The 144,179-nt window shown below is 39.0% G+C and overlaps 2 protein-coding genes, 1 long non-coding RNA gene, 1 other non-coding gene and 1 pseudogene across 5 annotated transcripts in view; 3 read left to right on the top strand and 2 right to left on the bottom strand.

Annotated features, from left to right (window-relative positions):
• DNAJB4 (DnaJ heat shock protein family (Hsp40) member B4) overlaps positions 1–10,087 on the top strand; it is a 10,141-nt gene extending 54 nt beyond the window's left edge. The window contains exons 1-3 of the mRNA XM_010963359.3: positions 1–626; positions 6,697–7,265; positions 8,777–10,087. The exon at positions 1–626 is cut by the window's left edge and continues 54 nt beyond it. Of these exons, the coding sequence (XP_010961661.1) occupies positions 416–626; positions 6,697–7,265; positions 8,777–9,010 (1,014 nt within the window). The 5' untranslated portion in view covers positions 1–415 and the 3' untranslated portion in view covers positions 9,011–10,087. The remainder of the gene's footprint in view (positions 627–6,696; positions 7,266–8,776) is intronic.
• Positions 10,088–37,292: 27,205 nt separating this feature from the next.
• GIPC2 (GIPC PDZ domain containing family member 2) lies at positions 37,293–112,886 on the top strand. 2 transcript variants are annotated; one of them, XM_010963357.3, is made up of 6 exons: positions 37,293–37,692; positions 66,487–66,672; positions 76,033–76,213; positions 95,361–95,467; positions 101,070–101,151; positions 112,663–112,886. In XM_010963357.3, exons 1-6 carry the CDS (start codon positions 37,453–37,455, stop codon positions 112,806–112,808), a joined length of 942 nt encoding a protein of 313 aa, XP_010961659.1. In that variant the 5' UTR covers positions 37,293–37,452; the 3' UTR covers positions 112,809–112,886. The 2 variants fall into 2 exon arrangements, with proteins under 2 accessions (XP_010961659.1, XP_045378897.1); XM_045522941.1 differs by lacking the exon at positions 37,293–37,692 and adding an exon at positions 63,322–63,370.
• LOC123619285 (U6 spliceosomal RNA) lies at positions 71,601–71,707 on the bottom strand. The gene has a single exon (XR_006727846.1). It is a non-coding gene; the product is annotated as a U6 spliceosomal RNA (small nuclear RNA).
• On the top strand, positions 76,220–95,351 carry LOC141579564 (uncharacterized). The gene is made up of 3 exons (XR_012511158.1): positions 76,220–79,859; positions 83,760–83,894; positions 84,393–95,351. It is a non-coding gene; the product is annotated as an uncharacterized LOC141579564 (long non-coding RNA).
• Positions 112,887–138,981: 26,095 nt separating the features above from the next.
• On the bottom strand, positions 138,982–139,752 carry LOC105075572 (E3 ubiquitin-protein ligase RNFT1 pseudogene; annotated as a pseudogene).
• Between the last annotated feature and the right edge of the window lie 4,427 nt (positions 139,753–144,179).

Below are 144,179 nucleotides of genomic sequence, written 5' to 3'. Positions count from 1 at the left end.
TTGGGCTCTTTAAAAGGAAATAAAAATGGTAGCGCCAGAAGGAAAATGAATAGTTAATTGTGGAGGAGGAGAAAACCTAGCTCAGTACTTTGACTAGAGGCAGCTGGGGAAGTGACGTCCTGTAGCATTTGCTGTTCTAGAAAGTGCAGAGACACGTAGTGAAAATGGGAGGACCCAGAAGGAGGCCGTCTCCCGTGTAGTGTATATTTATCTGTAAGTGAGCTGTTGGAGAAGGAATTAAATACAGAGGCGCTGTCTGCTTGCTGCCTTAAGACAGCGAAGCTGAATTGCTGATTTGCTTTAACTTTTAAAACCCCCAGCTTGTTTATTTTTCTTAGAATCATTGTATTGCTAAGACTGGGGACGCTGTTTTCTTTCACAAAGGGAAATCTAAGTTCATTTCAAGGCGTTCGAAATGGGGAAAGACTATTATTGCATTTTGGGAATCGAAAAAGGAGCTTCAGATGAAGATATTAAAAAGGCTTACCGCAAACAAGCCCTCAGATTTCATCCGGACAAGAACAAATCTCCTCAGGCAGAGGAAAAATTTAAAGAGGTCGCAGAAGCTTATGAAGTATTGAGTGATCCTAAAAAGAGAGAAATATATGATCAGTTTGGGGAGGAAGGTAAGTATCCAGTGTATTTCTTTCTGTCTCTCCAGCTCTGTCTGTCTCTCTCGTTTTCTCTCTCAGCCTCTGGTTATTAAATTCTCTAACATCAAAAGTAGAAAAGCAAATAGTGGATAAAAACAAGATTTTATCTCTGATCATATGAATGAATGTTACACAGCTATGAATGAAATGTACTTGTTTGCCTTTTTTTTTTGATTTTGACATTCTGTAGTATATTCTACCATTAAGTTTATGATATTAACATTGTATATTTGAAAAGAAACCTTAAATTCCCATACCCATTAAGAAATTGTGTCAAAAGTCTTATGCAACCTGTTTTGTTTTCTAATGAATTTTCTGCCAGAACTAAAAAAGATTCTTTGACAACTTAAAATCTTAAGCTTGGCAGTTCAAATTCTGGATAGTCTATATTTCATTCACAAAAACAAAAGAAGTATTTTGCCTTTCTTATGGCAAAGCTAGTTTAGATTAAACAGAACAGAATCGTCTCTCTGAAGCAGAAGGCCCAGGCATTCAGCTCTAGTTGTTTTTGGCATTCTGCCTGGAGAGGAAAGAATTTTCCTGATGTCATAAAATACCAGAACAAGTTTTTAGCTTAATTGTAAACAGTAATTGTGTGCCAAGAAAATGAGATCTCAGAAATACAGTTTTTGACCTAAAATGGCCACCTAGTTAGAACAATTATTGTTTTACTTTTAGGTAACATTATTGTTTTGGAAATTTTCCTGTCTAAATATAAAGGAAAACATGATAACTTCCCTTTCCTCTACCTGCCATACTTTCGTTTCTTGCAGTGTGAGATCAGAAACTAGTTGAATATAGTAAATGGGGGTAATTTAAGACTTATCATTCTGGATTTTAAATTAAGTTTGTCTATCATCTGCATATAAATGTAGCTATAAAGTAAGACTATTTTAAATTGCTAATTAACAACAACAGAAACACTTTTAATTCCTACAGGTTCTGGGATTTTCAACTTTTTAAACCAGGACTAAGTTATTTTGTTATTTTTCTCCCAAAATGTTCTTTTTAAAATCACTGTAGTTGTGAAACTTTTTTATTTTTTGCTTCCTTTATTGCATTTAATATTAAAATTTCCTACTTAGAAATATATCCTTTAAAATACAGTGAAGCAGTGACTGCTCATTTTGAGTTAAAAAGTTAAATTTAGATTAAGCAGGGTGGTTGTGTAGAGGTTTTTTGGGTTTTTTTTTTTCTTGTTTTGTTTTTTTCTTTTTGATCTACGTTGCCCCCAATTGCAGTTTCTGCTGCTGGTTTTGCTATGACGAGGACCTGCAGTGTCAGGTTCTTACAGAGTAAATACTGAAAAAAGCAAATAGCGGGCAGTTCAGTCCTGCTTCTTCCTTATAGCCACACTACTCAAAAAAGCTATGATTTGGTTCATTTGAAAACACTAAGCAGGATTCTGAGATACTACTAACCATATACTACTCTTTCTGAGGAAGTTATTTTGTAATTTTGTGAAGAAACCCATAAATATGGAGTAACACTATAAATTCCCAGGAAAAAGCAAATATATACATCTCACTAATAGCTTGTTTGTCTATGACCAAGCCATAGATTCAGTGTTTGCTGAGGATACATGTCTTCTGAACGTTAAAGTCACCAAATGATATATTTTTCTTGGCTTAATATTACCTCTTAGTATTGTTTTTCTTGAGTGATGTTTCTCCAGTTTGATTTTTACTGAGCATCATCAGTGAATGAATTTTTTAAAAACTATAAAGCAGGATCATCTCTGTACTCTGGACCTTTTTTTCTTATTGACTCAGATAATTGATAGAAGCAGTAGAGGTAATAGGGGAGAATAAGTTTTTAATTTTATTTCTGGGGGTAATTAGATTTTTATTTTTTAATTGATTTTTAATGGAAGTACTAGGGATTGAACCCAGGACCTTGTGCATGCTAGGCATGCACTCTACCACTGATCTATACCCTCCCCCACCTGAGAATAAGTTTTTTAAAGCATTGAAATATAATATTTAGAAATATCATTTTCTAGTTATGTTACTTTAAAATACAAAGTTATTTGTTTTTTTTAGAAATTATTCTTCCTTTACAGAAAAGCATTATATTTATTTCTTCTTTATTCAGAATATCTCATTAATTTCCTTTAGGTATACTGTGAAAATGTGGGAAAATATTCTTTTCTCTTTGCCTTCCATTGATCTGTTTGTGCCTGTTGGCCTGGTTCTGTAGCCCTGTGTGTTTCTCCAGAAGTAACAAAATTATTTTAGGACTGTGGGGCCATTACTAATTTACCTGATAAACTTCCCCTCCCCCCAACTATTACATTCTCTTACAAGGCCTGAGACAGTGGGAATAAGGAACCATGAACTGAAAAGTGTATGAGTTGAAATTGCTAAATTTATATATTTAGGACCTAAGAGAACCAGTGATCCAGTTTATTCATGTTTTAAAAATCTCTAATATCCATGATTTTCAATGCTGTTTTTTAAAAAAAGTTGAATAAAAATAGGGATATTTTAAATTTATCATATGACCCAACATTTCTACTCTTAGGAACCTATAAAAGAGAAATGAAAATATAGTTCCACACAAAGAACAAAGACATGTACATGAATGTTCATAGCAGCATTATTTGTAAAGGCTCCAAATGGAAACAATACAAAAGTATAATTATTTAGTGAATGGATAAACAAAGTATAGTATATATGTATATGTACACATACACACACATTGGAATACTACTTAGCAACTAAAAGGACCAATTTAATAAAACATGTTACAAAATGGAATAGCCTCAAAAACTATGTTAAATAAGTCAGATGTAAATACATATTCTGTGATTCCATTTATATGAAATGCATGGAAAAGACAGACTTATAGAGAAAGAAAGCAGATTAGTTGTGGACTAGGGCTAGAGGTAGGAGCAGGGATTAACTACAAATAGAAATGAGAGAATTCTTTGGATTGATGGAAATGTTCTGTAATGGGATTGTGGTGATGGTTGCATAATTTTACAGATTTACTAAAACCGCTGAATTGTATATTTACCTTTGGTTAAATTTATAATAAATAAAACTATTTTTAATAAAATAGAGACATTTTCTCCATAGTTGAATCATTTGAAAATAAAAAATATAGAATTATGGAAATTTAAAATCGTATTTTGAACCAGTCTCTCCCCTAAAGTTTTAGATTTTGTTCTGAATTGTTTAGTGGAAGTCAACAAAAGTTTGTATCAAAAGACTTTAAAAAAAGGTTTTCAGGGGAGGAGGGTATAGCTCAGTGGTAGAGTGCGGTGCTTGGCATGCATGGGGTCCTGGATTCAGTCCCCAGTACCAGCATTAAAAAATAAATAAATAAACCTAATCACCCCCTAAAAAAAGTCTAAAAAAGAAGATTTTCATTAACACATCTTCACAGTATTCAAGTTCTCTAACATTTCTTTTTCTTTATGCTTTCTTTTTTAATGGTTTAGTTAATAACTTTAGTGAATCAAAACTGTTTAAAGGATTTCATTATGCTAGTAACTCTGTAGGTATTGTTATAAATCTGGATTTTTACATATTAGATCTCCTTAAAGGAAGTTACTAAAGCCCTATAATTTTTTTTCTTTGAAATCCTAATTCTTCTCCAGAGCTGCTTCTTTTGATAAACTCTTAGTCAACTAACTAGTGGAAATTATCATTATGGACAGTATCCCAGACTACTAATTGTTTTTGGATTGCGAATTGATTGTTGATTGGTTTTAAAATAATAGCAGTCTTGCTACAGCATAGGTAAATGTTGATTCTGGAGTACATTCCTTGATCACACAAAGTGATGATGGTGTCTAGAAAACATTTGTATAGCAGAGGGAAACCAGCTGAATATTAAAATTTTCCATGAGCAGTCAAAATGTATATAGTAAAGAGTTGACTGTGTAGTTGATGACAGGCTTGTTACAATTCAAGTGCTGGGCAGTGCAAGTGATACTTGCATAATAATTCACATTCTATTGGTGTGAATTTTGGTAGGATTTTCTCAGTCATAGTAACTTCGTTATTGACTATTTAGTGTCAAAGCTCCATTGGAGGTTGTTTGTTAGTTTTGATAAACATCACTTCAGACAGGAACTCTGTAATCCTGATTGAGTTAAACCATTTTTGGCAGAGGAGGTTTTAGGGAAAAGCCAAACCCATGATGTAATAAATTAAAATGTTATTCTTTCTTTTCATGAATCCATTATAGGTCCAAAACATTCAGATTTTTTCTTCTAGAAGGCTAGATTGGGCAGGCTAATTTACTCAATTTATTTATTAGCTCTGTTTAATTATTATATTTGTGGATGAAAAATGAAATGATTGAAATAATTTAAAAATTGGTTTAATCACATTGGTAATGACTTTAAGTTATATACATATCCTATCATTTAAAAAAAATCTATTACTAGTTTTTTTTTTTAACATTTGGAGTTGTAACTGTACCACTAAAATTTATAAAAAGAAGTTTTGGATGAGCTGTGTGTTAAAAGTCCTTGTTCTGCTTGTGCTTATCATTCTGTTTCTGCAAGGAATATCCCTGAGGATGTGTCATTCAATACATACTTTGACAATTTTCAGATTGTTAGATTTCTCTTGGTCTCTCCAGATTTCTATTCATGGATGAAGGTAAAAATGTAAACATCAGTTGAGACTGTTGGATGAAGCAAAGTACATGTATATCTTTTAGTGGAAGAAGCCAAATAGAATAAAATACACATATTCTCTGTGAAAGCACACTGAGTGATTCCAGTAGACTTTTTTATTATTAAATTTCTCATATATATATGATTATACTTCATGTTACTTTGGCTTCTGCCTCTTCTCTATCCTGACCCTCAAGACACATTTAGTTTTCTCTTCAAAGACTTAAAGAATTAGTTCATTCTCATTATTCAATAAGCAAATTCATTTTCAGTCCTATATGCGTGAGCAATGCAAAAATGAATAAAATACATTTCCTCCCCTCAGATTACTCACTGCTTTAACATGTTGGAATCTCTTAGTTTAATTCTCTTGAATTTTTTTTACAGTTTTATAATTTTTAGATTCTGTTTCTTCCTTATTTCCTTGGTCAGGAATGCCCATAAGGCTCATTCAGACACTTGGCTGATACCGTAATGATATAAATCCTTGTCAGTATTTCTCCCTTAAAAGATCACTATCCTGTTGTTTTGTGGGTTTTAGTAGAATCTTTCTTTGGTATGTAAGGGAAAATGCTGCTTCAGATATGTAATCTCTTGTGAGCTACGTATTACTTTGTTGAACCTTAAAGAACAGGGTCAAAAAGTCACTATCTTGGTGTCTGAAGCAGGTTGTCCACAATAGATGGAAATAACCAGCTCAAAGGCCTTACATGTCAAGAGGTTTTACAGCTCTTGATTTCAGTCTTCTTTCTACACGCTGTTGAAGCTAATGCTATATGTGGTATGCCTAGATAAACAATTTCATTATGTAGGATAGGGGTAACAATTTTAGCGTCTAAAATTCTTTTTCAGGGGTTTCTGTTACTAGACCTTTTGCCCTTTCTGCCACAAATGAGTTCTATTTAAACTCATGAACAGTGAAAAATAATCTGAAATAAAGCTAGTTAGTATGAATATAGTATTTTATATTATTGATTTGTGCTCATTGATGATAATGGTACTTATAAAGCTTTAGGTTATGCATTTTGCATTGATTACTGAAGACTTTTCAACTGACATCTTTGGAAAACTTAATTTTATATATTTCAGATTATCAAACCAGTAGCTTATAAGATAAGAGTTTCCCAATTTTTATTTATTTTCTTATTTACCTGTGGAACAAAGATCCAGGAACAAGTTATCATTAAAGATGGGGATTTGGAGGAAGAATTTGAAAGCTAAAAATTTAACTTAGGATGAAATGATCAGGCATTATGTAGCTGTTCTGTATTGAGTTATAATGGCATTTCTGGCCGATAGTAATAATATAGCAATTTAAGTTGGCCAAAGTTTATTAGTAATGCAGTTTTTGAAAGTTTAACTTTCAAGAGTTGTAAGCAATATTCTAATCATGCTTATCTCTTCATTTAGGATTAAAAGGAGGAGCAGGAGGTTCTGATGGACAAGGAGGTACCTTCCGGTACACCTTTCATGGTGATCCTCATGCCACATTTGCAGCATTTTTTGGAGGTTCCAACCCCTTTGAAATTTTCTTTGGAAGGCGGATGGGTGGTGGTAGAGATTCTGAAGAAATGGAAGTAGATGGAGATCCTTTTAGTGCCTTTGGATTCAGCATGAATGGATATCCAAGAGACAGGAATTCTGTGGGGCCATCCCGCCTCAAACAAGATCCTCCAGTTATTCATGAACTTAGAGTATCACTTGAAGAAATATATAGTGGTTGTACCAAGCGAATGAAGATTTCTCGCAAAAGGTTAAACCCTGATGGAAGGAGTTATAGGTCTGAGGACAAAATTCTCACCATTGAGATTAAAAAAGGATGGAAAGAAGGCACCAAAATTACTTTTCCAAGGGAAGGAGATGAAACACCAACTAGTATTCCAGCAGACATTGTTTTTATCATTAAAGATAAAGATCACCCAAAATTCAAAAGGGATGGATCAAATATAATTTATACTGCTAAAATCAGTTTACGAGAGGTAAGTTAGTAGGACCCAGGGTTCTGAAACAAAACAATTATGTATCCAGTCTTAGCGAATTCATCTAAATAATAACTAACATTTATTTAGTGCTGACTATACATTATTTTTAAAATTTTCATAAGGACCCTCTGAGGTAGTACTACTGTTATACCTCATTTATGGATAAGATTATATTTTCTAAGTTTAGTTATTTCTACTAACAATTCTAACAATTTAAGTGCCAATTTTAAGTGCTAACTGGATTATGTACCACGAGGCCTAATCTGGGCTAACTCTACTCAGTTTTCACAAATATGGTTTATGAGATCTGCATTGTAATCTCATCACTTTATTCCATGTATAAGATTTTTTCCAGAATTGTTAACTTGCAGTAATAATTATATTTAAAAAAATGGTATTAAAAGACAAAATAATTGGCTCACACAGACACCTCTCGTCTGTGTGGCCATTGTTGCCTATGGCAGCATAACCTAGTAAACTCCTTTCCTATTTTCAAAAACAAACAAAAACAAAATAATTTATAAGGGTACTGCTTTAATACATGAGTTCTCATTTGTTCTATCTTTAGGAACTATTTCTTAAATTTAACGTAAGTCTGCAAATATGGCCATGGCAGTTCCCTGCTTAAAATTTTTAAATGATTCCACATAGCATCCATCGTAAAGTCTAAACTCTTTAGCTTAGAATAAAAGGTTGTTTTTAATCTGATTTCTACCCATAAATGTACCCATGTGCATTTCCCTAAGTGTGCTGTGTTATTGTCCTGTATGCCTCTCTGTCATTGTCTGGGCTATACTCTGTGAAACACTGCTATTCCTCACTCTACCTCAATACCTGCTACTGTCCAGTGCTTCCCTCAGCATTCTGTACTCCCAGAAACTACAGGGGTAAGTTAGGTGCCCTTTCTCTCACAAAAAACTTCTGCACATCCCTCTGTGCCAACTTTATACTATATTTTAATTACTAGTTTACTTCTGAATTCTTTGTGCACTCCTTGAGGTGGGGTCAGTGTTTCTAGTCTCTCCCTCTATGCTCAGCATCTGGCAGGAATGTATGGCATATAGCAGGCACTCAGTAAATATTTGTTGACTAAAACGATAAATTTATTCCTCGTCCTAACATTTTCCCTCTGGAGAAGTATGTGGTTGCTCCCAGCTTATTCTTTGCTCTCCTGGATTTCTCCCTCCTCTCTTCTCCCGTTCCATTCCTGCATCTCGAATGTTGTAACAGCAGCCTCAAACAATCCATGTCGTTCCAGGGCAATGTGGGAGACATTTTTTCCTTCTCTTTTCCTTTCTTGCCCCTTTCCCCTTCTCCTTTCCTTTTGTAAAATGTCTGATTACGTATTGCCTGAACGGACTTTCTAATGGGGAAGAAGTCTTATAATTATTGATATCCTTTTGGAGGTTAAAAACTTAACCTTAATGGTATCATCCTTTACATCTGGTAATAGTTTTGTTTAGACTTTTAAGTTTTGATGTTTGGTCATTTTATTTGGTCCATTTTAGGCATTGTGTGGCTGCTCAATTAATGTGCCAACAATGGATGGAAGAACCATACCTATGACAATAAATGATATCGTGAAACCTGGAATGAGGAGAAGAATAATTGGATATGGGCTACCGTTTCCAAAAAATCCTGACCACCGCGGTGACCTTCTAATTGAATTTGAGGTGTCCTTCCCAGATACTATATCCTCGTCATCCAAAGAAGTACTTAGGAAACATCTTCCTGCCTCATAGAATGAGGAACTTTGTTACCCATATTTTGATAAGGCACTGAAAATACAAAAGGACTGGCCGTTTACTGATGTAGATGTGAATTCTGTATAAAGACATGTAAATTATTTTGAGAGTTCATTAAATTGCATGAATAGAGACGGGTCAAATAAGTAGGCAAAAGGGATTTTTACAGTTGGAGATGAAGAGAAAACCATTCACTATATTTTATTTCATTTCTCCCAAGTCAGAAATTTTTAGTATTTTGTTTACATGTAAAATTTGTTTTTTGGAGTTAGTGGATACATTTCTAATAAAGTGCTAGGCTCTCCAAGTACTTTATTTCTTGTATCTTTACATTATCAGTATGATAGTTTCTCATTTATAATGGAAATTTAAATTCTTAACTGAACTATACATGTGATAGGTATTTCTAGAAAATAAAAACCCAAGTCACTTGGAAATCTGGTTAGCTAGATTAAAATCACCATATGAAATGCTGCTATAGGGCTGGTACCCATAAAAGAATATCCTAATGCATTTGTTTCATCATTTTCATTTTAAAATTATACTGTAGCATTTCTTGATAACATAGCTGTAATGTTCTTAAGGCAGACCTATTCTTCATAAAAAGGAAATTAATGGCAATTTATCTCCTGTGGAAATCCCAATTGCCTGTATTACTGATATTTTAGAAATAGGTTGTTTTTAAAATACCATATGTAATTTTATGCAAGTTGACTATATATCTTGGACTTAATAAATTATAGGTACATTTTATTGTCCACTAGTTAAAAATAATTTGTTTGATAATAAATGTGTTTTTAGAGGAAATATTGTTACTTGGAATTAATTTTCCAATTACACAGTCTTCTGTAACTTACTCATAATATGCTGTATGTATCTTATGCAATTTCCCTAAAAAGAATGAACTACCACTATGGTGTTAAACCAAAATATGGGGAAAATAAACACTAACTGCTGCTTATGAATGATGTTGCTACTACTTGTTATGCATATAAATATTTTACTTTTTCCCTATGTATAGATTGCATTCTTAGGTGTTTTAATTTTTTAAATATATTTACGTTTAAAAACTTGTTTTGTTTTCTGTTTTATACCTATAGTGAGAATGATGTTTTGAAACAGTTTTTGGTTCAAAAGTAATTTTCAGGATGATGGGTATATATACAAGGTGTATTGGATCCTATCACCTTTTAGCAGACTATGACGTCTTCTTTTAGAAATTCAAAAAATAGGTTTTAATCACCATATACTTTACAGCTTTATTGAGATATAATTCAAATGCTATAAAGTTTACCCTCTTAAGGTGTAGAGTGGAGTGGTTTTAGTATAATCACTGAGTTGTGCAACCACTTTCTAATTCCAGAACACTTTCATCACCGCAGAAAGAAACCCCATAACCATCAGCGCTCATTTCCCATTCCTCCAGCCCCTGGCAAACACTAGTCTACTTTCTGTCTCTATGGATTTGTCTATTCTGGACATTTCATATAAATGGGGTCAAACAATATTTGGCTTTTTGAGGGGGCTTCTTTCACTTAGCATGATGTTTTCAGGGTACATCCATGTTGCATCATGAATCAGTACCATACTTTTTTTTTAATGACTGAATAGTATTCTATTACATGGGTTTACCACATTTTGTTTATCCATTCATTAGTTGTTGGGCATTTAGGTTATTTCTGCTTTTTGGCTATTATGAATATGCAACTGTGAACATTTTGGACCAAGTTGTTGGGTACAGAATTTTTCAATTTTCTTGAGTATATACCTAAGAATAAAATTGTTGGCAATAACCACATACTTTAGTGGCAGATGGAAAATGCTTGAAAATGCAAGAGAATTTAGCTAATCATGGGTCTTATTCCATCTAATTTATAAATGATTCCTTTTTAACTTTGTTTCTTGCAATGACAGTTGAAACTCCTTAGGGAAGTATGAACATCATGGAAATTTTCTCACTAGTCTAAAGAGATAGAGCTGAAAAGCATCAGTCAGAGTAGTGGGTGTGGTTTCTATTTTAAAACCACTGTCATCTATTGTAATTTTCTTGATTAAGCAATTTTCTCCCAAGTTAAAAAAATGATTTGTAGACTAGATATGTGGATAATCTTTGGATTAAAAAAGTGTTGTTTTTTTTAAAATACAGAATTATTCTTCTAGTAAAAAAAGTTAATTTGCATTGCTGTATGAAAACAGTATACCAATATCTTTCTTGTCTTAAAGGATACTGATAATGCCTTAGCATGCAGTGAGTGCTCAATTTTTATTTTGCTGAATGTTAAGTTAATATAAAAGCAAAGTTTTAGAGTTTCCTTATTTAAAGTTATGAAAATACTTTTGATTTTAAAATGTTCTCTTTGAATTCAATCAGGTTCTTGGGTACCTGGAGTAGTTTGGAAGTACTGTAGATCTCAGTAAGCTAATTGATAAAGGTGTTTAACTCTCTTTCCTACAAGTAAAATTTTATTCGTCCATCATCTCTGTAGCTTTTAGAATTTTGGTTTATGTAAATGTAGTTCTTAAGCCATTCTTATAAAGAGGAAACTGGAGATTTGGGAAACGAGAAGGAGATAAAGTGAATGACAGAGGAAAATGAGAAGTTTTAGATGCAACCTTAAACATGAGAAAGAAAACTAGAGGCAAAGAACTCCACTCCTGTTTCTGTTAAAGGGATGGCACTGAGATGAAGACAAACAAACTGGACCAGAAGTACTGTTGTGACATTGAATTGTAATGGGAGCTCAGTATTAGAGAAGAGTTTGGGAAATGTTTAGTATGTTTATCTAATAGGTTAAAGGATGCATAATATTTTAAATCTCAAGTGTATATTTTTCATCTCTAGTATTGGGGAATGGAGGGGTTCAAGAGATAGGATTAACTGAGAATCATAAAATATGAAAAATATGAAACATTTGGAAAGAGCTTAAGCTTCTTTTTTTCCTAATTGCCTTCTTCAGATGCCTATTATGTCTAACAAAGTAAAAATAAATTTGCAAGCATCTCATTGAAGCTGTGAGAATGGGAGATCTTGAAAAGTTTTTAGCGAGCAAGGAGTGGTAAACTATGTAATATTTATTAGTAGTTAAAAATACGAACTATTGTTCTGTTTTAAAAACTATTGCTCTTTTAAATTAATACAACCTTCATTTTAGTGAGTCTAAAAGCTTAGCATTCTATCTAAAACTTCTATTTTTCTTAACAACTTAAATTCCTCAGCTAATTGTTTTCCTACCAAATGCCTTCAGAACCATAATCCTCTCAACTGGGGAAGTAATATTTTACTGTGGCTTTTATAAATTACACTCCCTTATTAAAGCAACCTTAAAAATTGGCACAGCCTACTTCAGAGTAATAACTATACAACAGGAATAGTTAAACATTTTATGCTTTTCCCCCCCAAATATTTGATTCATAAAACTTGGAGGAAATTTTTCAGAAGTTAAAATTGGAACCCTTAGCAGGTAATGGGGACTTAGTATTATTGGAAAGTTAGTTGCTGGTTGTATAGATTTATTTTCATCCAGTTTGAAGAAGGTATACATGATGACCAAGTGGAACTTATTCTAGGTATGCAAGACTGGCTTAGTATTTAAAATTCCTCCAGTACAGTGTTGTTCTGACTCACCAACTCTGTGCTGTTATTGGCAAACAGACTACATTTCTATATGTTATAGTCAATATATACATATTATATACATATTGTTTTATACAATTGCTTTCTAAATCAGTTAAGAGAAAGAAAGAAGAACTATGCATTTGCACTGTCTTTTACAATTACCTCTACTAGGGCTCTCTGTTCATGTGGATTTGAGTTACTGTCTGGGGCCGCCTGCTTTCAGCTTGAAGATCTTCTGTTAGTATTTCTTGTAAGATGGGTCTAAAATCAACAAATTCTCTGTTTTTTCTTATCTGGGAATGTCTTTATGTTGCCTTCTTCTTTGAAAGATAGCTTTGCTGGATACAGGATTTTTTTTTTTTTTTTAATTTGTCTTTTTGGGGGGGGGTTGTAGATAATTAGGGTTATTTATCTTTTAATGGAGCTGCTGGAGATTGAACCCAGGGCGTCGTGCATGCTAAGCACTCAATCTACCACTTGAGCTGTCCCCTCCCCCACCAGGATTCTTGATTGACAGAATTTTTTTCTTTGAGCATTTTTAGTATGTTATCCCACTGTCTCTGGTTTCCCTTATTGTTATAAGTAAGCTGATTTTATTTGGGTTCCATTGTAAGTGATGGGTAATTTATCTCTTGCTACATTCAGTATTTTCTCCACGGATATGTAGAGTGTTTTTCAATAAATTTGGGAAGTTTCCAGCCATTATTTCTTTAACTATTTTTTCTTCTCCTTTCTTTCTCTCCTCTCCTTTTGCTACTCCAGTTTTGCATGTATTGGTGCACTTAATGGCGTTCCACATTTTTCTGAGGCTCTATTCATTTTCCTGTATTCTTTTTTCTCTCTATACTTTGGGTTGCATAGCCTTTATCAGTCTATCTTCAGGTTTGTTAATTTTTTTTCTGCCAGGTCAGATCTATTGTTGAGTGTCTCTAGTGAATTGATTATTTCAGTTGTGCTTTTAGCTCTAGATTTTCCATTTGGTTCTTTTTCATAATTTCTCTTTATTAACATTCTCTGGTGAGACATCATCATCCATAATTAATCATGGTTTCCTTGTTTTCTTTGAACATATTTAAGGGCTACATTGAGGTTTTTGTCTGTTAAATCCAACATTGGTTTGCTGCACAGGCAGTTCTTTTGCCTTTTTACTTTCTGGCATAGAGGTCATACTTTCTGTTTCTTTGTATTCTTGTTATTTATTTTTTGATATTAAGCATTTTCAATAATATAGCAACTCTATGTACTAGTCCCCATCTTCTTTTAGGACTTGTTATTTACTCGTTTAGTGACTGAATATTTTAGTGAAGTCCATTTTCCCCTGTGATGTGAAGCCTCTGATGTTGGTCTTTAGAGGCTGCAGCCTTGAGTAAGCTCAGTCACCCTGGGATGACAGTGGTTTTAGTAAGGCTCTTTTTGTCTCTTTCCCTGACCACACCCAGTTGTTAAGCTACACTGATTGCTGATGAATTCTCCATTGTTTTCAACAATGCCCTTGGGCCGTAAATTGCTCCACAAACTGATTAAATCAGATTCCTCTGAAAGAGTAGTTCTGAAATCTTGTTTGAGATTTGTTCTGACCCCAGAAGGGCTCCTCCCACCTGTCTCTTTCCTCCCTCTGGGACTAATGCTACTGATGGTGGTAGGGACAATGTTGCTCTTCTTTCTGAGCAACACTCCTACTTTAGGAGCTGAGTGCTGGTGGGGTCGGGAGCAACTTGAGAGTGGCCCCAGGTCTCCTCAGCTGTCTCTCTCAACATGGAAACCCTGGCCCATGAACCAGTATAAGGGCACTGCTGCTCCCAAGGCAGATCCTCCATCCCAGTGCGGGAGTGGGAGAAGGGGTCCCCCAACTCTCCCTCACATTCACCCAGAACCGAGCCTCAGCGACAGGGCGTGAGGCAGGATGAGGAATGCTCCTGTGCCTTCCCAGGAAGCTAGCCCTTTGAATGGGTAATTCCTCCCGTTGGAAGAACAGGGGTCTTGGCTGTGGCCGTCTGGGGTGGAATTTCCATCTCAAGGAGTTGGAAGAGGGAGACGTAGTGTGGGTCTTGGTTCAAATACCACAGATTCTCACTATTCTTACCACATTTTAGTAACTTTTCTTGAATAAAAGTTTCTTCACTTGTATGCCACTAGAACAATTTCTAGAGACCAGCTGTTCTAAAAAACAATTTTCACCAGTTTCACTAGGAAGTGGAACTGAGGAGCCTCTCATGCTGTCTCATACCTGAGCTTAATAAGGTTTAAATCCTAACAAATTGAAAAAAGTTTCTTGAAAGAGTGATAGGTAAGTTGTTTGTAATATGTTTCAGTTGTTCATGTTCGTGCAATTATTTTGTTGTTGTTGTTGTTGTTGTTGTTATGTTTTGGGGGAGAGGAAATTAGATTTATTTATTTACTTACTTTTGTTAATGGCGGTACTAGGGATTGAACCCAGGACCTTGTGCATGTTAAGCATGCGCTCTACCACTGAGCTATATTCTCTCTCCTTGTGCAATTATTAAAATGCCTAAACTAGTAGTGATGTGCTTAACAAAATAAATTTGGAGAAGGAAGATGGATATGCCTTTATTCTTTTTTTATGAGTAATGTTTTTGCTCACTTCTGAAGTATAAACTGAAACAAAGTACATAATAATATACAACTAGAAATTGGTCTATTTAAAATATGACCCACTAATGAAGGAAAGTGAAATGAGGTGGGAAGAATACTATTAGGCATCAGGTTTTACCAGTAATTAACATCTGTAACCTTGGGGAGGTGGTTTAACCTCTCTAGTTTTTCCTCATTGATAAAATAAAAGGTTTAGTAAGATGATCTCTAAGTCCTAGGAAACTTGAAAATTTTGTATTTCTAACAAGGAGAAATACGGAATGATGACTTCAAAATTTTATTTTATTTTCAAATTATTTATTTATTTTGCAGCAGGTCAAATTTTAAAAATTAGGATACAATGCTATCTATAGTGTATCTATAGAAAAAAGGCTGGAAAAATACAAACCAAAATGTTTAAGTGATAATCTTGAGATGGTGGAATTAAGGGTAAGTGTTGCTTTCATTTTATTTTTAAATTTAAAAAATTTTCTTCAAGGAACACATGCTACATTTATAGCCATAAAGTTGTTTTATAATGACCCCTGTATAAAGTTACATTGCATTAAGCAAGAAAGGGTACAAATGTCTTCAGAGGTTAACTTGCTTGTCCAAACTCACACAGCCAGTATTCATTCAACACATTTTGACTGGCACCTACTCAGATGTCAGGTGCTGTTCTGGGCATGGGGGAGGCAGCAGTGGACACAGACAGCTGGACTACATTTCCCAGCCTCCCTTGCAATGAGGCGTGGCAACGTGAATAAGTCTCATCCAGGAACGTGAGCAGCGTACTACCTTCTAGAGCACACAGAATCTAGCCTGTTTTTCTTCCCAAGTCAAGAATTAAAACATTGCTAGGACCCCAAAACACCCTGTGTGCTCTTTCCAATCTTAACCTCTTCCTTCCTTCCCTTACAGGTAATCAGTGACCTGATTTCACAGTAATCTTTGTCTGGCTTTTTGTATACTTTCCTCTGTTCTCCAAAGTAGTTATAATAGTGTTGTCAGACCTCTTACATACTGAATATAAAAACAACATCTCATTGTGCTCTTACTTTGCATTTCCTTGATTACCAGTAGTGAACAGTTTTTCGCATACTTACCGCTTGTTTGTGTTCTCTCCTTAGTGAAATGACTATTCCTGTCTTACATTGGCTTCTCTTTTCTTATTGTAGTTCTTTATATATTCTGGATATTAATGTGTTGTAAATATGTCCTTCAAGTTTGTGGCTTATTTCTATATATTCTCATGGCATATTTTGATGAATAGAAACTCTTCATTTTTAATGTAATCTGGTTTCACAATCTTTTCTTTTATGATTTGAACTTTTTGTGCCTTCAGAAATCTTTATCTACCCTGAAGTCCAAAAGATACTCTTTTATATATTCTATAAGTTTTGAAGGTTTTAAAAAATCTCACTTTAAAAATTTTAATCTATCTAGAAGTGCTTTTTCTGGATGGTGTGAGTCAGGGCTCCAGGTTCATTGTTCCCCTCTAGATAATCAGCTGTCTCAGTATCATGTATTCAACAGACCATCCTTGTCTTGGTTGATCAGCAATGCCACCTTGGGTATTTCATCTTTCAGATGAAAATACCAGAAGTCTAGTAGTGAACATTATGGTGGTTCTATCAGATTTTAGCTCCAGGTTCAGGCAACAGGGAACTTGAAAAGATGGAGGAAGGGAGGGGGAAGGGAGGGGTGGGGCAGAGGGAGCAGCAGGTAGGCAGGTTCAGAGTAGGGGCATCCAGTGGGCATTCATGCCTGGAGCCCCAGCCCAGCCTGTGCTGGAGCCCATGATTGCCTTTAAAAAAAAATAAAATATTTGAATTCATGGTTTCTAACAAAGGATTTTATTTTATACATATTGTTTTTATTTTAAAATTTTCAAGGTATCAAAATAAAATTTACTTATCACTTTATCAAAAAACCTTTGTTTAGTTATTAAACAAATATTTACTGAGCATACTGAGTGTATGTTACTGTTGTAGGTCCTAGGGATACAGTCCTACCACTAAAGACCTTATGTTCCCATCATGGAAGATAAGAAATAAAAACGTTAAAAAATACTGTATTTTTGGATGATCATTAACGTTCAGAAAAAAAAGATAATGTGATAGAGACTGACTAGTGGGGAAAGAGGAGTGCTACTTCTTAGGTAGAGCAGTCAAAGCATGCCTCTTTAGAAAGAGTGACATTTGCACTAAGATATCAATAATGCAAAGACAGCAGCTGTCCAAGACCTGGCAGGACAGCATGTAAGGAAAAAGGAAAAGCAATTATAAAAGTCCTGAGATGGGAACTTTTATTGAAAAGAAGAAAAATACATTTAAGATTTATTTTCAAATTCTGTTGATATTGTTTCCTAATACACACCAAAGAGGCAGAAGATAATATCAAAGGAAGAAAATGAAAGTAGAAAATGTCAAGTGTTGGCCTCTGATCCTGGCTTTCATGGGCTACAGAGCCTCAGTCAAATTTCTTTTCAGGCTGATTTTCTCCATTTGTAAATGGAGAACACTTACTACTTCCTATTAGAATATGGTACTATATAAAGAATGCTAGGTATGGACAGGATGATATTAAAAGAAACGTTTACTTAGACATTTTAAATTATGTTAAATTAAAAATTTATCTTTGGTTGAAGTTTTTCAAATGAAGATTTTAAAAGGCGTAAGTTTCTACAGGTCTCAGGCTGCTGATTTATACATAGTAGATAACATTCCTGTGTATTCTTGAAATTTGAAATTACCACTTGAAAATAAAAATAAAAGTACAGAAAAGATTTACAAATTAAAAATTTTAAAGAACATGAGTACGTTATGGTAAAAACAATTCATTTCATAGTCTTGGTTACAATCTTTCTACACCAAATTGGCCTTTTATTTTACTATTTCTCCCATTACATCTTTTCAAAAAATGTTTTCCTGCTGAACAGATTGCATAATAATAATTTTTAAAAATATATCGAACATAAATACAACTGTTGGTCAGCTACTAATAAACAGGAAGTAAACAACTAGAAACAAAGAACTTGATTTTTAAAAATTAACCTCAATAGCCTGCTTGAGGATGTGTGACTCCCATTAAGTGATTTAGAATACTGAAAATAACCCGACAGTTTGCTCCTATTCCTTCCGCTGCAGTTTCCTTGGACTCTGGAGACTTCAGATTAGGAGTCACTAGCCTTTGTCTTTGATTGTAATTTTGGTGACAGCTATTATGTTGTCGGCAAGAAGGTTCTTGTCTCTTCCTAGAAGGAATTCAGAAATGAGACACGGAGGTCAAGAAAGCAAAGTGAGGATTTATTAATACGCTCTCGAAGAAAGAGAAGGCAAAACAAGGTGGGTAGCTGCCCCGAGTTTCCTTGGAAAGCTCGTCCTATGTGTGTAAAAATGAATGGGCAGAATATTCACTGGCAGGGAAAGGTTTGGGGTCGTCTTTCCTGATCTTCATCCCAGCTCCACCTTCCTGGGTGGGGAGGAGAGATTTTTTTGTCCTTATTTATTCTTGACTGGGGAGGCAGATGAGGTCAAAATGAACAAAAGTTTACATTTGGATGGAAGTCATAATGAGCGGGGGATGGTGGAGATTCCTGTCTTGTCCCACCTTTCTTTGCCTCCAGGACACTTGTCAACCCAGAATGTATGATTTCTTACCAGTCTGAAAGATCCTGTTTTTCTTGGTCTGTCCAAGGACCCCCGTTGTTCACAAGATGTATGGTTTTCTGCCATTTGGCCCATGTCCCCCTTTCTCTGCTTATGTCTAGCCACCTGCCTGCTCTAACAGTTAGATGACAATGACATTAGATGAGGTCTGTCCTCCTGTAGATGAAACTGCCTTTAGTGATTGTATAATTAGTTTAATTCATTAGTATGTATTTTTTAATGAATTACTTAATTCATTAGTGTGTATTTTTTAAAAAATCATGGGCCAAAAGTTTATCTGTGTTGCTAACAACTTTGGAAGGTCCTTGCAAGTTTCCTAAAAAAAATTAAGTACTAATAGTGTTAGAGTAGAAAAAAATAATGTATGCTCTTCACAGTTATAACAAATCATAGCGCATGATGCATGGAGTTTAAGTTAGGTAGTAGTTTCATAATGCTTTGAAATTTTAACTATTTAACGGGAATAATATAGTTTTGAAATATTGGTACAAGGAACAAAGTTAGAAAGTCAGTTTCTACCTCTCTATTATTCTTCACTTCACTCCCATTTTTTTTCCTTGAAAGTGTTACTAGAGATAATAAAAATTAGAGACACTTAGAAACTTTAAAAGATGCATATATTAATAAGCAATTAAAGTGTATTTTCAAATATCAACCCACTTCTTAATAGTCTAAAAAAGTTAATAAACTACAAAAATTTCATAAATGAGTAAAACTATACTGTAATTCAATATAAATACAAATTCTTAAATATTAGGTTATTTTCTAGAACTATGTAGTGCACAGTAGTGTTTGGGTCTTTTTTTTTTTAATAAGGGGGAGGCAATTAGGTTTATTCATTTCTTTATGTTTGGAGGAGGTACTGGGGATTGAACCTAGGATCTCATGCATGCTAAGCATGTGCTCTACCACTTGAGCTATACCCTCCTCCCCACAGTAGTGTTTTGTTCTGCTATTTTGTTTATTCTTTGCCAGTAGGAATACATTTTGCACTATCATCTAATTGCTAACATTCATTTATGAACGTTTGTGTTTGAACCCTATGAAATTACAGATATTAAGCTTCTTTGATCTATAAAAATAGCACTAAGAAATTATCTAATTTTTTGACCTATGAAAACAATCTCATATACTTATATACACATAAAATGAAAGTTTCATAAAACATCAAAGACTCAGATATTTTCTATTTTGCTCTAGTTCATTTTTTTTCTGATCATATCCTACTGTGTTTCTGTCATGATTTACATTTGTGGAATAGCTCTACAATTTGAGAAACACTCCTAGGTATTCTTGCAAGGATATAAATGTAGTATAAATTGCCAAAATTTAAAACTTAACTGTTATTTGTTTAAATTCACTTTTAAGCTATTGATTAGAAGGTTTTGACTCATTATTTGATTACTGGAACAGCAATAGATAGATCTTTTTCTTGGTCATGAGACAAATTCTAATAAAAGGTCATTATTCCAATTAACTTATAGACGGAGTTCATTCCTCTCCCTCCCCCGAACTTAAGATAATTGTAGATAAAGAATGTAAATTTGTATTAAATTTACCATATTAAAGGCCCATAATTATGACAATAACATTTAGTTTTTCTGTTTATACATTATTTTAGCAAACCAATTAGTGACATTCAAAAATATTAAATTTACACACCAAAAACTTTGTTAAGATCTTACATAAAGAGATGGGTGTTTTAGTAAGAAACTTAGAAATGTCTTAAATTTCTTATTAGATTTATTTCATTTGAAATAATATTTCAAAACTAATACATTTGATTGAGCTTAATTCTGATGTGTTGTTCTACCTGATTGAGGGAAGATAATTTTAAAGGAAGCACAATTTCACTTAAACTTTTTAAATTTAAAAGATTTACTCAAAAAAATTTCATTCTGTTTGCCAGAATCACGACCATTTCTCTCAGGGTTACATATGAGACAACAAAATACTATTAAAAGTGTCTGATTAAATTCTATTTTCACATTATTTTTAAATTTTATGGTCATTATTAGTGAGCACAAAAATAATGTAGGAAAAAGTATGTTCCCCAAGTTGTTACATTCAGTGGTTTTCATTTGTAAGCATTAAGTGTAATCTTGACGTTTGAGGAGACTGTACATAGAATTTATGTGTAGCCTGTTGGAACTTACAGACCTTGGGTAAGTGTCCTCTTTATTACTGCTATTTCAGTCTGTGTGCTTCTGGGATAGAAATAAATGGGCCACATACATATATCGCTAAGGCAGCAGCTAAGAAACTGTCTAATAACTATTCTTATAAAAACTTGGAAATTATTAGAAAATTAATTTGCATTAAGTGGTAGGTGTGTATGTATAATTTCCAAATTCACAAAAACACATTTTCAGAAAAACTAAAGCTTTTCTTTTTTCTAGAAAAAAAATCAAAGTGCTAGTTGACTAAATGTATTTGGAAAATATTAGCCCTATTTGGTAAATCATGATGCATGGTGTATTAGTCAGGATTTTCCAGAGAAACAGAACCAATAGGATATATACCTACATTAATGTATATTGATACTGATGTAAATATATATATAAGAGGAGATTTATTGTAAGAATTGGCTCACGTAGTTGTGGAGACTGACAAGTCCCACAATCTGCCATGGGCAAGCTGGAGAATCAGGAAAAGCTCGTGGTACAATTCAATCCAACTCTGGTAGCCTGAGAACCAGGGGACCCTGCAGTAAGTTCAGAGTTTGAAGGTCCTCAAACCACGAACGGATGTCGCAGGGCAGGAGAAGATGGACGTGCCAGCCCAGGAGCAAAGAGTGCGGTTTGCCCTTCCTTTCCCTTTATGTTCCATTGTTGCCCTCAGCGACTGGACAGGGATGATGCTTGCCCACGTTGCTGAGGGCAGATCTCTTTACTCAGTCTACAGAACTAAATGCTAATCTCTTCCAGAAATTCCCTCACAGACACACCCAGAAGTAACGTTCTATCAGCTATCTTGGTATCCCTTGGCACAGTCAAGTTGACACAAAGTGAACTATCACACATAGTGAGCACTGAAGTTATATATTATTGTCAGAAAAAGTATAGTTGTTCCTTGGTATCCACAGGGGACTCGTTCCAGGATCCCCATGGATACCAAAATCCAGGGATGCTCACATCCTTTATATAAATGGTGTAGTGTTTGCACATAACCTAAGTACATCCTCCCCTATACTTTAAATCATCTCTAGATGACTTTTAATACCTAATACAATGTAAATGATATGCAAATATTTGTAAATACAACATAATGCTATGTAAATAGTTGTTAGAGCCCGGCAAATGCAAGTTTTGCTCTTTGGAACTTTCCGGAATTTGGGGGGAATTTTTTTCCATTTTGTGGGTGTGGAAGGCTGACTTTATGCTTCCTTGTCTTAGTTCCCACTCAGAACACACAAGGAAATCACAATTGTTTCGTTTATTACATGTATTACTTCACTTAAACAAATAAGCACCTATAATAATGTCTAGCTCAATAATGAATATTAGCTATTATCAATCATAACATCTTTTCAACTGGAAGTGAAATTAGAATCGGGGTTTCAGGTCTTAGAGCCAGGATTTATTCACTCACTATTAAACATTTAAGAGCAAACTATATGCCAGGCATTAGATTCATGAGAATTTGAAGGTTTCTAGTTCCTGGTCAAGATAGGAAATAAGAGGAGCTGCAAGCTTCCTCTCTGATAATCAACCCTAGAGAAGGTACAGAACTAGTTGGAAATAAGAGGGGCCCTTGTAGAGAGCAAACTGTCTTGAAGTAGGTTGTCAGGATTAATGGGTGGCAGGCTGGTGAGGCAGCAGTGAAAGGATTAGTTGGAGGAAAACTCAGGTCTGCACTTGTCTCTCTCCTGCGTTACTTGCCATAGACATTACCTGCAGCTTCACTTCTCAGAATGGGGACAACAGCCCAGGTTCCCGATGCTGATAACTATAGTGTTACCAGGGCAATGCAAAGCCTTGTTGCTGAGGTTATGATGAAAAGGAATGTAGACTGACTCATAGTCAGTCCTCAGGTATTTGCTGCTCCTCCTCCTCCTCTCCTTTAAAGCTACTGGGCTGGAGAAATACTTCTCCCAAGGTGCTTCTCACTAAGGACTTAAAGGTCACATTCTTGACAAAGGAGTGGCTTAATGGATAAGCAGCAAACCCGAATGATCAATAGTGTTTAGGCAGCGCCTGGGGTTCTGCGTGAAAAAGTAAAATAAAATAAAATAAAATAAAATAAAATAAAATAAAATAAAATAAAATAAAATAAACTTTATTCCCTATAACTTCCTGGGTGATGCTGATGGTGCTGGTGTGGGGACTACACTTTGAGAACTGCTGCTATAAGCCATGGAAAACAAATAAGGAGCTTTAAACAGAAGCAACACAATTAGACTTATGTTTACTAAGATCACTCACAGGTAGAAGTATGGCAGATGGATGGGAAAGATACAGAGCAAGAGAAATGAGATCAACTGAAAGGTGATAAAATGACTGTGTTGAGGGATTTTGGAAGGAAGGAGCAAACAATTTCAACAAATATTATTAAATGACAGATACTGTGCCTAATGTTTTGCCTTTAATTTTTATGGCACTCTGGATTTTTTTTCAAAGCATTTGAGATCCTGGCAGAGAAGAAATTGCTATAGAAGCAGAAGATGATAAACTTTATTTGGGGGGAATATATTTTATTTAATTTCCAGAAAGAAAATATTTGTTACAGACTTAGAACTAGGTATCAGCAAAAGTGAGTCATCTTTCAACGACCACGAGCATGGTATGATTTAAATTTTTCTGTTTTCTGTTTAAATAGGAATGATCAATCTTTAGCTTCTAAAGTATACAGATTGAGAAAAACTTAAAGTAGTCCCATAGTTTTATGTTGAATCATCGAATTATATTACTTTTGTACTTCAAGGAATCTTAGATGATTCAGTTCAACTCAGTTTTGTTTTTTTAAAAAGCAAGTGAGGAAACTGATGCCTGAGCTGTTGAATGATATGCACACAAGTTAAGTGATAGTAGAGCCTGGACTAGATGTCCTCACTGTCGGTCTGGTGGTCCGCCTTAATTACATTATTGGTTATAATCAACTACTTGCAAAATAAAAGTCAAACTTCTTCCTAGTATCCAAGATCATTTATAATCTGGTATCAACCTGCTTTTTCAGTTTTACATGTTTACTCCAAACCTAGGCCTTTTTGTACGATAAGCCATTCACATCAACATTTGGCCTCTGCAGAAAGCAAGCATCCCGATTTTTCTCCTCATGTGGTCCTTCTACCACTCTAATCCCATCTCCTGTCAAAATCAAGGTCTATCTGAGACATGGGACATTCCTGATCCCTTTGATCAGAATCTTCCCCTCATTCTGCTTACTTCCTTGGAGAGCACGTTATAATTTGCCTTGTGTAATTGACAGTTGTGTTATCAGTTCTCTTAAAAACAGACTTTTCTTTCCCAGCATTTAGGTCAGGCCTTATGCAAAATAATTTCTCAGTATATGTTGTATTGAACTTATGCCAAATAATTTAAATCGACATCTTGTGGTATTTATTAATATTTTCACTTAAGATGTCCAAGGAGGAAGATAATGCAAAATGTCTTTGAAACACAATGAATTGAAACAATTTGGAAGTAGCCTATTCTGAGTTAAAGAAATATTAAATACAATGAATCACGAAGATTGTTTATTTTCCAATTTAGTTTATAACTTGAAATACTCATATACTAAGTAAATGTACTTTAGGATACGATTTAATGAACAGATAAAATGTGATGATAACCATAATGAATTGTTGAAATTCCCTATTATATTTTAAAATAATTGGATTACATTTCTTTTATAATTTATACTCACTATTTAAACCAACTTTTCTTAGTCTGAAATGTTTGGAATAAAATATTCTGATTCATTATTTTGAGTAACTAAATATATACCATATTCAGATAGCCTATTTTCAAAGTTTGAGAGTACAATGAAATATACCGTATGAAAACTATTACCAAACATAAAACATGTACTTGATTCAGAATATACTATAGGATCTTACAGCATGACATTCATTTTCATTCTGATTATCTATTATGCAATAATAACAAATATTTCTTAATCACTTTCCATGTGCTAGGTGTTATGATACCCGATCTACAAATGTTATTTCATATAACCTTCACACTTACCGTAAGAAGTAAATATTTTCAAGCATGAAAAATTAGCCAAGAGATTAGAAGATTTGCCCCAAACCATAGTCAACTACTATTATGAAATATTTTGATGACATGAATCAGGGCTTTTAATCCAATACTTATGCACTGAATTGGCATCCTGAACACTTTATCTGATTTATTACAATTGAGGAAAGTGTAGAAAATAATGCCATCTCTGTATAACATTCCCTTATGGCTGATTTTTAAAAATACATAAACTCACCATTGCTTTTTGTTTGCTTGACTTGTGAAAGGAAAGTGGAAAGCAGGATGCCCACTTAGAATCTCTATTTGGATTTTCAGTTTATATGTATGTCACGTAAATCAGCATTCTCTGTATTCTGCTTGGCAGATGAAAACTTCAGCCCTGTCTGCTAAAATTACAGCAAAACCTGAATTATATTACCTTAAATTAATGAGGTTATGTTATACTGATTAGTTTTCAGATCAAATTCTTATTTTTAAAACTTTCTGGGTAAGTGCAGTATTCTAATTTTAATTACCCAATGTGGTAAAATATTTGTGGATAACATTCACTAGTATAATTTTTCCAATAAAACCGAGGAACAAAATGAGAAATATTTGGCCATGTTTGAGAACCTGTTATTTGCATGTATTTCAAATTAAAAATGGAACAGTTGGAGACAATTATCTCATCACTAGCTAATGACTATCAGGTGCTGACAATCTGTTACCTTTCCCCCCAGCAAATGGATAGTAGAGGGACCCCTAGATTTCATGTTTTTGACACGTAATACAATTTTTCCAGAATTTCCACTCTGATGAGAGAGGTTTTTCCTTAGAGAAATTGTGTTTCTTTTTGTCTTTGTTGTATCTCGACCTTAAAATTACTATATGATTATCTTCAAAGGTTGCTTGGGTTATTGTTTTCACTGAAAATATTTGTTTTACTCTAAATATGATTTTGGATTCTGTATAAAGGAAACTATTCACCCAACTCTGAAAGAGTCATCAAGGGCTTACATGTCAACTAATTACTATTTTCAGTTTTGAATACATTCCTTGAATGATTAAAACATGTGACTTTTGAATGTGGCTGTTTTCTAAATCCCATGCAGCTCTTTCATATTTATATTATTGTAGAAGAACTTATGTTAAATCAGCTTGCTGTTCGCATCTGTTCTTGTTTGTTTACTTTTTTATTTACCATAACCTTGGAGATGCAGATTAATTTGGACTCCAAGCCAGAGGGTTTCCTCCAAGTAACCATGGATGAGCTAATGCATGTAAAATACTGAACAGTACACCAGACACACAGTAGGTGCTCAGTGAACACCTACGTATTATTATTACTATTAACTTTCTTCTTCCTACTGTATCACTTCACCTCCTTTGCCTCTTCCTGTTTTCCAGTTCTCCATTTCCAATTATTCCTAAGAGGATTTTTCTGAATTTCAGCTAAATAAGGGTTATTTCCTTGCCCACTTGTCATCTTCAGTTGTTCATTGTTGCCACGCAACTATAAAACATGCTATCTTTAGTTTCAGGGAAAACTGCATATGGTTTAACAAATCCTGTGTTTATTTTTTCCCAAGGATTTGCTTACTGGATATGTAACTGTGGGGGATGAGAGGACCGTGCTGAGGGCTCTTCATAGTGTGTGTTTATTTAGAACTCCTTATGTTACTTGTAACTAGAGGCTATATTTGCTGGGAAAAATAAGTTAGTAAATTTGTCTTATGATTCATTTGATGGCTACATGTTTTCTTACAAACAAGGTAATATTATTGGTTTTGGCAGACATATAATGTTATATTAATTTAATCCTAGAATTTTTTTTGACTCACTCATATCTGATTTTATAGTTAGTACTTTTAGGCTGTTAGAAACACCAAATGCTACTGAGTAGAAATACTGTAGATTGATAACCTGGGTTGAAGTGTGAGCTTAGATGTAAGATGAAGACTTGATTTTTTTAAATTGATTGTAGTTAATTCATTTATCTTAGGTAAAAACAGAGGTCAGTTTATTTTATCCAATCATATTTACTGATACATATTATATATAACACTGAGCGAGAATCTAGAGAGAATACCAAAGAGGAACAGGAAACGTGTTTTCTATCCTCAAGGAGCTGTGTGGTCAGGTAGACAATTTACCATATGTGAAAAAAGTCAGCATACACGCAAACACAAAACTCTGTTATAAAGAACTATTTCTAGTAAAATAGATGGTATTAGGCAGGGTGGTATGCCAGCCTTTTTAGACCCAAATTTCACCTTTTCCAGTTTTTCCTGGAGGCATCTGCAGCCTGGACAATATCGGCGGAGAGTCTCTTCCCTCTGGCATCTGGTTTGGTTCAGTGTGGAGGTTGGGCAGGTGACCTGAGGGAGGAGAAAGAGGTCAGGGTTGGCACATGGGTGGGCCCTGGGGCAAGAGTACAAACGGAGGCCCAGATACCAATCCTAACTATTGCAAACTAATTGCCTAAAAACAAACTGTCAAGTAATACATGTTGTAGCCTCCTATTTTGACTAATATATATTAATAATGATCTGAAAGGCCAAGTTCAATTTTCAAGTTCCCCAGTTCATCAGAGTTCCATACAGGAATATAGGGACACGGGGAGAAACAGCTCTCTGCCTGCATCCTACCGTGTTCTTTTCCTACCCAGCTCTATCTGCACTCCTCCCCTCCCCACATCTCTTTCTGGGGCAAAGAGCTACTCCTGGGCCACCCCCCAGGCATAGGGTTGTTGTGCCCATCAGGGTCACTCGCTTCCTTGATCCCAGGACATTCTATGCAGTTTTTGGAAGCAGACCCTGCCAGTTGGGCAGGGGAATCCAGGGGCTTTGGGTATCTAGACCATGCTCTGGAAGGCATGAGCTCTGGTGGCCATGCCCCTTGGCTCTGTGGACTCCGTAGGACTCTTGTAGAATTTTGTGCAGTTGAAGGAGGGCTGGAGCAGACGCTCCTTTTGCTCACATCTAAGGGTAATATTAGGTCAGGCTTTTCATTCCCTTTTCTGCTAGCTTGCCTCTAGCTAGATGTTTCCTTCAAGCAAATGCCACAGCTCCTCTTAAGGTGATTTTCACTGCAGAATTTCCGAATTCCTCATCTCTTTGGACTTGTGGATAGAAAGGGCCCTGGGGTATTATACTAAATATTATGAGGATACGCTGCTACCTGCCCATTCCCTTTATTAAACCATCCCTGAATATTCTTTTTTTAAAAATTGCTTTTTATGGGGGAGGTAATTAGGTTTATTTATTTATTTATACTTTTTGAGGGAGGTATTGGGGATTGAACCCAGGACCTCATGCATGCTAAGCACATGCTCTACCACTGAGTTATACTCTCCCTCCCACAACCAAATATTCTTAATTTGAGTGTACCCTCTATTTCCTGTTGTTATGGCTGATACAGCTGGTTCCTTAAGTGAGATTTTTTTTTCTTCCAGTTTTATTGAGATATATAATTGACATATAGCGCCCTTAAGTGAGATTTTACAATAAAGTTGAACTTGATGTAGGCTTTGAGGGAAACTTTCACTTTCTAGGCAAAGAATAATAGGATTTAGAAACTAAAGGGAATTGAAAGGCTAAAGAATCCATCCTTCCCATCCTTTGCCAATACTTTTGCACTGTTTATTTGATATTTCATTTGACACAGCTTAAAAGCATTCTTCTCTGAAGTTTTTCTTAATTTCATGCCCCTTGTGTTCCCTTATACTGATCCCTTATCCCTCCTACACGGGTATCGATAATGTAATGTACCTGCCAGATGCCCTACAATGACTCACTTCTGTTCCTACTTCTCTTTAGTCAAACTTCAGTGAACTTTTGAATAATTTCAATTAAAAAAATTTAAAAAGCAAAAAAAAAAAAAAAAGAATAGATATGTTCATTCAGGGAGAGCATGCACAGTAAGCAGACAAGATGGCCAAGGAAAGAGAGCTTTAGGGAACACAGTTCTTGGTGAGCAGCACTTAGCAGAGAGGTGGGGAGGTGAGGAAGCTCCAACTAAAGGTTGATCGCTGTCCTGCTCTACAAGTACTGAGTCATTAGCTACTGCAACTGCTGACCTTCAACACACCCTGAAAGGAGATCAGGGCAGCGATCAGGAGTGAGGCGCTCTGTGCTCTGGTAAAACTGGCAGAACAGGCCTTCAGATAGTTATTTTTAGGAGAAATCTTTTACAAACCTGAATTCCTGCATCTTCCCATACTTGGAATAGGAAACTAAAACCATTATCTAAGATATGTGTTCCTCAGGACTAGCAGCAACCTTCTACTGAGATGTGTGCTTGGGTGCACGTACCCCCTTTGCCAAAATCACATGCATTTTGTGATCATTGCCCCCCTTACCGCTTCTGAGCAGTTCCTCAGAGCTATCCAACAGGCTGTCTCCTGGACTATAGTCCTCAGTAAATCCCCCAATAAAACTGAAATTCAGAGCTCTCACGTTGTGAGTTTTTATTTCAGCTGACAGTTTTGGTGACAACTCAGGGACCCAGAGCAGGTTTCTCTCCTTTGCCTGAACTCTACACGGATCCGGTAGAGCCGACCTGTCTGCCTCCTTGGTGAGTCCAGACAAATTAGAGTTAAGCCTCTTCTGGTTCTCAGATCTCTCGATTATTGGTTTATGATCCCAAGTTTTATTTAGTGGTGTATAGCAGTTACCTGGCTTTCTAGTTGAAAGATACTAATATTGGGAGTTACTCAGTTGAAAGATATTGAGTGGTCTGGATTGAGTGATTAGGTGGGAGGCTGGCTTAACATCTTTCCTAAAAGAGAGGTGTCAGAAAGCCAAACATTATGCTGTACACCAGAAATTGACACAGTGTTGTAAACTGACTATATATCAATAAAAAAATATAAGAGAGCTTCCAAAAAAAAAAAAAAAAAAAAAAAAAAGAAAGAAAAAGAAAAAAAGGAAGGAAGAAAGAAAGAAAGCTAGTCTCCAACTAACTCCCCTGCCAGGTTATGTAGATACAGAATGTATACTTACCAGTACTCACTTAACTGGGAATTAAAGGAAATCTTGCCCCCCAAATGGCCAAGACAGGGCTCTTTTATTGTATACGCAGTTAAGTTCGAGAAAGCTGGCCTGACAAAACATCTCAGAGGGAGGGTATAGCTCACTGCTAGAGCGTATGCTTAGCGTGCATGAGGTCCTGGGTTCAACCTCCAGTACCTCCATTAAAAAAAAAGTTTCTTCAGAATTCTGAACCCAAGGGAATAAGACCCTCTAAGAAAAGCTTGCATTTCTCCCTCTGTGTCTTGAGATGTAAATGTTCTACTAGGACTCTCAGGAACTCATATCTTATCTAGACCATCTCTAATTCCTGAGACTGAGGAGAAAAAACAAAACAGGAAAAGGGGCCTTTTTAAACTCAAGCGAGTAACTTATTCCAGCTGTTATTTATAAACTAGTAAGTTTGACATTGTAATATCTGATTCATGACTAAACTTTAAAATGAAAGTGTGAGATCTCTGTGTCTATATGGATGTATGTAAGTCAACGTGTATGTTACAGATATGATATGTCTGTATCTCCAGAGAGTATTACCAAAATTAATTTGTAAATTAGCTCTATTTAATTGGCTTAAAGGAAATTAAGTAGTTTATATAAATTCCCAGAAATATTAAAGTAACTAACCCAAATGATTTTCAGGTTCATGTGAACTGGGAAATATTCAGTATTAAATTAATATTTTTTACTAAAATTAGTTTAAGTTTGTTGGTTTAATTAATATAGACATATCTTAGAGCCATTAACATTAGGTATAATACTCTGATTGTATCTAGGTTTGCTAGAAGTCAAATAAGATCTTATATCTGTTGCAAAATTTGTCAGCAAGAAAAATAACGTGGTATAATAGAATATTTTTATAAGTAAATTAAATGTAAATGATATAAGAGCCTTCAGGTAAAGAAATTATTCTTTAGAAATAATTATGTTTTAGGAATATCTGTTTAAAAAGTCTTTCCAAATTTTGGTAACTTAAAACTTTTGAGTTTTGCTAAATTAAGTTGAATGATGGAAGTTTATTGAATATCTAGCTCATTCTCAAATAAAATAAAATATTGAATATTGGCTTCCTTTTACAGAGAAACTAAAGATATTTAGGACTATTAATGAATATTTTTGGTGCCACACTGAGACATTTTCTATAAGAAAGCACATGTTTTTAGAAATTATAAACAGTATTTATAAGTTTGCCAATCTACAGAATACTAATATAAAAAGATAGTTCACAATTACTTGCTTCTTAGATTTCACTAGAAATTAAGGTTTTTAAGAGTTGAGAATTCTAATTAAAATATGTAGTTATAATTACTGGAAATAGTAAGGGAAACATTTCAATATTCAAGGAAATAGTAAGGGAAACATTTCAATATTCAAGGAAAGTAAGATGTGTGTTTTTAATAAACAAAGATATGAGAAATGGAAATATGTGTTTTCAATAAAAGAGGATATGAGGAATGGAAATGCAGTTTGTTAAGGAAAAAGAAAGTAATTTTGCCTTAAAGGGGGTTATTTCTGAAAAGAATAAAATAATGTCATTTGTAGCAACATGGATGGACTGAGATTATCATGCAAAATGAAGTAAGTCAGACAGAGAAAGATAAACATCATCTAATTTTTTTTTTAGATTCCACATATGACACTCATAAAAAAAAACTGACACAAACGAACTTATTTACAAAACAAAAAGAGACTCGTAGACATAGAAAACAAACTTATGGGTAAAGAAGGGAGGGAGGGATAAATTGGGAGTTTGGGATTGGCTGATACAAACTACTATGTATAGAATAAACAACAAGGACCAACTGTATAGCACAGAGAACTATATTCAATGTAATGAAAAAGAATATGTGTGTGTGAATATATATGTATATATATGTATGTATGCCTAAGTCACTATGTTGTACACCAGAAACTAATACAACATTGTAAATTTTAAAAAAAACCAGATTACTTCTGAGTAAGGGAGAAAATAAGGAAGAAATTAATATGGATACAGCAAGTTGTGGAAGTTTCCTGGGAAGGAAAGAAAAGAATCTTTAGAAAGGATTCTATGTATGGTTAAGACTAACGAAGATTAGAATGAATTTAATTGGGTAGATAAATTTTAAGATGAAAGGTACAGTGGTGCAAAACTGGAATTTGGTTTTCTCTCTCTGTTAAGAGAACAAAGTTCTCTTAGAATATTGATCTGCTTTTGACAACAGACTGTAAAGTTTCTTTACCTTTAAAGTAATCTCTCATAACTTTCTGTATTTGCTTTTGAAATCTTTTATTGCCACTTTTGTTAAGCGAATAAGCATTATTTCACAGTGACCCTTGATCCTATTTGGGGTCATTAAAACCTTTTTGATGTATTTTTAAAAGGTGTATTGAAGTGTAGTTGATTTGCAATGTTAGATTCAGGTGTACAGCAAAGGGATTCAGTTATACACATACATATATATTTTCTTTGCAGATTCTTTCCCATTATATGTTCTTACAAGAAACTGAGTGTAGTTCCCTATGCTATACAGTAGGTCTTTATTGTTTATCTATTTTACATATAGTAATGTAAACTTTTTTTGGATATTTTTGACAGACTTCCCAAAGATCAAATTCTAAGTGAAGTTCATCTGAGCTCTAGCTAACTTTAAGGTTTTCCAAAGGGCCCATGGAACACCTCAAGAGATTTGTTTTCTTTTCTTATCAAAGAGAGGTATTAAATTAATTAGGCTTATTTGGTACGTTAAATTACATTGGAAACATTGTCAAATGAGTGATAAACTTTCCTAGATTGTGTTGTATGGATAAATGTTATTAATATGGATATCCTGGAAATGATATGGAATTCTTAAAAATCTGGTATGTCCTGGCAAAATGTTATCAGTCATAATTCTAGTTATTGTCTTAAACTGTTGTGTGTCACAGCAGTAACCAAATTTCTTTGTCAACAGCATTGTAATCATATCTTTAATCATGACCTTTAAAATCTTTTGTCATTTATAGACAGTTATTATGTTATTGGTGCTTTTGCAAAAAAAAAGCTTCATTTTCAAGAAGATTCATAGATTTTTTGATAAGTACAGGTTTCTAACAGGTTTCAGATTGTATCACTGAACTGGGTAAGAAATTAAAGAATTCTAATGGAAACCCTGATGGCTTCATAAAACTAACAGCTAATGCTAATCCAGGAGATCAAGGATTAGTTACATAACATTGAGTAAATTGATGACTATGGTTATAATTTTGGTGGCTTTTTTTTTTTTCTGTCTGAAATATTGTTGGCTTTTAATCTGTGTTTTCCAGCGATAAGGAAAGCTTTCCCCTTAAGCTAATTATGACTTACGGCAAATTGGTAAATTATACCCTTGTAAGCAGAATTGAAACAGCTGTCTTTTCTCTCTACCTGATCCCTCCAGAAACTGGAAACTCTTAGGTTCCCAGGAGCCTTATCAGTTGAATAATGAAGGCCACATCCTGCCAAGTGCAGGAATCTCAAGATATCTTGGGGACTTCAAGAGGAGAGGAATTCACCCCAATTTATAGATACTGCAAGTGGAACCTGATGGCAAGACCTTGGCATGGCTTTCCTGGCCTTGAGAAGCCAACTTTAAAAGAGCCTGTATAATCAATTACACTTATGTAGTAATCAGGCCAAGTTTATTGAAACCAGATTTATGTTGCAAACAAGTTAGTCTTAATTTGGCTATATTTGATAGAAATGAGGGTAATTTTAGAGAGAAGATTGTTTCAGTGGATGTTGGGTTCTAGAGCTGTATTTACTGCCTAAGACTCACTTCCCAGATAGCTCCTCATTGCCATGTTATTGCAAAGTTAAATTAAATTATTAAAAGGATATTGAGTTTGTTTCAGAAGCTTGTTATAATAATCTATCATTGGATGAAGATCAGATGCCCCATGACCTTGCAAATAGGGGGTTATGTAAACTGGAAAAGGTATCATTTAAAAAACTATCTCCAACCTAGATGAAAGGACCCTTATCAAGTCCTCTTAACTAGCTCATGTGCAGCAAAACTGAAGAGAAGTGACTCTTGGATTCATATTTTCCACTTAGATAGAGCCCTTGCAATGAACTGGTCTATAGAGAAGACTGCTGACTCAAACTCACCTTAAAACAACGCTCAGAGAAGAAACTTCAGTTCCATAGGGAAAGAAGACAACATCAGAAGTAGACAGCTATCCCAAGATGCCAGACCTGGCCCCATTTGATTATTTGCAGTGTTTTCTTGATTTCTTGAAATTTTGCAAAAATTAAAATAATTTTTTTTTTTATCATGGGCATGATCCTATACAGAGTTTAGAAATCAATGGTTGGGTTTAAAGTCAGTTACCTACACTTACTACCTCTATACCTTGGTGGATTTCTCCTCACCTAGGCTCTAATTAGATGCCCTTAGGAAATTTATTCTAGACAAAGTAAGTTATAGTTCTGTTTAGGCTACTATTGATATTACTGGATGTTATCCCTTCACTTGCCCCATCAACGATACTTGCTCTGACCATGGCCATAAATATGAATTTTCTTTAAAGTTACTCAAGCTCAATTAGAGCTACGAGCTTAATCTCTGTCAAAAAATATAACCCCTTTCAGTTATGAGATGGACTTGTGTGGTTAAAACCAGGCTACCGTCATTTAAGTTTAAAAGCTCCCGTATGCAGGGAACAATTAAACCCTACTAAGGATAATAAGTCTAGTAACACTGGGCAGTTGGGCTGGGTGCCTCATGAGCAATACCAACACATCATTACCTTTAAACATGGCAACTGCTATGGGACAGCCTGGGTGATGACCTGGAAATATACTGGGCCACACCTAATGGCAGTCCTTGGCTTAAATTCTTACTCATGACCTACTAGCTGTATTACATGTGTCCTGCCTATTTTGCAAGATTATTGTTTCTTGCATAACCAAATGTGTGGCTGAGCGTCTGATAAAAGGATGACTAGGCGACTTGACGTGATTGACCGCATATATAGTTCTACATGAGATCAATGACTTTAATAGTGTGACTCTAGATATGGGAAGAAGCAACAAGAAGAAATCTTTTCCTGGACCACAGTAGTCCAGTAATAGCACATTGAGTAGCCTGTCAAAGAAATCTGGCCTGACCTGGGAATGAGCATTTCTAGCACCGTGGGACAAAATGGTCATTAAATGCTTCCCAAACCTTGGTCGAATTTATGAGCATGGGAGGGCACTGCCAGCTGAAGAAGGTCAGTCGCCATCTGGCTCTACAGGGATTGAGTTATTACCCACTGCAGTCACTGACCTTTAACACACCCCGGACAAAATTCAGGACAGAGATTAGGAATGAGGCTCTGGGAAGACTAGTAGGACAAACCTTCAGATAGGTAGGTATTTTCAGGAGAAATTTTTTGTAAATCTGAATTCTTGCATCTTTCCACACTTGGAAGGAATTAAAACCATTAACTAAGGTATGTGTTCCTCAGGACTAGCAGTAACATTCTACTGAGATGTGTACTCGGTTTCATGTACCCCCTTTGCCAAAATCGCATGCATAGTGACCTCCCCCCTTACCTCTTCTGAGCAGTTCCTCACAGCTATCCAAGAGGCTGTCTCCTGGGCTATAGTTTTCAGCAAGTCCTTAAATAAAACTGAGACTCAGAGTTCTCATGTTGTGCATTTTTATTTCAGTAGGCATGAGCCAAAACAGAGGTGTGATTTAAGAATAAAATTGTCAGTGCAGTCAGATACTCTAAAAGCTCATGCAAGATAAAGACTGAAAAGTGATCATACCTGATGATTAAATGCTGCCCATAGTAATAGTAATTTCAGTTTAGTGTGGGTGCAAAGTCTGATAACAGCAAGTCTAAGAGCAAGGGGGGATTTGAGGAGATGCAGCTAATAATCCAAGACTGTTTTGCTTTGTTGAGAAAGATAGAGGTTACTGTGGGGGTGTATGGATGGAGGACTTGAAAACAATGTAAGAGATTTGGGGTTTTGACCATCAGTGAGTGGGATTATGTGGGGAGGAGAAAAACAAGTCAACAGGCGGCTTAGACATAGAGATCCTTGAGGAATGAAAAGATCCGATCAAGGGTCAAATGAAAAAGAGACTTCTTTGGAGTTTGGAGAAGGGATGTGGGTGGAATTACAGAGAATGGGGAACTGAGGGAATTCAGGAGTCACACTGAATGGCCTCAATTTCCCCTGCAATAACAGGGTTTTCTGCAGAGACCGAGGGGGGCAGAAGTGGAGCAAATGACTTGGGGAGAGTGCTGAATGTTTGGGAGACAAAGGTGCTCAGGAAAAAGTAGAAAGGATTACTGAGAGTTGCTGAGGGATCGGCTGAAGGTGTTTGACTATGAATTTAATGCGGCAATAATCTCAAAACTTTTCCTTCCAATTCTGTCTTGCAGACTGTAAACTACAGGGTAGTAAGAGGAAGACTGACCTCTACTTAAACTCCTATCCCCAATGGCCCAGACGCACAGGCATGAAGGCATGTGGCCCAATCTTGTGCGCCTACCACACATTTATCAGCATCTCCCGAAGGGCCAGCATGTTTGTATTCTAAGACGTCTTGTCCTACAGAATCAGCATCCTAAGGCTTTTACAGAATTTGAGACATTTTTTAAAGAAGGGGAGAGAAGTCAGGAGATGAGATGTGTGAATGGGTTAAAGAAAACGCACAACCTGAAAGTTTCAAATTAAATTTTATTTGAGGACAAAACTAAGAACTATAGTCGAGGAGACAGCCTCTCAGCTCTGAAGAACTGCTCCAAAGAGGTAAGTGAGGAGCCAGGATATGTGGGAGTTTTTGTTTGTTTGTTTTTGTTTTATCTGGCTAAAAACACGTATTAGAACATCAGAAGTTTACTGCTAATCACAAAGAACAGGTATCTCAAGTCAATGATTTTAGTGCTTTTCTATCTAGAGGAAGATGCAAAAGTCTGAACTCACTGAAATTATTCCTTAGGTATGCATCTTAACTATCTAGGGCCAGTCCCCAGAGCACACAGTGTTTCCTTTTTTCCTCCATTCTGAATTCCCCTCAGGGCGCACCATGGGAGGCAGCTGCAATGGCTGGTGGCTTGATCCTTGTAGAACTGGAATGGTAGGCAACATTCCGTGGTCCACGGGGTCTACCTTTTCTTCTCCAGATCCATCCGAGAGAGGGCAGGTGGCTGCTCGGCGGGCAGGTGCGGCTCCTCCCAGGGGAGGAGGGGGCCCTGACCAGGCGGGGCCAGGCACAAAGGTCTCTGCCATTGGCCCAGCCCCGGCTGCATCTGCCCCCTAGACAGCAGGCCCTTAGCACAAAGTCCGCTGGCCAGGCGTAAGAGGCAGCGGTCAGCGGTGCAGGTGGGTCCCCGCCCTCATCCAGGCAAGATGCCCCTGGGGCTGCGCAGAAAGAAGAAACTGAACACCAAGGAGACCTCCCGGCTGGTAGAGGGCAAGCAGAAGGATGCGGCTGGCGGCAGCGTCCCAGAGCCCCGGGCGCCCACCCGCAGGCTGGTCTTCCACACGCAGCTGGCCCACGGCAGCGCCACGGGCAGAGTGGAGGATTTCTCCAGCGTCCAGGAGCTCTACGCCAAGATCGCGGCCGTGTTTGAGATCTCGCCGTCCGAGGTAAGCGCCAGGTGCTCGGGCTCAGCCTCTCGCCGCCTCTCCAAGCGGCGCGCCGGCGTAAATTGGCCGGGACTAGTTGAGAGCCTCGCTTCCCGGATCCCCACGTCGGAAGCGGGATGGGGTCCGCTGAGAGCGCCCCAGGAGGAGCGAGAGGCCCTTACTGGGGAGGGAAAACGTAAGTCCCCGGACCGGAGAAAGTCGCCTTCTCCAGGCTCGGAGATCCGAGCCTCTGGGAAACCCCGGGGCGACCTTCTTCCTCATGCAAATGAGTAGGCTCGAGTCCCGGATTCCGCGGTTGGCGGCGTCAGCGCCTTCCCAGCGTCGAGGTCTGGCTCGGCAGATTAACATCCTTCATTTATCTGGACTTTGCTCTCCTGCTTCCTCTGCAAGGGTGAGAGGGCCACGCTGAGCATCTCTGGGATTGAGGGGTGAGGGGGTACCTTCCAGGTGATACCAAACCGAGCCTCACTTTGCCACTCATATGTCATACCCAGCAACACTTCAATACTTCTAAGAAGCTTATTATTCCAAGGATGGATAACTAAGAGTTATATTTAGCTACGTGGGACCAGAGGAGAAAGCAGCTCTAAATTTTACACCATATCCTTGAGAAGACACTGAAATTTGCTTTAATAGATCGATTGCATGCGTGCCTGGAGCTGGAGTGTCTTGTAGGCTGACTTCCAAAGCACTAGTTTATGTGGACATTTACGCGACCACATTATTTATACTTACCCAAGCTGCTTTTTGCAGTTGCAAACGCAGGTGTGAGATTTTAGCCCAAGAAAATGCTTTGTTCACATTTCAAGGAAAAGCACAAGATCTTGTTGCCTGGGACTCCTGGGAGTGCAGAGAGCTGCCTTCAGTGGCACAGAGTGGCATTTGGCTATCTGTTCTTTAACGTTCTTTATTAGTTCTTCTCAAGCGAAACTGACGTCAAGGCAAAATTCCGAGAGGAGATGAAAGAGAGCTTGAAGCTAACCTTTTGTTCTTTCAGGGTTCCCAGGCACCTGAGAGGCAAATAAAACCCATTCTGTGAAGTCTTTATGTTGATATAGAGTACTAAGAATAAAAGTTCATGTTTGTATAGAGCATTTCAATTCAAAAAGCAGCCTTGCAGGAGTAATGTTCTTTGATCTTCTCTAGGACAGGTAGGTGGCTGGTAGTTAAGGACAGGATTTGGAGACTGATATCCTGGATGTGGATCCAGGTTCTACTACTTAACTAGCTGGGTGACCTTGAACGGGTTTAACTTCTCTCAGTGTCAGCCATTTGTGAAATAGAGATGAAGTGGGAGGGTATAGCTCAGTAGTAGAGCACATGCTTAGCATGCACGAGGTCCTGGGTTCAATTCCCAGTACCTTCATTAACAAGACAAAAAATCCTAATTACCTCCCCCCTACCAAAACAACAACAACAAAACAAAACAAACAAAAAAACAAAAACAGAGAGATAAGAACATGTACCTTGAAGGGTGGTTGTAAGGTATATGGTAAGTGCTTAACGAATTGTGACTAATATTATCAATACCTAATAGTTAAATGAGGGGCTGAGGGGGCTGAGGTTCAGGATGATTGGACTTTGGCCAGGGTCACATAGCTAGCAAGAATGGAGCTGGCCTGTTACTTATATTTGGATCTTCCGGTTTCTAAGCTAAGTGAGCTTGTTAGCATACTAACCAACAACTTTGAATGTCTCTCCTGTAACCACGGACTCCAGATTTAGTTACTTTGCATTGTCTTCCTCATCATAATGTGATATTATTCTGAGCTCAAGATGCACAACTATTCAATTCACTTAATCCCTGAGAAGTATTATTATTAATTTCCTTGCTTCACAGGTGGGAAACTAATGCTTTGAGGTTCAGGAAGTTTTCAGAATTACACAGAGTAAGTGACAGAGCCTGGCTTTAAACTCAGGTTTTTTTTTTTTTTTCCTGGCTCCAAGTTTAATGAAGTTATATTGTTATATTGCTTCCCAAGTTTTTCAGGGTGTCTGGGCAATAGCTTGACAATCATGTTCAGCATTTTCAGTTTCCAATGCACTGACTTGCATTAAAATTTCAAGAAAAATAAACATTAGGTATTTTGATGTGCCTTATCAAAGTTCATATCTTTTTATGACTCTAGATATCTATTAATGTTTATATATATATAACCAACATTGATGCAAGTTTTCAATTTGGATTAGAAAGAGTTAAGCAGATCTGGGATAAAGTTTTGATCATCATAGTATATGTGAGAGAATCTCAATAGTTACTTTTGAAATAAGTAATTTATCAAAATAAGATGCACACTAGTGAGATCTCATTTCTCACCCCATTTCCCCAGCAAGAGGGACAGTGGCATAAACTTTTGCAATGTCAGTGGGAACAAAACAAAAAACTTCCCCCCTTAATATGATTATCTCAGAAGTCCTATCTTTTCTCTAAGAAGAGAAGTGACTGTAAGGATATAATCAGCACTGAGTGGAGAAGTGTACTCTCTCTGCTAAGGAAAAAAGGGAAGGAGTTGGTCTGGCCTGCTATCTGGTGTAGCAGATCCTGGCAGATTTACTAGGAGCCAATAATGTGTCCATGGCTGTGTGAGGCATGTAAGTCTACAGGGTGGTCATTCTATCCTCACCATAGCAATGAGTCAAGGATTCTTTTCATTTTCCAGCTGAGCTAAGTGATGCTCTGAGAAGTTGAGTAGCTTGCCCAGAGTTACTGAACTGGTATGGGACAGAGCCAGGAGTTGAATTGAGGTTTCCTTGTTCCAAGTTTATTACATAGCAACTGTGGGATTCTTGGTCACTGATCAAATTCCAAATGCAAACCAGGTGATAGTGGGGAAGAGTATAGCTTACTGGTAGAGCACATGCTTAGCATGCATGAGGTCCTGGGTTCAATCCCCAACACGTCCATTAAAACAACAACAACAACAACAGCAACAACCCCACAAACCAGGCAAAATTTCTTTTTTATTGTATTCTTTTCTTTTTTTAATGGAGGTACTGGGGATTGAACCCAGGACCCTATGCATGCTAAGCATGTGCTCTACCACTGAGGTATGCCCACCCCCTAAAACTTTTTCTAAACAAATGATCTTTCCAATGAAAGCCTCAGATTCAACCACAAAAATACTTAGTGCCTCAAAAAATGCTGCTGTGAAACTGACAATTATAGATTTTGCCTATTTCATGGTTCCTGAAGGAGGAAGCTAATGAAACCTATGGGTCACGTGCACAGTACAGTCTGTAATCATTACCTTGAAAACAGATGGCCAGTTATACAAAAATCCCATACAGGTGATATCATCTATTCTAAACAGCTAAGTGAGCAATTCAGTAAAAAGAAAAAAAAAACGGTAAATCTCATCTAAAAGAACAGTTAACTCAGAAATGCTGGGACACTTTTAGAAAAAGTTTAATGCCATCTTTTGAAATATTCAGGATCCACACAAAAGTTGGTCACCAAACCCTTGAGCTGTGTAGTCGTAAAATTTGTTAGAGGGGCGTTTTGAGTGTTTGGCCACTGTAATTGTTTGACAAGTGGTTTGTGTCATGACATGTTTTCTTAGTTCTCTACTACGTGGAAAGATTGTAAGAAGAGTGAATATGAAGGAACTTTTTAAGAAATCACTTTGTATTTAGATATTTTTACATGTCCAGAAGCTGAAAACTCTTTATAGATTTCAGAAATTATTAACTTTGATTTGGTCATATTAGTCTATCTATGATATAATACTAAATAGTTCATTGAGTAAATGTATCAAGCAAATGTAGCCCCTTCTCTCTCAATACATATAAGCAGTGTGCTTGGGAAGCAGAAAAGGTGAGAATTGTGATTTTAATTCCCAGCCGTATGTTCAACATAAAACATGCTATTATTTCTCTTAAAAAAAAACAAAACAAACCTTCTTTTGTTGCCTGTCCCCATCCCTTCTGCTATTACCTCATTTCTCCTTTACAGCAAAACTCAAAAGTTACTGTTTCCAATGAGATACATTCTGTGTCTCATCTCTCTGCTCAAAACTCTCCAGTAGCTCCTCCTCTCACTTGGCGCAAAGGCCAAAGCCCAGCGGTGCTCATAGGTCCTGTTGCCTCTCTAACGTCGCTGGTCCTTTTGTCCGGCCAGTCTGGCCTCCTGGTTGTTCTTTGCAGTCTGGAGCATTCGGACTTTTGCACTGGCTGTCGTCTCTCCCAGAACCTCTTCCTGTAGAATGCTCTTCCTTCTTTACATCGGCTCCCATATCACCTCCTCGGTGAGGCTGGGTACCGATCCTCCCCTGAAGATGACAGTGCCTCCTGACCCCTTCTGCCCTTAGTTTCCCTCATAGCGTACTAACATCCTATGTCGATTTAACTTCCTTCGTTTATTGTCTTTTTCCTCTTCAGTGTACTAAAAGCAAAGATTTTGTCTATTTTGTTTACTGATGCAGCCCCTAAGGGCCTCGAACTGTATCTGAAACATAGTTGGAGCTCAAAAAATATTTGTTGAATAAAAGACCCCTCATAAAAACAGTACTTAAAATCCTGTAGCTTTGGCATAAAGCTCTAGTACCAGTTACAATATTGGTATCTTATGTAGGTGTTAATTTTTTTTTATATTGTAGTGTCAGGAAAGAGACTTGCTGTGGGGCAGAGGGAGGGGCTGGGGAGGGGGGCAGGAGTGAGGAGCATCACTCATATCTTGAAAGGGGAGTAGTAAGAGGGTGAAGTATGGAGACTGGGAAGCTAAGTAAAAGTTGCATCAAACGTTTGCATGTCTACAAATTCCAGAAATTATGATGTTGGAGGCACTGTTTGCAAACAGAAGGCTTTGCAAGTGAGTTGCAGTGTATGGGGTGTTGCCTTGTAAAACTTTCTAGACACTAAAACTGCTTGCTTTTCTCAACTTGCTGGCACCAGCACTGAGCTCTTGTGAGAGTCGACATTCTGTACCTCTGTGGCCCTTCTGGAGAACACTAACTGTGCTGCAGACTTCAGCACTTCCCAGCAATGCAGACACTGGCAAGTCGAGCTGTGTCTTTCTGCCTCACAAATGGGAAATCCAGGAAGAACAGCACAAAATGGGGCTCACCGACTTGTATGTTTGCTCCCTTAGGAAAAACAATAAACACACATACAAAACGAAGGAATTGGGAGTTTGGTGTGAGTTTGACCATCGATTTGAGGATTATGAAGCAGGCCCTACAAAACTGAGTAGAAAGAGTGTGAGAAAGTCAGCTCCTGATTTCTGGGAGCTGGCTGGACACTCACAGGCAGGACTTGCTGGTTTCCTATTGGATTTCACAGAGCATCGGCATCAGATAGACCACTCTGTGACTGTGATGGCTCAAGACGGAAATAGACTACTCGGTAATCTTGTCTGAACACAGATAGAAACATAAACATGATCCAAACCATAAAAATGACCAGGCATCCCCCTGTTTTGACTGATAAAAATGGCTGCTGCTCCTTTACCACAGTTTTCGCTTTGACACTTTCCCCACTTTGTAGATAGGTTTTCTAAGCTACTGAATCATAGAATTGCCCCCACTGCCTGACGGCTAACCCCTGCTTCCCTGGACCTGCCCTAAAATCACCTAACACGACCCCGACCCCAGTGCTCTCTAACACCCTCTTTCTCGGATCCTTTCCACGTTTCCCCATGGTGTGTTGCCTCCCTTGTTGGAAGGAACAGTAAACTAGAGATGAGAATTCCTGGTGGGGTTTGGCTGGAGGGCACTGGTGGTTGTCACTGCTGAATTATTATGATACAGATTCTAAAGGGGCACCCTGAATATGGTTTCCCTGAATCCCCCCATCCTTCATTTTAATATTGGTGCTCTGATCGAACACCTACAGGGCTCCCATTTACTTACTGCCCTCTTTCTTTCAGGCTGTCCTAACAAAATACCACCAACTGGGCAGCTGATAAACAACAACTGCTCACAATTCTGGAGGCTGGGAAGCCCGAGATCAGGGTGGCAGCACGGTCGCCTGCTGCCAAGGACTCGCTTCCTCGTTCATAACTGGCACCTGCTTGCCGTGTCCTCGCTTGGTGGAAGGAGCTAGTGGTTTCTCTGGAGCCTCTGTGATAAGGTACTAATCTTGTTTACGAGGGCTCCACCCTTACAATTTGAGCAGCTCCCAAAAGCCCCACCCATGAACACTAGGATTTCAACATTTGAGTTTTGGGGACACAAACAGATCATAGCACGTAGCAAGTAACCCCCACCAGCCAAACAACGTCTCCAAGTCCTACCTGCTTCTTCAGTCCTGCCCTCTGCCTACTCCTCCAGTCTCATCTCCTACCGACTCCTTTTTATTCCAGAGTATTTAACTGTTCCATTCCTCTCTGCCTTTTCTCGTGATGTTCTCACTTCTTTGTTCTGATAGCTCCTACTCACCTTTCCAGTTTCAACTGTCACCTCTTCCAAGAAGCCTTCCTTGTGAATCTGCCAACCTACATTTCGTATAATACTCACTATTGCGTGATTTTAACATAGCACTTGAATGCTAAGTTGAACTGTTACTTCCCTATCTCTTCCTGAGGGCTGGCAGGTTTTTTTTTTTTTTAAAATAAGCTCATTTCCACAGCTGCTAGATGGCTTAGCTGCTCTATAAAAGTTTAATAAAAGTAGATGATTGGTTACAGTAGGAAATGAAGCTGAAGTAGATAGTAGTGACTACAAATGTCCTTGAAGCTGTACGCGTTTTATTTGGTAGTCAGTAAGAATAACTTGAGTGTTTTTCAGAGGAGGAATGATCCCTGACTGGTGCTTTATAAAGCTGAAACACAATCAACCGTTCATCTGCTGTGTTTCCATTACACAGTTTGGTTTAAGTTAAATAGAATGGAATTTTCTAGAATTGCACAGTACCATCTGAGAAGTTCTAAATATATTGCAATCATTATGTGTGCTTACTATCCCTCCTGAGCATCAGCCTCAATTTTATATGAAAAACTCAAATGAAAAACCCAAAAACCAAGACTCATTTGGGGAAGTGGGAGGTTAATCTCACTAGCTGCCTTATAGACCTCATCACTATCAGGCAGATAAGAAATGGGTAGGACTGATGCTCTGGGTGTTGGAAATTCCCTGAAGTAGGTGTGTGAACAATTCTAGAATCAAGTCCAGGGGCCAACCACTCCCCAAGCCTCTGCTGCCTCATAGGCGGTTGGTGGCCCCTTTGCCGTCCTTCACCTGCTCCCATCCAGAGATGGAGACATTCGGGTTACGCTGGCAATGTGTATGTGTGTGTTTGTCTACAGGGAGGTGAGGGGGCTCAGGACTGCAGCTGGGCAGTCAGGCTCCATGGACAACTGGAACATCATTCGTGCTGTCCGGGTGAAAGCAGTAGCTTTAGACTCTAGAGAACCGAGAGCAGGTCCAGTTGTCCTCCCACTCCCATCTCCACCTTTCTCTCCCTACTTCTTAAAACTCTATTCCTTCCTGAGTCTCTTCTCTCATCCTTTGACTTTACTCCTTTAAAGTGCTTATTGCCTCAGGTCTCTGTGTCTTTCAGTTCCTTTGCCTCTGTACTTCTGTGCCCTTCTCTGTCTCAAATTTGAACTCCCTGAGAGTGAGTCTGTTGTTGGTGAGCCGGGGCATGGGACAGGTGGGGCAGGATGTCTTTGGTCTAGTCTGTTGGGTCCTGTGGTACAAAGACAGATGAAGAGTGAATAAGGAGACCCGTTGGAGAGGACAGTGGGCATGACTGGTCCTCTGAGACTTCCTGAAGTAGGGTACGGCAGATGCCTTCCATGGTCTGTACTTCTTTGGTTCTCTGACTTTTATTCATTGTTCTTCCTTTTACTGGGGAATCTCTCCTCTATTCTTTCCTGGTGAACTCTGTTAAAAGACAAACTGAGGCATATTAAAATTAAGAGGCTATTGGAGCAAAAATCGATTTGGGCAGTGCCAAACCAGAAAGGGTTGGGAGTGCTCCACAAACAGGAGGTAGAGGCAAGGTGTTTCCTAGAGAAGACGTGCAGGGCAAGCGAGGGAACGATTTGATTGGCTGTAGCTTCAGTGGTTGCCTTATGTGGGAAAGCCTAGTTGACTGTGATTGGTTGTCTTCAGGTTTAGGTTTCTTAACTTTGAGGCATTTGCAGGCTTAGGTTTTGATTTTGCTTACTTGGGCTGCCAAGTTCATTAGAACCCCTTCAATTTAATGACCTCTTTTTAAATTAACGACTAACTACTTATGCTCAGGACTTGGGGGTCACTGCTCTAAGCCTGTCCCCAGCCCTCCTCAGGACTGGTTCTGTGCCGCTCCTCTGAGCTTCCGTAACTCTGAATAGACTGGTGATTGTTGATTTACTGTCTCCCATGAGATTGAGAGCTGCTCTAGACAGGGGCTACTGGTTGGTGTGTAGTAATTTTTTTTAAAAAAACTTTTTATTATGGAAATTTTAAATACATGCAAAAGTGAAAAGTATAATGCAGTTAACTCCCATGTGCTCGGTTTTGACATTAGCAACATTTTGACTGACATTTCTACTTTTCATTCTACATTAAATTTTTTATTAAATATAATGTAAGTAGAGAAAAGCACATGAAACAAATGTACTTGCTGAATAAGTTGAACCCTCTTGTAACCACACCCTTGAAAAGGATAATCCTTGTCAGCTGCTCTAGAACATTCTATACATCCCTTCCTACCTGCCCTCCAAGCATAACCACTATCCTCACTTTTATGGTAATTAATCCCTTACTTTATAGTTTTATCAACTAAGTGTGCTTTTCTAAACAGAGTAACTTCATTTTGACTGCTTTTATTGTTTTAAGTGTAATCTTTTTTGAGGTAACTGACATATTTTAGGTTTATAATATAATGATTTGATATATTATGAAATGATCACAATAAATCTAGTTAACATCTATCACCATACATAGTTACAAATTTTTTTTCTTGTGATGAGAACTTTTAAGATCTTCTCTCAGCAACTCTCCAATACGCAATACAGTATTAACTATAGTCATCACGCTGTACGTTGTATCCTCATGATTTCTTTTATTTTTTATTTTTATTTTTTTTTAAGTTGAGGTATAGTTGATTTATAAGGGTTCATGTATACAAAGTAATTCAGTTATATACGTATATTCTTTTCCAGATTCTTTTCCATTATAAGTTATTACAAGATGCTGAATATAATTTCCTGTGCTATACAGTAGGCCCTGTTGTTTATCTATTTTATGTATTGTAGTGTGTATCTGTTAATCTCAAATTCCTAATTTATTCCTTCCCCTCCCCTTTCCCTTTTGGTAACCATAAATTTAGTTTCTATTGTCTGTGAGTCTATTTCTGTTTTGAAATAAGTTCATTTGTATCATTTTTTTAGATTCCACATATAAGTGATATCATGTGATATTTTTCTTTCTTTTTCTGGGTTACTTCACTTAGAATGACAATCTCCAGGTCCATCCATGTTGCTACACATGGCATTATTTCATTGTTATGGCTGAGTAATATCCCATTGCATATTTATACTGCAACTTCTTTATCCAGTCATCTGTCAGTGGACATTCAGGTTGTTTCCGTCCCTTGGCTATTGTAAATAGTGCTGCTGTGAACATTGGAGTGTAGGAATCTTTTCAAATTGAAGTTTTTGTGGATATATGTCCAAGAGTGGAATTGCTGGATCACATGGCAACTCTATTTTTAGCTTTTTAAGGAACCTCCATACTGTTCTCCACAGTGGCTGCACCAGTTTACATTCCCACCAACACTGTAGGAGGGTTCCTTCTCCACACCCTTTCCAGCGTTTATTATTTGTAGACTTTTTTGATGATGGTCATACTGACTGGTGTGAAGTGAGTGATACCTCATTGTAGTTTTGATTTGAAAATGCCTACATTTAAAAAAAAGCTATTCATCAATTTTATTCTGTGATAAAATGGTTCTCTATGGTAACATGTTCTATTTAGTTAATACTTACCTTTTATTTAATTCTGAAGATGTCTGCCAGATAGTTTCCATTTCATCCCTATCCTCCATTGATCTTTCTGCTGTTCTGTTCCTTTACTGTCCAACTTTGGGTGAGGCTCCCATCTCACTGGGCTTCAGTTTCTTCATATGTGATCTGGGATAGGTGCACTAGCCCAGTGGTTCCCAAACATGGTTTCATCTCAGAATCACCTGGTAACCCTTTTATAGAACCCAGGTTTCTGGGCCCCACCTCTACAGATTGGAGTAGGGCCTGAAAATGTTGTAATTTAATATTTCCCTGATGTCCCTATGCAGCCGGCCTGTCACCTGTCAGTAGATATGTATTTGGGAACCACTGGATTAAATGAGTTCCAAAGTCCTTTCTAGCTTGAACGTTCTTCCAGAGCTCGTGCCCTCAGTTAAAAATATTTGAGTATCATCTTTATGTACAAAGTATTGAAATACATACAAAAGTTACTAAGTGCCTATTTCATGGTGTTACAATGTATAGGAGTCATGGTGGTAAGAATAAACTAAGTTGTATGAGTAAACAATGATATATATGCTGGTAATACGAGGCAGAGTATGAAAAATGCCAGCAATGCCAAGTATGCAGATGGGGATGTAGTGGGCAGAGATCAAAGAAGAGTGAGATAGAACTTGGTTGGGAAAATCATGACAGAGTTCCAAAAGTATTCACGTGTCTGTTTACTGCTCAATGTATATACCTAGCATGTGATCTTGATTCCACAAATGCAAAAGTGTAACTGTACAGGAAAGTAACAAGCCAGAACAGAGAGACCCAACTTCAAATCAGAGGCTGGTTTTGTTTTGTTTTGTTTTGTTCTTGTTTTTGGTTTTTACATTACTAAAACGCTAAACAAAACATAGCAGAAGTTCTCTCTGCTTTGTAAGCAAAAGTTCTCTCTGCCTTATAAGTGGATGGACTATAGAGATTCTTGAAATTGTAGAGATGCTGGTGTATTTACATGGTCATTTAGGGATTACTTCCTTCTTGTTAGAAGTTCTGGACAAAAAGCTGAGACTTAGGTGCTAATAGTGCTTCGGGTAATCAGAGATAAATAGAAAATGCAGATGAGGTGCTATGAACTCAATAAAAATCTTGGGAAATAGAATTCCATGAATTTGATTCAGTAAGGCACAGTAATATAAAGTTGAAATGAAATTTTAGAAGCTAAGATATAATTTTCTGCCCTTCTGACATCAAATATATTGCTTAGATATTTAGGATTGTGATGTCACACAAGTTCTTATGTAGTTGCCTCAAAACTTTTTAGATATAAACAGGATAGCTAAAATCAGTTTATGAGATCTCTTCCTAATCCAGCCTGCCTCATCTCTTGACCTCCTCAATGTTATTAATTCTAATTCACCTCTCAGGTCCTCCTTTCCCTTTCCACCTGTTGGCTCCCAGTTAACGAAGGTGTCCAGAATGTTTGACCAAAGGCCACCAAAGGAAAGTGGTCTCTGTGCTTTTGTGTTTTATTCAGTCACTAAATCTGCTAGCAGAAATTACTCTTTGTGAGGCAGAAGTCCACAGTGGAGCTACTGTAGCAAATGTTATTTAAAACCAATTTTAACTTTAATTGAAAAAAATAACATATGTAGATAGTATAAATTTTTAAAAAGTAGGTCACCCAGAACCATGGTTCCCCAGTTCTCTTCCCCAGAAGCATCTGCTTTGACTACTTTCTTGACCATCCTTCCAGAAAAAAAAATTTATGAATGCGTAAGTGTGTGTGTTATGTGTGAGAGTACATGCATATCTTTGTGGGTACAACCCCCTTTTCTACTTTTCTTTTAACCCCATGAGCATACTGTGTATCTGTTCTGCACAGTTGGTAGAAGCAGAAGCAAAGAAGTGGACCTAAGGGAAAAAACCGTGAAGCCAGGGAATGACAGAGTGACTGGAGCCCTGACAGGATTACAGAGGGCCACCAAAGTGTCCTTCATGCCAGGAGAGCTCATAGTGTCTTTAATGTCAATGAACCAGTTTTTAATAATTTCTAAGAAGTCTTTGTTTTTTGAAAAGGTTTCCCATGGTTCTTTGGCTTTCCTGTGTCTCCTTATTATAAACCTCCATCACCTGAGGTAACCAAAGGTATTCATTTGTTTAAAAAACTAAGGTACAAGAGAAAGAAATAAAAGGGATCCAAATTGGAAAAGAAGAGGTAAAAGTGTCATTATATGCTGATGACATGTTACTATATATAGAAAACCCTAAAAGGTCCACACAAAAGCTACCAGAGCTGATTGAAGAATTCAGCAAGGTAGCAGGTTACAAAATTAATGTTCAAAAATCAGTTGCATTTCTTTACACTAACGATAAATCAACAGAAAAAGAAAGTAAAGAAACAATCCCCTTTAAAATAGCACCCAAAGTAATAAAATATCTGGGAATAAATCTAACCAAGGAGGTGAAAGAATTATACACAGAAAACTATAAACCATTGATGAAGGAAATTAAAGAAGACTTTAAAAAATGGGAAGATATTCCATGCTCTTGGATTGGAAGAATCAATATTGTTAAAATGGTCACACTGCCCAAGGCAATCTACAGATTTAATGCAATCCCTACCAAATTACCCAGGGCATATTTCACAGAACTAGAAAAAATCATAATAAAATTCATATGGAACCATCAAAGACCTAGAATTGCTAAAGCATGACTGAAGAGAAAGAAAGAGGCTGGAGGAATAACTCTCCCAGACTTCAGACAATACTATAGAGCTACAGTCATCAAGACAGCATGGTATTGGTACCAAAACAGACATATAGACCAATGGAACAGAATAGAGAGCCCAGAAATGAACCCACAAACTTTTGGTCAACTCATCTTTGACAAAGGAGGCAAGAATATACATTGGAATAAAGACAGTCTCTTCAGCAAATGGTGTTGGGAAAACTGGACAGCAGCATGTAAAACAATGAAGCTAGAACACTCCCTTACACCATATACAAAAATCAACTCAAAATGGACTAAAGACTTAAACATAAGACAAGATACAATAAACCTCCTAGAGGAAAACATAGGCAAAACATTATCTGACATACATTTAAAAAATTTTCTCCTAGAAGAAATAAAAGCAAGAATAAACAAATGGGACCTAATGAAACTTACAAGCTTCTGCACAGCAAAGGAAATCAGAAGTAAAACAAGAAGAAAACCTACGGAATGGGAGAAAATTTTTGCAAGTGAAACCGACAAAGGCTTGATCTCCAGAATATATAAACAGCTCATACGACTCAATAAGAAAAAAATAAACAACCCAATCCAAAAACGGGCAGAAGACCTAAACAAGCAATTCTCCAAGGAAGACATACAAATGATCAAAAAGCACATGAAAAAATGCTCAATATCACTAATTATCAGAGAAATGCAAATCAAAACTACAATGAGGTATCACCTCACACCAGTCAGAATGGCCATCATTCAAAAATCCACAAATGACAAATGCTGGAGAGGCTGTGGAGAAAGGGGAACCCTCCTACACTGCTGGTGGGAATGCAGTTTGGTGCAGCCACTATGGAAAACAGTGTGGAGATTCCTCAAAAGACTAGGAAAAGACTTACCATATGACCCAGGAATCCCACTCCTGGGCTTGTATCCAGAAGGAAATCTACTTCAGGATGACACCTGCACCCCAATGTTCATAGCAGCACTATTTACAATAGCCAAAACATAGAAACAGCCTAAATGTCCATCAACAGGTGACTGGATAAAGAAGAGGTGGTATATTTATACAATGGAATACTACTCAGCCATAAAAACCGACAACATAATGCCATTTGCAGCAACATGGATGCTCCTGGAGAATGTCATTCTAAGTGAAGTAAGCCAGAAAGAGAAAGAAAAATACCATATGAGATCGCTCATATGTGGAATCTAAAAAACAAAAACAAAAACAAACAAACAAACAAAAACAAAGCGTAAATACAGGACAGAAATAGACTCACAGACAGAGAATACAGACTTGTGGTTACCAGGGGGGTGGAGGGTGGGAAGGGATAGACTGGGATTTCAAAATTGTAGAATAGATAAACAAGATTACACTGTATAGCACAGGGAAATATACACAAAATGTTATGATAACTCACAGAGAAAAAAATGTGACAATGAGTGTGTATATGTCCATGAATGACTGAAAAATTGTGCTGAACACTGGAATTTGACACAACATTGTAAAATGATTATAAATCAATAAAAAATGTAAAAAAAAAAACTAAGGTACAGCTGATGTATAGTACTATAAGTCGCAGGTGTACAACATAGTGATTTACAATTTTTAAAGGTTATATTCCATGTACAGTTATTCTAAAATATGGACTGTATTCTCTGCATTATACAGTATGTCCTTATAGCTTATTTTATACATAATAGTTTATACCTCTTAATCCTCTACCCTTATCTTGTTCCTCCACCTTTTCTCTCCCCACTGGTAACCACTAGTTTGTTCTCTGTATCCATGAGTCTTTTTTTTTTTTTTTAATATATTCACTATTTTTTTTTATATTCAGTAGGTTTATTTTTTAGAGTCCATGTAAAAGTGATTATCATACAGTATTTGCTGTTCTCTGTCTGACTTATTTCACTTAGCATAATACCCTCCAGATTCATCCATGTTACTTCAAATGGCAAAATTTCATTCTTTTTTATGGCTGGGTAGTATTCCATTGTATGTATCTATGTATACCATATTTCCTTTATCCATTTATCTGTTGATAGACACTTAGGTTGCTTCCATATCTTGGCAGTTGTAAATAACTATGCTGTGAATGTTGCAGTGCATCTAAAGGTGTTCCTTGAAACTATTCAGATAGAAATAACCAACAGATACCTTTGGGCTAGATACTTGCTAAGACTTAAAAAAAAAAAAAAGCCAGCCAAGAGTGGATCATTGTAACTGTTTCTCTAGAGTAGGATCTAAAAACTGGTTTTTCTCACTATCTTAGAAACTCTAGCCTTTCTGTCTTGGGTGCGCAGAGTATTTTGAAGTTTTGGTGATTAAAATATGGAATAGGAAGTTGAAATTTGGACCTGACTAATACCAGGGAGGTCCAGTGGCTTCTACAGATAAGTGAAAGGCAAGAAGGGACCTTAGACCTTGTCAGTGGTAGAATATTTGCCTTTTAGAAACATACCCGGCCCTTGGTAAGTTGTGGCTAAGAAGCTCAAGAATTCCAGCATTCAGAAAGTGTATTTACTATTTTATAAAAATCTCCCTTGAGGTAATCAAAGCACAAGTAGAGGAAGAGTTCCAAGTTAAAAAAAAAATACGGCTAAAATTCAGGATTTACATCTCAGTCTGTAAAAGTCACAGGTTCTTCAGTTACAGTGTTAACTTTTCAGTAGTCTTAAAGGGATACACAGTAACAAGGTTGAGGAAATAATTCCACATCCATTCCTGAAACAATTCACGTATCCATGTACTGTGTGAAGGTAGCAGTGTTTGTGTGGTTGGCATTAGCACCGTGTTCTTCATGGTCCAGGGCCAGAATGTTACTTGAACCTCCTGGGCCGTCTCACACTAGACACTCGCAGGGCGCTCTGGGTGTCGCTAGGTATGAGGTGCTGGCCGGGATCTGTGACTCCCCTTCTCCTTCGGTATTCTTTACATTTCCTTCTTCCTATTTTGATTTTCCTGCCTTTGTGTAAAGGTGAGTGGGGGAAGAGAAGCGTGGCTTGACCACTGAGAAGGGGATTATTGTTGAATACCTGTCATTGCCACTTAACCCATGCTGTCTTGTCTGAAATAGCAATTCTCACAGAACCCCCAGAAATGACGACCATTCACAGATGAGGCAACTGGAGTTCAGAACAAAAGTAAACTCAAGTCATGCAGTCCCAAGCGATGTCTTTCATCTTAGGTTTGTCGGACTCCAGAGGCCATGCTCGTTCCTTTACACAAGTGGTCTTAACCTTATGGGGCCCAAGGTTCGCCTATATTAACAAATACTTTGTGGCACCACGTTTACTCATCCTGAAAATTTTAAACAATATCATCTACCTGTGCATATAATCTAAATTATTCCTTAACAGTAGTATTGGAAACAAGTAAGAATTTCAGTGCAATACTTGGGAAAACTATCTCAGATGTAATGAAGCAATCAGTGCTTGTACCTTCTTACAGTGAACAGGTTTGGATTTAAAAAGGGTAAGAATAAGACAATAGTCAACTGAATGTTGTTGACTCCTTTATATGCTACCTTTTGAAATAAGGGATAAATACCTGTAGATATTCATAGAATTATATAACGTAACAACAGTAGGTGCAGACTGACATGACTGTTTCATGTTAAATTAAAAAAAAATGCTGTCAGTGACCTGATTTTCTGCAGTTGTGAGCAACTCTTGGTAAGGTTCTTCACAAGCAAGTTTTCCCTTGATTTACGTGGGTATTGCAGTCCAGGAAAACTTATAACCAAACATACTTTATCTGTAAGGTCCAGGCTTTACTAATTTTAATAATTTTATGTATACATAATTTTCCTCTTCCCGGCATGAATCTCTAGTAGGACATTTGAAAATCCGTGCAGAGTGCCAAACAGCTCTTCACTGAGCTGAGCCTTTCTGAGCATGAGAATTCATACCTCATCCCCTATTTCTCCCAGGTGCCAGTGGTGTCACATAGTCATTGTAACAACCAGCAAAGGCTCCACAAAATTTCAAGCAGTTTTCCTTAGAGGCCAGTATCACTCCACCATCCTGGTAACATTGCTTTATGCCAGTTTTCTTGAGGTTAAGTACTTTATGCTGTGAAATCAGGAGGTAAAGAGAAAAACAAAACAAAACCAAACCGAGAAAACATCAAGAAGGGAAAACCAGTGGAAGACTGCCTGTTTATACTTGTAGTTTTAGGATCAGTCTTACAGGATTATAATTATATAGAGTGAATGGTTACCTGTGCCAGAGTCCAAGCTTTTGCAATATCTCAAAGCTACACCTGCTGCTGCGGCTGCTTCCAGGCTTGTAGCGTCCTGCAGCAGACGGAGAGTCAGTGTGGCATGACAGCAAAGTTTCAGGTCGGTCTGATGGGAAGGTGGGTCTCAGGGCAGGGTGGCAGGCCTGGGTGCCTGGAGATGCCACACGATAGCTGACAAACTGAACGAGGGAAGTGAACCCGGAAAGCATAACAAGTAATACCTACCTTACAGAAGTGTTGTGAGAGTTGAATGAGATAGCACGCTAGGTATCTAGGCCAATGGTTCCATAAATGTGAGTTCTTTTTCTCTCTTCTCCTCAAAGATGCTTTGAAGGCAATTTTTGAGTACCTTTTTTTTTTCTTTCAATTTTTCCTTGTAATCTTTCTGTTCTAGACTCATACAATTTTCATTCTCCTACCCTTTGCCTAATCTCGGGAAATCAGGAAAGCAAATTTAAAAGCCTATCTCTATACATGATCCTCAAACTAAGCCATCTCAGTAACTCCTCTGGGCTCTTCTGATGACGGGCTCTTCAATCGAGTCTAGTATAAACCTAATAAGTTATTTCAGTTGACAAAGTCAAAGATCTCAGTTAAACTTGAGAAATACTAAAAAATACCAATTCAGAATTATTCTACATTGCGTTTATCAACACATTTCTCTTGGGTCAAAAATAACTCTTTAGTAGTACCCATATTTCTTTGTGTTACCTTTCTAGACATACCTGTGACAGACTTTGTCGGCATGTAATTCTCTTATTCTACTCCCTTCTCTCACTGAACATTTAGAGCTCATTTTTGACTCTCCCACACTCATTAAGTCTCCTGGAATCTTAACTGTGCTCCAGTCGTGGACACTGATATTTGCTTCTAAGAAGCTTCTGGGGAAGATTACTTAGATGCTAAGGGATAGAGGAAGACATCTGCCACTGGCTTTCTTCAATATCCAAATCAGGTTTCTCCTTTTATCCCATGCTGTCTAGCCTTACCATCCTGAAATGGAAACATGCCCATCTGATCAGTTTAACAGAAGAAGCATTATAAATAGGTGGCCATGCATTTGTATTTCTAACCCAAATACTTCAGAGTGGAAGGGAGTATATTAACTCTGGGACAACAGGGGTAGACTAGGACCTGGAGTGCTCCTAACTATAGAAAAGGAGAAAAAAAAATGTGCTGGGAGAAAGTTTATCATACATTTGCTCATTAAGCACCCACAGTATACAAGCCAGTTTCCTGGGTAGTAAGGAAGGTTTTGAATTACAGGCATTTAGGGAGGCGGTGGGGAGAGGAGAGCGTGTGGTTACAAAAATAGAAGCAGGTAGCCAAGGCACAGTGTCAGCACTAGGCCTGGAGCCAGGGGACTCTGGTACTCCTCGTCCTGGCTCTGGCTTGGTGGCACATTCCTGGGAGTTGAGGATGGAGCCCTGCGGGAGCCTGCCGGCTTCTTCGGGAAGCTTCCCGATACTGCTGGATTCTCCTCCCCTCTGCACTAAGTGCTCTGTCTGCCCCAGTCCCAGGAGTCTCACAGGCGGGAATGGCAGTAATGTTGGCAAGCAGAGGGTGGGAAGAAATTGCTGCCTGAGAGCGGGGAGCGGGGGCTGGTAATAAACAACTGGGAGCAAAGGTGAGAGTCTCTCGGCCGGGCTGTGACCACGTGTCTCTGATTCAGGGCCGGGATTCTATTCTTGGCAGCTCCTCTCCACATCTTCCCGGTCTTTGTTCTTGGAGCTCTCTGTCCCTGGGGTGGGAGATGGCTCAAAACTGAGCAACCCGAGCCAAGAAGAATCTTCCCACACACTCTCCAGACTCGGGACTCACCTCACTCGTGTCATACCAGCCCTACCCATGGGTGAATTTTTTTTTCTTTTGTGCTTCTCAAACTTTCTAATGAATAAAGGTCTAAGGCAGTCACTGAGTTTGCCTCCACTCCCTCGCTCCAACCCTTTGTCACCCGTCACCTAAGGAACCCTGTAGTACGTTTTCCTTTGTCACCTCTTGCCCTGTCACTCTGTGGTCATTGTTCTAACGTTTTTTCAGGTGTCCTGATTTAGAATAAAAATTAACTGCAATCTTTCACTCTCTCAAGATGTTTATAGTTTCTTGCATGGCCTGTTTTCTTCCTTAAGTGTTCACCTCTTTCTGTCAGAATTTCTGTTTTTGGGATTGGTAAGGAATAGACCACCCTCCTGTGTCACTCCATTTTGACCCTTGAGAAGCTCTCCATGCTTGCTTTCCAATTTTCCATAATTCATTTGGGAGGTTTTTAATATCACGTACTTTACAGACATTTCATCATAAGGGCTTTAAGTCTGCTTTGTGGTTAATACAAACACAGTGCTACATAAGCATTCTGACCAACAAATTAAAAAATTTTAAGGACCCATTTGGGATCTGATGGCCATTTTCTTATAAATTATATTTGTATATTTATTTGGTAAAGTGGAAAGTTTAATCATAGATCTTTTTGCTCATAATTAATTTATAATGTTATGTTTCACAAACCACTCTACTGTGTTCTCGGATGTAAAATGTCTCCCTGTTACAGTTTCTCCTTCCCCTTTGAGGTTCTCTTCCATCTTAAATGTCAAACAAGAGGAAGCTTTTAAGAAGATAAGTGGTTTAGAAACCTGGAAAATTTGAGACAGCATCTGACAAGGGGACTAGCAGTGATTTATGATGTTTTTAAAACTGGTATGTAACCTTGCAGCATTATTAGACTATGCTAAAGCTTAGATAGCTCCTCGGGCTGGAAGAATATTGTGGAATAGGATGGATATATATATATATATATATATATATATATATACACACACCTATACACGTTTGATTTATCTACTCATGGGTTTGTTGTCTGTGTAACGTCCACAAAGGCAAGACTAAAACCAAAACCCATCTCTATTCTTTTAACCTTTTCGTATATTTCAAGAATTGCTTTGAGATTTTGACTTTCTTTGATACGTAGTTGCTTTGATTAGATTTCATTAACAGAAGAAGATATTCTTTTGGCTACTCTGGGAAGTCATCTGGTAGATTAAAAACTGATTTGATTTTCTTTTAGGGGGGAGTAAAATTATTTTTGTCACATTATTTTGCCCATTGAAAACACTGGAAAAAATAAGTAGTTGTACCAGAGAAGTAACAGGACAAAGGATGATTCACCTTTTATTTAAGACTTGCCACTGTTGACCCAGTACAGCTAATTTAGAAGTGAATCATTTATAGAAAGTTCTACATAGTTCGAGGCAGGGCTTTGTACAATATCCTCATGAAGGTCTAAATAGAGCAGAAAGTATCAGGTTTCTAAATATCTGTCTTGTTGCCAATTTTGTCTTTTCCCAACTGTGAAACTTTTTTCTAGATGACTGTAGCCATTGACAAGGTGAAAGCAAAGGCACTGTATTTATAAAATAATGTATATTTTAAAAACAAATCTTAGAAATTTATTATATGTATTATACTGGGTAAATAATAGGCATGAGATCATATATATCAGTGTTTATAATTCAAAGAAATGAATGTAACTAATTAGTTTTAAAATTAACTGGAAGAAATCATTTAAAAATTACTTACAGTGAATAAAATTAAACAATAGGTTAATATTTTGATATTTATTAATCATCAAATGTGTTTGTTTTTGAGATCCAATTTCAAATAGCTTCTTTTCATAAACTGTCTAAACTCCTTTAGGAAGTGGATAGTTTATTAAAAAAACAGAGTATTTGGCTCCATATAGAGCAAACATTTTGTAGTCCCTACCTTCTAGGAGTTTTAAATTTAAAGCTGAATTTATATTTACATCATAGCTACTGTGTCATGGGTTAGAAAAAACACAAAAATCTGAATTCCAGTTCTGACTTTGTCATTCACCGTCATGTCTGTCGTGTGACCTTAGACAAATTACCTAAGGGGTCTGCGCTGGTTTTCTCCTCTGCGCAGGGCAGAGTGATGCCTGCCCTCGTGACCTGACTTACCTGGGTTAGCTGAGCTAGTGCCCTAGGAAGTGATCAGTAACTTGGATGTCTCTATGTGTCAGAGAGGCAGCATGGTAGGGAGAAGAGCTTGGAGTTGGACAACCAGGGTTGGAGTTACAATTGCACCAAATACTACTTAACCACAAACTATTTGTCTCTCTAAATCTTTATTTTCTAATCTATGAAAAATGGATATAGTAATACACCTCACATAGAAATTTTGTAGGATTAAATGAGGTAGTATGGGAAAGTACCCAGTACACATAAGTGAGCAATTCATGTTTCTGAGATCTTAATTTTAATTTTTTTTTCATTCTTCCAGACCTTCCTCTCTCCAGTTCCTACATATTTATAGTACTTTACTAGAAGCAGGAGCCAGTCTCCAAACTGTGTGAGCTAAGAGGGCTGAGCAGGTGTCCAAGTCTATGAATGTCATTGAAGAATTGTTTGAGTTCTAGAAGTTCCTGGTACAACACAGCTACCAGATATTTCGGGGAATCATGTAGGATAAGAACTTAGCTTTTGAGAAGAATTTTGAGTAATACAATTGCGTCACTCTGGCTAGGCCAGAGTTTCTTCTTTAAGCCAGAGTGACTTTGTTCTGTTCAAGCTCTCAGGGTAATGGTAAGTGGGTAATCTTTTCCCCTCAACAATTACTCTTCGCTTCAGATTATTCTTAATTTCTGCTATTTTAAGGACAATTAACTAGATGAAAATAAAATCTTTTTTTCTCTTTTTGAGAAAAAGTCTCTGAGACTTAAATAATGCCAGCTTAGATACAGCTTTAGTCATTAACAAAGGAAACATAAGCCAAGTGGTTTTTTTGTGTATAAATATGTGGTATTAACTCTTGATGAAAGTATGGTTAGTAAATTATTAGGTTTATTATTATGCACTTTCTCTTTATTTTCTATAATGACATTGACTGGTATTTCGATAATGCTTATTTTAGAAGAACATAAGGAGTTAATAAGGTTCTTGGTAGACTGAGATGTAGGAAAGTAGTTGCATTAAAATATTTAGTAGTAATACTGATTTTTTTCAGATAGCCACTGAAGGTAACTGTTCCAGTTGCTTATATTTAAAATCACATTCGCAAATAATGTAATACCAGCCACACAAACCCGTAATTTCTTCCAGAGGTCTTTGGAACATGTGGAATCTTGGGCCAACTCAGTTCCTGTTTAAGGAAAGCATTAAACAAAAAGTTGGAAATGGACTTCCTGGAGTTTTAAAAATGAATTTGATGTGTTTTTGGAGAGATTTGTAACCTGCTTGTAGGCCAGAATATCTTTGTAGCACTAATGATAAATGATTTTTTTAACCCTATTCATAAAGAACACTTGTGGAATATATAATGGTGCCATCAGAGTAAAAACAATATTAATTTATATTAGTGGCTCTATACAGTGGTTCAGACTCTTATCATCCTAGCCATATTGAGTTTCAAGTGTGGATAATCATAACCATGTGATAAGAACGGAAAAATGGCAATTGAAATATAAATGCATGGTAAGAACACTCTCCATGAGTTATCCTCAACAACGAAAGTTGAAGGATAATGTAATTTTGGGGGGAAAATGAAATTCATCCTGGTTATGACATTAAAAAGGAGCAAAATCTAATTTTCAGGAAAAGTAGTGCAATTTGGGAAGCTGTCAATATTCAAGAAGCACCTGTATTCCAAGAATAATACTGATAATAATGTTTAGAGTTTTTTCAGTTTAAAAAGCACTTTTTTGTTTAGTCTCTTACTGAGCTTTTGTAACAGCTGTGTTATGTAGAACAAGCTTTACTAATGCCGTGATGGACATGAAGACCAGGGAGGTCAAATGACTAAGCTCAGCTGAGAGTACAGAATTGGCACTCAATCTGAGTCTCTTACCTCTTAATCCATTGTTTCAGTCTCTTTCCTTTCCTTTTATTTTTCTTTTTAACAACCATTACAAGGATGACGTAGCTCCTCATTAGATACCTATTTATTTTGCTGAATTGGAAGTAAGGGGGAGGCACTATTTTGTGCCTGAAATTTTGGTAAGAGAGGATGAGATGTGACATTAGGATGGGGATGCATAAGACCTCAATGTATTAAAGGAAACACAATTCACCACACACCTTAGTTTTCTTTTCTTTTCTTTTCTTTTTTTTTTTTAAGGATAAAATGTGATAGTAGGTAGAAAACTTTTAAACTGTGAAGACTTATGAAGATTCAAAGGATAATGATTTTACCAGTTAGGAATCTTTTAGGTAAAAGCAACAGAAAATCCAACCCAGAATGGGTGGGTGAACTTACTGGCTTATGTAACTAAATATTCTGGGATAAGACTGTGTTTCAGCTGGCAGGTTTTCAGCTGCAAGTAGCACAATATTACTTCAACTGTCTAAAACAAGATGATGTATTTTACATAAAAGAGGCAGAGGGGGCTCCGGACCGAATCACCAACGTCAAGGACCTACGTTCACTCTTTGCTTCGCCTTTCTTGGCACTGATCTCTTCCTCAGTCGGTAGTAAGATGGTGGTGGAAGTTGCTAGACCATAAACAGATAAGACAACATTCGGGGAAGAAAGGGATTGTCTTTTACTGTGTTTGTTTCTTAGGAATAAAAAAAAAAATATTTCCCTGAAGCTACTTGGACATCTTCCTCCCATAGCTTGTTGGCCAAGATTGGGCCACATGCTTACTCCTGAATCACCACTTCAACTAGTTTAAGTCTTATGCCGGTAACAGAGGAGGTGGATCATTTTCCTCCAAAACAGATAGGAGGTACAGATACCTGTTACCTGAAGATTCTGTTAGGAGGGGAAAAGGGTGGACAACGTCCAGTGTCCGTGACTGACTATCTTTAGGTGAGACCGGAACCAGAGGCTCTGCCTTTCTCCAGGTGTCAGCTTTGTCCCCAGGGTCAGCCTTCCAATGCTGAAGTGATGGCTGCAGTAGTTAGATTTCACATCAGAAGGGGAGAGAGACACTTTCTAGGAGCGCCTGTGGAAAAGAAGATTTCCCCAGAAACCCCAACAGATTCTTTCTTAGATCTCACTGGCCTCTATTGGATTATGAATTAGTCACTAGCTGATTTAAACCTAATCATGATTCATTCCTGATGGAACTGAGAATGGAGTCACTCCTGCCCAACCTAGTATATGGGAAGGAGACGTTTCCAAAGAAAACTTCAGAGGGAAGGGGCATGGATACTGTCGGTAGTGATGTCCACCACAGTAACAACTCAAGGCCCTCCATCTGGCCCTGAAGGGCAGCAGCTTTCCCCTTTCATTAAGCCATCACTCCTATAAATAAAGCTTGGTGACAAGACACAAAATAAGATAAATCCCTACCTACTAAAAGTTACAAGGCAGCACATGGCAAGATCTGCAAGAGATGTATGAAAGTTAATAGGTATATAGAAAATGAAGAAATAACATTAGCTTAGGGTGGTAATAGGAAACGTAATGGTTTAGCTAGACTTTTTTGGATGGGGATGATTTTTGACAGCTAGAGATTGGGTTTAGAAGTTGAGTTTAAGCCTTGGCATTTTTGGCCAAGGAAATGACATGTGTAGATATATGGACATGGGAAAAATCCAACGTATAAAATTGATGAAGACACGGTATTCTAGAACAGAGCTGCCCAATATGGTAGCTGCTAGCCAAACACAGATACTGACAACTTAAGTGACTAGTCTGAAGTGAGATAAGATGTGAGGGTAAATATATACCAGATCGTAAAAACTTAATAAAAAAAGTAAAGTCTCAGTCATTTTTTTAAAATAATTGATCATATGTCGAAATATGTCAGATGTATGGAGTTATATGAATAAGCTAGATTAATTTCAGCTGTATCTTTTGTTAATGTGATTAGTAGAAAATTTAAAGTGATGTGGCTTGTGTTGCATTTCTGTTGGGTAGTACTGCTTTAGGAAGTGGAATAGTTATGAGTACTCCATCTGTCTTATGAAAATTGGTAATGGTGGTGGCAAGGCAGCAAATGTAGATACCCCAGAAGCTGTTAAGGATTTCATTTCACAATGAAAAACATCAGAAAGGGGTATCTCATGGGTGGGTCCCTTCCCGTCAGGTGCCTTGAGTTTATCTCCTTTTGATTTAGCTTGTTCACCAGAGAGTATAAAAAACGATCTTAAGTACTATATTGTACTGCATTTTATCTAGTATATATTTTTTAAAGTTTTTTTTGGGGGGAGGTAGGTAATTAGGTTTATTTATTTATTTTTTTAAGAGGAGGCACTGGGGATTGAACCCAGGCCCTCGTGTATGCTAAGCATGTGCTCTACTGCTGAGTATAGCCTCCCCCCTTATCTAGTTTATCTTTCACTAGTACACCTCTGGAAGCAAGTATTTCTTAGAGGAACATTGATTATATAACCACTTCAGTGTTTCTTTTCTCTTCTTGTTTTGTTTTTTCTTTCTTTTAACATTAAGCATTTATTAGCTGTGCTAATTGAATAAAGTCATACTTTTCCCATCCACAAAATGAGGCAAATAAAGCCTCGTTCACAGATAGATTTTAATAAATGAGGTAAGTGAATGTGCACTGTAAATGCCATTCAGTTTTTAACTGAGCAGGGCACTGAGTTAGACATTGTAGGAGAAAGATGACTAAGAGCTCATCTGTCTCAAGAGTGAGGGTGACAAATATGTGTTATATCAATTGGGCTTCAAGGCAAGATGACTCAGACACTCGAGTGAGGTGCTACATTTAAGCTACGTGAGTGAAGTGGAAAGAGTGAGTCCCCCTGGGCAGTCGCATTTGAGCAGAGCCTTAACAGACAAGAGCGCAGGGGTGGGGTGCGGGGTGGGCAGACAGACTTCTTAGACTTTGAATTGAAGGAAACTTATGAATGGAGGTAGGCAAGTTCACGATATGTATTTGAAGTTCCTTTTGGGTTTAAATATTTATGGCTTTTAATACATTACAGTTGGCTCCTGTTGCCCCACTGGACCTCAGTGGAGCATCTACCACCCTGGGAGTTCCTTGTGTATAGCACTGGTCATACTCATCTTTGTACACCCAGTGCGCAGCACGGAGCCTGGCAAAAAGCCTGTGTCCAGTAGATAATTGTGAGTAGATGAATGAACATGATCTTGCAGCATTTAGAACGTGGTGTTTCACTTTCTAATTTTTCATTCCAACATGCAGTGTCTGTGAGTATTGGGGTGTCTAGACCTTTCTTTCGCATACTTACAATGATAGCTGTGCACTGAGATCATTTGGGTGATAGGTTTTTTTTTTTTTGACAGTATTTTATTTTCTTTAGCTACTACAATGTTTCAGTCAGTTGTATGTTGGAGGATATACTGCACCTTATTTTTTTTAAACATTTTTTATTGATTTATAATCATTTTACAATGTTGTATCAAATTCCAGTGTAGAGCACAATTTTTCAGTTATACATGAACATATATATATTCATTGTCACATTTTTTTTCTCTGTGAGCTACCGTAAGAGCTTGTATATATTTCCCTGTGCTATACAGTATAATCTTGTTTATCTATTCTACAGTTTTGAAATCCCAGTCTATCCCTTCCCACCCTCCACCCCCCTGGTAACCATAAGTCTGTATTCTCTGTCTGTGAGTCTATTGCTGTCCTTTATTTATGCTTTGTTTTTGTTTGTTTGTTTGTTTTTGTTTTTGTTTTTTAGATTCCACATATGAGCGATCTCATATGGTATTTTTCTTTCTCTTTCTGGCTTACTTCACTTAGAATGACATTCTCCAGGAGCATCCATGTTGCTGCAAATGGCGTTATGTTGTCGGTTTTTATGGCTGAGTAGTATAGGTTTTTATTCTCCCCTGAGGAGCTGATCTGAAGTCTTGGAGGTTCAGTTACCTGCTGCTACAGAGGGCTCTTACTCTCCTCCCAGTGACTGTTACATTTCTGCTGGTTTTCAACACAACCTCTGTGGAGCTCCATTCCGTGGGGAAGAGAGCTGGCTCCACTCCTTCCAGGAAAAAAACACCCAATGCCTTCCCTGCCAACTTTCGGTTGCCTGGGCTAAAATGTTATTCTGCAGGGAGGAAGCACAATGGGAAAGGTTATACCTACAGGAAATCTCATATTTGTTCTGCAGGGGAGCATGTGAAAAAATTGAAAGAAAGGAAGCAGCTTAGTAACTAGAAGTTTACTTTGTGTGGGATTTCCTTTTTGGGTTTTTTCCCCCTACCCTGTTTCATCATCATTATGTTTTAATGTTTTATTTCCTGTCTACTTGGTTAAGTTGCTTTTATATTAGTGGTGGTTGAGATCTACTATGAACACCAGTAACAGATTCACTGAAAAAAAAAAGAGCAAGGGGAAAATACTTTCCATCATTTTGAGAAAAAAAAAGACTGGAAAGCTGTTTTCTATGCATCCTCCCTCTCCCCTAAGCAATCACTAGTAATGATTTTTGTAAGTGGACTAATTATACCACTGACTTCACAAGTGGAATAAGAAATAGGAACCATTCTTGGCTTAAATGACAACCTCCCCCACCAACCCCTCTGGGAATAATAACATTTTAACACCAGAGAATATTTGCTAAAACTTAACAACTATAAAGCTAAATGTATTCCACCCTCCACGGAACACAAAGGGTTAAATTAAAGGCCCACCAGTTAGCACAGCTCACCACAGACCTGGATGAAAAAGGAAAGGGCATGGATTCTGTGTCCCCTTCCTGGTCCTCATCACTTGCTCCTTTCATGCGACTCTGGGATCTGGTTGGGGCTTTGCCGACCCTGCTGGACCTCTAACTGTAGAACACGGGGAGCTGTCCCAATTCAGACATATTTTAATAGGGCTTAAAAAGTCACATAACAAACAGTGACCGCACAGTTTCTGAGCTTCCTGAGGCTCATGGATGTGTTAAGGCTCAGGGTTCCAGGGGAACCGGGAATGGCCTGACATTCAGGGATGCAGCGAGAGGGTTGGAAGTGAGGGCTGAAGCCAAGCTCAGGCATGGAGGAAGGGCTCACCATCTCTGTGGCAAACGTTGATTGGTAACAAAAGTTAAAAGTGTTCATTTAGCTTTCTGGTATAAAACAGCTGTATTAAATGTCTTTTATTTGGTATGTAAAAGGTACTCAATAAATATTTTTTGGACTTAATCTTTAAACCAATGGCATGTTCTTAACGATCCTTCTCTTTTTCCGTTGTGTACTTGGGCCCCACAAATTGCCCAAATGATGGTGGGCAAACCTAAGAGTAGGATTGCAGGTCTTAGTAAAATGAATCATGTTTTTGAAGGACCATAGACTTGGTAAATGTAAGCAGTCCCTTTAAAAACTCCACACAACCTTCCACCATTCCGGTTTCTCATTCTGCTTCTACTGTCATGTGAATCTGACCAAGTTACATTAACCTCTCCAGACCTCAGTTCCTCCTTGCTCAGAACTAAGGGACTGAACTAGGTCCATTTTAGACATGTTTTAGACATTTTTGTTTTACCCTCTCATTAATAAATTATTTTTCTCAAGCACAAAAATGCATTTTCCTCATTTAAAAAACTTAAGAGTTTTCAGAAATAGTCTGCCTGTATTTTCACTGTGGTGTACACATCATGACTTTACCTCTGGGAATACAACCTTTGAAGTCAGCACTGTAAATGGCAGGTAACATAGGAGTGTAGACCACTTTAAAGTTGGTGAGACCTGAACTTGAATCTTGGCTTTGACAAGTACTGTCTTAGTGACCTTAGGCAGGTTACTATCACTAAGTCTCAATTTCCTTATCGGTAATATGCAGAAAGTGTATTTATAAAGTTATTGTGAACATTGACTATGACAATGGATGTACATTGCTCAGCACAGAGCCTGGCCTGTTGCAAACACTTCATTCGTATTACCTAAGGCTGGTGCTGTGCCCTCTTACATGGTCAATTGAAGACTGTTTCACTTGGTCAAGTTTCTATTAGATAAACTGATGATCAGAGTGTTTTCCTGATGGAAACTCACCTAAAATATTTCTTTCTCTTTGTAGATCTTATATTGCACTTTAAACACACCTAAAGTTGACATGGAAAAACTCTTAGGAGCACAAATAGGCCTTGAAGATTTCATATTTGCCCATGTGAAAGGGATCAAAAAAGAAGTGAATGTGTTTAAGTCTGAAGATTCACTTGGTGTCACCATTACAGATAATGGTGCCGGCTACGCTTTTATAAAGGTAAGTCCTGAAAAATAACTATGTGACTTAACTGAGGGTAACATTTAAGAAAATCTAGCAGGTCAAAGAAAGTTTGAAATGATCTTCAGAGAGCTAACTCAGCAGGGATGGATGGATTGATAATGTTCCAGTTTTAAAAAAGTTTCAAAGACATTATTCTTTTGTTTACCCTTTCCTTGAATTTTTTCCCTTCAGTTTAAACTTCCTCTAGAATTTAGCATTTATTGAAAAGGAAAGCCTGGCCCTGGTGCCTACTCATCCTCATGGGCTTTTTTAGGTCTGTAGTTCATCAGTGTCTGGTGACTTCCATGCTGATTTCCATTGATTTAGTGTTATTTCCAAGTACACATAATTTTGGCCACCTTATTTACTTCTTTTAAAAAAAATGTGCTCTTCAAAAATTTCTAAACTATATATGGTTGATCCTTGAACAACATGGGTTTGAACTGTGTGGGTCCACTTTCATGTGGATCTTTTTCAATAGTAAATGCTACAGTATGACATAATCCATGGTTGGTTGAATCTGTGGATGTGGAACTGTAGGTATGGGGAACCGATTATAGGGTGGGATTTTTTTTTCATTTTTAAGGACATTGCCTTTTTATTATGGGATCTTAATTAGTATTAAATTTAAAACAATTTTTAAAAATTGAAGTATAGTCATTTACAATGTGTCAGTTTCTGGTGTACAGCATAATGTCCCAGTCATGCATATATATACATATATTTGTTTTCATATTCTTTTCCATTAAAGGTTACTGTAAGATGTTGAACATAGTTCCCTGTGCTATACAGAAGAAACTTTTTAGAAACCTATTTTTGTATATAGTGGCTAACATTTGTAAATCTCAAACTCTCAAATTTATCCCTTCCCACCCCCTTTCCCCGGTTACCATAAGATTGTTTACTATGTCTGCGAGTATGTTCTGTTTTGTAGATAAGTTCATAGTGTCCTTTTTTTTTTTTTTTTTACATTCCACATATGAGTGATATCATATGGTATATTTCTTTCTCTTTCTGGCTTACTTCGCTTAGAACGACAATCTCTAGGTCCTGCAAATGGCATTATTTTATTCTTTTTTATGGCTGAGTAGTATTCCATTGTATAAATATACCACAACTTCTTTATCCAGTCATCTGTCGATGGACATTTAGGTTGCTTCCATGTCTTGGCTATTGTAAATAGTGCTGCTATGAACATTGGGGTGCATGTATGTTTTTGAATTAAGAGTTCCCTCCAGGTATATACCCAGAACTGGGATTGCTGGATCATATGGTAGGTCTGTTTTTAGTTTTTTGAGGAATCTCCATACTGTTTTCCATAATGGCTGCACCAAACTACATTCAGGGTGGAATTTTTTTAAGAAGGATTTTCCACTATGTGGAGGGTCAGCACTCCTAACTGCTGCATTGTTCAAGGGCCAACTGTAATTCTTTTATCTGAATACAAAGAGCAATATTGAGCTGCAAAGACAAGAGAAGGAAGTTTGAAATGGTATGAAAAACTTTAAGAACTGAGGAGTGGTAAAAAGGTTCATCTCAAATATCAATTCTATTACTGTAATAAATAGTTGCAATACATTGACTTATTGAATGCTGATCATGTACTATGCCCTTTGCATATACACTTCCTCGTTTAATGCTCACAACAATTCTAGTTGGTACCATGCTTTTTTCTTATTTACTTTTTTGTTGAGGTGTAACAGATCTTTAATGTACGGCTGGAATATTTACAGATCTGTGTAAATGCCACCCAGGTCAAGGGAAATTTCATTTCCACCATCCAGAATGCTCCTTTGTGCCCCTTCTCAGTCAATACCTCTCCCCCACAAGGGTAACCACTATTTTGACCTTTATCACTATGGTTTTGCCTGTTCTCGAATTTCGTATCAATGGAGTTAATTTATTACGACCTCTGCAGTTTCTGGCTTTTGTTCAGCATGTCTGGGAGGTTCATCTCTGGGTGGGAACTATTATCAACCTTTACTTTACAGATGTAGAAACAGCATTAGGAACGTTAAGCAGCTTGCCCAATGTTAGGCAGCTGGACAAATTCAGGATTTGAATCCAAGAGGTCTGACTCCAGAGCTGGCAATCCTACCCACTGAGCGAAGAATTAGCAATAAACTTCATGCAACAGAGCACATTTCATGCTTTATTTTGTCCAAATCCTTGATTTGCTGATGCATTGTCATCATTTAAAAAAATAGCCTTAGGGTAGTTATCTTCTTAACTGTAAGTAGTGCTTTAACTTCCCACTTGATAGAATGGCTATTTTTAGCTCTGCAAAAGATATGACTGTGCTGAAGGTTGAGTGGGTGACCAAATGGAAAATCTGCCAGTTGAGAGAGTCATGTGGGATTATCCAGGGGAAGCTCAGGACATGAGGCCCGTGTAGCAATGCCTTTCTAATGTCAGCAGGGAAGGGCTTGGAAGTTTTGCAAACACGCATGGATTTTTGAGATCTTAGCCTCTGATGTTCAGAGCTTGTGATTCTATTTTTTTATGCCCCGTCAAACATGTGCCTGCTTCAGAGTACGAGTCACTGGCCCTGTGGAGACAGAGAACATGGTGGCAAAGAGGAAGAGGAGCCTAAGCCAAACCTCTGATAAGAGTTCAACTTTGAAGAGGAATGACTTATCATACTGTGTACATGGTTGATGTGATTTTTTTTTAAAAATTGAGAGGGGAATAAATTTCAAACTTATTGACAGATTGTAATAACACAAAGAACTCACATAGTACTCCTTACTCAAAAAAATCCAGTTTTTGCCATTTGCTACATTGGCTTTATTCTCTTACTGACATATACATACGTGTAATTTCCCCTGAGCCATTGGAAAAGGCGATTGCATATATTATGTCTCTTTATCCCTTAATACTTCAGAATGTAGTTCTTAAGAACAACGATATTCTCTGAAGTACACCCACAGTACAGCTATGAAACTCAGGAAACCTAACAGTGACAGAATATTTTCAAACTAATCTAATGTCCATGTGACAGTTTTATGAGTTGTCCTTATAATTTTTCCTGATATAAGTCCAGTCCAGGATTATTATTTAGTTATCAAGTCTTTTTAGTTGTCTTTTTTCTGGAATAGTTCCTCAGTCTTTTAGAGGATATCCCTCATTTTTGGCTTTTTTGATGTCTCTTCCTGTTGAGAAACAGGCTATACATTTTTTTTTTTCAGGTTGTACATTTTTGGTAAGAAAACTAGGTAAGCGATGTTATGTGCTTCTTATCTCAGAAAGTGTGTTATCTTGGTTTGTCTCATTATTCATGACGTTAATTTTGGTCACTTGGGTAAGGTAGTGTCTGCCAGTCTTAACTCACTGCAACGTTAGTATATTTTCCTTTGTAATTAGTAATTTGTGGGGAGATACTTTGAGATTATGTAAATATCCTGTTCTCTTACTTGCACCCCACAAATTTAGCATCTATTGAGGAGACTTGCCTGTGACTCAGTTTTTACTATAATGGTTGCAAAATGGTGATATTTCTAATTCCATCATTTCCCATGTATTTTTTAAAGGCATTCCATTGTAATAGAGCACTCTGCCTATATATTGTCTATTATCAACATGGACACATGATTTCTTATTCAACGGGCCCATTACCATCATTTGTTCTGATGCTCAGATTTCCTGAGATTCGGCGGGCAGGAGTCCCTCTCAACTGGCTCCTGTATTTCTTTGACCTGACTCCCATTATTTTATTGAGCAATTCCTTCCTTTCTGGCATGTTCTAAGTTCATCTTTCATCTTTTTGTTCCCAGGCTTGGAATCAGCCATTTCTTCGAGGAGCTCTGGTTTTTTTCAGTGAGGATATGTATTTCAAAATCGATATCTGAATGCTAGTTGCACACATTCATTGCTACCAGAGTGTCACTGCTTCTAGGTCCTTTCAGTTACCACTGAAAGTGTTAGAAAACACGTATTTTATTTTTAAAATAAAAAAAAATTGTTTTTTTAAGGAAGTGTAGTTGATTTACAATGTTAGTTTCAGGTGTACAACAAAGCGATTCAGTTATATACACACATACCTACATATATATCTTTTCCAGATTCTTTTTCATTGTATGTTAATGCAAGAAATTGAATATAGTTCCCTGTGCTATATAGTAGGTCTTTGTTGTTTATCTGTTTTATACACAGTAATGCATATTTGTTAATTGCAAACTCCTAATTTATCCCTCCCCCACCTTTTCTCCTTTGGTAACCATTGTTTTTTTTCTGTGTCTGACAGTCTACTTTTGGTTTGTAAATAAAATTTGTATCATTTTTTAAAAGATTCCACATATAAGTGGTATCATATGATATTTGTCTTTCTCTGTCCGACTTGCTTCACTTAATAGAAAACATGTATTTTAGAAATTATGAATTCATAATTATGCCTCCAATTCTAATCCTGCCCCACAGGGTTCTTCCTTGGATTTTCTACTAAAGTATTAACTTTCAGAATGATTGGAATATTTAATCATTTTCTTAGTTTCACAATATACATAAAATAGTTTCAGAATTGCTGTATCTATAGTTGGAGAAATAAATCTATTAAGAGTTCAAGATTTGTATGCATTTTTTTTTTTTTTTGTCTTTAAATGCATGTATACAATCCAAGCATTCTCTTCAGGAGGTACTTGGGGTAGGTTCTCACTTGCCCCTCCTCCCTCCACCCCATAATTTCTCATTTAAAATAACTATTGAATCCAGTTATTTCTCTTTGAATTGACTTTGAGTTTTACCTCTCATGTTGATTTAATTTTATTTTCTGAATACATAATAGTTTCAAAAGTCAAAACTATAATAAAAGATATATACAGAGATGTCACTCCTTCTCTGTCCCCATTACTCATTTCTCCCACTCCTTGGAGTAATCAATTTCATTAATTTCTGGCTTACCATTCCAATGTTTTTTGCCAAGATAAGCAGAAAAAGTGGAATGTTCCCAGAGTTTGCACGTCATCCTTGTTAGGGGGCCATGCTAATCTTCTCTGTGTGGCTCCAATTTTAGTGTATGTGCTACTGAAGCAAGTACTTGATACGCTTTTAGCAGTGGCTGGAAGTCAGTAGATTTATGGAAGAGGACAGTGTGGTGTGTGTTTAGACAAGGGTGAGGAGGAAGGAGTCCATGATTAGGAAGGCAGTGCAGTGTGGCGCATAGGACCATGGGCTTTAGAATCACACCTACTTTCAGTCTTGGTTCAGCCCCTTATTTACTTGCTGTTGACCTTGGTCAAGTCATTAAACCTTTCTAAGCCTTCTCTCAAATGGGAATATTAGCACTTACTTCACAGAAGTATTTGGGTACAAACTAATGATGTATCTGAAATGTTTGATAATACTAGTAACTGATAGCTAATACCTTCATGGTAGCAATAATAACAATCATCACATAATTAGGAGATGAGGTCAATGGCAGAGAAATGTATTAACTAGTGCTGCCTGGCCTTCATAGATCAAAGACAACAGACAAACATTTATGATTTTACTACCCAGGTTTTAACATTTCCCAGGAAAAAGTATATAAATAACTAACCAGAAAACTCAGAGTATACTTATAACAAACTCCATAAATTCCTGAAATAGTTTTAAGAGCTGAGTTGGTGCATATTTTCTATAAAAGGCCAGACAGTAAATAGTTTAGATTTTGTTCTAATTTATGGTCATACAGTCTCTGTTGTAACTACTCAACTCAGCCTTTGTAGCACAAAAAGTTATATACGATGCTGAAATGATGAACATAGATGTCTTCTAGGAAAGCCTTATTTATGGACATTGTAATTTGAATTTATATAACTTTCACATGTCACAGATATTCTTTTTTGTCCCCAAACCATTTGAAAAGGTAAAACCATTCATAACTCACGGGCCATATGAAAACAGTGATGGGCCAGATCTGACCTATGAACCATTGTTTGCTGATCCCTAGTTTAAGAGAAGAGCATGCTTTTAGAAACAAAATAAAAATAAGCGCTTATACTATGCAATTAAGAAACAAAAACCGCAGTAACATGGGTGGACCTAGAGATGATCCTTCTAAGTGAAGTCAAGGAGAGAAAGACAAATATCATATCACTTATATGGAATCTATAAAATGATACAAATGAACTTATTTACAAAAGAGAAACAGATTCACAGACATAGAAAACAAGCTTATAGTTACCAAAGGGGAAAAGGAGTGGAAAGGGATAAATTAGAGGAGTTTGGCTTTAGCAGATACAAACTATAGTATATATAAAATTGACAACAGGTCCTACTGTATAGCACAGGGATTCGATATCTTGTAATAACCTATAATGAGAAAGAATATGAAAAAGAATATGCATAACTGAATCACTATGCTGTACACCAGCAACTAATACAATATTGTAAATCAACTGTACTTCAATAAAAAAAGAAATGAAAACTGAAATTGATTTTGAATTGAAGTAACGTATAAATAACAAAACTGTCATTGCCAGAATATCTTCTTATAGAAATCTTTAATTTGGGCTACTTCAGTAGAACTAAATCACTTTTTAGCATGATCCTTCTGAGAAATATGGTACTCACATAGTTCTAACATTTTGATTAATTATCTAGAACTAATAATCAGTAAGGTTAGAAATATACAAGGTCGGAGTTGGGGCAGAGGGTTCTCGGATGGAAGTTAGGATCTCTGAGAAGAGGCGTGTAAAACCAGAATAGAAGCGGTGATCTGAGAAAATAGGTAATGTTTGAGATTTACAGGCCATGATATACAAAAATATTTAATGTTGTCTTTGCCTTCTGCAGCATCGAGCTCCAAAGCCAGATGAGAGAAAGTTCTAAGTGTTATAGACAATAACATTAAGTGACTCAGTAAATATAGAATTAATGCCTCTGTTTTCCTAGTCCTCTGTGCCTGAGTAGCACTTTTAGCATTCTTATTAATTTCTATCAAGCTCTGGTAAGATGATTAAAGTACATTGGGTTTCAGAAACTATTAAAGTATATTGGATTTCAGAAACTTGTCTCAATTGCTGCCTCATTCTTTATTCGGTTAGGAAGCTAAGGCTGAGGTAACCCACAGAGCACATAGTCAGTGTCTCTGCTCTGCTTCTCTGTCTGCTCCACCTTCAGTGCTCTTCAAGTTTCTTGTGTTGGTCTTCCTCTCTTCTCCCCTGCTGCCTCTGATGATGACACATGCTTTGACTTTTCTCTGCCCACCTGGACTCTCACCTTGCTGCCTGCCGGGAGCTGCCTTTTCTCTCTCTCTCTAGACACTGTTCTGTTCACCTCTGTGGCTGCCCATAGGTCCTGGTGACCCTAGATTTCCGTTACTCTGCCCTTTAACTTACTGGTAAGATTCATACATGTCCTTAAAGTCTTTCATTTAATTAGTTTTATATAATGCTTATTCTTATTAAAATTACAACAGTAAATCTTAAGAAACTAAAAATATGTGGAGCTGAACTTTGTATGGTGAAGGTGATCTAAAGAAAACCAGATTCAGAAGGTATCAAGCAATACATTAGAATAAAAATTAAGAAAGATGCAGATTTTTGCCTTCTCTAGTGACTTAAGAACAGTTAGATGACAGAATATTAAAGAACTTTTTTTCTTTGTTTCTTTGGACTCTAGTCTTAGTCTCACTTATGTTTCTATGACAGTTTAGAAACTCAATTGTACTGAGTGGTGTGTTGTGGTTACCCTTGTTTGCTTCCATAGCTTATAAAGCTAATAGAGACTTCCTAAAAAACATTGTCAGTTAGATTATGAAATTTCTGGTTTTTTGCTTCATAATGAACTATTTGTAATGACAAATAACCTCCATGTGAATTGACATTACTGTGTCATTTGCATAAAGCATATTAACAGTTGTTACAAGGAGCATAGCAGTGTTTTTAAAATCCTGGGGTGAAAAAGCCTACTGTCAGTTTTGGTACAGGGTAATTTTAAAAGTTAAAAAATCTCCAGCCTTGCCAGGTTAGTCTGCTACACATTGCTCTTCTTATGACACTACTACAGAGATGCTGGGACACAGGAGATCAGTTTTCCTCTCAACTCTTGGACACAGTGATCAGTCACCCTGCTGACTTAGACGATGTGACTTTTCCACCCAGCAAGAGTGGGGAATATACATACTTTATCACACAATAGCAGGAGCCTCTCATATTTCTAGCTTGTCATTCTCACGAAGGATTTGTGACACCCGCGGCAGACCGTGGCCTGCAGTTTGCCGTGTTTCTCAGTGCTGTTGAAGAATTTTTAAGTCTTTTTCTGGATGTAAACTATGTGGAGTTTCTGGAGCTCCTGTCCCTAAAATCCTTCCAGAAATTCTTAGTACTACCTTAGGAAGTCTTACATCTCATTTTGAAGCTCTGTGCTATAGATGTATTGTATACATGTATGATAGTTAAGAAAGACCAATTTGAAGTTTCTCCTTGGGTCCTAAGTTCTCTTCACCTAAAATATATACATGAGAAGTGATGGTATAAAAATCATTCTTATGGGCTACCCAACTGATAGCCATACCTGTCTCTTAAGTATCAATATTCTTAGCTAAGTTTGTACCAATTCTTCAGTCTTGGATTTTTAACTAAGATTTGAAAAATGTAGCCAGTAGAAAAAACTCCAGCTTTATTCTTTAAATTTTTTGGTGGAGGGGAGGTAATTTGACTGATTGATTGATTGATTGATTGATTTTTTTTTTAGAGGAGGTGCTGGGCATTGAACCCAGGACCTCATGTGTGCTAAGCACGTGCTCTACCACTTGAGCTATACCCTCCCCCAGAAGCTTTATTCTTATGTAATGGGCCTCATGTTGAAATGATTCCAGTCATTTATGGTGGGACTTTTCTGTGCAGATGTGCTAGGCACAGGGCACACATACAGTGGTGAACAAGGCCATCTCTGCCCCCAGGACATTACAGTTCAGTCGTGGAGACTGAGAGGTCGGTGCACATTTGCACTGTGCTGTGCTGAACGTAGCACAGCACTTCACCTTCCTGATCTACGGCATGAGGCTCTCCTAAAGGTTGTTCAAATGAGATAGTGAATGTGAAGTGCTTAGCTTAGAGCTCAGCATATGTAGCAGAAAGTACGAGAAGCACGACAGTGGCGCCTTACCTGGGCCTGGGGGAGTGGGCTGGGAGGTGTCAGGAAAAGCTGCTCAGAGGAGCTGTTGACCGTGACAGAGCCGAATGATGAATGAGAAGAAAGGAGCAGAGTGGTTGGAAGTTGGATGGCTGTCTTTTGCTGCTCGGTCTTCTGTCTCTAACTGAACTTTAAACTGCCTTGCTGCTGTGTCAGTATCTTGTACACAACGACTCAAGAGCCTGAAAAGTAATACTGCATGGTTCTACTTTATATAAAGTGTTGTCCCTAATTTTCTTTCAGAGAATTAAAGATGGCAGCATAATTGACTCAGTTAAAACAGTCTGTGTCGGGGATCACATTGAATCCATCAACGGAGAAAACATCATTGGGTGGCACCACTTTGATGTTGCGAAGAAGTTAAAGGAACTGAAAAAGGAGGAACTCTTTACCATGAAGTTAATAGAACCCAAGAAAGCCTTTGGTAAGTTGATTCGCTGAACTGTGCCCCTGGCTCATCTTTCTAAGGGAAGTGACTGCTGTGATGCGGTGCCGTGTGCTCTCTTGGATCAGTTAAGAGCAAGAGCAGCGATAGACGGCACTGCTTATACGGAAGACAGCCACTGAAGGAGGGGAAAAAATTGGCCTGGAAAGACATTTTCTTAAAAAGACATTTGGAGTTATAAAGTCTAATGTCTAGTGACTCGAAATGTGTTCCGGACTCTAAGAACAGCACATTGTACTGCGCTTATCTTGCTGAGCAGTGACATTTTTGATTGAGCTCTCTTAACAGTGATAACCCTCGTTCACGGGCCTCAACAGCAAAACCTTTGGTTACACATGGAATTGGCATTTAAAATAGTTATCTAGTCTATTTTAAAGACTTCCTTCACTGCTTTTCCTCCATTGGCATTTTGAATTTGGCAGTGCGGGGCGGTATGACGTCACCTCCTTGGTGTGACATCTGTGCTTGTTCGGTTTCAGCCATGGCAGCTGTGTTCCAACTGTTGTTCAAACCCCCAGGGCCACCTCATCTACAGGAAAGTGTGCCAGCTTCTCTCTCACTACCCAGCACTATTTTAATAAGCCAAACGATGGCTTAGTGTTCATCAGTGTTAAAATATCTACAGCAGAATCATTCTAGGCTGCCCTTCCACATCCGTGACTCCACCCACCTTATGTTCTTTCCTTTGCTCACAAAACATAAATATTCCTTATAGTTTGTCTCTAATGGCAGTTAACGACGGTGACGGGAGAATGCAGTGGGTCTGGGGAATTACTTTTCTCCTCCCTTACCAAGTAAGGGGGAGATCCTAGCCATACGGAAATGAAAAGTTTTCTCTGCCTCCAAGCAATTCTATGCCATTTAATAGAAGTACAGTGTAGGTGGTATTGCTTATGGGAGACAGGGTTTTAAGAAGATGTAAGAAAAGGATGTCTTATACTGGTGCTGCTCCTGGAGGGACCATTCTAGGAACCGCTGCTACAGACACTGTGTTTCTGCACGGTGCATTGCGGCATCTGAGCTCTCCCACACAGGAAGGTGGGCCAGCTCTCAGATTTCTATCCAGCAGCTCCTTTTTTCAAAAAATTTTGGTTTCCAGAGGGTAAGGAGGGTGGGAAGGGATAAATTGGGACTTTGAAATTTATACCTCTTGGGGAGTGATGGTAATGCTAGCTATCTTGATAGTGGTGGTAGTTTCATTGGTGTATTCATCAAATTATACATCTGAAATACATGTAGTTTACAGGAATCATACCACAATAAAGGTGTTAAAAAATAAATAAAATTTAAAAATGTATTTTTAACGAAATTTAATTAATTAATTTCTTAACCAGTCTTTTTTGGGGGCGAAGGAAGTAATTATATTTTTATTTAGTTTGTTTATTTTAACGGAGGGCTGGCGACTGAACCCAGGACCTCACGCATGCTAAGGACAGGCTCCACCACTGAGCTGTACCCTCCCGCTAAGCAGTTCCTTTTGAAACGGCTTTGTTTGGTAACCAACTTCCTGGGCATCATAGCATATAAATTAATAGGACGTAGACAGTTTGAGATAAATATTATTTGATTTAGGCTCTTTGTAAATCAGAGTTATTCTTAGTACAACTCAAGGAAAATAATTTCTTTCTACACTTGTCCCCACCATATAATCTGTTTTCCAAAGTTAATCTCTCTCTATTTTCCCTCTCTGCATATACATCGTGTGCTCCCTGTGTTTTTATAGAAAGCTGCTGATACACCCTAACATGGATGTTAGGTTGGTGATAGTCTTGGATGTTACAGAGGTCATTGTGATTAAATGTTTTCCTTCAGCATGTGAGACGTACGTGTAGACGTTTGGTGTGCTTCTCTACCTTATGTGCCTGTGACTCCCAAAGCCGCTGTCTGTTACCACATCTGAATTCCGTGGGTGGATTTGAGATGGACGATGAGTAGGATTTTCCTGATAGGCGTATGTTATTTCAACATCTCACATTCTGGTGGTGCTGTGGGTCCGGATACCTGAAGATTGATTTTGGAGCAGTGACAAGTTTTTATTTTCCAAGGTTTCAGTGGCAGCTTAACTCAATTTAACCCAGATTAAATCTGCTGGTCTATATGCATTTTCCACCCTGTGGGTTGATCTTTGCCTCTGGCCCTGCTTATCTTTTTGCCTGAAGGATAAAGACATTGCTATCCTGTGGCCTCATTCCAGCACTTAGCTCTTTGCCAGGGAGGGAGTGTAGGTACATCAGGAGGTACTTGGGGGACCAGGCTTGGCCCCTTTATCTCCATCCCAATCTTACCTTTTGCCGTGTTTCCTTCCTTCTTGTTTTTCTAGCATTTTCACTGGTGCCTTAATTCAAATTTAAAGTCCTTCATGATTATCTGACTCTGTCGTCTTGGTGTCCTACCAGGAGGAAGGGCCATTCTGCGTGAGGCAGAGCTTTCTCTTTGTATTCAGATAGGCCATCTTGGCTGAAGCTGAGTTATTTCTGGGATTGTACCAAAAGCTGTGAGAAATGGCTACACACTCTAGGATTTTGACATTTTCCTACCAACTTCCCTAAGTATTTAACCTGGGGAGGCGTGTAGACAGTGTCCCCAGATACCGGAGGGAGTGGTGTTGTTGGCGGCTTTGCACCAGCGTTGACAAGGGTGATGAGCGCAGCTCCCCAGCCATCGATGACAGAATCCTTACTGCCTGCTCTGTTCCCACATTGTGGGTCACTTCCCACATCCCACTTCGAGGGGCCACTGTACATGCCAAGATTCTTTGAGAGCTACAGAATAAGCACTGTCTAATTTAAGCAAAAGGCACTTTTTGGGAAGGACTATCAGGTAGGTCTCAGAAACAAAGAGAATTCAGTCAAGCTTGTACCAATAGGAAGCAAAGCTGTTTCAGGGATGTGTGAACCAGGAACCCTTCATGGTACTGGCTTAATTGACTTTCTCAGATTATTTCCTATCTTCATGTTACTCCACGTAGAATTCAAACTCCTGGGATGGGGTGGCGGACTGATCAGGTCATGTCCTTCTTGGTCGTGGGAAGGCAGGCTACACGATAGGCCAACGAAAATCACACAGAACCATGACGTGGGGGAAGATTCCTTTTGGGTAGGAGAAGGCAGATATCCATTTTACCATTTCTCTAAGGTGTTATACCTTGTTCTTTAGGCAGAGAAGTGTTAGTTTTCTCTTGACTTTGAACCTGACTCTAGTCATGCATGACGCGGTCAGGCTGGGTGTATCAGAATGAATGTGGAGGGAGGAGGGTATTGTCAACTGGCTTTGGGTGTCTAGTCTTAAGGATTTTATTTTTCTTCTAGGAGTCAGATCCTGTTATGGACTGAAGTATGTCCCCCTAAAATTCATATGTTGAAGTCGACTCATCTCTAGTACCTCAGAATGTGACTATATTTGGAGATAGAGTCTTTAAAGAGGTAGTTAAGTTAAAATGAGGTCAGTGGCTCCCTGGTCCAATATGACTGATGTATTTATAAGAGGAAATTTGGACATGGAACCATAGGGAGGGAGCGTGCCATGTGAACAGGAAGACAGCCACCTGCAAGCCAAGGAGAGAGGGCTCAGAGGAAAGTAACCCTGGTGACAGCTTGATAATGGACTTCCAGCCTCCGTGATTAAGGTAGTAAGTTTTTGTGTTTAAGCCAGTTGGTCCTTTGTTACAGCAGCCCTAGAAAACGAATACAGATGCCAGTAAGTATGTGTACACACACACACACACACACACACACACACACACACACACACACGTGTGTGTGTGGATATACAGTGCAAGTTCTTTGACTTTGGCAGTAGATCTTGGACTACCTAACATTGTAGAAGGTACAGGTTGGGTATATTAGCAGTCCTTTGGCCTTGGGCAGGTGGCAGGCAAGAACATACTCATGTATTTTCAGTCAGCAAATATTTGAATAATTAGTATTTGCTGGTCCTAGGGTGCTAGTTGCTGGAATAATAGTCACCATTTATTGAGAACCTGCTGTGTTCCTACATCATACTACACGCTTGGAATACCCACGAATAAGATCCAGTTCTTGTCTGCAAGAAACGCATGTCTTGTAGGAAGAGATGGATATGAAAAATTTTAAATAAAGAATATTAGAGATGATAGAATGTACTGGAGGTTTAACGGTGGGATCCATCAAGCCAACCAAGGAGTTGAGGTAAAGCTTCCTGGACAGGGAATTTGAGCTGAATCTTCAAAGAGACTTGCTCAATAAACAAATCAGGGAAGGCTGTCCTAGGGAGTGTGAACAGATTAAGCAAAGCTGCAGAAATATGGAACAGTATCACATAGCTGGGAAGATGGTGTATGTCTGTGTGGTTGGAATGTAGGTGGTGGTGTGGCAAGAGGTGAAGCTCGAGTGAGTGGGGACCAAGTGATCACGGGCCTTGTGTATGAAGGCAGAGAGTGGGCAGTGGAGAGCCACTCGAGGGGTTTAGGCAGGGGAGAAACATAATGAGGCTTGAATTTTAGAAAGGCATTTTGGAGACTGTGTCAGAGGGAGGGGTGGGCTGTGAGTTAGAGGTAAGGAAAGACTCTATTGTGCTGGTTGAGGGGAGAGAAGGTGAAATCCTGAATTCCGGCAGTGCCTGTAGGTGTGGATAAGTGGTTCTGGGGACTAGACGGTGGTGTGCTGGAGACATTTGTGCCCATCTCTTTACAATTCCACGTCCAGTGGCATCAAGTCGGTTGCTTGAAACTGGCTGAGGTGAGGTATTTACATCACGGAAATAGGCAAGTGCTTCAAGTCAGGGCTTTTTTTTTTTTTTTTCCCCAGCCTGGAAAGCTGACTGTTAAACACTTCCCCGCATACCACTGAATATTAAGAAGGTGGAATTGGTAACCCATTGGTGGTAGAGGTAAAGGGAAAGAAACTCCAAGTGATGGCCCGCAGCCCTGTGGGCTGAGTGTGGTGCCATTCTCTGAGAGGAGGAAGACTGAAAAAGAAAGAGATTTGGGGGAGGAGAGAGGGAAGAGAGATTCTACTTACGGTGCAATTTTGGGCCTTAAGAGTTTGAAATCTGTAGGACAATTCAGTTGGAAATATGTAAGAGGTAGGTGGGTATTTAGAATTCGGGCCCAGGGAATGGGATTTCTGAGTAATTTATAGTCATAAAAATAGATCCAACAACTGAGAGTCAAAAGAGAGAAAGACCAAAAACAGGGATGTGGGGGAGCCCCACATGTAAGGGGTAGAAGGAGGAAGAGGAGGCAGCACAGAGAGGAACTGGCCAGACGTGGCAGAGGCAGCTTCCGGGTGGCCTTCACCCGGGCACTGAAGAACAAGTCACTTGTCCCAAGAACAAATGCGTGATTGTAGCTTTCCTAAGTTGGCTGTGGGGCTCTGAGGGAGGAATAAAGGCCATCAGAAAGCATACCCTCAGAATCTCCTGTGCTAGTTTAAGTCACTGTTTTTCAACCAGTAGGTCTCCACCAGTGTGTTTAGAACACGAAGTAGAATTGAACTGAAAATTTCACAGTGCTTTGTGCCTAGGAAGGGCAAGTATTGTCTTGGTTTCAACGTTCCTGTGTATCCATGTGTGCGTTTCCGCTATCTGCATATTTACGAGCCATGCTACAATGTATACATTTCTCACTATATGTCACAGCAAAAACGTTCGAAAGCCACTGGTTGAAATGACCCTCTTGTTGAAAACTTGTAATTTAATGGGAAATCTTTCCCATAACTAAGATGGTTTCTCCTGGTCAGCTGCTTTCTGATCCAGAGTTTCCTTCGTCTCGCCATGAGCTGATGGCAGCCTTCCCAGTCCTTATCAAGTATCGGCTGGAATGTCTCTAGTGGTATTTTTTTTAGGGCATGGCTCACTTCCTTTCCTCTTTGCCAGTGAAAAGGCACATATCTCCACAGTGAGCTCAAGCCTGCAGTGTGCCCTGTAAACCTAGATTTTCCCAAGGCTGTGAAAATGCCTTCTTCCATTTAACTGACTCCAGGACCCTGCTGGTTTATTTTTCTATGAGGCCTTTTAATTAACTACTAGATGGATGAGGCTTTGATTCAGTATTACTTAGATGGCTGTCTACGTCATTTATCCCAGAGAATTTCTTTAACTTGTGATTGTTGCCCTTTATGGAAAGAAGTTTGTGGAAGGAGGTCTGAAATGTTTCTGTAAAGTGTTTCGAAAACCAGAAAGCAAGTTGAAAAGATTGCTTGCCTCCAAAAGCATTGATAGTCCTTGTTTTGAGGTTAGATTTTGTTACAGGTCTCTGGGCTATGTCTTCTTTTAGAGACTTCATTTCTGTGCTATGTGCCCATCAGAATAGGATGTTCAGTATGTGAAGTACGTCCAAGTCCCTTGAGTCATTCACAGCTGGAAAACCCGGACCTCATCTTGGTGATTCAGCTCAACGGATGTGCTCCTTTCAAAGACTATCTATTTGCTATTAAGAGAAACTTTGGCTTTTAGGTTTTATGACTTTTTAGATAGACACTTCAAACATTTAAAAATACTTTCTATTATTCATGCTATTTCAAGTGAAAGTTTTTCAAGTACCAGTGCTTTTGGTACTTTTTAATACTTACTGAATTCTACCAAACTTCCTGGGGAATAAGGAAAAAAGTTACAAAAGAGACAACAAAGCGTTAAGTAGTTAAGTACGTTGACTCCGCCACGTACGGGCTGCGTGATAATGTGACGTTGGGTGAATTACCTGATCTTTTTGTGCTTTGGTTTCATCACACAAGAAGTGAAGATGATAATAGTGTCTACCACACTGGGCCCTTGTGAGGATTAAATGATTAAACACATGAAAAAGAAAACATAGAACAATTCTTGGTGCGTAGTTAAGTCTTCAGTAAAAGTTAGCTGCTATGATTACTATTATTTTGAAGGTGCAACCCTTTCTTTAAGGAGTAATTTTAGAAACAAGATGAACCTACGTGAAACAAGAAACAATGTGGGTGAGTTGGTGATTAGCGAGTATTTGTTGAGAACTCTGGCACTCTTTCAGATCCTGCAAAGACAGATGGTAAATCACATATCAAATAGTGAAATATATCAGTATGTCACATTGTCAGAGCTGCCATTCACTTTTCTAGGTACTTTCTAAGTAGGTAATAACGTAATCCTCACAACCATTCTAAAAAGGTAAGCAATTTGTCCAGCGTTTTAGAGCGCGCTAGTGGGTGATGGAGGTAGGCTTCTAAACCATGCCGTGAGGCTGAGTCAGCATGTTTGCTGTCCTCAAGGAGCTTGCAGTTTACATCAGGAGGCAGATACATTAAGAATCAACTAATTCTATCCATAGCAGTAATAGCTACCATTTATTGAATGTTTATTAGAAGCAATATGGTATAATGGTTAAAAGCATAGATTCTGAGCCAATCTGCTTGGGCTTAATTCCTACCTCTGCTGCTTATTTCCTGTGTGGTCTTGGACTACTTACTTATTCCCTTCTATGCCTGTTCATTTATCTGTAAAGTGTCTTGGGGGTTGAATGAGTTAATATCCATAAAGCACTTAGAAGAGTGCTTAATGTTGAGTGTTGTTGCCTCTTTAGAATATAATGCCAACTACACGATATGCGCTGTGATGCGGATCTAAACAGAGTGCAGTTCAGCTGAGAGCTGAGCTGACTTGTCCGTGACTGGGAAAGGTCCTAAGGCTGAGAGAGTGATGGAGGCCGAGAGAAGCGGTAAGATTGGGGAGGACCTTCCCCAAAGAGAGAGCCGTGGGACAGACGGTTTATAGCGAGTCCCACCAGTATCAGGGACCAGTACCTCATTCCCACACAACTGCCCGTGAGAGGGGACTGGACTCCTAATAGGGCTGCAGAGGGATACGAGGGCTTTGAGAGCTGTGACCTTGCCATCTGCGGTGAGAGACCACCTGCGCCCTGGGCTCAGACACACGAACTTGGATGTGGAGCTTCAGGACGAGTTTGTGCTGGACTCAGCACAACATCGACCTTCTGGGTCCTGAGAGGGGGAGACTCCAAAGCAAAACAACACTTAGCTTGTCACCAAACCTGTGGAGTGGGGGGCTCATAGTCAGCTTCAATCTGACACTTTTCTTCAGAGTTAGGAAGCAAACAATTAAACCCACTATGGAAATTTAAGTGGGTATTTAGAGAGGGGAGAGATGAGTGGGCGAGAAAGGTTCCTGAACACTGCACTTGAACTTGGCTTTTCAGGGTGGCAGCAGAAGTACAGACGAAGGAAGGAGGGTTTTCTGTGGAAAGGAGCCGAGTCTTGGAGAGACTGCAGCAAATTAGGCTATGAAAGCAGCTCCTGGCCATGTTAAGAAGAACTTTGGCTTTATGGATGTTTAAAAAAGCCATTTTCTACTTCAGTTTAGCCTGTTTCACTTGTCATTGTCTTATGTCATTTTCTACAGTTTAAATTTTTTTCCTAAAATTAAAGAATAGTTGATTTACAATGTTAGTTCCTGATGTACAGCAGAGTGATTCAGTTACATGTACATATATTCTTTTTCATTATAGGTTATTGTAAGATGTTGAATATAGTTTCCCATGCTAGGAAACTTCTTGTTTATCTGTTTTTATATATAGTAGTTTGTATCTGCTAATCCCAAATTCCTAATTTATCCCTCCCCACCCTCTTTCCCCTTTGGTAACTAAGTTTTCTATGTCTGTGAGTCTGTTTCTGTTTTGTAAATAAGTTCATTTGTATCATATTTTAGATTCAACATATAAGTGATATCATATGATAGTTGTCTTTGCCTGACTTACTTCATTTAGTATGATAATCCCTATGTCCATCCACGTTCCTGCAGATAGCATTATTTCATTCTGTTTTTATGGCTGAGTAGTATTCTATTGTGTATATACACACCACAACTTCTTTATCAAATTATCTGTTGATGGACATTTAGGTTGCTTCCATCTCTTGGCTATTGTAAATACTGCTACTATGAACACTGGGGTACATGGGTCTTTTCAAATTAGAATTTTCTGTGGATATATGTCCAGGAGTGGGACTGCTGGATCATATGGTAATTCTATTTTCAGTTTTTTTAAGGAAACTCCATACTGTTTTCCATAGTGGCTGCACCAATTTACATTCCCACTAATAGTGTAAGAGGGTTCCCTTTTCTCCACACCCTCTCCAGCATTTATTGTTCATGGACTTTTTCATGATGGCCATTCTGACTGGTGTGAGGTGATACCTCATTATAGTTTTGATTTGCATTTCTCTAATAATTAGCGATGTTAAGCATCTTTTCATGTGCCTGCTAGCCATCTGTATGCCTTCTTTGGGGAAATGTCTATTTAGATATTTTGCCCATTTTTTGACTGGATTGTGTTTTTCTATGATACTGAGTTGTATGAGCCATTTGTATATTTTAGAAAGTAAGCCTTTGTTGGTTACATTGTTTGTGAATATTGTCTCCCATTCCGTAGGTTGTTCTTTGTCTGGTTTTGGTATCAGAGTGATTGTGGTTTCAGAGAATGACTCTGTGAGTGTTCTCTCCTCTTCAGTCTTTTGGAAGAGTTTGAGAAGGACTGGTATAAGTTCTTTTTTGGAGAATCCCCCTCTGAAGCCGGCTAGTCCTGGGCTTCTGAACTTTGTCTGCAGGGAGGTTGTTGTTATTTTAATTAGCTTCTATTTCACTTTCAGTGACTGGTCTGCTCAAATTATCTATTTCTGCTTGATTCAGTTTTGGTGGACTGTACGTTTCTAGAAGCTTGTCTATTTCTTCTAGGTTGTCCAGTCTGTTGGCATATAATTGTTCATAGTATTCTCTTACAGTGTTTTGTATTTTTCAGTATTGGTTATTATTTCTCTTCTTTCATTTCTTATTTTGTTTATTTGGTTCTTTTCTGTTTTCTTCTTGGTAAGCCTGGCCAGAATTTTTTTGTTGCTTTTGCTTATCATTTCAAAAAAAAAAACAACAAAACAAACAAACAACAAAAAACCAGCTGTTGGCTTTATTGATTTTTTTCTATTATTAATCTCTTTTATTTCCTTTCTTCCTTCTGCTGACTTTAGGTTTTTTTGTTTTGTTTTGTTTTGTTTTTCTAATTCTTTTAGATAGTAGGTTAGGTTGTTTAGTCTCTGTTGAAAATACCTGGAAACCACTTTGGGCTTTCTTAAATCCTAGAGAGAGAAAAACATAATCCACACTAAAAACAAAAAACACACACCCAACACAGAGGTGTTTACTCTGTGCTCTACATTCAGTAATTTTGGTGGCATTCAAGTAACATTAAATATTCAGAGATACTAAGCAAAAGTGGCATTTTTCTGCAACGTCATTCTGTGGCAGTGTTAAGAGTTACTTCAGTAGATGCTCACTGACTCCTTGCATTATGCTAAACAAGAGACTAAGGGTGTGGACAACAAGAGGTGAATCATGGCTCTTGCTGTGTTACCAGAATGGTGCATTCAGGGAAGGAAAGAAGACAAAAACAAGCACACACATGTAAGTTACACATCGGACCAAAAATACAAAAGTGCACCAGAAAAGTAAAAACTCGAAACAGTGGAAATTCAGAGGGGGGCAGGAAGTACTTACAAATAGGGAAAGTCAATAGAAATTATGTCTTGAACACTGTCATCTTCTCAAATGCCATATGAAGGGTCGTGAATAATTAGCATCACGTTAAAATAATGATAATAAAGCAAAGGAATCAGGGTGAATTGTGACAAAAGAGAGAAAGACTAGATAGAATGAGTGGAGCTTCCTACTGAAAATGGTTGTAGCTCAGCAAAGGCAAGCTGAGAGGAGGCAAAATCCTGCTTCCTGGCTCCCATTCAGAAAGCGAGATCTGCTTGTCTGATAGAGATGCAGTTTTACGTGACCTCTAGGAACCCAGAAAAGTCTAGTAATGTCAGTGTTGCGTATGAGCTTTCTCTAATTAAATTGATACCAAAAAAAAAAAAAAAAAAAAAAAAAAAAAAGCTCTGAAAGCTAGTGGGGAACCTGAGCTTGTGTTAGAGGATAAGAGGTTTAGAGCTGAAGAATGACATGATGAAACAGACTTTGGGGAATTACGCCCAGAAGAGGAATGTGGCTGTATTTGATTAGAGGAGAAACATGGAAGAGGCTGCTGTAGCAGTTCAGAAGTTAATGAGAAGGGCTGGGATTAGAAGCAGCAGTGGGAATTTGAAGGAAAGAAACAAGCCTGAGCAGTATTGCAAAGGCACAAATCGGGTAGGGGATGTGTTGATGCTCTTCAGGTAAAAGAGGGAGGAGAGAAGGTTTGGAAGAAGCAAATGTGAGCCCAGATCTCTTTCCAATGGAGCCTGTGATAAAAGGGAAAATTGGATAACTGACATTTGGGGTGAGGGTGCAGGGTGTGTGACTTTCTTCTGACTGGTTGGCGGTGAGGTCACAGGGCAGTGTTCCAAGGATCTTGTGCTGGACCTGAAGTTGCCATCCTTCACCTGGGTGGGGGCCTTAGTTCCTGCAGAAGCATTCAAAGAAATTGTTACGTATATTCCTTGAGGAGGAACCAGGACCCTGCCCCCGTCACTGCACTATTGCTTCTTGACTGCTCCTCCTTTGTTTCTGCATCCCCTCCCTTCCCTGATCAGCAACTGTTGGAATCTGCCGTTTGGAACTCAGGGAAGGTCAAGGAGGTGGAATGAAGCCTGTTTCCTACAAATAAGAAACGGACACAGGATTTGTGCCAGGGAGGGCCCCACAGGGTCCTGCTCTGTTTCACAGCCATGAGTGGAACATAGATAACAGTTTTCAGCTGTTTTTAAGCTTAATAATTAAAATAGCAATGTAGGATGAAGGGGTCAAAAATGATGCTAAAATGTAAGTGGCTTCCTTAATATGGTAGAACAGTATGAAGATAGTGTACCTTATTAGAAAAATAGCAATTATACCAATAATATATATTCTACCAGAGAGTATTTGTACAGTGGGAGTTGTCATATAATTGTAGGAAAACAGACCTAACAAATTATGCTCAAAATTGTGGTCAGAAGGGGGAGGATACAGCTCAAGTGGTAGAGCGCAGGCTTGGCATGCACAAGGTCCTGGGTTCAATCCCCAGTACCTCCACTAAAACAAAACAAAACTAAACTTAATTTAAAAATAAATAAGTAAACCTAATTACCCTGCACAAAATAATTGTGGTAAAAGTAGATTTATTCAGAGAGATGCACACTCCATAGACAGACGGGCCGTCTCAGAAGGCCAGCGAGAGAGAAAGAGAGAGAGAGAGGCTGGGGGGTGCCGGTGGTTAGTTTTTATGGGCTCAGTAACTTCATATGTTGACAAGTAGGATTATTCCAACTACTCTGGGGAAGGGGCTGAGATTCCCAGGAACTGGGCCACCACCCACTTTTTGACCTTTTCCGGTCAGCCCCTGTCCTGGTGCCTGTGGGTGTGTCACTTAGCAGCTACTGCATCACAATGAGCATATAATGAAGCTCAAGGTCCACTGGAAGTCAGGTCTCCTGCCCTCTTGGGCCTCAAGGTCTACAGGGAGTCGAGAATCTTCAATTGCTGTGTCATTCCTTTAATGGCTGTGCCCTACCCTCCTCCCTCCTGTCTCACAGTAATATCTCATTTTTGTAAAAACTATCTTCAAATATAGAAGAAAGATGACTTCAGTGTATATATATATTGAAAATGTTAAAAGTTATCTTTAGGTGGTCAGTTTATGAATGAGTTATTTCTTTAAGCTTTTTGTGTTTTTCACATTTGAGATATAAAATATTAACTTTTATAACCAGAAAATAATTATTTAAAAAAAAGAAGGCTAGCATTCCTAGGCTAGGAAGTAGAGAAACTGAATCACTCTGTTTTTAATGGCTTTATAATTTTTAACTATATGATTATACTCATTTTAAAGTTTTCTGTAATATTATTATAATTGGTTCCATGCTAGAAATGTGGTAGAAAATTACACTGTGTCAACTTTTTAAATTGGCAGAATTGGTGCTTTTGTATGTAACCTTTTTAAAAGTTAGAGGAAAAAAATATGTGTAATAAACCATTAATAATAGTGAACGATTTTTGATTTTTGAATTCCCATAAAATCATGTGATGGAATAAAATAAGTATAAAGGGTAAAATTGTTTTAGCCATCCTTTTTTTAAAAAAACTTCTTTATTTTAGTGTCTATAGAGGTTTATAGTATTTTTTTGTAACACAGCCCCCTCCGGATTAAAACAATCTCAGAGATGCACGTTAAATTTTTTTTTAACGGTACGAATGGCCTCGATTGTGTGCAGTGGGAAGAGAGGGTGGAGGGGACGTGACAGCTTCGGCTCCTGGGGCAGCTCCACAGACTCAGTCGCCACCCTTGACCACAGTAACTTTCACCTGTAATTTCAGGGAGTTAAGAAAATAGGGCTGAGGTTTTCTCAAATGACATCTTACTTAAAGAATAAGATTTTGGGCATAGTTATTTCACGTCCAACACTTGCCATGCACTGCTCAGTCTCGTCAAAGGAACAGTTAAGCACAACTTTGTGTGTGTGGCTTTTTTCTTTTTTTTTGGTCGGTTGGGTCACGTGTTGCCAACCCTTTTGATCCGATAAACGCCTTGTGCACGTGGCATCCACTTACCTACTTTTCCTTCTTATCTGCCCCAGCACCCGACCAGCTGAATCAAAACAAAAACAACCCCACTGCTACTCTATAAATAAGTCTGAAAAATGTTGGGGAGAGGAGGACACATAGAAAAAGGGAATGTACAGTTAAAATTTTAAATTCTGGGCCAAAGCTAGATTCTATGTCAAGTATTCGGAATGTCTGTGTGTGTGTGTGAGTGTGTGTGTGTGTTGAGGGTGGAGGTTGGGAAGGGAGCATGAGCTGTTTATGGACAGTGCCATTTGTGTATGTCCAGGCGTTGAAAGGTCTTTTTAGAAGGATTGCTTTACTGCTCAGACACAATTCTGTATCTGTGAGGTGCCTTTCAGTTGCAGACAGTGGGGATTTACGCAGAAAAGGGGATCTTTCTAAGATCCACGGTGGTCCATGAATGATACAGGCATTAGCAAAGCTCTGGGTAGGGCCCCATGCAATGAGCTGAGGACCCTGTTTCTTGCCCTTCCTTTCTGCTCCGCTGCCTGATACATCAGCTTCATCATTCATGTATCATCTTAGGGTGTCCCAAGACGGTGGTCAGCCATGGCTGGGACCATGTGCTTCTTTATTCACATGGAACAGAAAAGGAGAGTGTCCTTGCCTCAGAATTTCTAGCAAAAGTCCTTAGTTTTTTTCTGACCTAACTCTCTTTGCCCACCTCTGAAACAATCACTGTGATGTTAGCTTGGCCCATACGTGTGTCCATCCCTGAAACTGGGAGCAGTCAGCTTCCCCTGAACCACCATGATCCTCAAATGACCACATGCAGACATTAGAAGACAGTCAACTAATGTCTGTTACCAATAGCAACTCACACTCATCAATGGAATACAAAGTCAAGTGGTGGCTCTGGGGTGCCAGGGCCAGTTCTACCAATGACCTTGGTGAAAACGCCAAGCCTGGGGGCGGGGGGAGGATACAGCTCAAGTGGTAGAGCGCATGCTTAGCATGCACAAGGTCCTGGGTTCAATCCCCAGTACCTCCTCTAAACATAAAATAAATAAGTAAACCTAATTACCACTCCCCCCAAAACAAAACAAAAATATAAAGCTCCAAGCCTCAAGTGTAACTTTAATTGTAAAATTAGACTGGTAGTACCTATCCTGTAACAGAGCTGTAAAGAGAGACTTGGCATGTTTCTCAGAGAGAAAAGTGGTGCAAAGGGTTTTGATGGGAAGGCGGTGGGAAGAGCAGGCTGGACCGAATCAGCACCAGCAGGTGCAGCGGCAGCAGCACATCAGCCCCTGGGCAAAGCACCCTTCACCCGGCAGCCCTTTGAATGCTTCAAACCCACCGTCTGTAGGTGTTACTATGCACATAAGGACTTTTTTCTCAAGTTCTCACAATTTGCAAATGGAGGAGTTGGGATTTTAACTCAGTGTCTTGGATCCTAAGGTCCATCTCCTGTTCTCTTGTATCCAGCTGTTGGATACAGCTTTGTCCGTCTGAGCTCCCCTCTCATGGAAATCACAGCTCTGCCCCGCTGTGATCATTTAAAGATTGGTTTCTTCCATCATAGGTTGTAACAAGAGATTGGATATAGTTCCCTGTAAATATAAGAGAGTTCCCTACACAGTCAATCCCTGTTGTTAAACTGTGATTTGTACTCCCGGCCAACTGGGGCCCCCGTGGGACCAGAACCAGGCCTCGTTCTGCGCAGGAGCAGGAGACCCCACCTCCCCACTGGCACCCTGCGTCAGGTGGGGGTCTCAGCTGTGGTGCATGGGCTCCTCCTGAAGGCTGGGCTGCTGTCCGCCTCCTTCTTTCCCCAGGGCCCTGGGTGGGGCTGGAGACAGCTTGCTGCCTTCTCCGTTCCAGTGAAGCCGCCACTGCCCTTTATGACGTAGCCAGGACTGGGGCTTGGCCTGCTTATTGAACATGCCAGTTAAAATGGGGTATCATAAAGACTGATACGAGTGTAAATAAACATTTCTTTTCATTTTTTATTTTTTATTTCTTTTTAATGGAGGTACTGGGGATTGAACCCAGGACTTTGTGCATGCTAAGCAGGCACTCTACCACTGAGCTATACCCTCCCTTCTATACATTTTATTTTAAAACATATAAATATGCATATAAATATGCATTCTTTTACTATTCTTTATTCTTCTTGGAGTAGAAGACACAAGTTAGAGTTCTGTAAAGTCTTATATAATCACAACCTTAATCCATATTTATGGGTTCTGTTTTATATTTAAAAGCCAGATGTGTGAAATGCTGGGTGTTTAAAGACTTTTTTTTCCAAGCATCATCTTGCCCACACGTATTTTTTTTTTTTTTTTTTAGCAACTCGCCCTTATGGAATCTTTCCAAAGCAGTTAACCTAGTTTTCTTAGCAATAGTAACTCCTTGTTTCACACTTATTTCATCAGCTCACACATTTCTAAATTCAATTACACAATTAGAGTCACAAATATAATAGCCACGAAAGGGTCTGGGAAGAAACGTGACTGTTCCTTGGTGACGTCCAACTCAGCTGTGGGAGCAGCTGTGCACCCGCAGGCCGTGAGCGTCTTGTGCCCTAAGTGACACAGGAGTGGGAGCCCTGAGTCTAGCGAGTCTGGCTACCTGTCTACTGTCTGAGCTGCAAACCTCTCATTATTCAGCCCCAAGAGAGGCCTCATGCATGTCCATTCTTGAGAAGTGCAGTGACTGACTGAGGGTTTGGCCTGGTTGGTTAGACACGCTTAGGCCAGCACCCTAAAAGTAGGCCAGACCAAAATCATTTGCCATCTTCAAAAAAAAAACGTGAAATGTTTTATCCCTGCAGGTGAACAGGTCCGTTCTGCCTGTTTTCCTGTATAAACCGGAAAGTTAACGTCCCTGAATCACAGGATCGCAGAGGAACATGGCTTCTGTTCCTTTAGCCCTGAAAAGCTGCCTTTCTGGAGGCCGGGCCAAGCCAGAACTTAAATTTTAACTTTTATTTTGATGCCACCAAGTGGTTAGTTTTGAGATAACACTCTCAAGGAGAAGATGACAAACACATAATGAAAAAAAAAAAAAAATCTGAGGCGAAAAGGCAGAGCACAGAGGGTTTTTAGGGAAAGGAAACTACTCTGTATGTTACTGTGATGGTGGATCCATGTCATTCATTTGTCCAAACGCATAGGATGTACAGTACTGAGCGTGGACCCTGATGTGAACTGTGGACTTCGGGTGATGACGACGTCCAGGCCTATTGGCTGTAACCAGTGTGCCACCGTGGTGGGGCCGTTGGCAGTGGTGGGGTGACGCATGTGTGGGGGCACCAGGTTCCAGGAGGTCTGTCTTCTCAATTTTGCTGTGAACTGAAAACTGCTTTAAAAAAATAAAACTTGTTAAAAGGAAAAATTTTCCATTCTCCATTACATTTTCCCTTTTAGCCGCTGGAGTTGCAGGTAAATGCAAGGCAAGCTAGAGGTGTCGTCTAGGGAGGCTGGCTGAACTTCTCAAGCCTGGGCAACGACCCCTCCTTGAAGTTCCCACGTTCCAGCATCTGGGTCCTCAGCCTCGTAAATCCCAGAAGCCTTTTATTTTTTTAAGTGTATCCGGACTTGTTCTGTTTTCCAGGATTATATCATGCTTAACAAACTTAGAAAAGACTTGTTGCTAAGCCACGGTGCCAGTGTGTTACTCTGCAATCAGCAGTGCACACGCGGTGATGGACCAGGCTGAGCAGTTCGCTTCCCACCCTGCAGGCAATGTACATGGGAAGACAAGTTATAGGGAGCAGGCTGCTTGGAGCAATCACAGTGGGCGGTGTGTGTGGTGGGCTGGGGTGGGAGTTGTCAGGTTGTTTACCTGGAAGGTTAGCATCATTAAACTGAGGCTCTTGTGACCACTGTAGTTCTGCATGTGACTCTAAGCCGGGCAGGGCAGAATCCTGGACAGTGCTGATGACAGACTGACCTCATCTTTTTCTTTGGATATTCTTTTGGAAACTCTGTGCTGAGTGAGCATCTTGTTTCTATTAATGTGTTCTTCCCTCAGATGGGACGCGGTGTGACCGGCAAGGCGAATGCTGCAGACTTGCTGATGCAGCTCTAGTCTCCCGAGCATCTGTCTGCTCGTCACGATCAGCATAAGCTCCGTTGGCCACCATCCAGAGGTTTAGGCTTAGGGGAACTGCTCTATTTGTAGCATGATAATTTTTAATAATTTCATTCTTGGAGGAAAGCTTATGTTTTGGCAATTCTGTCCTCAAATGCAGGTTAAAAATCCTCAGTCCCCTCGGAGTAGATTCCCAGTAGCGAAGCAGAACTTGAAGACGGGAATTACCCTAGACTCTAAGGAAGGGCGCATCCGTGCGGGTCGGCCGATGTCCACATCCTGAGAGCTCGGTGCACTTTCGCACACCAGCCTGCCCTGTGACTCTGCACGGGGGCTCAGTTACCTCCAGGTCTTGGTGCTGTATCTCCCCTCTCCCACCTCTTTCCTTGCCCCAAACTGCTGCCACAGAGTCCTCAGTCGAGGAGACTCGAGCGATGTTTGCAGAAGTTATGAATTGGTGGCCTGTGACTGGATCTGATCCACAAATCTTTTGTCTTTGCCATCACGTTGTTTTTAAAACTTTGATTTAGTTGCCTTAAGTTGAAACTCAGGAGATTCATGTAAAACTCTTGAGTATCTGTGTTCTTTGCAAACAAATAGAAGATCTGGCTTGCAGGGTCTACATTCCCACAGGGCAGGGAGTTACTGGAGGAGCTTAGACAGGGTACCCTCCATGGAGTTATCCTCAGTTCCCACCCTACACTTTCCCTCATTTATGTGACTGTCTGGTATTGGCAGGTGACTCTTGGTATACTGCAGAAACAAAAACCAAAATAAAACACACACGTAGGAAACAAGCTTAGGAGAATGTGGCTCCCTGTGGACTCCCTCTCCCTGCTCTCTCCTGCCTTCTAGGGGGCCTCCTTCCTTGGGACCTGTTCCCAGCTTCTCAAGGACCCTGCTTCTCTTGGTCCATTGCCTCTGAATTTATCCCTTGTGCTTCCAAAAGGTGTGGTGGTGAAGTGTCATTGAGGAAAACATACAGACTTTGGGATCACGAGAGCTGGATTTGAATCCCAGCTCTGATCCTTACTCAGTTCAATTTCCTTTTCTTGAAAATGGCAGCTCTAACTTGCCTCATAGGTTAACTCGAGAATTAAATGGGATTTTGGATTTAAAGCATTATGCAAAACGTTGGTACTCAAGTAATGATGCCTCCATCCCTCTCTTCTATCAAGAAATGACTCCCTTCTTCATGACCTTGATGAAGGCCAGCTGAACATCTACCTCTGCTTTCCTGCCACGTATTTACTCTTAGAACAAAACCAACTGTTTTTTCTTTAGTCCTTAAAACATCATCTTTCCCATGTATACATTTCACACAGCCACTTTTCTTTTGGTAGGCAGACCTCTCGTAGAGACTCTCATATGAGAATAATGGGTGACAGGTGGATTTATTTTGTCTTGGGCAATTCTATCAGAAGGCATAGCTTTTATCACATCTCTGCAATAACTGTACAAAAATTTGTGATGGAAACTACATTAGCTTTTATAGCAATTGGTTGGAATTCTTTCTGAATATATGTACCTGTCCCCATCCATTGTATGTTTCTAGAAATAGAGCCAAGGTCAAAAGCTGGAAAGTCGTCAACAGGAAACATTGGTACTGGAAGGGAGACACTTCGCCTGAGACCGAAAGGTCCTGCCATCGTGGAGGAAGTGGTACGTTGTATTCATTTAATCCCTGTTCTGCTTGGAAACATATAGGCATTCATGTTGCTTAGAGCTGGAAATAAAGGTAAAATCATGAAGTTAAATAAAATGCCATACATTCTAATGAAAAGCATAGATCTTAATCCATTGCTTGCTTAAACAATATGAAAGTTCCTGAAGGTATCTGAGAAGGAAATATGGAAACTAAGTGCATGAGAAGAGACTGTGCAATAGCAATCCTCAGCTACCTGCAGATGGGTTCTTCTAGAGTAAATAGACACCTGGCTCAAACACTCAGCCAGAGCTCTCTGAGATCCAAGGACAAGTCGCTGAGCCACCTGCAGCAGTAGACATACTTCAGATCTTGATGATGAAAGATGATGTGCACGAACTCCAGTCATCTTGACTCTCCTTCACGTCCCCCATCCCTTCCATCAGCAAATCCTGCTGGATCTACCTCCACAACCAACCAGAATCCAGCAACTTCTCACCACCTCTGCCCCCACCACTCTGGCCCAGGGCACCAACATCTCCTCTTGAATATTACAGCCATCCATTCATTCTTCCTAGGTGGGGCTCCCTTGCCCGCCTTCCCTCTGTGCCCACACAGCAGCCAGAATTATCCTTTAAAAACACAAGTGAGGTTGTTACTTTTCGGTACCAGTCTATTCAAAGCCCTCCAGTGGCTTCCCACGTGACCCAGAGTAGAAGCGCAGATCCTCAGGGTGACCAGCACGACCCGACTCTGCACTTCTTCCCTGGTCTCACTCCCACCGTTCTCCTCCAGGCTGCCTCTGCTTCAGCTCCTGGAGTCTCCTGGCTGTCCCGAAACACTCCAGATACAGCCCCACCTCAGGGGCTCTGTGCTGCTGTCACCTCTCCCTGAATGCTCTGCCCGCTTAAGGGCATGGCTCACTCCCTGGCCATCTTCAGTTTCTGTCCACATCGCACCCCATCTCACCTCTGAGTCGCTTGTATAAATGGCAGCCTCCGCCTCCCCTCCCACTGCCCAGTCTTCCTGGCCCTTCGTTTTCTTCAAGGTGCTCAATGCAATGGAACTCCTTGTCTTTGTTTCCTTGTTGTGTCTTGTCTCCCTCCTTCCTCACACGTCCTGATCACTGCTGTATCCCCAGCAGGTTGAACAGTATCTAATGCTTCAAAGGAGCTCATATCTTGGCTGAATTAATGAATTAGTAATTGACTCACTTACGCTTGACAGGAGTAAGGGTTTTGCTGACTGACTGTGTAGAGGTGTCTCTCTAAGGGTCAGTATTTGCGGGAAAACCACCAGCGGAAGAGACAAATGGTGGGAAGGAGGGTAGAAGCAGGGGACAGCAGGGGAGAGGGCGGCAGAGGTAAGGCGTCCCGTGGCCAGGGGCAGGGCCGCTCACAAAGCGGTGGAAGGCAGGTGGTGAGCCCCTGTGGGGGAGGGGAGGGCAGGCAGGCCCCGGGCTCCGAGCTCCTGCCGGGCCCTGTGTGCCTGCCGTCCTAGGTGCCCACCTGTCTGAAGGGCGAAGGAGTGAGATGTGAGCGGCTAGGAGGCTGTTCTCGTGGAGTGGGGCCCAGGGTTTGTGGGACACGATGTCAGGGTCGGTCAGTGGTGGGGTGCTTGTTGGAACAACATGCAAGGAACCAGGAGGCCAAGGTTGTGCTCGGGGGTGTTTGAGTCCCTCAGGGCATCGACAGTGTGGGGGAATCCAGAGGAGGATTCCGAGTCAGGTGCCTCCATCCTGGGGGAGTGAAAAGATTGACCCGGAGGCCATGACAGCCCAGAGGCCTGGGAGAGCCAAATGCATTTTATTTTATTTTATTTTTTGGGGAGGGATGGTAAATAGGTTTTTTTGTTTGTTTGTTTATTTATTTTTAAACAGAGGTACTGGGGATGGAACCCCGACCTTGTGCATGCTAAACGCACGCTCTACCACTGAGCTATCCCCTCTCCCGCCAAATGAATATTGAAAGTGAGATAGGATGAGGCTTGTGGGAAAAAGACCAGGGCGGTGAGTTCTGGTCACTCTTTAGTTTTCTGGTGCCCAGCACACTGCCAGGCAAATTGCCAAAGGCTGGTGAATGTTTATTGAGCAGAGGAACAAACCTCAGTAGGAGGAAAGAAGCTATTAGAGGATGGAAGATCCGTGCTTTCCAGGGGAGGCTGGGAGGACAAGAGGACAGACGTTCAACCAGGGAGCCGGGGGGGGGGGGGGGGGCGGCAGGAAAAACTCCATGTCACTTCGGGAAGAACGCGGGTAGTAAATGTTTGTTGAGCAGCTGCTCTGTATAAGGTGCTGGAATGAAAAAGAAGAGCTGAAGAGCTGCCTGAGGAGGTAGGAAAGATTCACTCAAAGATAAACATCTTAAACTCCCTTCCTATTTGCATAGCCTGTTTCATTAAATAGGGCAATTCAAATAGCTCACGGTAAAGGGAAACAACTAATTTGGAGCTAGTATTAGATTTGATACAGATGACTTACAATTTAATTTCCGACATTAAAGGACTTACAGATTTGGAACAACTCAGCCCCTCGTAACCTAGCACAAATTCTGAGAACTGTGAACGGTATTCTGCCTGCATCCTCATAATGGATTCACCGTGTGTTTGTTGAGACAGGCACAGTCCAGGTGCTAGTGATACCAAGAGGAATAAAGACCTTGTTTTTCCTCTAGAGGGAGAGAGACATGAAAGGAAGCTGTGACAAACCAGAAGGGTAAGGTTGATGCCACCAGGGAGGGGCTGATCAGCTGCAGTTAGAGATCGAGGAAGAGGGGAGTCAGGGAGTTTCCTCCAGAAGAAATGACTGAGTTGGTCAAAGATGGGGAGAAGTGTGTTCTAGACGTGAGATGACGGTGAATATGGGGACCTTGTAAGTGTCCAGGGGCCTGAGGGTGGGTGCTGGAAGGACCTGGTGGGGGTGGTGAGACTGGAGGTGGAGGCCTGGGTCAGGGGGTCAGGATGTGAAGGGGTGGTGGGTCATGGAGGTGCTATTTAAGAATTGCAAGGGGAGCAGCACAGTCAGTTTTGTGTTTTTGAAAAATCCCTTGGTTCTAGGGGATGGGCTGTTGAGCAGAGTGGATTTGGAAGGATGAAGACTGCAGGCAACGGGACTCACAAGGAAACTTTTGCAAATAAGAAAAGATGAGAGGGTATTATTCAGCCATAAAAAAAGAAGAAAATCCTGCCATTTGCAACAACATGGATGGACCTTGAGGGCTTTGTGCTAAGTGAAATAAGACAGAGAAAGACAAATACTGGATGCCCTCAGTTATATGTGGATTCTAACACTGCCCCCACCCCACCCCCACCAAAACCCAACTGAAGTAACAACGTCATAGAGAAACAGAGCAGATCAGTTGTTGCCAGAGGCAGGGGGTTGGGGGGTGGTGCATGAAACGGGTGAAGTGGCTCAAAAGGTATAACTTCCAGTTGTAAATAAGCCCTCCTCAGGACTTTTTTATACTTACTGTATACATTTGTACTGTAAAGCATGGTGACTGCAGTCGGTAATACTGTGTTATATGTTTGAATGTTGCTAAGAGACTAGATCTTAAAAGTTCTCATCACAAGGGAAAAAAAATGGTAACTCTGTGTGGTGATGGATGTTGACTAGACTTACTGTGGTGATTTTTTAATTAATATGTACATAGATCATTATGTTATATACCTGAAACTAAGATAATGTATATGTCAGTTATATTTCAATTAAAAACAATCAGGACTGCACACAGACGGTCAGAATGTGAATGGAAAAAGAGTGACGAGATCAAGATCTATTTAGAACAGTGAGAGACCAGCGGCCGTTTTTGTACGAGAAGCGCTGATACTTGTTACAGTAACTTACAACGTGGCCGGGTGGCTACCAAGGTAAACACCTTGCACAGCCTGTTGCTTTACACAGACCGGTCAGAATACACTGTAAAGCAGGCAAGAGTGGTGTATTGTGTGTCTTATTGTCATAAAGGCTTAGTTAATATAAATATAAATATGAGAAAGTTGCAATAATATCAAGGAAATACAAAAATTTATTTGCAATAAAATGTATATTTTTAAATAAGCTTTGACTACAAAGCAACATACATTTACCGTGGTATCTAAAATATTATGCATTTTTGCAGTGTAATTTTGAGTTGGACATTTGGCAGTTGAGTATTTAACATCTTTGGGCAATTTCTTTCTCAGGTATGAAGCCCTTTATAACCAGGTATTGAAATAAACTGAGTGTAGAACCAGATTACCAAATACTACCAAAAAAGATTTTAAAAGAATAATAAAATATATCTAACCATGTTTTGCATTGAAATTTAATACTTAAATTAATTAATAATTTCAATGCAAAAACTATTTAATGATAATTTTAGGAAGAACAAAATGCTTTGGTACCATTAATACATAAAATGAAAATTATTTAAAAATATTATCTCATCATCTCCTTATAAAATTGACGTTTGTGTGTTTTGATAAGGTACACAATGCATCAGTATGATAACACATGTGCAATTGATTTAAAGTGCATACAGTGGTCCCCTCTTATCCTCCGGGGACACGTTCCAAGACCCTCATTGGCTGCTGGAAACTGCAGATAGTACTGAACCCAAATATATTGTTTTTCCTATACATACATACTTACGATAAAGTTTAATTTATAAATTGGGCACAGTAAAAGATTAATAACAATAACTAATAATAAAATGGAACAATTATAAAATATTTTATAATAAAATTTGTGTGAACATAGTCTCTCTTATATCTCACTGTACGTACTCACCCTTCTTGCGATGATGTGAGATGATAAAATGTCAGTGTGATGAGATGAAGTGAGGTGAGTGACGCAGGCATTGTGACGTAGCATCAGGCTACTATCCACCTGACTGTACGTGAGAGGGAGGAGCACCTGCTCCGTGTGACCCCAGATCATCAGCCCTGATGATGTTGATGGTTGGATGTCAGGAGCAGGTGATGTAGATGGTTGGGGATTCTGGGATCGAGCGAATGGTGTGAGATTGTATCTCGCTACTCAAAATGGCATACAATTTAAAACTTATGAACTGTTTATTTCTGAAACTTTCCATTTAATATTTTCAGCCCTCAAATGACTGAGGTAACTGAAGCTGAGGAAAGCAAAACCGCAGATGAGGGGAACTACTGTACAGTAAAATTAAATAAAAACAATAGGGGTGTGTGTTCAGAGTGTTTTACTCTTGGGGTGAGCTGTTAAAAGGTTTGGAAACCCTGGCCCACATGATAGAGACCAAAGCCCTTTTCATGGCACACAGGAGCTCCTAAGATCTAGTCATGTCTGGCACTGTGTTTCCCATCACACTGGACGTCTTGCTGTCTCTTTAACGTGCTGTACTGTTTGTCAGACCCTGGAACGTCACACAGACCATGCGTATCTATTTCCTTCTACTTGCAGTGCCTCGTCCTGCTTATCTGATGCCAGTTCATCTTTGGAAACACAGTTCTTAAGCCACTTTCTTTCTGAAGTCTTCCTGGACTTCAAGAGAGATTCAAATTAGCTGAAGCATACAAGAGCTGGCTCCATGTCAGATTTCCCCCTGTGTGTGCCTCGGCGTTCAAGATACAAATATAACCTTATTTCTCTCTTCTCTGATACAGCCCTCTGAAACCAAAGCAAAGGCCATTGGAAAGGTCGACGATCTTCTTGAATTGTACATAGGAATTCGAGATATCGATTTAGGTAAGATCATACTCTAAAAAAGTCTTCCCTTTCTTAATTTGATGGAACGTAATGCTTATCTGTTTCCCTTGCATTTATAGTCAGTTATGCTTTTCGAGATAGAAGGTATTTGTGGAGTGATGAAAAGCATAATGAAAATAAAGATAATAAATAAAAATGAAAAGAAGACCCTGGCCTTTACCTCTTACTAGTTGTGAGGCCTCAAAGCCAAGTCAACTTTTCAAAACTTCAGTTTTTTTTTTAAAAATAGGAAAAATGTTTATTTTGTCTACTTTTTAAATTCAAAGTACAGTTGATTTATAATATTGTGTTAGTTTCAGGTGTGCAGCAAAGTGATCAAAGTGATTCTGTTTTTTATATATATATATATATCTACTTTCAGATTCTTTTCCATTATATGTTATTACAAGATATTGAATGTAGTTCCCTGTGCTGCACAGTTAAATCCTTATTATCTATTTTATATATAGTAGTGTGTATCTATTAATCCCATACTCCTAATTTATCCCCCCTTTCTCTTTTGGTGACTATAAATTTGTTTTCTATGTCTGTTGTCTGTTTCTGTCTGTTTCTTAATAAATTACTATTTTTTTTTTAGATTTTGCATGTAAGTGACATCATATAATAATTTGTCTTTCTCTGTCTGACTTCACTTAGTATGATATTTTCTAGGTCCATCCATGTTGCTGCAAATGGCAAGATTTCATTCTTTTTTATGGCTAATATTCCATTGCGCATATATATATATATATATAATCTTACATCTTTATCCAGTCATCTGTTGATGGACAGGTTGTTTCCATGTCTTGGCTATTATAAATAATGCTACTCTGAACATTGGGGTACACGTATCTTTTCGAACTAGAGTTTTCATCTTTTCTGGATAGATGCCCAAGAGTGGGATGCTGGATCATATGGCAACTCTATCTTTAGTTTTTTAAGGAACCTCCATACCATTCTCCTTAATGGCTGTACCAATTTACATTCTCACTGACAGTGTAGGAAGGTTCCCTTTTCTCCACATCCTCTACAGCATTTATCATTTGTAGACTTTCTGATGATGGCCATTCTGACTGGTGTGAGGTGATACCTCACTGTAGTTTTAATTTGCATTTCTCTAATAATTAGTGATGTTCAGTATTTTTTCATGTGTTGGCATCTGTATGTCTTCTTTGGAGAAATGTGTATTTAGGTCTTCTGCCCACTTTTAATTGAGTTGTTTGCTTTTTTGGATATTGGATTGTATGAACTATTTTAAACTTCAGGTTTTTATCTATAAAGTACAAATTATATTTCCTTCATAGGCTACCTTATGGATTTAAAAAACATACATGATGAAGGATGTTAACTAGAATATTATGGTAATTATTTCACAGTGTATATATATATATATATATATTAAAAGTATATGAAAAAGTTTAGTAAATGATACGTATGAAAAGTATCATTAGTTAATACATCAGATTTAATTGACAAATTGTGTATTTATTATGATAAAGTTGTGCCACACTTAATAAGGTTACTGAAATCTTGTGAACACTGCATCAAATATGAAGAATGTGGACACACTTGGCATATGACTAATAAGGGCATTTGAGCAGTTGAATTTCTGTGTATTATGTCATCATTAGGATGTCAGAGCCTTGATTTATCCATTAAGATTCTCTCCGTTGCAAATAACAAATGAAACAAAACTCAACAATTCTAACTGGCTTAAGGGAAAAAAGAGGGGTAGAAATATTTTGGTTCTTACAGCTGAAAATCCAGAAGTAGATCCTGGCTTTAAGAATGGTTAGATTTGGTGCTGTCATCAGGGTGTGGTTTCTCTCCTCCCAATTCTGGCTTCCTTTCAGGTCCTCGTGGTATCCCCTGGCAGCCCCAGGTCCCCACCCCCCCATAGAGACAAAATGACAGCCACGGCTCCCCCCTCTGCATCTTCTTGGTGGCAAACACAGTGGGAGAGAGGGAAAGCCTTTCCGAGTCTTTCAAAGAAAACGCTCAGGATTGTCTCTGATTGTCTCAAGTGAGCCAGTCACAGAGGCCCGGGAGGTGGGTAGGTCTGGGTCAGAAGTTCTACTTATGGACTAGAGAGTGACTCTGAAATACAAGGGCTGAGACGGTGAAGGGCCTGGCCTCTTCCATGCAGAAGCAAGGTAAACATTCCCTGAAGAAGGGCAGGCGTGTGCTGGGTGGGGCAAGAGTGAGTGTGCACAGCAGCGGTGGGCGGGTTGGTGCCTGCATGCGTCTCTGTGTGTTTGTATCAGGTACTTAATACATTTCTTAAAGTCAAGGACGTGGACTGTTTTGATTACTTGCTGCCAGGTAAAGTATTTTACTCCACCTCAGCTAGAAGTATTTAAAACCCGTTCTTTCTTTTCTGCTTCCACTCATCTTCCTTTTTCCTTCCGAGTTTATTTTTTTCTTGCCTGCCTTAACTTTAAAAATAAAACTTCTGTGTTGGCTGTACAAGAAGATGTCTGTCATGGAAAACAAAAGTCGTACTCTTTTCTAGCTCCTTAAAGAGAAATATAAAATTTGCAATAATAGATCCTCGCTACACACAGATGCGAGGTCAAAGCTGAGACAATCCTATAGAAAACAAATGGTTTAAAACGCTTCTCCCAGTCCTTTTGTATATGGAAAAATATAGAGATTTGCATAAATGATGTGGGCCTGTGACAGTTATGCAGATGAGCATGCAAATGAGCGAAAAGGGGGTTTAGCGATGGCAGTGCTCTTAAACTCAGGTAGTATTTGTTGGAAGAATAATGTATCTCTGTTCAGTTGAGAAGTTTTCAAATTGTATCCCGTATAAATAGTATAAGATGCAGGAACTAGCCTGTCAGTTGCTGAATCTTTAGGAGAACCGCATTTTCCGAAGGTGAGCACTTAAAGCAGTGCTCAACCTTAGAACTGAATTTTGGGCATAGATCTTATAGCTACTTAAGTATAAATTGGGCATAGTTAAATAAATTATATTTAATACTAAATCTTTTGTTATGAAAAATATACAGGAAAGAGTTTTGGGCAGTGGTACAAGTAATTATAAATGAATTAAGAAACAGTTCTTTGAGGATCAATTTTCTTTCACTCTGACAAATTCAGGGCACTAAACATTCTTCATAAATTCCTTGTAAATTAACTAGTAATCCCTTTACAAAGTTAATTAATCAACTGTTGCAAATTCCTCCAATGGCATAAAAACTCATTATCATTATATACACGATTAGCAATGTGATCAGTCACCTAGGGAGGTAAAGTTTAAGGAAAGTAATTATTTGGAGAATGTCAGCCATTGTTAAATTAGGAATTTCTCTCATTATTCAGATCTGATTAGCATGAAATATGAATCACAAATGTGACATTGATTCAGCAAATGAATATATTTGTTTGTATTTCCAGTGTTTCTTGGCTTTCAGGAATGTTAAGTCTTAATTAAACTGACATGATGTTATTTTGAAGTTGTTAATGTAAGTTTTGTTAAAAATTTAAAAGAGTAATATGGCAGTAAAATGACTAAAACTGAAAACACTATCATCAAGAAAAGCTTTGAGATGTATTTACCGTTTGAAAATGGAAAACAATTCAAATGAGTCTATGCAGAAGGAGCTTTGGGGGTGATGGTGATTTGTTTGGGGGTGATGGTGATTTGTTTGGGTGTACAGTTGTGAACTAGTCCACAAACAACCCAAAGCCAGCCAACGTGGCTTGCCTTGGAATGTTATCCACGGGGGAAAGTGGTTTCTGGAAGACTTCGACTCCAATAAGACCTTATGTGGGATTGACCTAACTCAATGAAAAGCTGTGTCATATAAGCTTCTTAATGAATATTTAAGGCAATTGTGTAAATTGTATATAAAACTACAATATTTTTTGATGATACCAATTTACGAATTTGGAGATTATATTAGAAATTTCAGAATTTTAGGATTTCTTATTTATAAAGAGATCCAGAAATGTGTGGAAAGGAAGTCTGAATGATAGCTTCTGAGTAATTTTTTCCTATAAAATCATTTATAGCTCTTTTAAAAGTATATGATAATGTTATTTAGAGATAATTACATTTCTTCCTAGGGTGATTTTCTTTTTTCAGTGGATTCAAAACAATGAATGCCATAGAAAGTCATCCTTCTCATGTAAAGCCAATGAAGTTCTGGAAGTAGATTTGCATTAAAAAAAAATCTACATTGGCTGTATTTTTTGATGTTTGACTCATGTGAGTTGCTTGAAATGGGTTGATGTTTATGAAAAAGTCTTAAGGAGAGTAAGTGCTGAAGACCTTACATAGAAAGAGATACAGTTACAGATTTAATGGTTAAATTAGCAATGGTGGTAACTAATCTTTATCTAAATCCTATTATTTGCTATTTAATAGATTTGAGAACAGATTCAGAGAAGTTTGGTAACTTGTCTGAAGTCAGCTAACAAGTTAAAGGCTGAGATCCAATTCTGGGACTTTCATACCAAGATTTTTCACTTATAGTAGCATCTTATATCTAAAAGTTATGTTTAAGTATTTAAAAACTTGGTGGAAAATATAGATTGAGCAAAATAAGTTTGTCTTTAATAACGATGTAAAAGTTGTTCAGTAGTGGGTAATGATATAAAGATATTCTCAATATAGCCACTAGAGGTCAGCACTTAGCTGCTATATAACAATACGTAAGAGCAACAATTCTTTCAGTAGAATGTTTTTTTTGCCAGGTTGTATTCAGGTGCTAAATATTATTGCAGCATATTGCAGATCTATTATAGTTAACAGATTTAAAGTATTTTAGTAGCTATCATTGTGTTAATATAATAAAACTTTCTAAAAAGTATCTCATTTGCTTAAGTTTCTTTTCCTTTTCTCTTAAATCAGACTCAATTTTTTTTATCAAAAAGAATATAATTATGCCAGTTTATTTCTCCCATAAATATATTTAAATTTTATGTTTATACTTTATGCATTAGCAAAAATTCATAACATGTTCGGAGCATGTTCCTTTCTTAATTTCTTTTAAAATAATACAAGCAAATTACTGGCTTTGAGAAGATGTATGGAGAGCACTGTGCTACATACAGCATTTTCAGCACAAGTGTGAAGCTGCTTAACTTGGTATTTTTGTTGCTTCTACAAGACCAGAGGTTCCTTGAAGGCAGATAACTTACTCAGTTTTTAATCCCACCTCCTACCTCAGTACCTCTCCCAGAGTAAATACTTGGTGAATGTTTGTTGAGAGACTCAAAAATAGTGAATTCACAGGGAGGCCGAGTCCCAAGGTCATTTTTGAAGCTTTAGCCCTTGGACAAATTATGAAACTATGAACCTTAATTTCCATATCTTTGTAAAAGGGGTTTGACAAAAACAGCCTTATTGAGTTGCCAAGGCATTAAATTAAATAACATGTATAAAGTTTGTCACGTCATAAATAACAGGTATGGCTGTCATCATCCTTAGCAAGGGTCACTGACAGTTATCACTAGTGACAGTGGTCGAACGTGTGGGATGTCTGACCAGCTCTGGGACTGCATTTGGTGTGGGAGTTTTTCTCGATTTTCTGCTGTGTCAGCACAAGTGCATGAGTGAAATTATACAGTTTGGACTGTGAGATCATCGTATGGGTGACGTACGCCACCCTTTTTCTCATCTGGTGACTAAGGAACCCAGAGCAGAGAGTGCATGCCAGGGTAGGCAGGTCCAGGATGCACTGTTCCTGGGCTCAGCGCTCTAGACAATGCTGCTGACCTTGCCGAGGGGCCAGAACACTGTGTACCAAGTCGTTTCTTTTAGCCAAATGCGTGTGTGTATGTGTGTGTGTGTGTGTGTGTTTGTGTGTGTGAATGAGAGATTGGTTGACTCAGTGTCCATCAGTGGACGTCTGGTCCCTGTCATTGTTCCCTCCAACATTTAAGAGCATTTAATTTCCGCTTCTGAATAGCCTGTAGGTTTTCTTGTATTTTTTAATCTATGTGTATCTTATTCCTTCCTCAATGAGATTGTATATCACCCATATGTCAGTATAGTCTGTAGGTAACTGTCTCAATAAATGCTGTCTGTAGGCCCCGTGAGAAATATTTAGAATTGTAGACTAAGCAAAATTCTGAACTTGAGGCCTACTTTTCAAGCATTTTAAGTTGTGGCTACTCCTCTTTCCCATCCTGGCTACAGATTCAGAGTTCTGGGCTTCACTCTGAGTGCGTGCGAACTGTGCGGGGGCAGAAAGTATTTAAGTGATTACAGAGACTTCCTGTACCAATCCATGTACCAGCATTCGTTACACGTCAGACACTCAGCTGGGTCCCCTGGGCGTAAGGGACTGAGTAAGCTGTTCAATCCATGTTGGGAATTTATTCTCTAATAGAGAAAACATGTAGATGAAAGTAATGACAACGCAGAGCAATGCTGAACAGGCACCGTGAGACCTTATTCCTCACAGTGTGGTCCGGGGCTAGCATTGCCTGGGGGTTGTTGGAAGCACAGACTCTCAGGCCTTGCCGCAGGGCTGCTGAACCAGAATCTGCATTTCACCAAGACCCCAGGCGACTGTTCGCACGTTCAATGTGAAGAGCACTGGCAGGAGGCTCTGGGGAGTGGAGGTACCGCTTCCGCTTGGGGGCACAGGGTTTCATGGAGGGAGGAGTCTGGACGGAGAGAGGTTTAGATGGTGGAGCTGGTGATTAGGAGGAAGTTATCCTGGGCAAAGGTAGGAAGGAGGAAAGATGGCGTTGTGAGTGGTCAGATTTATGAGGGCACAGCATTAGTGCAGAGAAGTACAGCCATTTGGGCACCAGGGGTACTTTGAATCAGAATGACGGACTAGGGTTTAGAGTTCTTAAGATATGCACTGGTGACCCAAGGAGTATTTTCACATATGGGAATGACACAGGCAGTCTCAGAGAATGGAAGGGAGCTTCCTGGTCCTCTTGTCTCACTACCAAATAGGATCAGAGCTGGGCTTTAGGAAGAGATACCTCAAGTGCCTTTGGGGGAGGGTTTGCTGACTAGACTTGGAGATGAAGGAAACAGCATGGGGGCAGTGAGGAGGAAATGAAAAGGAGTGGATTAGAGAGATTGCAAAGGTAGAATCAAGGGGAGGCAGCATTTGGTACCCAGGCAGGAAGAGAAAGGAACAGGGAGAGTGATCGCATCACTAATGGCAGTGGTGACAGTGGGCGAAGGAGTAGCAATTTCTTTAAAAGGGAACGTGGTGTTTGGTTCCTGGACGTGCTGGTTGAGATGCTAACAGAACACAAGCTAGAAGACTTGTGCCCTCTTCCTGGAACTTGTGAGAGAATTCAGGGGTGGAAGCAAAGGTTTGGGACTTCTCTGCAGCGCGGCATGGTTCAGCTGGGGCTGGGGCTAAGATTGCCAAGCAAGACCGCCTAAGGCGAGGGGGGACACACAGCCTCCAGGTATGTGGGGACTATCAGTGAAGTCCTGTTTCCTGAGCACTTGGTTTCTCCTCTCACTGGGGAAACGCGCTCCGAGGGCAGCTTTCCTCCTTTCTTGACTATAATACTATGACTGTTCGAAGAGCTGAAGACATTAGAGTGTTTCTTGATTTTATAAAAATTTTTTTGCGCATTTTAAAATTTGTTTGTTGGGGAAGGTAATTAGGTTTTGCTTATTTTATTTTATTTTTTAATGACGGTACTGGGGATTGAACCCGGGACCTGGTGTATGCTAAGCACACACTCTGCCACTGAGCTATACCCTCTCCCCTAGAGTGTCTCTTAATGGCTTAGGAAACAATTTCCAAAATATAGCTGTTACCCATGAGCTTACAGGGTTTATAATTCAAGCATAGTTTTACTGCATTAAACAAGCCCGAGGTAAAAAACAAAAAACAAAACAAAACAAAACCTCCCACCCAAACCAAAAAAACCTAAAAAACCCCCAAAATTTTTTCTCCAACTTGAATGTATCTACTATGTTTTACATTTTCTTCCATTGTCTGTGTAGAGATTCCTCTAATATTTTATTATGGTTTTCAAACATACAGCACAGTTGAAAGGCTTCTTAGTGAGTACTCCTATACCTTGCACCTAAATTCTGCCGTAAATATTTTATTATAATTGCGTTAACATACACTTCTCCCTTTACCCGTCCTGTGTAGAGATTTTTGTAAAAACAGTTGTGATTGTAACATATAATTTATGTACTATTTTTTCAGTAAATATAGAAACAGATTTCCCCAAGTTACTGCAAAGTTAGTCATAAGTATGGTTTAAAATTATTTTGAAATATTTTATCAAATATTTTATCCACTATATTTCATCAAACTAGAGGTAGCTTAATGATTCTACAGCTTATTAAAAAACCCCTGCCTCTTAGGTTTTTAAAAAAATTTTCTTTTTTTTTTTTCGTAAAGTAGGTACTGGGGATTGAACCTAGGACCTCATGCGTGCCAAGCACACACTATATACTACTGAGCTACACCCTCCTTAGGTTTTTCTATAAAAATTTTATGCTAAATTCTTTTCTGTTTTTAAGGTTTTTTAAAAAAAAGTATAGATTCCCTTAAATGTGAAGGAAATGAAGACATTATATTGAAGAGGTATCTGCACCCCTTTGTTCGTAGCAGCATTATTCACAATAGCCAAGAAGTGGAAATAACCTAAGTGCCTATGGGCAGATGAATGAACAAAGAAGTTGAGATATACATACAATGGGATATTCTTCAGCCACAAAAGGAGGAAATCTTGCCATTTGTGACAACATGGATGAGACTTGAGGGCATTATGCTAAGTGAAATAAGTCAGAGAAAGACAAATACTGTAAAATCTCACTTACATGTGGAATCTAAAAACAAAACAAAGCAGGTGGTGGTGGGGAACACAACCCAAAACCAAACTCTTAGAAAAAAAGAACAAATCTGTGGTTACCAGAGGTTGGGGGTGGAGGAGGGGAAGCTGGTTAGGGTGGTCAAAAGATACAAACTTCCAGTTATAAGATAAATGAGTACCAGGGATGTAATGCATAGCATGATGACTATAGTTAACGCTGCTGTGTGATATATTTGAAAGTTGTTAAGAGAGTAAATCCTGAGTTCTTATTACAAGGAAAAATACATATTTTTGGTATCTCTTGGAGATGATGGATGTTAACTAAACTTATTGTGGTAATCACTTCATGATGTACTTAAGTCAAATCATCATGCTGCATACCTTTAACACTTATGGTGATTTATATCAGTTATATCATAATAAAACCAGAAAAAAAGCAGTATAGATTCCCAGAAGTGAAAATATTAGTAGATCAAAAGATGTGAACATTTTTAAAGATTGCTACTTGTTGCCAGATTGTTTTTCAGAAGCCATATCTACAAAGTCAAATGGTGTATTTGAGTGTTTGCTTTACTGTATCCTGGCCAGCCTTGGCATATAGTTAAAAATGTATATGTGAAAATTTTAATAAACTTGACTGGGCCCTTGGGCTGGAGCAGAGGGTCCAGCTGCGGTTGAGGACCTCTCTTCCTTTGCTTCTATGTTGATGGTAAATGGAGAACTTGTGGGGTCATGGCTGAAGCCTGGGGCAAGGTAGGAGACAGGGGGGTGATGCCGAAGAGAAGAGATTCAATTATGCTGATGACTTGTTTTAGATGGTGTTTGCTAAGCTTCTTCACTGTGAGGTTGTTCTCTCTGTAATAAGCATTTGGTGGAGGGAGATTCTGAAGCTATGTAAATATCCCATTTCCCATGAATCAACCAACCAAATCTTCCATCCATTCACCTCTTTGTCAATCAGCCTCTCATTTCATTATGGATTCATAGTTTCTTGTTTTGTTCAATGGAACTATAATCTATTACCCTTACTACTTATTTTGATGCTCAAATTGTCCCTCATGTGGTCAGTGGGAGTTCTTACACTCGGTTTTCTGTGTCTTTTTCACAATGTTCCCATTTTTTTGGATACTTTCTTACTTTCTGGCAGAAGATATTCTTGGTTCATATTGTACTATGCCTGCTCCAGACCTGGAATCAGCCATTTCTTTGAGGAAATCTGGTTTTTTTTTAGTGGAGAATGATATTTAAGAACCAAGATCTTGGGGGAGGGTATAGCTCAATTGTAGAGTGCGTGCTTAGCATGCATGAGATCCTGGGCGCAATCCCTGGTATCTCTGTTAAAAAAAAGAAAAACAAGATCTGGGTGTTTTGTGTGCTCATTGCTGTTGGGGTGTCACTGCTCCCAGGCCCCCGCAGTGGATTGAAGGATGTGTGTGTTCATGTCTTTACCTTTACAGTTTGTAATCTTTTGAAAAAAATATTTCACTGCTCTCTACATTTCTAATTCTGCAGTCTTTATTCTACCTTTCTCCCTTCTCTTATTCACCTTTCTCTGACAGTGAAAAAATGTGGTTCCCATGACTCAATATATATACACTTATGTGATCCGTCTCCATGTGTGCGACCAGCCTCTCATCAGCGTGGCTGCTGTCCTCCTCGCCCCTTCCCCCTCCCCACTGCACCTGGACTCTGTGCCCTGCACCAGGCTATCCAGTCACATGGAAGCCCTCTTCACCTTAACTGGGGCTTTGATCCCTGCCCCAGGTCGCCCCATCCACACCCCACGTTTGCTCTGATTGAGGTGCCCTTCCTCCTATGGGCCATATCTCCTCCCTTCCCCCAGCCTATCTGTGTTAGGACTGAGCTGTTTGAGATGAAGAATAAATACTCTCAGGAGCCCTAGTGAATTTTAGCTGAAAGGCCAGACCTCTCGGCTCATTCAGAGAAATCATACAACTTTTGATTTGTTCAACCCGAACCTGAAAGGAAAAGAGAGGCTGGGCTTTGATGGTTCCCTTTTATCTGGGGGTTCTTCACCCAAGTCCTGAATCACATCCACACTGTCTCTTCTTGGCAGCTGGTGCTTATAGGGGGCTGAGAAAAAAAAAACCAGTGAGCCTTATGGGATCCCAGCCAGGTGGGGCAGGTCCCATGGGAATCCTGAAGATGCTGGTTCCCCAGGCATAAAATATGGGGTTCAGGCAACTTATTAGAAAAACAGAGCAAGGGTACCGCCTTCACTTTCTATCCTGAACTGGAAAGAGGCTCAAAAAAAGTTACTTTGATTCCATGAGTAGACAGCTATCTTCTCCTTTTCCCTAGCTTGATGGTCCCATTGCAAACTGTTACCCTTTGTCTTTTTTTTGTGGTTGGGGGTGGGGGACTGGCAAGGAGCGCAGAGAGAGCCAGTGCCTGTGGGGAGGTGGGGAAGGGATGTGTTCTGAGTCTTCTGTTGGGATTAGCCAGCGGATTTCCTTTCAGGAGCCCTTGTTCTATACACGGGAACTCCAGAAGTTCCCAACTAACGGGCTCCACGATGGAGGAGAGGGCGGGGGTCGCAGCTGCAGACTTGGGTGCTGCGGGCAGGTTGATTAAAAAAAAAAAATCTTTCCTGCGCTGATATGTGATTGATGCAGAGTATCTTATTGTTTTAATTTGTACTAGAAATATAGTGACATTTTTAAATCAGCCCTCTGATGCTGTTTCATGTATCATTAACTTAAAAAAAATTCTTTTTGATAGCCACCACAATGTTTGAAGCTGGAAAGGACAAAGATAATCCGGATGAGTTCGCTGTGGCGCTTGATGAGACTCTTGGAGACTTCGCGTTCCCGGATGAATTTGTCTTTGATGTGTGGGGCGTCATTGGTGATGCCAAACGAGGATGACCATGATGTGAACAGTTGTCTCTGGAGGAATGAACCACTGTTGCTTTAAAAAATAAAAGTAAGATCTTTTAGACACTGTTATGGACTCCGGTTTGATATTATGTGTGTAGAATATATTCTTTGAAATACAATTTTGATTTCTGGGCACTCTTTAATGCATATGTAGTATGCTTAAAATAAATTGCCTAAAATGTGATCAATTTTAACATTCATTCGAGGACTTTTTCAAAGTTGTTTTTCTGGAGTATTTCTAGATAGATGATTTTGTTCCCCATCGACAGCCATGTTTTGTTTTCCACATATAATCTCAATGCAGTGGAAACTAGGATTAGAGTATATAATTTCCCTTATAACATCTTCATTTTGTTCTACTAGTTTGAACAGGATATGCTCAGGACATGAAATGTGAATTATGCTGACTAGAGGTCTAGAAACATTAAAAAAAAAATCTACTGAATTAAGGGGAGGAAGATTCCGACAGCCTCCTGATGTCCAGCTGTCTCTTTTTGTAAAACAAGGATTGATTGAATTTTATTATTTGCATCTTTGTAATTGCTTTCTTGCTTCTTAAACTTGCTGAAATCTATTGTGTTGTGCGTGCATTTGCAAGTGGAGAAGAAGGTGAAAAAGGCAGAAAGGGTAGAAACCATTTCTATTTGATTTTTTTTTTTAGCAGTTCTTACAGCATTATTTCCTTTCCACCCATCCCCACTGTTATGTTACCCTTTATAAACAGTGCAGGGAAGGTTTATCATCTTTGTAGAAGTTTTCTTTTGAAAGATATTTACTCAGAAAATAACTATGTTTGAGAACATTTTTTTTTTTTGGGTTAAAGAGCAATGCTTTTAGGCCCCCTAAACTTTAGAGGAGATACTATCAGAAATAGAGGCCCCCCCAGGGGAAATGAAAGGGGAAGGGAAAATTGAGAAAATATATTAGCCTATTATTTCAGAGTTCTAATGCACTCTCTCTAAAACCTTACATTATTGAGAAAATTGAGGGTAAATGCCCGTCTTACCAGTCTTACTTGACATTTTTACTGATGTAAGAGAGATGGAAATGAATGGTTTCAACATAGATCATTTAATAAGGCAGAGCATGGTATGACCAAGCATTCTTCTAAAGTGTTAGCTGGAAAATGCTGCCTGCTGCCCTGGTAATCAGAAATCATAACCTGTGCGGGCTGTGTTCCAGGAAATCAGAAGCCGGTCCCTTTTCATGCTGGGCTAATGCTCAGATAACGCTCTTGTTTTCTGGTGCAACTTCACTTTTACTGCCTTTCACTCCCTTTTCACGTAGATTTAGTGCCATGAAGCTGATATTCTTTGTCCCATTAACCTGAAACCTGCACAGAAATTGTTTTAGTCATTAATATGTAACGAGAATGGTTTATAGAATGTGGATTGTCTTATTGCCCTTGCCCATCGTTTGGAAGTAGGATCCAGCCCAGGTGGTAGTAATTTATTGCTACTTTAAAGAAAAAATGATGTCTAGTTGATTTATAATGTTGTGTTAATTTCTGGTGTACAGCATACTGATTCAGTCGCGTGCACACACACACACACACATATTCTTTTTCACTATAGGTTATTACAAGGTATTAATTATAGTTCCCCATGCTATCCTGTAGGACCTTTTTGTTTATAGTTGCTACTTGTTAATTCTTTTTTTTTGGAGGTCCCCAAATACCTATTACTTCTTAATCCACTTCTCGTAGAAGGACATACGAAAAAAGAGCTGATGTTCCTATTGATGGGAAAGTTATTGGATGACTTAGAAGGCTCACAGAAATATTTAAACAAAAAATGAATTTCTTGGCACCAGATGTTAGAGTTGAAGTGACGAGTCATCGTTTATTATTGCTGGCTGTCGGTTCTCCGTCCCTTTTGGGCACGAAGAGTGACACTGGGTGCAGATTCCCTGTGATTTGTGGAACCTCATATTGACCAAGTGGTTGTGCTCACCATGATCCTTCTAGAATTTTGGTGTGTAAGGTTCGGATGGCCATGTACAGCTGCAGTTGTAACTTGCTTGTGAGCATTAAGTGGGCAGTTATCATTAAGGGTGTCAGCTGGGCACGGGTGCTTTAATAACGATAGGTTTTTCCTTGAAATATCTTTTTCTCTCACCTCTGTTGCTAAACTGATAACTAGGTCAGTTTCTTTACATCATTTTGTTCTCTTACCTGAAAATACATCTCTCTGTGAACTTTGTGCCTTTTGGTAAAACTCTCAGGGCACAAAAGGAACAGGGTTTCTTTTTAGTTGTCACAGTTGGCAAGGGGAGGCTGCCTTCTGCTGGTACAAGGAGATGAAGTCATTAAAAAAAAAAGTGCCATTTCATCGGCACCACTAAACATTTGCAGAAGGCCTGTATTGTTTTCTCTTGTTCTGTAAGAATTTTTTTTCCCCCAGTGCAGGATGATTGCTTTATTCCTTTTTTTCTTCTTTTGATTATTTTTTTCTCGATTCCCTTTCATGCAGAGCAGCATCTTTCAGGGGCCACCAAGCACACTCTGTTTTTCTTTTTCTGGAGAGAACGCAAAGGATGATTAAAAGTTGGGTTCAATGGGGGCTTGAACGTAGCTTGGCTCTGATCAAGTCTGACATTCAGATGATTACTGATGGGTGCATTTTTGGTTTCTATGATGTTTCAAAAATATAGTTATGTAATTATACCATGTGAAACCCTTTAAGAATTCAATTATAAAGGCTGTCATTAGTTAACCTCTGTTTGGGGCTGCTGTATCCTGTATTATAATGTGACAGATAATTAGCTAAATAGAGGTAATTAAATTTTTCCAAAGGATGTTTAATTTGCAGTATTTTCCCCCATAAATTTAATGAATAGATGTTTTCCAAGTAAAGCACATTTTGCCTGGGTCCATGTTATTGCCTGGCCTCCAGCAAGTGTAGAGAGCACCTTCCTGGGTTCTTTCAGTTATCACTGCCTCCCTAGCATAGCAGCAGAATGAATTCTATCTGCAAATGGAGTTTTCAAAATAATGGTTCTTTTAAACAGAGTGCCGGTATCTGCCAGAGATGTAGAAGAGTGGTCAGATGCTTACCCTTCCACTCTGCGGTACGTCTAAAAATATGCGGGACCAACAGCACCCTATTATTCTGGCGGAAGTGATAGGTTAAAAGGACAGTTGAATTACTCTTGCAATGAGTGAATAAAGAGGGAGATGCTGTTCAGCTCACAGTCCCAAGTACCAGTGCTCTGTGTAAAATGCACATTTATTATGTTCTTGATGCAGATTGAAAGACGTATCAGAGTAATTTCAAGTGCTTACACATGTCCTGGTTATACAATGTTTCTAAGATTGTGAAGTGTACAAATGGCACAGCCTGTCCCTACTTGTTACCTGAAAACCTAGTTCTGAGAAATGACTCGTGGTTATTGTCTGCTAGGAGGGCAAGCAGAAGCTGAGGAGAACGTCTTTATTTCAACTGGAGACATTATGTCTCTATAAGACTGAAGTTCAGCCATGAATATTTTCAAGCGATAGGAACAAAAAGGAGAAATTAGAAAAATTTCTGTAGGACAGTTTTTAGTAAACATTCTATATTTCGAACTGTTTGTGTCATGCATATAGTATAGTATTGACAACATACAGGTAAAACGCTATTTTGAAAAGAAAGTATTTTCTCTTTTATAAAAATTATAGCATATACTTTGAAATGTTTTGTGAGATTGAATGTTGGAAATCTATTAATATGTGAAATTATAAATTATATTTTATTATTTAAAAATGTAGTATTTACTGTATTTCTGCTTACAGATGTATAATTTTCACGTATTGATCAAAAGGTAAATTATTTGTAAAGCTTTAATAACTTTATATTTCTTATATGTAAAATATAACTCCTCAAATAAAAACCTTTTCATGAAAAATGTGATGAATGCTTTTTATCCTGAAAACAATAAAGATTTGGGGTTTTAAATGTCAGACTTCTAGTTTTGTATAAATAAATGATGGGAGTAATACATGTGATTGTTCAGGCCTTTATGTTTTTAACGTGTCTTTGGTATATTTTTTTCACAGCATATTTTGTAACAAGGTATAACCTCTAAGGTCTCTTAGTTTGAAAATCCCCAGATTATTTGCTTCGATTCAGTAAAAGCACATGAGATACCCAGGACCACAGTGCTCTGAGACAGAACAGTCATAAGCTGTTTCTGTTATACTGAGGTTTACCCAGGGTGACACTTTATTCACCTGATTTTGTGGCAGTAATTTCCAAACAACTGTGTGAGTAAGTAGAAGAAACACCAGCCTGGAGGCCCCAGGTGGTTACGCCTTTCGGATGCAACATCGCCTTGATAACGTTCGAAGGTCCCATCAGAGCTGCTAGAAATCCTTACAAATGAGCTAATTCCATGTATTTGGAGGCGGGGCCCAGGAGTCTGCATTTTGACCCCTCCTCCGGGTGATTCTAGTGGAAGTGAATCACGGACCTTTTCCCGCTTGCTCTCAGGAGCTCCTGGCCGAGCGCTGGGGGGGAGCAGCAGATAGGACTTCAAGCACTCAGGATCCATCGGGGTAAGCAGAGACGTGAAAAAGCTCTCTAACACAGTTAGGTAAGTGCTGACGTGCATGTGATGTGGTATGGGAAAAAGCCACGTATGAGAGTAGGATTTCTTTTAACTTCATTAAATGGGTGATCTTCTAAGTGTAACTTGGTATTGCTAAAAGAATTTGTTGTCTTAGAGAAATGGACTCCCCAAGTGGCAAATGATGGATTAACCCATGTGATGATTTCGCCTCAGTTTGCATGCAGTGTTTGATGCTTACCATTGATATGAGTAAATATTGGCTATTTATCTTGCCCTTATTAGGTTTTTATCCTCTTATAGTTTTGTAGGTAAGGATCCTCTGAAACAATGGCTTCTAAAGATCACTTTTGTTTTTAGGAGAATGGAATTGACATGTGTGATAAGAAGATTGACCTCTCAGTGGGAGCAACTGATTATGGAAAAGCTAAGCTTGTGAAAATGCTACTTGAATTCTCCTTGTATAGGTTTTTCTCTTAGCAAGGTCCCTTCCTGCAGAGGGGAGTGAGCAGAACGTGATTCGTGCTTCATTATCTTAACGTGTCATCTAAAAATATGTGGGAAATAATGTTTATGATTTAAAAAATTGTAGCTCTGATGAATTAGCTTTGGAAAAGCAGTTTTCTTAGAAGTTAGAATTTCTACCCACTTGTTCAGATAGGTTGTAAAAATAATTTGATTTGTCTTAATTTTATTTTAACAGCTTTCCTGTGAAAAGGAAACAACTGTAAAAATGAAATAAACCAAAGACTTTCTTCCCTATACAACAAGAAGGAAACTTCCTCTTCTGCAGTGGCACTGGGAAAAAATGAGGAAATAATATCTTGCAGATTTAAGGGATGGAGGAAGATTGGTGGGCTGCTTTAGGGTAATGGGCTAATGGGGACATTGTGGCCACCTTCCTGCAACGTCCTGCCCTCTTCACCATTCCTTCCATGCCTGGCTCTTTCTTCTCTGTCCAACCTCCATCCCTGGTGTTCCTCAGGCCTCAGACCTGGGTGCCTGCCCCTCAGGTCCGCTCTTCTTGGGTGACTCATCCTTTCCTGTGCTTTAAACATTTTTATAGTTTCAGCCGCCAAATCTCTATCACCAGTTTGGGCCTCTGTTCTGAGCTCTATACTCAGATATTCAACCGCTCTCTTTTTTGGGGGTGGGGGGGAGGTAATTAAGTTTGTTTGTTTATTTAAACAGAGGTGCTGGGGATTGAACCCAGGATGTCATGCATGCTAAGCACACACTTTACCATGAGCTATACACCAGCCCCCCACAACTGCTCTCCTGACATCTCTAGTTGGTGTGTCAAAACCTTAACATGTTTAAGGATGAAATGTTAAATTTTTCTTAAAAGTCCCATTTTCCTCAACTTTCTTTGACAGGAAATGGCATCATTATTTCACATTACTGCTCTTTAACCTGCTGCGTCTAATTCACAGCAAGTCCTTTCCATTGTATTTCCAAACATGCCCCCCAAGTACATCCACTTCCTCGGTTCCCCTGTCACCTGCTTCACCCTCACGTCGTCTCTCCTGTGGCTGCTCCAACAGGCTCCGTGCTGCCCGTAACGAGAGCGCCCTGAAAATATTTACTGCAGGACACGAGTGTTCAGCTTTCTTTAAAATGAAAATGTCAGTGCCTCACTTTTTGCTTCTTTGGAGTGGTTCTTTGGTTTTCAGCTCCTTTCTGTCCCCGAGGGAAGGGGCACTACTTTTTGGATGATTCAGCTTCTACTAAAAAGCCCACAGAGTCTACTGAGAAAGAACAAGGAGGAAGGAGGCAAGATAGAGAACTTGCCCAGGTGTAGACCAGAGGCCACAAAGGCTAAAGTGTGTGTGCGCGCGCGTGCGTGCGCGTGCGTGCGTGTGTGTGTGTGTGTGTGTATGTGGAGGAAGGGCAGAGAGAGGGAGAGAGATGTCTTTAAAGGCTCAGAGGAGGATGGTCCCTTGTCTCCTTGCAGGCACATTACAGCTAGATGGAGTGTTTAGACCAACAGGAACGAGAGTCTTCAAAAGACCCCTGATCTCTCATAGTGGCACACAGGGAGTGAGACCCACAGTGACGGGTGGCGCCTGAGCACCCAAGTCCCGTGAGAAAGCATGCGTCATTGACCAGAGAGCACCAGCCTTTGCAGAACCAGCACATCTGATCCCCTGTTTTTTCCATCATCCCCGTTGAGTGAGGATTTTGTTTGTCAGCAGTCTTGCCTGTGGTTGTCCAGCAGGAGTGTCACCTCATCAGCTGGAACCTCTGGCTTATTCCTGTGGCTGCCTGACTCCTAGGCTGTATTTTTTGCAGTCACATAAGCTTTAGAAAAGCGGTCTCTTGGATACCTGCTGGTGCATGGGGACCCCTTGCCTCCGTACTTGGGAGGCTGACCTGCACTAGCACAAGACCCCTGGCTGGGACACCAGCAGACGACCCTTTCCGCTCCACGTTAAATGGGACCCCATCAGTCCCTTTCAAGCTCTTTACAGTGGCCTCCAAAGCCTCACCCTCCTCCTTGCCATGCTCCCCCTAGCTCTGTGCTCTGGTTACATGGAACTTTCTTTTGGCTTCCAAGTGCTTATCTTTCTCAGATCTTTTTCACTTGCTGTTTTCTCTGCTTCGAACACCCTTCCTCCTATTTGCTTAGCTAGGTCCTTGTCATCTTTCTGTTGTTTGTTTAAGTGCCACTTTTTTGGAAAAGTCTTTTTTGACCTTCTCTTTTCCCTTTTTCTCTGTATTCTTGATTTTAGCCCTTGTTTGTTTCCATCACAAAGCACCGTGATTTGTAGTTATTTTATTAGTTTGCTTTTAGTCTAGGTTCCCTACTTGAATATCAGCTTTTTGGGGGTGGGACTGTTTATGTCCTTCTCATCATGTGTCCCAGCACTTAGCATGGAGCCTGGTATACATTAAGCACTAAAAATTAATTCGTGATGAGGAACTTCAGCAAATGTGTTGAGTGCCTACTATGTGTCTAGCCACAGAAAATGGATCAGCTCACTGCATCCTCAGCGAGCCCCGAGGTAGGTAATGATTATCCCCCATTTTAAAGATGAAGAAACAGGTCCAAAGCAATGAAATAACTTGCTCTGGGGCACATACTTGGTTAGTGGCAAAGGCAGGATTTGAACCTAGTTTTGAGTTTGATGTCCAGAGCTCTCTGCAAAACTGTTCCTGTTAATACTTTACCAGAGCAGTGTTCTGAGTCACTCAACTGAAGAAAGTCGTGGAGGGGATCAAAACTTTTAGAGCACGGTTGTAGGGTCAGTTAACTGCTCTCTTTGGCCTGAGTAAGGGGGCAGCTACACAGAGGTCAGACCCAGAAGCAGACTTAAATGGCTAAGTGACAGATTTTTAGGTTAGAAACCCTATGGTGAAAGATTTTAATGGCTCTTTAGGTTAAAAATTAAAATTTTGTCTGGATTTTTTTAAAGCATTGTAGTAATAAGTCTGGATTTTTTTTTAAAGCATTGTAATCATTGGAATAATAAGTTCTTGCTAGTTTGACTTAAAAAAAAAAGATTAAGGGGGAAAAAATATCCCCACCATTTTTTGGAGAATGAAGACGGCCTTAGAAACCTTCAAAGCTTCTTCCGATGAGAGCGATTTGGTGGGTTAGTGACTCCGACTTGGACTGTGGGTATTTTGCTTCTGGAGTCGTTATTGTTTATGTTTCCATAAACTATTAAGGGGTGATTGCTAACTTTTTTAGGCTTGTTTTTAAAAGAATGAAACACATTAAAAGAAAGTGGCAGATCATTGTCAAATGCTCTGTGTGCCATTTGCTGTTTGAAAATGTCATTAGCATTTGAGGTTTCATGGAGCATAGAATCTTGTCGTTAACCATTTTTAAGGCTCTAAGATAAGTTGAGTTCTGAGAAATGAATTGGGAAGTTATATTGCTTCAGAAGGCTTATTTCTGGACTGAAACTCTTAATTTATATGCCAAAGGGGTGAGTTTGTAGAGATGATTATACATTCCCTGGATATATTCCCTACTTGATTCTTTTCTATACACGAGTGGTCAATTTCAACATATTAACTTATGAGTTGATGAGCTGGGAATATCTGTGAGGCTCCCCTCAATATTAAACTGAAAGTAAGACTACTGGTAACTGTGGTGATTTTAAAAAATGAAATCAATCATGTTCCTTTCCAGGGGATGAAATATTCATTTGTACTTGGACGTGTTTATTGAATTTCTATTGAAATGACGTCCAAGGGAATTCTGAAGTAAGAAGGTATATTGACTAAAACAGAGATGGGTGGGTGTTTGCAAGAGTGATCTAAAATTCCTAGGAGTTTGTCTGTGGCCCTCCTTTTTGACTTTCTTGATAAACATTGTTAATAACCTGGCTTTAAGCGTTAAAAAGAAATTAATTAGCTTCCAGAAAGATTCCTCCAGGTGATCTAATGCTTATTTCACTGGTTGGAAACTCTCCATCTCCTTGTCCAATATGGCAGAACTCACTAGGCAATTTAAAAAATGTACCGTGACTGTCCAGCAGGTGGCATCGCCTGCCCTGGCTGCTCCCTCAAGTCTATCTTCCTCTTATGTGAACCTGAATAGCAAGTCAAGTGTTTCATTTGTTGTTGTTGTTGTATCTGTTCTGACTTGTCCAGCCTGATTTTTGAGCTCATCTGTGATCCCACTTAAGGACAGCCCCTTGACAGTTAAAGGGCCTTTGACACTGCTAACTAAAAACTGGCACTTGCCATCTGCCTCTGGAAGGACTGGATCATGTTGGCACTTGCCATCTACCTCTGCTTGGATTAAATCACAAGCCCCTGCAGCCGCTGACCTCCAACCCACCCTGAAAGGATTTCAGAGAGTTCAGGGTGGAGGTCAGGAATGGGGCGCTCTGTGCTCTGGGAAAACTGGCAGAACATATAGTGCGATCTTTTCAGGAGAATATTTTATGAGCCCAGATTCTTGCATCTCCTCATATCTAGAAAAGCGCTAAAATCACTAACAGTGACATCTCCTCGTGACTAGCAGCAAGCTAACAAGCCTAAATGTGTGCTTGACTGCACGTCCCCCCTTCACGGAAACCACACGTAATACTGAGTTCTTCCCCTGCCTCTTTGGAGCAGTTTCTCAGAGCTGAGATGCTGTCTCCTGGGGTATGGTCCTCATTTTGCCGCAAATAAAACTTGACCCACAACTCTCACGCTGTGTGAGTTTATTTCAGTTGACGACGCCCAGATAGCTTCTCCTTGGAAACTTGAGGATTATATCATGTGGTTTCAGAGAGTATTCAGAGCGAATGACTCACTCTACAAAACCAACCAAGGTTCCTCCAGACCTGAGAGGAGGAGAAATGACTGAGCACTGAAGTGCTGCAGAGGTAATTATGGTTAATACCCTGTGAAAGTTATAGACGACTTCATACCAAGCATAAAATTAAACAGGTATATTAAAAACTTTAAGACCTCATTCATGACTTCAAAACTTTTAAATAAGTTTCAAGCAAGCAGTTGATTGTGAATTTATTTGTCCTTTGCCTGAATAAATAAAGTAAGTTGAGCTTCTTTGCATTTGGTAAATAACATCACGTGGATGATTCAGATCGCTGAAAACCTTGTTTCCATTCAGATAGAATTCTGGCCAGATACTGATTCCCATGGTACTGTTACAACAGCCATCACTTGAACTAGCTTTTCTTCTCGCAGATGTTTTTCACATTTAAATGACTTGCCAAGGCCTTTGAGGTACATCACGTACTTCTGTACTTATCATAGGATATTGCCCCCTTATTTATTGTATGTTAGCTCTATTGTCACCTCATGTTCCTTGGGAGACTTATTAGCTGTAGCTAAATGGCACTTGTTAGAAACAAAAGTTTTAACAGTTGGAATTGTAATAGTTTCCTTTCAAAATAATAATATAGAACTGCTTTCTTATAGATCTCATCTGTCAGTTCAGGTCCTGGGTGTGGATGAATGATTTCCTGCTGCTGTATGGGGTGCCCAGGAGAGAAGCAGCTGGATCACAAATCCACGCCCTCAATTCAAAATGTTTTCTCTGGGCTGTATGACTGGTCACGGTTAACAGAGGCTCATAGGGAGCAGCAGAGATGTGAAAGCAAATGGGACATTGAATCAGTGGCTTCTACAGAATTTCCCTTTCCCTTTACTAGAGACCTACTGAAAAGCTCTGCTGTAAGCCTTGGTCTTCTTTTACATGTCCAAATTCTTCATGTTGCTTTGATAATAAAGATTTCATAATCTCTGGAGTTTAGTAACTGGTTCTGGGAATAGCAGGGACACTTAGGTGGTAGATGTTGGATTAAACTATTGTTAGATTCCATAACACAGCTGAATTGGGGCCCATTTTTGCATCAGTGTTTGTTTTCTCTGTCCACAGTGTTTTATTAGGTATGGCATGTTCCTCTTTGTTGGAACCAAATAGCCCAACCAAATGTTGGACTCGAATTTGAGTAGCTTGTGAGGGACCATGTTCCCTGATTGACAATCCCAGGAGTCAGCATCCTGTGCCTCATTTGTCTGGGATCTGGAGGATTATGGCTCATCCCTTGGAGGACATAAACCATCTCCACTTCCAGCATGAGTCTCAGTTGCCCTGGAAGGAATGTGCCTCTCCTGATTGATGATCTGAGGCCTCTCATTGTCCCTGGGCCCCTCTAAGCTGAATTTTATCTAAATTGTCCTATTAGGATTCAGTTATAGAGAACAGAATCTGCTGCAGCTGTTCTAAGCAGAAAGGGATGCTTTGTAGGTTATTAAATTGGCTACAGAAAGGGAGAGGGTCTAACTCAATGGTAGAGTTTGGGCTTAACATGCACAAAGTCCTGGGTTCAATCCCCAGTACCTCCACTAAAAGATAAATAAATAAACCTAATTACCCTCCCCCCCCAAACAAAAAAGAATAAAAAATGGGCCCCCAAATTGTTAGAAGGACTCAAGAGAAGACACTGGGATGTGTCTAAGGTGAGGAGGCAGACACTAGGATGAATTCTCAAAGCCTTGCTGCCGGACTGGTTTGCTAAAGGAGCTGCTGCCCCATGGTCAGGATGCTGCTTCTGCTAAAGCAGTGCCAAGCCTGGGGCCATCCCACCTCTGCTCTACCTGCTCTAGCACGAAAGGTGCCACGTGTCTGGCCTTTCTCGCAGTTCAGTTGGTTCTACATTCTGGTCATAAGTGCCTGTGATCAGCAGAACTTAAATCACATCCAGAACCCATAGCTGTAAGGCAACTTGGGGAAACTGAAAGCTTTTTGGTCACTGCAGTATCAGGAGGATAGCACAAGGAGATCGGAGCAAATGTTGGACATTGCGGAGCTACAGTATTTGCCGCTACCAAGAGTCTATATTTAAGTCAGATCAACCCAACTTATTCCCCTAATTGGTAAAAATCCATCCAGACTTTTTTTGGCATGATGTATAGGAAGCAGGTAGCCAGACGTATTTATATAGATTGGTACACTGTTTTCCCTTTATCTCTGCTGTCATGTTTCTACTTTTAAACAAAATCATTAGTTTAATGAATAAGAAATAGCTAACATCTTTTGTAGAGACTTCTGTGAAAGTTGGTGAAATATGTAACATAGGTTAAAACAGTATCACCCAAGCAGATGACATCGCGTTAAGACAACATTATTTACGTTAGAAGATTCTGTTCTTGAAGATATGAAGTAAAAATGAGCTTCGTAGATTAATTGTTGAGTTGTGTGGTGAGGGGCGACTTGTTGGTACATTCCCTTATCTGCGTTTCTCTTTGATAACGTGAGACGTATCAGGGCTGCTTTTCATTTGGGACTCAGTGAGGGGGCAACCAACCCCTGTGTTTTTGTTTCATTTGTATTTTACTCGTTGGGTTTTTGAAACGTTCTAGTATTCTTACCTTTCCTTTAAAAAATTCCTTTTTTCCTATTGAAAAGGTGGTTTAATTAGAAGACTCTCATTAGGCTCATTTTATTATTATAGACTGTCTTTGTGCAAAGGATATAGACAAATCATATTAAGGAACTAATAGGTTTCTAATTGATCTAAACGAATAAGTGGCTTTTTTTTTTTTGCCTCCTTCTTGTTCATGCTGAAGCATCTTCTCAGTGAATTACATATTGACTTTCCAAATTGGATTTTATAAGCAATGCTAAATGGTAGTGATATTTTCCTTTATTTGTCTGAAGAACTGATCTAAGTGAATGCTTATTCTCTTTTAATTATTTTAGTCACGGACTCTTCATTAGTATAATTCCATCCCTGCTTGTTTGATTGTTGGGGCACTGGTTCAGCAATTCTCATAATAGGCATTTTCACTTTTGCTTTTAAAACTGTGGATAATTAACGTTTTAAATGTCCCATTCACTGAGAAATTCATGCTGCTGCAAATCTCTTGGCTCTAAGATATAAAGGTGAATGAAAATATCATTGTTGTATCATTTAATGTACTGCAGAACAAGCCTTGCACTTCGAATTCCACTTTGGCAAGGAAGTGTACAACATTTTCAGTTTTTGGAAAAGCCTGGGATTTTCTATGCCAATCCCTCTTACAACATGGTGGTAAAGTCTTTTATATCCAATAGTGTCAGATTCCTTTCCCTTCTTTTTCAGTTAGATTCTTTAACCTCTAATGGGTGAGAAATAATTAATGTACGTACACAGATCAAAATAATGTAATACATTAAAGAACAGTAGCGAAAAATGGCTCACAATGGGAGACAACATTACATAATGGTTAAGGAAATGGGTTGGAGTCATTAGACGTGGGTGCTGGACTAGCTCCACCACCTACAGGTTGGATAAGTTACTTAACTTCTCCAATATTCATTTCCTCATCTCTTACACGGAAATAATAATACCTACTTGTTGTGAGGTTGTTGTAAGGATTATATTAGATAATATAACCAAAGCACTTAGCATGCTATCTGGAACAGAGTAAATAATTAATAGATTTATTTATTATTATGGTTGATACACTTCCAGGCAGACACTGAGTTTTCAAAAGCTGGTGGAGAAGTTTTTGTATATGATAGGAGGGAGCTCCAAGTGCCTGATTTGTTTTCTCCTACCTTCCCATTTAAGAAACCTTGAAGAATATGGAAAACTGATATTCAGCAACAATCTGCCTTACTTGGGAAGGACTTCCCACCATAGGAAAGGTATATAATTTTCTGGAAAAAATTACCTAACTTGATTTAATGGGAGTGGAAAATCTGAATATTTCAGTAACCATGGAGAAATGCTCCTCACTCACCAAATGACTCCCCGTGCAGAGAGTTATAAAAGGTGAGTTTTTCAAGTTTTGGAAAAAGATAATTCGTATTTTATAGAAACCGTTGCGGAGCATAAAGACATCATGCTAAAATTTTATCAATTAATTTATAAGAGTAGTATAATAATGATATAAAACTTGATAAAATTTTTGAATACTTGAACAGAGATTTCGATGCAGAGATGATGCCATGATTGAATATTATTAAAATAACTAATTCAAAGACATTTAATATTAGGAGAAAGTGTGTAATGTAACTAAAAAGGGAAGACATAACTTTATACTCAGCAGGATCCTTTTTGTTAGCAAAAATATAAAAGAAAGCTAATAATATAAATATTAACAATAGTAAAATCTGGGTAGTACACTGTGGGCCACTTTTGCTTTCTTCTTTGGGCCTTTGTTTATTTTCCAAGTTCTCTACAATGATTATGTATTATTTCTATACTTAGAAAAAGAATGTTATTCTAAATGAAAACAGTGACTATATCAAAATATAGGCATGAAGGACATAATAAAATTGATAATGTTTATGAAAAAAGAATTGTTAAGCAATTTCACATGGCTAAAGTTGTCCTTGGAAAGCTTTGAGAGGTTTCTCCTCTAATTTTTCTTTTCTTCATTTTCTATTTTATCCCTTAAAAATTAAAAAAATTTTTTTAGCACATGACTTTTATGTACTAGAAGCTGTGGAGAAACCTAATTTGGAATATACAGGGTTCTCTAGGTGATGACTTTTATGTACGAGAAGCTGTGGAGAACCCTAATTTGGAATATACAGGGTTCTCTAGGCGATGTTTTCATGTTTATGGGCTTTCTGTTTTAAATTTTTGTCTGCCTGCCATAATGTGACAAAAACGAAGAAGGCTGGTATACTGAAAATTCAATAGAAAATAACTTTTATCAGAAGTTTAAGGTAGGTACATATGAATTCAATAAATTAATTAGAAAATACTGTTAGACACACAAAAATAGTTTAATATGGCAAACAAGAAAATTTTATATGCTAACTTGGGTTTTATGTTTCCAAACTAACAAACTGAATTTAGAACCATAGAGGTAGCTGTCTGCACACAGTAGGTGCTTGAATAGTACATGAAAAAATTTTTGTTTGAAAATTTTATTAATTTATATTCCACTTATCTCATTCTCCAAAGAGATTTTACCTGGATGGATTCTAGAGTATTCATTCTCCCTTAACATAATATTCTCTTCACTACGTAAGATTATAACTTTCTCAATATTCTACACTTTAAAAAATCCATTTATATTACTTGAGTTTCAAAATGTATCAATTAAATATTAGTAATAAATATATTAATTTTAGCTATTTCTTTGCTGAGAGAAAAGAAGAAAACACTGTGATTATTTATAAATAATAAATATAATAATAATATATTCCTAATATATTAATACAATATTCAGATTCTGAAATTATTGTGAAGGGCAAAAAACACTTCAGATTTTAATACCCCCAAAATCTTGATTTTTAAAAAATTTAACAATATAGGTGTTTCTGGTATTGTAAATATTCTTCTATAACATGATTTTAGTGATTAAGTATTATTGCCTCTGATGACTGTGTCAATTTATATACAGTGAAAATTTAGATCTTTCAAATAGGTTGCTGGTATTATAAATAACATGGTGATAGAATTTTTCTATTTCTCATTAAAGAAATACAAATTTCCTTAGAGATATAACAAAAATCCTTCAATTTATCATCAGGAAAGTATGATTTTAAAATTATTTATTTTATCTAAAAACAAAGTGTAAAACAGAAAACTTGATTTGTGTGATACTTATTTTTAGATATTTATTTTTATAAATGTATAGACTGAAGGAAGAGATTTGAGGGATATAAAGGAGAACTGATTCGAAGGTACAGCAGAGAAACTACAGAAAGACTAACTGGAAAGAATAGTGTGGTAGGCAGACTTCCAAGACGGCTCCCAGTGATCCTACCTACTGGGATTCGTGCCCTGGTGTAATCTTCTCTTCTGAAGTGTGGGTTGGACTTAATGATTTAGTCCTAGACAACAGACTGGCGGCCACTTCTCTGACAGAGTTGAAAGATCCTGTGGCTTCTGTGTTTGCTAGCAGCTCCTCTCTGTTGTCTTCTTGGCTCGCATGCTTTGGTGAAGCAAGCTGCCATGTGGGAGAGGCACACGTGGCCAGGAGATGAGCGAAACCTCCGGCCAATAGGCCAGCGAGGAAGTGAGGTCTTTAGCCCAACAGCCTGTGAGAATTCTGCCAACAGCCCCTGAGCAGTGAGCGTGGGAAGTCCGTCCTTCCCGCGTTGAACCTTCGGATGAGACTGTACAGCCCGGGCTAACTCCTTGACTGAGAGACCACGAAGCAGAGGGTCCCGGTCAGCTGCACCCAGAGTCATGAACTGTGAGACTGTGAGATCAAAATGTGTGTTGTTTTCAGTTGAGTTTTGGGGATCATTGTCATGCAGAAGTAGGATGGAATGTACATTTGGTAAGAAAGAAGGGGCAAGGATGGATTCAAAGATCGTGGAAAAGAGACTTATACTGAAGATCACAGGAAACGTAGCAGCTTTTACTTTTTTAGTTTTTTTTTTTTTTTCAATGGAAGTACTGGGAATTGAACCCAGTACCTCACACATTCTAAGCATGCACTCTACCACCAGGTTATACCCCACCCCTTTAGGTATCTTTAGCTGAATGAGTAATAGTGACTGAATTTTACTTTTACAATTATTTTTAATCCATTAAAAATCACATTGTATAGAAAAGTTAACAAATATGGAAAAGGTTAAAGAAAAAATAAAAATCACGTATAATTTTACCACTTAAATATAACTATAACTACTATTTTGGTGTACATTTTCCAATCCTTTCTCCTTCTCTACAAAAGCAGGATTATTCTCTAACAGTGTTTTACAAGCTGGCTTCTAACCTAAACACGTGTTACATTTTCCATTTCATATTCTTCCACACGTCTCCTAAAGGGCTGTATAGTTGCCTGTTGTGTAATATACTACAGCTTATTTAACCAAACCTCTACTGCTTGGTACTTAATACTATATTTTAATACATGAAATTTGGGCTATCCCAGAAAAATGAAGGTTGGGTGGAGGACATTTGTGTTTTGTTTCGTGCTTTGCTTTATCTCACAGACATAAGCGATCAACTTTCAGAGCTAAAGGAGGATGTGATTTTTAAAGCCAGTTTTGCCAGACAAACAGCGCAGTACTCTCCAGAACAATCTCATCACGGCCATTTCTGTGCACTGTTAATTGAAAGGGCTTAGATAGTAACCAAGTAACCGACTAGTGGAAATAAGCTTGGGAAGCATTAAAGCATTAAGCATCTATGACCTACTTATTTAAACCAAGTCTTGGACTCCAGGGGAAAAGGGAGGCATCGTTTGAAATGTAGCTGTTACAACAAAATAAATGTTATGAGAACATACCTGCCTCTGTTGGCCTTACCAGGGCGGGCTTGAAGAATCAGGCTGCTGACCTGTGTAGTGGGAACCAGTGGCACTAGGACCCGCCGGGACATGTGTTGCGACTGTGGTTTTCACGTTTGATAGAGAAGTCGTGTCCATGGGATCTTTTCTTTTCTCTGTTGTCTGAAATCAGTCTCAAAATAGGGGCTGAAACATTAAAAGAAAAACCACGTAACAGAAGTTTCCAAATAACTATCTTCCTAAATGTCTGTATTTTGTTGGTTTTTGGCAAGTCATTTTTTGTTTTTGTTTTTTGTTTTTTTCAGTCAAACTGGAAGTAAAATTGCCAGTAACTTAAAAAATACTGAGTTCAGGGTCTCCCTTCCCACTGCTTGCCTCCAAATATATTTTATTAAACATGAGAAATGAATTAACAAATTATGGATAGTGATGTATCTGATGCAAAGTTTTGTTAACCCCTTCTCCAATTTCAAGATTCTGTTATTTTTATGATTTCATTTGTAAGACTGGACAGTTACGAGGTGACTTCTAACCCCAGAGTTAATGATTTCCATCCTCCTCTGACCACGCCTCAATCCTAATGAAACCTCTCCTTCTCTGTCTGCTTTCTAGTGAGCTGACTCTGTGTCCACACAGCTGGCTGTGCTTACTCTTTCAGACGGGATACTGGAGTTTGAAGGATCTCAAGGCACTTCTCTCATACGGAAAGGTCTGGACCCTACGTCCTAGGTCAGAAGTTCTGCTTTTGCTCTGAGAGCTTTGAAATGATAGCTTTGTTTAATTGGTGCTCTACACATATTGATTGCGAAACATTGGATTTCTTCCCAGAAAATGTACTTTATGAAGTGAAAAGGTTTTGAGTTTTATCTATATCTGCATGGGAGAATTCGTGCGGCTTTGAAGGAGTATCAGAGCTCTGACCGCATCAGAGCTCCCACAATGCTACACACAAAGTGGAGCCGGTCTTGCATGTCTCATCAGCAGGGAGATTAGATGTGCACGTGTTTCTGAAAAGATTTTTCAAGCTGAAAAACAAAGCCCACGTATTTGAAGGTGATAGAAAGAAAGAATAGAAAAGGAAAATTGAAAAGGAACATTCTTTCTCCCTAATTAGCCTAGAAAAGTTGCTGGCTTTTTAGGAAAAGAAAAGAAAAGAAAAGAAAAGAAAAGAAAATGCCAGGTGGGCAGATGATACAGAGGGATTCTTACAAAACTCATTTTTGATATGTTCCATTGCCAAAGAGAAGAATCTCTTTCTTTTTTTTTTCTTTCTTGTCTTTCTTTTAGTTTTCTTTTTTTGGAGGGGGGAGGGTAATTAGGTTTATTTATCTAATTATTTATTTTTTAAATGGAGGCACTGGGGATTGAACCCAGGACCTCACCCATGCTTAGCATGTGCTCTGCCACTGAGCTGTACCCTCCTCAAGGAATGTAAGTAGTTCTTGAACTAAGAAAGCATATCAGGCCTTGGGAACTTGCCTTCCCGTAAACCCTACTCCTTTGACAATCCAGTGAGATCTCAGAATCCCAGACTCCGTACCAAGCCACGCCACATACCTGAACATCATATGCCTTTCTTTCTCTTCTGTTCCCTTCCGCTGGATTACTTTTATCCAAATATCCATTTTTTTTAACTTTAAAAAATTATTGAGCCCCTACCATGTAAGGCTTGTATTATATCACAAGCAGGGGACATAAAGATGTGATTCCTGCCCTCAGGGGCCTTAACACTAAGACCCAGTCCTAACTCTAGCAACAACCCTTAGCTCTGGACAGGAGAGGCCCTCACTGTCTGTGCTAGACATCGTTCTCATAGCTCGAAAGCTTGCGTTCTTTTTCACCAGACATTCTGTTAACTGCTGTCTGTAATTTTATTAATATTTCTCATCACCTGATTTAAGTTGTCCTTTCTGCCTCTCAGTACTCATTTCCATGACTCAGACATTTTTTTCTCATCTTTATATAATAATGTGAAAAAATAATATGTTTCACTTAAGTAAAATTTTTTTTTATCAGATAGGGGCTTAATCCTGACAGTATTAATTTCAGATTTATGTCTTAGTAAGTTCATGATTCCCTGAGGACATAGTAATTGAAAATCTACATTTAAAATCTAATTTAAAGTTTAAAAATAAGAGATACAAATGTATCCTTTGCTAAGAGATCCCCAATTGCTATAAAGGGAATTGTGGGTTCTTAAGTATTTGAGACTAAAAAAAGCACTTCTATCAAATTCCAGACTAGTAAAGTACAAAAATTATAAAGTTATTATACGCATAAACAAGGGTTGAGAGAAAGGCGCGTTTTAAATGTAATTGTGATGGTTAATTTTATGAGTCAACTTGACTGGGCTGCCGGGTGCCCAGATATTTGGTCAAATATTATTTGGGGCGTTTGTGTGAGGGTGTTTTTGGTTGAGATTAACATTTGAATGGGCAAAATAAAGCAGATTGCTCTCTAAAATGTGAGTGGGAACCATCCAATCAGTTGAAGGCCTGAATAGAACAGAAAAGGCCTACCCACTCCCAAGTAAGAGAAAAAGTCCCCAGCAGACTGCCTTCAACTTCATCTGTTGCCATCAGCTTTCCCGGGCCTGCGCCGGATGGCCTTCAGACTAGAACTGCACCATCATTTCTCCTGGGTTTCCAGCCTGCCAATCCACACTGCAGATTTGGACTTCCCAGCCTCATTCTTACATGAGCCAGCTCTTATAATAAATCTCTTTCTATATATATCCTACGGGTTCTGTTTCTTTGGAGAATGCTAACATAGTAATGTATGTGACTTTTGCTAATAATCTGCTTATTTTAACGCTTCGCACAGTGCAGAGGCTCAATAAGTAGTTGATTAATTGATTTATTCATCACTATGCTCATAGGTTTCACAGTCAGATGGTTCTGGACTCTGGCCCTGCGAGCTGCATGACCATGGTCAGTTCTGGGCCTCATTTTCTCCATCTTTAACATCGGGATAATAATAGTAACTATCACATAGGGTTTGGTGCGAGGATTAAATGAGACAGAGGCAGAAAAGGAAAGCATAAATGATGAACACTCTGACCACTGACAGCCATTCTAGCCCTTCCTGGAAACCAATATTCCTACTTGCCCAACTCGCGGGGGGCCAGGATGTGGTTGGTCTGCGGGTGCTTTCAGTAAGGACAGTGCCCTATGTGGATTTCAAAGTTCTGCGATGGGCCAGTTCAGCCTTCCCTCTCTGACGAAGCTAACAACTTCATGTTTCTCTTCCCATCAGTCATAGCTGGACAATGCTCTGAAAATACTGCTTCTGAACTCTTGTAGTATGAAGATTGATTTTTTTAAAATATAAAGCCTTTTCATTATTTGATCAATTGAGGGCACACAATGACAAAAACTTCTAAGGATTCGGGGGGACTTTAAAGTAAATTTGTAGAAGAGACTCAGATACTGCCCAAGGCCCCCGTGTCCCTCAGGAACAGGTTGAATCAAGCTGGAGCTCCACTTCCAGGGCCCGTAGCAGGCAAAGTGCTCCCCACCTTTCCTAGAGTTTCCCCCTCTTTAACTCCTCGTGCTTCCCTTTACTTCCACGTTCTTTTGGTTTTGTTTTTGCTGTTTGGGGTGAGCCCTGGGCCAAGCCCTGGGTCAGAAGCTCCTTAACCATTTCCCACAAAAAATTACCCATATACAGAGTTTTATGAGTGTGGTAATTTTCCTGAAGAGCTGAGGTCCCATCGTTCACCGTGCAGCCTGGGCCATCGTGCTGACTCGACCCCTCTTTTTTCTGCTCGGGGAGGGGGGCCTTTCACAGCCAGGCTCCTGCTGTGACCCCTCCCCTTAGTTATGTGCCACTCCCCAGCCCCCCATGATTAGAGTCTCCTCTGACAGTTCTCCCCATGTGAGACCCTAGTTCAGCCTGCCTGGCTTCTCCAACCTGTCTTACGTTCTGTTACTCATTAGCCAAACATCTAAGCATTTGTGTTAAACGGTAGTACCCATGTGTTAGGCATATTTTTCATAAGATCCACAGGCAAGTCTTGATCTGTGTGTGTGTATTTAGGGTCTCCTTATAATACAATGGTCGAGGGGCCCAGAACCCAGAACCCAACAGATTGAGGACTGCTTCCACAAAAATCTCTCTACTACCAGTAAACCTTACGGAGGCATTGCCTATGGATTTAATTCTTGTCTGCTCTTGTCTCTTAAGTTAACAAAAACCTCAGATTTACCCCAGTTAAGAAAAAAAAATTGTACATATTTATATTTACCCTAAATTTTCCCCACTTAAACTTTAAGCATATATCTCCTTTATTAAATTCCACATCTTACTGACCACATTCAATTACACTTCAATATTGTATAGACATTGATCGTGCATGCCTTTGGCTTTGACCATTCTGTACTGAACAACACTGTTTTGGCCTCACATTTTAGCTTCCAGCTCTCTCAGGACACCATTGTGGGAACATTACAGTCAGTATTTCCCCCTCATCCACCCACCCTGAGGCCAATACCACCCGCTAATGGTACTGATATTCAAAAGGGGGGCAACTGCCCATTTCTTCCTCTCTGATTGTTTAAGAGAAGATACTGACGTGGTATTTTAAAAGTTAATCAAGAGTCTTCTAGAAGAGGTTGTTTTGTGGTAAAGAAAGCTTGGGGATTTCAATCTTTTCTAATCAGTAAACTAAGATAGTATCTATTGGACTGCCAATTTTTTCTAAAACATTTTTTTTAATTGAGTTATAGTCATTTTACAATGTTGTGTCAAATTCCAGTGTAGAGCACAATTTTTCAGTTATACGTGAACATACATGTATTCATTGTCACATTTTTTTTTGCTGTGAGCCACCACAAGATGTTGTATGTATTTCCCTGTGCTACACAGTACAACCTTGTTCATCTGTTCTGGACTGTCAGTTTTTGTAAAACAACCAGGCACTATTTGGAACTGGGCTGGGGGTGCAGCACTGTTTTTACTTTCCTCTTCATTATCACTGAATCCTTTTACACAAAGTTTCCCTCCTCCCAGGAGAAAACGTCATATATCACCCAACAGTTATGCTCTGGACCAAAGAGAACAGTGACTACTGGTGTGGGCAGAGTCAGCATCCCCAGGGAGAGAGGTTTTGGTTTAAAATTCTAATATTCAGAAAATGTCTATTGAACATCCACTATGTACATGCAAAGTGCTATATACCTGGTACAGGGAATACAAAAAAGGGGCAGAAACGTTCCTGGTCCTCAGGGAGCTTGCAGTTAGAGTCTCCACAGACAAGATCAGCAAGTCAGAAGACAGTTATGACACACAGCAGGGAGTGGTGACTTCCCGAGGGGCAGAGGGAGCTGATGGGAACTCAGAGAAAGGGGGAGTTCACCCTACTGGAACCAGGGATGATTTCACGGGTGGGATTTTAGTAGCACCTTAAACAGCGGCCAGCAACGGGTCGGAGAGAGTTTGAGGCACAGATGGAGAAGTGGAGGATGGTTATGAGAGCAAGTAGTTGGGTGAAGCAAAGCAGTGAAATTTCAGCCTGCCCAGGTCGGTTTGGTCTGATCAGGATCTTCAGTGTCAGGCTAAGGAGCCTCAGTTGCCCCTGATTCTTCCCCAACCTCCTGTAGTTCTAGCAGGCCCTAATTTCATAACAGCACGTGCCCTCATGTGTCCTGGCTAATCTGTTTACATGCCTACGAATACCAATACCAATACCACGCTTTATTTATTTATTTATTTATTTATTTATTTATTTATTTATTTATTTATTTATTTATTTATTTATCTTCCTACCACAGACACCTGTGCCACATCTCCCACGATGTGGAAGCTTGGGAAATGTGGCACTAACTGAAGCCCGTCTCAGGTTTTGTTGTTTTGTTGTATGGATGTCGTTCATTACCTGAAAACACACCACACACGCATGCGCACATACACAGTTTCATAAAGAAGCATATTTTAAAGGCTGTCTTTTTCCTCTCAAGGTTATTGATTCTTGATCTTCTTACTGAATTCCGGATCCATTTTGGTATGAGTTTCAGCTTTAACAGACTGTGAAAGCTGTCGTCAGCTTGGTGGTCACATTTCATGTTTTCAATTTTGGGGGGCAACAGAGTGTGAAAGATTGGGATTCTCAGTTGCCTCAGAAAAGGCAGGTTACTGGCAGCATTTACTCTAGCAATTTAAATGGAAGATACCTATAGCTACAGATATCTATGTATCTCCATATATACATATATACACACACACACACACGTGTAGATTTTGATGGTCTCCATTTTCTACAGAATAAAGTCCAAATTTTTGCACGGCATTTAAGACCCATAGCAGTTTGCCCCAAGGAACCTTCTCAGCTCGTCTTCTGCAGCTCTCCCCTGGTGTCCACATTTCGGCAGGGAGAACTCCTCCCCTTCCTTGGGCTATGCCGTCTATTTCAAGTCTCCTATCTTTGCCTGTGCTGTTCCCTCCACTGTGTATACATTAGTGACTGTAACAGATCAATTCCCAAACCTCAGGGGCTAAGTATGATTAAAGCATACTTATTTGTGCTCAGATAATGTAGAATACAGTCACCGGAGGGTGGCATTTCTCCATGTGTTTCAGGACCCAGGTTTCCTCTATCCCGTGGCTGCTCTATCTTCACACCATGACTCCCAAGGTCATCCTAGTCATTTCTAGTCTAACCAGCTGGAAGGGAAAGGGCATGAGGGGTCAAGGGCTAAATGGACCAGACCTGGAAGTAACAGATGTCACTTCTGCCCACATTTCATGCGTCAAAACTGACACATGGACATGTCTAGCTACAAGGGAGACTGGGAAGCATAATTTAACAACATGCCCAGGAGAAAAAGGAAATTGTTTTTGGTGACTTGCTAACCAGTGTCCTCCACAGTCTTTCCTTTTGGTCACATATCATCTGTTCCATTCTCTCTTCCTTTCATAGAACACATTCTTTTCCCACAGGAGGCAACCCCAAGATGCATGGAGTCAGTGCAGCAGTACAAAGTTCAGAATCTTCAGATGACATGCATAGTGTCTGGATGGGGCTCCTTGTGGAGATCTGTGAATAAAAAGGTGAAGCTGTTCATCCCTTCTTCCTCTCAGTATACGATGGTGGATCAGAGATGTGATAGCTACAACAAAAACTCTCTTGGGACCAATATCATATGATATTGTTTATATGTGGACTCTAGAAAAAAAAAGGATACAAATGAAATTATTTACAAAACAAAAACACACTCACAGACATAGAAAACAAACTTATGGTTACCAAAGGGGGAAAGGGGTAGGGAGGGATAAATTAGGAGTTTGGGATTAACAGATACACACTACTGTATATAAAACAGATGAACAAAAAGCACCTACTGTATAGCACAGGGAACTATATTTGATATCTTGTAATAACCTATAATGGAAAAGAACCTGAAAAAGAATACATATATATATATGTGTATATAGAATACAGAATCACTTTTCTGTACAGCTGATGCATTATAAATCAACTATACTTCAATTAAAAAAACTCTGTTGGAAAACAAAAGAATGGAGGACATTCAGCAATTACAAGTTACTTAGCAATACAGTTCACCTAGAAATTTAGAAGGTTTTTGATCTGTTAGCCTCTAGTCAGTTCTATGTACCAGTAAATATATTCAAAGCTCTGCCCAGATGCCATGCTGCAGTCTTATTTATTTGCTTCTTTGCCCCCATGCCCTTCTTTCTCAATTTAACGATGGTTACCTTGAAAACAGTAGATTTGTGAGGTGGCCACACCATTAATGTAACCTTTGTAACAACACTGAGGTTTTAAAATAATTTAAATGATTGATTCCTACTGACTGCAGATCATGTTACAAGGAGTAATACAATATTAAGCTATGTCACCTTCCACGTGCACCCCATGTTCACTGCTGCATGATTTACAATAGCCTAGATATGATAATAACTTAAGTGTCCATCGATAGATGAATAAAGAAAATGTGTGTATATGTGAACAATTGAGTACTATTCAGCCATAAAAAGAAGGAATCTTGCCATTTGCAACAATATGAATTTTGACCTTAAGGGTATTATGTTAAGTGGAAAAGTCAGACGGAAAAAGACAAATCTCATATGCTCTCACTCATATGTGGAATCTAAAAAACTAAAAACAAAAATGTGAACTCATACATGGGAACAGATTGGCGGTTACTGGAGGCTGAAGGTGGAGGTGGGTGAAGTGGGTGAAGGAAGCCAAAAGGTACAAACTTCCAGTTATAAAATAAATAAGTCATAGGGATGTAATGTAACCACACTGTCTATTTCAAAGTCGCTAAGAGAGTAGATCTTAAAAAGTTCTCATTGCAAAAAATTTTGTAAGTATGTATGATGAGGAATGTTAACTAGACTTGTGATCATTTTACAATATATTATGTTACCCATCTGAAAAAAATCATCTTCAGTAAATTAATATGCACTTAGAAAATCAAATGGTTACAGGTAAAATATAGCATATATAACTTTCATTTTAAAATACAAATTTTATGAAAGTTTAAAAAATTTTGAGAATTCGGGTAAGGCTATATCTTGAAATATAATGAAAAATATTCTTTACTCTGAAACAATGTCAGAAAAGAATACCCGAATTCCTCTAGAACAACTAGTTCTAGTTAGTTATCCAGTTGCTATTTTTTGGTAAAATGAACAAGAAAACACATTTACAATTTTATATTGCAATCTTATGTCACGTAATTAGGATTGAAGAAATATTGTTGACATACACATTAGGTTGACCATTACTTATATTTTCCAAAAACAGTGTTCTTTCACTCATTTAAATTAAAAAATTAAAGAACACCTTTAAATCTTATTCTAATGTTCTAAAAATGTTTGAAAGTATTTTTCCTAACTTTTAGCACTGAAATCCATCCCAATGCCCTTAGCGTTAGTTATCGTAACCAAGTGTAATTAGTATTTTGTGGTTTTGACGGCTTATGGGACTTAATTATATTTGAAGGTGTGATGAGGCAGCCCCCTCTCTCCGTTTGTTTACAGGGTCTGAAATCACACTTCTGTACCACGGACACATTTTCTCTCTGCAAAACCAAAAGGTAACGTACTCTTTAGAAAATATATGCTGACAGATGGGAAGAAGAATTTTCTGAAATTCAGCTTGACATACTGAACAAACATCATCCACATCTGAACAAGTCACTCTGAAACTTGGCTGTGCTAAAAAAATATTCACAAAACCTATCTGAAAGTTCTCAGATTTCAAAAAACCCCCCCAAAGCTTTAAAGTGAGGTAGAATAAAGCCAGTCACATCCCAAGAATCTATCTAGTTATGTTACTAAATTCCCTGTAGCAAATAAGATAATGAAACCAGAACTTATGAGGGGACGAAACTCAGTAAAATGAACATAATTCTTCTAAGAGCCTATACCAGGAACTCTTGGACTGAAGACGTGTGATGAAAGAAGGCACCACTATAATACGGCTTTTTAAGCCTAGGAAAAGGAATTTCAAAATGAAGCCTGTAATTCCAATAATCCAATGTACTTCCGAGAAGCTTGGATGTTCCAAAGTAGGATTTGAAAAGATTAAGTTCTAATAAAGTGACTGCAAATGAAAGAGGACAGACGATCTTGCTAAGGCTGCTAGTAACCAAGCTTCCTGAATCTTCGAGCACTGTTTTCTTAGAAAAGCCTGATTTACAAGGCTTTTATTCGGACTCTTGAAAGTTGTTAGATGTCCAGTTGTAAGAGAAATTCCACATTATTTCTGGAGCTTGGATTTTCAGCACATCCTTCAGGCATGGAGTTTTTCTGGATGCGAACATCTCTCGAATGAAGGCAGGGCCCTTCTGCCGTCTGTCCAGCGGCGGCGGGCGCTTGGGAGGCCGAGGCAGATGCATGGTCTGCGGTTCTCCGAGGACTGGCCTGGCCCTGGGATGCTTTTTTTCTGATTCAAATTTATCAGCATCAGGACTGTGTTTCCTCTCATGATCCTGAGTGGAAGGAGGCCTCACAGTGGTGTCAGGGACAGCGGGAGACACTGTCACACCCCTTCGGTCAGGGCCATCACCCTCAAACTCCAGCACAAGTGACTCTGGTCAGCCCAGGGGCAGCGACAAAGCTGGGTTTCAACAGGCTTTTGTGTTCAAGTATTTTCTGAAACCGTCTTTTAAAATTTGGGGTCTTAAGTTTTCATACAGCTTTTCTAGTCAGGCCCCCAGTTTCTGGACCCTCAATTTCTGCTTGCCAACTGGCCCATTATCTCCTGAGCTCACTGCTGGTGAGACAGGTGATTAGGCAGGACTGCTGGCCCTGGCTGATTAACAACCACAGAAAGAAAGTTCCAGGCTGTAAAAAAAACAGGTTGTTTCTCTTATCCCACAGCTGACTCCTTTGTTCCAAAGACATAGCCATACAACAGGACATCACCATACAACGGGACATCTTATGTCCCACATCTGCCGCAGCAATGCCAAGGACAGCCCCCGGTATCTCTTTCTTTCTTTTTTCCTGCCGAAGTTTCTGTTTTAGGGCTGAGCTCTGTGGGAGGAAGGACCCAGTAATACAAGGTGATTGGCCACTAAAATGAAAATAATGATGGCAGAGCTTTCCAATAAAAGACCCTGCAGCCGGGTAGGGGGCTGGAGCTGTCTCGACCAGCTGCTGGCTGACGACTCCCTGCTCCAATGTTTTCTTTTAGCTTTTTTCCCCCTGCTCTCTCTGAGCAATAAAGCAGTTGTTCCCCCCGCCCCCCCACTTTATCTGTGTGCATCTACTGAGAACTCTTTCTCAATTGGCAGGCAAGGACCCATATGTTTGAGGGGGACTTGCCCACCTGTTTGGTGGTTTCTCCAGTTTGAGGTCTCTCTGTGCGCTAACACCTGCAGCACAAAGAAAGCGAACACACAGTAATTCTCTTCCCCACCGCTCCCCGCAGAGCTACGGTCTCAGTAGGCATGGGGCCTGCTTTCCAAGTTATCTCAGACAATAATTTTACCACATGTTCTGCCCCTGTTTATAATTTGGGTGCCTCTCTTTTCAGCTCTGTTATAGATTTCTTTGTAATGAGTCTTGAAATCAAATAGGGTTAAGTCTTCCAATTTTGTCCTTTTTCAAATCTGTTTTGACTATTACATGTCCTTTTGCAGATCTACCTAAATTTTAGACTCATTTTTTTTTTCAAATTGCTGCAGAAGAGCCTGCTGGGATCAGGAAGTGAAGCTGGAGAAGCAGGGTCCAGGAAGGAGAGCGTGTGAGTCGGGAATCACTAAGCAGTCCCGTCGAAGCGCTGGCAGGGTGGACCAGCCAGAGCTGGAGGGCAGTCTGCTGAGGGGGTGAAGAGGGCTGTGGAAGGCTGCGATTGGTCCTAGCGATGGCCTCTGGGAGTTTGCATTCTAGCATCTGGTCGTGGGTCACTACTGGCCAGCAGGGCAGACAGACAGGAAGAAGAGCTGGACCCGGAGGTGGAAGAGGCCGCAGAGCGGGGAGGAGGGAGAGCACAGACTGGCACCTGCCGGCTGCTCTGCGCCTGTCTCTCCTCACCTCTAACCACGACGACCTTCAGAGCATAAGGGCCACTGCTTCCTTTCACTTTCCAAGTCTTGTGCAAGTTTCTGACCCAGAACCACATAGGGCAGGGGATTCTAAAATGCAGTTCCAACTGAGCCAGGCTGATGCAAAATAGAAGCACTTTCTCTTTGATTGTTCTCTCTGCGTCACCATCTTCATCCAGCCAGCTTCCGACTTCTGTTGAGGCTGCACCATTATTTCTGCATGGTGACCTCTTCCCTTTTCTACCATTGCCCTTCTTTAGCTCAACCCTTCCTCTGTCATATGTCTGAATTACTTATTAGCCTCCTCACTTGCACCTACACTACATCTGGCCATGTAGGTTGGGCACTGCACCACTCCAGGGGCGCCATTCACAGACCGCATTTAATGCCCCCCGCCCGCCCCCGTGGTACAGGCTGCAACATGCCGAACTGTATGCAGTTGTTCCATCTCAGATGTAGCCCCATTTCTTCCTCCCAGTAACTTGAACTATCCTTTTAAAAAGCAAAACTGGCCATGCCATTCTTCTGCCTAAGATCCTTGGCCTCCCCCGACCATCAAGGTAAAATTTTAATTGCTTAGCACAGCATAAAATCCACTAGCAGAGGAGCCGAAGCTCTGGAATCAGCATTTCTAAACTGGAATTTTATCTTGGTCATTTGTGAATATATGACCTTGGGCAAGTCACTTAATCTCATTGGGCTTGTTTCTTTAACTGTGAAATGAGGGAAGAGGGTAAGAATAGTACTTTCTTCATCAAGTTTTGTCATCAGTCATTGAAATGTTAAGAAGGAATATTCCTTCTGCAGTGCAGTCTCTCACCGTCGTCCGTCCCTACCCCAACTCCATGCTTCAGCTAAACTGAACTCCTTATAGTAGGTCCCCATGCTGAGACCCCTCCTGCCTCTGTGCCTTTGCGTGTGTCTGAATTACTGTTGTGTTTTCTTCCCCTAGAACCTGCTCATTCTCCAGAACTTAGTGACTCATCACCTCCTCCTGGAAGCCTTCTCTGATTCCCTCAGCCTCAGTTAGTGGCTGCTCCCTCGGGCTGCCTCAGCAGTCAGTGCTTGATTATACCACAGTAAGTTCTCTTTTTTTGTTACTTGTCTATCTCCTCCACTGTGTAAGCCATGGACTATCTCCCCTGCTAGACCATAAACTCTGGACCATGTTTTCCTTGAGGGTGGGAACTGTTCTACTTGCTTTTATCCTGCGCTCTAGGTGTAGCACAGACTGAGTTCTTAAGAATGTTTGTCAGCAGAATCCTAAAGATGTTGAATTGAATTAATGAATGGTGGTGGATGATGAGGGCTCTAACAGGCATTGTTATACTTTATAGAGAAATATAAACATGATGGACAGTAGATTTGGGGAGAATGTGTAACAGCAGGAATTCTAGAGTTTTGGAATTTAGTGATTTGGTAATTCTTTTAACAGAAAGAGTGGCTAAGGGCATTTTTGGAAGGCATTGTTTACTACCAATTGTTCAATATCCATTGCTTAAAGACTTTTATAAAAACATCATTGAATAATCCATAAAAAGTTTTTTAAAGAGTATTCCGTTTGTCAGTGGCAACGGAATGGTAACACCTAGAAATAGAAAGTAGTTATCCTTGGCAAGTTGTGGATCAACATCCTGGGAACTGTTAATTCTATAACGTCTGTATGAGTTCAGTCATTTTGGCAGTGCACCTTGCCTCTGTCAGGAGTTTATTCCTGAAGCTTCTGACGGTGATCTTTCCATAAAGAAAATAAGTAGTTACTTTTTTCTCCAAAATTTCAGTTTTTCATGTATTGAATATGTAATGAAATAAAGCTCATCCATAAAGATTTTTCAGATTTGAAATTTCTGGATCAATAATCAAGTTTCTTAAAATTTGGAATAAGAATGTCAGCGCATAGACTTAATATCAGAAGACATTGACCTTTGCCAGAAATCTGTCTCTTCTTCAAATGGGTTCTTGTTTTCGTATGAGTAGAAGTTCTAAAAAAATATGGAAATGCTCACCCTCAGTCTCAGTATCGTGCTTTGTTAGGCTTATGATTCTAACTGCTACACAATGCATCACAATTCTAAGATTAAGAAGAGTGACTTGCTTAAATATTTTTGCATCTTACAAACGAAGAAGAATATGAAAATTTCAGTAGAGAAACGGGCAAAGGGCATATTAAAGCAGTGAGAAAAGAAGAAATAAAATGGCCAATACACATATGGAAAAATTTGTATGTGGAGAAATGCAAACCAAACAATAATGAGATACTGTTTGAACCTATCACAATAGCAAAGGGTGTGAATTTCTCTGCAATTGGATAGTACATGTGAGAAGTTTCAGAAATGCTTTTAGCTTTGACTAGGAATCCCACTTTTATTTATTATTATTTTTTATTGTAGTATAGTTGATATATAACGTGTTAATTTCTGGTGTACAGCATAGTGATTCAGTTGTATGTATGTATGTGTGTGTGTGTGTATATATATGTGTGTGTGTGTGTATATATATATATATATATATATATATATATATATATATATATATATATATATTCCTTTTCATATTAGTTTTCATTCTAGGCCATTACAAGGTATTGAGTGTAGTTCCCTGTGCTATACAGTAGGACTCTGTTAGTCTATTTTAT

The sequence above is a fragment of the Camelus bactrianus genome, chromosome 13 (genome assembly GCF_048773025.1).
Source record: "Camelus bactrianus isolate YW-2024 breed Bactrian camel chromosome 13, ASM4877302v1, whole genome shotgun sequence".
Lineage (NCBI taxonomy): Eukaryota > Metazoa > Chordata > Mammalia > Artiodactyla > Camelidae > Camelus > Camelus bactrianus.
This window is presented reverse-complemented; position numbering and strand designations above follow the sequence as displayed.

Coding starts and splice junctions, on each gene's coding strand:
- GIPC2 (XM_010963357.3), top strand. CDS start 37,453: ATGCCCCTGGGGCTGCGCAGAAAGAAGAAACTGAACACCAAGGAGACC. Junction 66,673..76,032: donor CCGGCTACGCTTTTATAAAG/GTAAGTCCTGAA, acceptor ATTTTCTTTCAG/AGAATTAAAGATGGCAGCAT. Junction 95,468..101,069: donor CTGCCATCGTGGAGGAAGTG/GTACGTTGTATT, acceptor TCTCTGATACAG/CCCTCTGAAACCAAAGCAAA.